We start from the raw sequence: 144179 nt of genomic DNA on the forward strand, positions 1-144179 counted from the left end.
TAAACTGGCAGAGGCCACTATGGGAAGGTGACCAGGAAGTAGTGAAGAGGTCTGGTAGAGATGAACCAATGTGGGTTGTAATACACATGTGCATGGAAGCAATGCTAGGAATCTCTATGTATAGCTATCTTTATCTCAAGCTAGCAAAAATGCTATGTATTTCTTATTATCACTTATGTTTCCTCTTCAACAAAATTGGAGAAGATGGCAGAACAAGTTCTGCTTGGAAGCCAGGGGAAAGGGTGTGGGAAGCAAAGGGGAGAGATGGCCCAAACAACGTATACACATATGAGTAAATGAATAAACAATAAAATAATAAAATAAAACCCTACTCTTTTATTCTACCCAACTTTGTTAGTGATGTCATAAATTGTATTTCTGTAATATATACCCATTAATGTATTTTATAGTTGCTACACTTTTGTCTTTGACTTCTATACAAGAACTAAAAGTGATTGATACATTGTACCAGTATTACAATAATCTGCATTTATCTATGTATTTATCTTTGCAAGCAAGCTTTACACTGTTATAAGATTTCTTGTGGCTGGCTAATTTGAACTTGAACATTCTCCTTAGCATTTCTTGTAAGGCAAATGAGGTGATGATAGGCTCCCTTAGCAACATTTTTGAGATACTAGGATGTCACAGGTAAAACAGACAAAATTCAACTTAATGGACTCCACGTAAGTCCAGCCTAAGAGCCACTTCTTCTAAACATCTTGTTACTTCAATTTGGCCAAAAAAGGGTCTCATTGGCATTGACTCCCATCTGATTTGTCTTTCACTTCCCCTCTGATGTGGGATCAGGTCAGACCAACCAGGAGATCTCATCCCAACAATGAGGAAAGACCTACTGACAACAATAATATGATAATTTTAAAAGTTTACACTTTTAAAAATACCTACTGAGATTAAATTTACCCCAGTAACAAGGGACCATTCAGGGACAAAACTGTTCAGACAAGAGGAGAAATTCTCAGAATCCAAATGCAGTCACTTGTGTCCAACCTTCCTAAGCAACTAAAGCCTAGCAGTTGTAAAGAAATAGTTCATAGCACGGTTGCCTTACTCTAAAGTCATACTTGTCAACCTTCCAACTGAACAAAAATTAGCCTTTCTTTTCCTATAACTCCAGATGTTCCTCCTTTTGTACGGCCATTCACAACTTCTCAGAAACAGGAGAGCTACCCAACTCATACTTCTGCTAATAAACTCAAAATTATATGAGTGACTGATCCTATGTAGACTAGGACTACCTAGTCTATAAAATCCTGTCACTAGAGGTGGCTGATGTTCTAGACACCATAGCCCAAACCCTCAGAGATTTACAGGGACAAATTAACTCTCTAATAGCTGTGGTCCTACAAAACAAAAGGGCTTTAGATATGCTCACTGTAGCCCAAGGGGAAACCTGTACTATTCCTGGAAAGACTGCTGCCTCTGTGTTCATAGATCAGGACAAGTTCAAACTAATATTCATGAATTTACCCACCAAGTCTATCAGCTTAGAAAACAAGCCACCCACGAATGGGTCTCATGGGAAAACACCTGGTCATGGTTATACTGGTTTCTCCCTTCTTGGGATCTCTACTATCTATTTTACTCCTTTCCCCTTTGGACCTTCTTTATTATAGTTCTAAACAGATTTGTTTCTTCTTGCCTCAGGCCATAAAGTTACAAATGATGCTACAACATGGGTTCTACCCCCTACCTTATGACCCTCCAGTGCCTCTGGACTAGGCTTATGTATAATTTTATTCCAGTATTCAATTATATCCCACTGTGCCCCCACAGACTGATCCATAACCCTCTGCCAAAGCAACAAATGCTCAGGCAGGGACATCTTTATGACCCTAACTAAAAGATCCAAGAAGATGAGATCTTCATCCCATAAAACCAGGATTGATTTTGTTGTTCTGGCAGTGGGGATGTGTTGGAAAGCCCTGGCTTGTAGACACATGGCAGAAACAAAATTCAACATCCAGGGAAATGAAGAAGGAGAGGCTGAGCACATGGAATGCTAGAATGAGAAAATAGGGCCAAGTTTGCCAGATGTTCCTGAGGGTGAGTTTGCATGTGAAATTCAAACCATGATCTGAGAGAGAGAGAGAAAACCAACCAATCAATCAGGCCCATGAGAAAGAAACAACCAATTAGCAAAATTCCAAAATTCCAAAAGCCTGTCTCTAACCCTGTATCCAAGCAATAGTAGAGCTTTGCTCCTTTGCCTAGCTGCTAGCCATTTTCTTCCCTTTTCAATGTCGTTCTGATCTTTCTCCTACTCTCCTGTCTCAGGAAAGTCTTTTACCAACCCACGCCTATGAAATCCACGACAGGAAAGTCTTTTTCCCTTTCCTTTCTGAAGGACAGAATTGTCAGACAGTTTTCTTTGGCAGCTTGTCTTCTCAGTATTTTGATATATAATCCCACTCCCTTCTGGTCGGCAAAGTTTCTGCTGAGAATCTGCTGATGGTTTGTGAAACGCTCCCTGTACACAATGACTCACTTTTTATTTAGTTAATTAATTAATTTTGCTAATCTCAAAATTCTCTTCGACTTTTGACAATTCAATTATAATGTGATTAGATAATATAATTAGATTCATTGTGGTTGGAGTTCTTTTGACTTCTTGAATCAGGCTGTAATTCCCAAATTTGGGAAGTTTTCAGTCATTATTTCTTCAAATAAGTTTTATGCCTCTTTCCTTCTCTTCTTTCCAGGACTTCCATAGTGCATCGCACGTGGTACATTTATTGGAGCCCTTGATTAGGTATGCTCTCAGGTATAAATTATTCTTAAGTAAAAAGTAAATTTAAATTTTAAGTAAACAGCTGGCCTCAAGGCCAGAGCAAGCTGACCAGACCTTCATAAAATTTGTCCCATAAGGCCCTTGAGACTCCTTGCTTCTTCATTCATTCTTGTTTTTGGTCTTCTGACTGGATAATCTCATATTATCAAGATTGCTTTAAGTTTGCTTCCTCTTTTTTCTGCTTGATCAAATCTGATTTCAAACTTCTAAAGTGAATTTTTCAATTTAATTATGTTTTCACTCTAAAATTTCTGTTTTATTCTTTTTGGCATTTTCTGTCTCTTTGTTGACATGGGCTAAGCATTAGATAATATTGTTTATTTTATTATGTGTGATAAAAGAGTTTTGGTTAGGTAAAAATTCTGTTACATAGACATACTAAAGTATTTATTGTTGTAATTATTTGTAAGTCATGGAATTTACATCCCAGGACATATAAAGATCATTTGTAATTGAGTAAGAAGAAAATGAAGGACCCAAATTTTAAATAGGCCAAGGATTTTAATAGACATTTCTCCAAAGAAGATATGCAAATGATCAATAAGCAAATGAAAACATACTCAACATTACTCACTGGAGAATCACAAATGAGATACTATTCACATGCTAGAATGGCTATAATCAAAGTCATAAAGTGGTGCAACCACTTTGGAAAATAATTTGACATTTCTTCTAAAGGTTACATATGGACTTACCATACAAGTCGGAAATTTCACTCTGACATTTCAAGAGAAATAAAACTTGCATATGAATGTTTATGGACTACTGTTTATAAGAGTCAAAATGTAGAAACCATCTAATTGTCCAAATGGTGAATGCATAGCCAAGATGTGGCATGTCCATAAAAGGAGTATTATTTGTCAATGAAAGGAGGGCTTACTAGAGGCTGAGAAAAGGGGCAGGAGGGAGCGATTGCTAGTACACTTGGTAACTCTTTTCTGGGTAATGAAAGTGTTCTAAAATTAGATCATGGTGGTTACACAACTCTAAAGACTCTAAAATTTAATTGATTATATATGTTAAGTGGGAGAATTTTATGGAATGGATGTGATATCTTAAAATAACCAGTTTTTTTAAATGTGCTGCTCTGGTGCAGGCTTTGGTCACAAGGTCTCAGGACAGCTTCCTCCCTACTCAGATCACTCAGAAGCTTCTCTCCTCTTCTGGGGCAGGTTTGTTACTGGCTCAACCTCCTAGTATGCTAGCCTTTTGATTGTTCCAACTAATGATGGGGAAGGTTTGCTCTTAGACTCCCATCCCAGGTGGGTTCTGACATTTAACCATTGCCCTGTCACCACGAGGTCATCAAAACTAAAGCTGAAATTTGTGTGGATGGTAGAAAGCAGCTGTTCAGTGCTTAGCAGCTCCTGCTGTGTTCCCCTCTCTCTTAGATTATCTCCTGGACTCTGTTCTGTCATCTCAGCTTCTTGATACTTTTAAGAAGATGGTGTGTGCACGTGTGTGTATATTAAATTTATTATTTTTTAACAATGCCCTGAGTTGGTTGCAGCTGGCAAGTTGAATAGCTTGTCTTATTCCTGGGATCCAACAACAATTTTCAGTCCCTTAAACACCTTAAATTCATGGCCATTAACCTCAAAGGGGGCACTAGACTTGAAGCTGGAATTTTAGGTCCAAAGTCCAACTCCATGTCAGGTCTGGTCACTAGCCCCAACATGCCAAATAAAGTAAGGAGTCATGGTGAAGTGCAGAGAAAGGAGGTTGATAATGTGACATGGACAGCACAGGAAGAAAGCGCTTCAGCTCATCTTTAGGATGACTTGAGCTTTAGGTTTAAATAGAAAAAGAACTGGGAGCAGGAGGAGATAGAGATGCATAATTATTAAACAGTCCTGGTCAAAGTATGGCCTGATTGATCACTACTGAGGGATTCCACAGAAGTTGTTATCACTGATGTCACTTGAAGGAGCAATATGGTCAGGATGACCAAGCCATTGTTGTCTGATGGTTGATCTGTCCTGTGGAGGTTGTACTGTTCCTTTTTGGGGGGATGAGGTATAGTTCCTTCTGTCTCTTCTTAGAAAAATGTCTTCAGTCTTGTCCTTCCTGGATTCCAAAGTGATTGATAAATGACTACAGAGAGAACAACTCAGAGCAAAGAACACAGACATAAAATGGAGGCAGAGATGCCAGGCTTTTCTCCTGCTTTCAGTTAATTTGTGGTCCCAAGTAAGGAGTCAATGCTTTTCAGCAAAAGCAGTTTAGGTACCTGATAGAGGCTGCTTGGTAGGGCTATCCCACTTCTCTGATTCACTATCCTGGCCTTCTAGAACTCTTCTACCTCACCTTTCTCTTGCCTTTCTTCCGATGTCTTTTCAAATTATACCTGTGAGAGGCATTGCTTACATGCCTTCAAAGAAGCAACACCCCATCCTCATCCTTCTGTCACTCTCATTGTGAGTTTCACTGTAACACTTATTACCATCTAAGTTATTTTTGCTTATATTTGTTGATTGATTTGGTGTCAGCCTTTCCCTACCTGGAACATATTTCTTAAAGAGGACCTGGTAAAAGAATAAATACATGACGAATACTTAATTTTGAAACACATTGCTATAAACTTTAGATCAGATATCTCTTTTTGCCAAATTTGTCTGCTGACAGAATGTTAGTGAGCTTCCAACTTCTCATCTTGAGTGAAAATTTATGTTCCAAGATCTATGTGGGTATAGCAGTTATTACCCAGAAGAGAAATGTGCTGTGCCTCTTTCTGTAAGCACCATTGACAATCAGTGATATGCCCCTGGGAGATCTGTCTGCACAGGGTCTCATTGTCATTCCTCTTTCAAATTACTGTTTCAGAAAATATTATTGTGCTCTGTATGCCTGAGCAGCCAATGTTTTTGTTTCATGCCAAGCTCAGTTGCCACTAGGACACTGCTATAATAATGTCACAACTGGTGACACTATACTTGTGGGATTGGTTCAGATAGTCAAGATCTCTCTGCTGCCTGATAGCATTAAGCAGGTTATTTCCACTAGAAACTGTCTCCAGAACAGGACTATTGGGAAAATGATCTAGACATTATTTTGAGTGAGTTGAACTTGATAAGGTGTGTGGTGGTGTGGCTTGATGAACAACTCCAGGTATTGGGCTCCTCCCTACGTCCACACTTGTCAGTGCTACCCTCTTTCTGACTTGGATCTTGGCACTGTAACTTGCTCAGGTCTATGGGGCAAGCAAAGGTATGAAAATGCACTTGTGTGTTTCTACTTTCTTTGTCTTGGACCCCCTTTTTCACGATCATGTGTATGGGCCAGCCTGCTGAAGGCATGTGGACACCACTTGAAGGACAGCCAAGTCACTCCAGTCAGGGCCATCCCAGATGGTGAAACTGTCAGGCCCCACTATGGCTGAGTGAGTCCAGCTGACATTCACCAAGTCCAGCCCACATTGTAGAACCATCCCAGCAACCTGTGGACTGGTGAGGAATGGTATGGGAAAGGCGGCTATTTCAGGCCATTGAGGATGAGGTTCTGATACTGCAGCAGCAAAGCAAGCCATAGGGCGAGCAGAGCATAATCTTTGCAGCCTACTCTCTGGAATATCTGTTTTTTGGATAAAAATTCAAGGCTGAGATATAGGGTAGGGAGATTTCCTATTCACATTTGAATTCAAACAATAGGAAAATATCTCTGCTTAGCTAATAAAATGTATTAATCAAAACACAAAACTTTACTAGCAATGGAAGCTTCTCTTTTCTCCTGGCTGAGAACCTGAGGCAGGACATGGGGGCCTATGGTAGGGGAGACAGATGTGCTTGGATTCTTTCTCCTTGTTGGCCTCCTGCCTTGGTTCAGCAGGGACTGGGATTGGGAGTTAAAAACAAAGACCTATGGGGCACGTACACTTCTGTCTACACTCCAGGGCTTGTGGGCCCTGCCCTAGTAGCTTTTCTAACATGTTTGCTCTGTCTTGGAATCCTTCTGAGTGCTTTATGGCCCCTCTCTCACCAGGAACCTCCAGCCTAATCCTCATAATATGGGCAATGCTTTTTATTTATTTGTTTGTTTTTATTTATTTTTCAGTGCTAGGGATGAAATCCTTGCATATGCTAGACAAGTGCTCTGCCACTAAGCCTCACCCCCAGTTCCTTCTTTTATTTTTAAGACACATTTTCATACATAACATATGCAGAAGTTGAATAGTAAACACACTCTGAACACATACACTGTATGTCTACCCCTCAAGACCAAGAACTCAAACCCCAGGAATAGAGTTGCTGGCTGGGCATCCATTTTTCTGGTGCTAGAGATCAAACCCAGGGCCTTGCATTGCTCAGAAGATGCTACACCTCTAAACTACATCCTGTCCCCTGACAGGTTTGGAAACCCAATTGTACCTTATCCTCTTTGGCTTGGTTAAAACTTCCCCTCCCTGTACAGGTGTTTGTGATTGCTTGTTGATTGTCTCTCTGACCCAAAACCCAGCCTAACAAGACAAACCTCTGGTCAACATCAGAGTCATGTAAATGAGTGCCCTCTTGACACCATGTGTTTTCTTTTACTATTTTTTAGGGTAGCGGGGGAGTGGAGAAGGCAGTACTGGGGTTTGAACTCAGGGCCTTGTGTTTGCTAGGCAGGTGCTTTACCACTAGAGCCATGTCTCCAGCCCTTTATGCTTTAGTTATTTTTCAGATAGGGTTTTGTGTTTTGCCTGGGGACTGACCTCAGATCACCATCCACCTTCTGATGTCTCCCTCCTAGCTGGGATTACATGTATAAACCATCATGTCTGGCTTATTGATTGAGATGAGGTCTCATTAACTTTTGTCCAGGCCAGCTTGCACTCAATCCTCCTACCCATGCTTCCAGAGTAGCTAGAATTATAGGCAGGCACCACAATGCCCAGAATAACTTGTGTTTTCTTTAAAGTAGCCAATTCATAGTCCCATGAGAAAACCTAAGGCATAGCCCACAGATGCTCTCTTCCTCACTTGAGCTCCTACTACCACCACACTTTCCATCTGTCAAACAAAATGTCATTTGAGATCATCTGTAACCTCTGTAGGTTCTGTAAATAATACATTTCTTTGTGTATTGGTTTTACCTCCTCATTGTGCCTCACACAAACCTAACTCTCCCCTCCCATTTCAGAGAGCTCCTAGAGAGTGGCTATATGGACTCTCTCAAGAGAGTTGGCTTATAGACACTCAAGACCAAATTAGAAGGGAATTATAACAATAAAAATCACAGCAGCAGCTGGGTGTGGTCACACCTACAATCCCACCTAGTAGGGAGGTAGACATACAAGAATCCCAAGTTGAGGCCAGCCTGGGAAAAAGTTAGGGAGACTCTATCTCTAAAACAAAATACAAAACCAAAGGGCTGGGGGTATGGCTCAAGAGGTACAGTGCTTGCCTAGCATTTGTGAGGCCCTGAGTTCAACTCCCAGTATTGAAAAAAGAAAATCATAATAGTTAAGGCTAGGAATATAGCTCAGTGGTAGAGAGCATGCCTAGTATGCACTGGGCCCTGTGTTTGATCCCCAACATCACACACACACACACACACACACACACACACGCACACTCGCACACACACGCACACACACACTCACTCACACACACACTCACAACAGTTCCAACCCCCATCCCTCCTCCCAGTTATTTATCCACCCTCATCCCCCATCCTAGCTTCTAGCCCTACAACTAAACAATCAAAGCTGCTTTCTTTGATAAACCTGGGCATTCAAGGACAGAATGCCCAGAATAACCTCTGCTAGCTCTTAGCTAATCAGTTTACCCCAAAATATGCAAACAAAACTCACAGTTTCCAGTCTTATAAATCCTGTTGTTGCTTTTGTTCCATGACTCAGGCTACCAACTGTCTGTTTATGCAGGGCAAAAAAAGGACATGCAAAGCTCCTGAAGAAGGACCAATGGCTCTGAGCTATTTTTACCAAGAACTACTCCTTCCAGATAGTTGAAGAAGTGAGATGATCTAGAAAATGTAGTTGTAAAGGGCTCTACCAAATAATGACTTTTTAAGCCATAAAGATAAACAATTCTTTGCATTTTTGGGGGGGAAGGACAGGGTCTCTACATAGCTCAGACTGGCCTAGAACTCAAAACCATCATGCCTCAGCTTCCCAAGTGCTGGGATGCCTGGTTCAAGATGAATAATTCTTAATGAATCTAGACTCAGACAGTTCCTAAGTTTCTTCAAAATTTCTAAGCATTTAGGGAAATTAAATTCATTTTGTAGATAAGTGTAGTTCCTTGTATATGTGATAGACATGAAATTTCATACATTTCATATGTAATATGAGATCAGTAAAATTTTTCTTTCCATATACCAGAAGTCATGTTAAGCATGATTTTTAAAATTCCTTTTAAAATCATAATCAGTTACATAAATATGGATCAGTGCACCAATGATCTATTTTTAGTTTCAACATTTTTAGGATTTGGCTTCAAAAAGAGAAATAAAATGTGGTTCATCAGGACATCAGCATTTGTTGCAGATATTTTTGCATTTGAACTTCCACTTCACTGTAAAAAAAATAAATAAATAAAACTGGGATAGTGAACCAAAGCCCTTTAATGTACTAGTGAACCAGTGTAACGGGGATGGAATTTAATTTTTTTCTGCTCCTCATTGCTGGAGGGGATCTTTCTACAAACTCTGTTTTGATTGTGTCACTACCGATGGGAAGAAAAATATTACAATTGGGATTTTACTGTTTGCATTCTTTGAACTTTATGTTTCTCTGGAGACTTAACATTTCTTGCTTCCAATGAGACTTCTCAAACTTCTCTTCTGTTACATCCCTAAATAGAAATATACAGAAAGATCAAGAAGCAAAGCAACAGAGGCAAAAATTTATTCTTCAAATCAGTTTATAGTTTGATCAAAACCAATTCCTTGAAATACATATAAACAAAAACCATTACATCTACTATATACATAAAATCTTTCTTATCAACACAAAAGCTTTAGTATTTAAATATTTAGTATTATTTTTTAAGAATGCAAGTCTATCCATTTCTTCTAGCCCTATTCAAACAAACCATCTTGCATACTAGCATTGCTTTCGCTGAAACAGGTATTCTCAGAGCTTTGGGGGACATCTGATATGTGAATCACAAATCTTTGTCCATCTTGTAGTGTTATGAGGGCTTCTTGTCCCACAGGAAGGCTGAGTTTAAAGGTGCTTTCGGTGGCCTTGTCTTCCAACAATACCTGGATGAACTGCAAGGAGAAAATGTTGAAAACATTAAAAAGAAAAGGTTATACAATTCCTTGTTTCAGGAACCAAAATTCGAGTTTATCTACCACATCTTTTGCCCCTACTTGGGGGCCTAAACAGGAAGTTTATTCATTCATCCAACTAGGGGAGATCCTAATTTCTCAAGGGAATGCTCAAAGTCTGGTGAGGATTTCATGGGAGGAATTGAAATCCAGGATGACGAAAGTGAGGAGGAGACATGGGGCTCCTTTTAGGAAAAGGAGCTGGGGGTGGGGGAAAGCAGTCTTTGAGAAACATTCTGGATACCTTGTGAAAGCAAAAACCAACATTCTTCTCAGATTGCTGGGGCATGGATCAGTTGTGGGCATTAGGAGGGAGGCTACGAAATGGGCTGTGGAGCTCCCATGGCTGAAGTACCCATGACTATCTGCTTTCCAGACGGACATGAATTCCTGCATTCTTGTCAGTCTTTGGAGCTGCCACGGTCCACTCAAGTGCCCACACAGGCCCTCCCTCCACCATCCATCCAGTATACTATTAGATGGGGTGTGTATGTGTGTGTGAAAACAGTCATCTGAGTCCACTTGAATAGACTCTTGTTAGTAATAACTGATTTGGTAGTCACCTTTTTCTTAACCTGTCAGAGCAAGGCTTCCCATCAGAGGAAGAGGGACACTGTGCCATGCTTTCCTTAGCTCTAGGGAACTTGGAAGACTTGCAAAGCTTTGGACATGGCTACTTTATAACTAACAGAAATGTATTTTTCTGCTAATACATTTTGACAAAGATGTGCATCTAACATCAACTCATGTCAGATACACGATTCATGAAAGTATGTTTCTTTCTTCAAATTCAACAATAACCCCCAACACACAGTGAGAAGATGTTTTTTTTCTCTCTCTCTCTCATTTTTGCTCTGCTGAAATCCATGTAGTTTTTCCTTTTAGAAGAATATTCCTTATTTAATATCATTAAAATATTTTGCTTTATTCTTAAACAGGCCTAGGCAGCTTACTATTTTGCACATTTCTAGAATGCACAAGTGACAGATGGATGTGGCAATCGGGAATGCTGACTTCGGTTGTTATCATAGGTGTGGGGCAGGGCTAAATTGTTCCAAGAGTGAGGCTGTCACAGATGTGCAGTGCATGGGGCATTAGCTCATGGCAGATGAATGCAGATGGGACACAAAGGGGGTGCTTTTTTGTTGATGATGAGTGCAAATGGTGAATGATGAATGCAATGAAAATTAGACAAGCGTAACTTTTTGGTGTTAGCTTGTTTATGTCATTATAGCAAATTCAGCAGGCATGAAGGAACAGAAGTGGGTTTAATTACTCTCTAATGCATATTACCTTGGATTATCTGGCATTCATCTGCTTGTATTGCTTTTATTATGTAGTTCAATTAAGCATTTAATATCTTCTCTATTGTTTCTACCAATTAAATATAGGTCACACCTCATTGTAATGAACTTCAGAGGAGCTGGGGTTGGGTGGAGAATGTTAAGGGAAGGTGCTCAGATTGGAGGTTTTGTTGGAGAAATAATTACCATGTCAAGTGGTTATTGGGGACTTGCTATATTGTAAGGAATTTGTATGCATTTCACAGTGATTCACTTATTTAAACCTCCTAACAGCCCTGTGGAATTAGATAAAATATTATTCTCATGAGTTAAACAATTTGTTCAGGAGTCTCAGTTAATAGGTGTAAGAGCTAGAATTTGAACCCAGGAATTTATGTGCAAGAACTTCCCACTTATCATACTTGAAGATAGTTTTAATTTCCTCCCAAGTCACTGACTTTTGAATTACTCACATTGCAGAATACTCTCCAGGGAGAGAGAGGATGGCAGGAAAGACAGCCTTGGAAGGAGACCTGTGGGGAGTGAATCCCTCTTCTAATTACTAGGGAGGTAACCTTGGAATGTTCTCAACCTCTCTGTGAGCCTCAGTTATGCCACCTGGGAAAGGAGAGTGATGACAGTACCTTTCTCACTGATAAGGGAACTATCAAAAAACAAAAAAAGAATTCTAAACTTGAACCTTGCCTTCCAAGTAAAGATGTAAGGTAACTGTTTGTGCTCCATCTCCACCCCCTTCTAACTATGGCTGAAGAGGTAAAAGTTGGCTCCTAGTTTCCTTGCTGACTAAGGAGCATACCAACTGACAAAAGTTCTCTGTTTGGCCAAAGCTTAGTCTGACTCCTGAACCTTCTTGTAGGCCCATCTGTGATTCCTCATAAAACCCACTTTTAGCAAAGAGCCTTGCTTAGTCAGTCTAATAACAAACTCCTTGATATTTAATCACCATCCATGTCTGCTCATGTTCCTTATCCTCCACCATCCTCAGGAGATGTTTGGTCCCCCTGGCCTATCTTCAGTGAGAATCCTGTCAGGCCGGTTTAACCAGAATTCTCCTGACCCCTGATGTTTCCTCTTGGTCATTTTCCATCCATTGACCCCCTCCACTCCTTGGCTTCCATTCCTCCTCATCCCTGCTGAATTCAAAATTGAGCCTAATTTCTCTATGGTCTGTCTGCAAGACCCTGTTGCAGTGGTCCCTGTACCCATCGTCATGGTCCTGAATAAAGTCTCCGTTTTATGCTTTAACACATGTCATTAGAGACATTTTCTTTTCTTTAACAAATTGTCATGGTACAGTCCATCTTCTTGTTCCACCAGTGAGCCCAGAGAACTTTCTGGTTGGTGAGCATTGTGGCCCAGCATGAATGCCTGTGCTATGGGCTCTACAGACTGCTCTGGAAGAGACTCTGGTGAGCTTGCCAAGGGCTGGCCCTTGAAGGGCTTTGTACTAGGCCTGGGTTCCTTCTCCAGAGAGTCAGGAAGAAGGGAGAATCATTCTCCCAGCACAGCCTAGCCTAGCCAAGGGGTCTCTTCTTTAGAACGAACTGGGTCTCCTTCTGCCAACAGCTCTGAAACACCCACTCATTGAATGGTGTCTTAACTGTTCTCAGCTGTTCCCTTTCTAAGGTGGCTGGTTACCACCTCCACAATGGGTCCTTGACTGGGGGTTAGTATTTCTTATTTCATTGATCATATCTGCTTTATACTCACAGAAAAGATGAGCTCCCCATTCACAAACCACATTGTAACAGGTCTGCTCCTTTGGAGTTCACCTTGGCAGAATTGTGGCCTTTGCCTTTCCACAAGGCTGTTGCCTCTCCCTAATCATTTGGCATCCATTCCCTTTGGCTGACATTCTAAATTCTAAAAAGAAGCCCTACCTGAGCAATTAAGATGTTAACTGTTAAATTTTTCTTTAGATTTAACAGATTTTATGGAACTCAGAATATCTGGTAAACATCAGTATATATAACAACCTGAGCTAGTCTTTAGTTCTATGCATCAACTAACACAAAGCATGTAAATCAGTGTGATGTTTAACTTGAAGAAGGGTAATAGGTCTGTCTAAAAAGGACTACAGGAGCTAGCCCCAGAAGGTCAGGGCATTGCAGTGTTCTAGAGAAGAAAAAGGAGACACATGCTCAGAATGTTGAAGACCCCACTCAGCATGTAGACTTATTGCCCTGCTCCTCCTTCCCTCTATATAAAAGTCCTTTGTGCCCCTAAGCCCCCCCCACCAAGGTGGAGCTTTGAGGTCAATAGCCCCTCTATCATCTTAGAGTGCTGGACTAAACCTGACTCCTTCCTTCCTACCAACTCTCACTTCCTGATTGTTGGCCTTCATGTGGTGAGCAGCCCAGTCTCATCCCAGTAATACCTGAATCTACTGCACAGAGGCTGTTGGATGCAGCTAGGTAGATGAATTTCCTATGTGATGATGAAAGAGCAAAGACCAAATACAGAGAGACAGCAGACCATTTGTAAACCTGAGAGCATTTCCTTGGCCCCTGCTTGTACTATTTTGTGTTGCATGCTGTCTCGTCTGAGCAGTGTTCAATAACAGTATATACAGGATCTCCATACTCTGCAGAACTTGAGATGAAGCTTTGTTGGGGAAGGAAAAGTCCCTGGTTCTGATTATTTTAAGGACCACAGGGTGTGAACAGTTTTAGGATGTCATGGTCATTGTTGACTTACACAGGGCAATGTACCTGCTTCTAAGCACAGCTCATCTATTCAAGAGGGGAACTTGTGGGCACAAAGAGAAGACTATGTTTAGTTGCTGAACAACAAGTGTATAGAAGTCTGAGAAATTATACTAAGAAAGTTGCTGTCATTTTTTTTAAAGCCAACCCACTCTCCTACTCCTTAGTGGGGGAGTTTCAGTTGTTTCCTGCATTGGTCCAGCTCTTTTTGCTGGCACATGAGGCACCATCTCTGACCTCTCCAATCAGTGTCCTGCTCTCTCCAACTTAGTGTTGTTTGTCTACACATGGACTAAAATCAGGCAGACAGGGTTCCAATCTCTGTTTCACTACTTCCTTGCATTTGCTTGCTGTATGACTTTATGCAGATCACTTAGCTTCTCTGAGTCCCAATTTCCTTGTCCATCATATGAAAATGATAAGAACAGATACTCTACAAGACTATGGTTTCTAGATAAGATATTAAGGGCATGGAGGGGTTGTTAGATAAATAGCAACTCCTCTATATATTTTAAGAAGTATCTCAGTTCAATTTCATCAATATCCTTTCTATTTAAAGCTTCTTTTTTTTTTTGAATGCTAGCAGCATTTTTAGTGTGTAACATTCTGGGTAGGGGTTAGTGGTGCTCTGTTGCTCAGTCTGGCTATACCAGGTGAACTCTGGGAAGACAAGACTCACCATGCACATACTCCACACTTCTGTTCATGTACCACTGTACTACACACTCAAGTAGTACAGTGTATTGATTGACCAGCAATCAATAGCTACACTATTGTAACACCCTCTGGCAAAAAGACCTTAAGCAAGGAGGACTGGAGAACCCTTTATTGTTTTTTTTGGAGTGCCATGTAATCTTTATGGGTTTCCAAACCTCTTTGTAGCTCTTATTTCTCTTGAAACAATTGTGATGTTGGGGGAGGGTATCCTGGATCTCTACCTTATTGCCAGTGGCAGTGTCCACATAGAAGCCCAGGACCTGAATGGTCACATTGCTCACACCCACAGAACTGGGGCTCTCGCTCGTGTCTTTCAGTGTTACAGAAGGCAGCTCCATACTTGGGCTTGTACACTCCAGAGTTGGTGAAGAATCTAGGAGGTGGAAAAGGGCCTGGTCTGGCTGGACCAGAGACTGGTCATCTGACATCACATCCCTGAGATTTTCTATATCCTTCTCTTCCTCTTCTTCTTCTTCCTCCTCTATGCATGACTGAAGTATGTGAATCACATATTCCAAAAGCAGCAAGTGAAACAGATGCCAGGAGCCTGTATTTCAATAATGACCAGAAATGAATACATGTGATGGCAGACAGACAGACAGGCAATGGATAAGTCACTGTCAAACTAACTTTTCTGGGACTTTTAGCTCCTGTGTACCAGAGTGTCATACAACTGAACTCAAGGGGTGGGGTGGTTGGGTGGTGGTGGGGCCCACTACTCTTGCAGCAATCCATACCCAGGAACCCAGGACAGTTTTTAGACAGAAAAGACAGAAAGCTAAATAGTCCTCACCACAAGGAGAACTTAAAACCCATCTAGCATGAAGTAGGAGAAAAGCAAATCCTCCAACGGTTGCTGCTCCCACATACTGGATGTGCCCTTTACTCTTCCAGAAAGAAGACCATCCTAAATGTTTGCCTGAGCAACAGAAGGAGGCCAGCCTGCTGCAATTTTTATCAGATAATTTTTAAATGAAGGTAAAACCATGGCTTTATATCATTTAATTTAACTCGTGAATGAATGAGGGAATTAGGAAGATGTTGCAATTGATCAAAATCTGAGTCTAACATTATCTACTCAGTGAACAATGACAGTATTACTTTAGGACAGATGCTCTGAGGATAGTAACCAATCATTTCTGTGAATGAGGATGATTTGTGTGGTTAGAGGTTTGCTACAATTTACAGAGTTGCAAAATAATTCACAGATAGTGAAAGGAAGAGATACTCCAGAAGGGTGTGCTCAACCTTTTCAAGAACCTTTTGTCCACTTCAAGCAATCTTTTTGTTCGCTTCCAACTTTCACAGTTTTTCCCTACCCAAACTTCTTTATTTTTTGGTGAGACACTGCCCCTGTGAGCACTTGATTAACAATGCTTGGCCTATTTAAACTTGTGAAAACCACAGTCCATATGGAGTTTGTAAACTGAGAAAGGCAAAGATAACTACAGGGCTGGATTTTCTTCTGTGATTGCACATGAACTCTGCTCTCTTTGATCTGAAGGACATTAGCATAAAACAGAGTCAGTTTGAACGTCATTAAAGGAAAGGGCCTATTATATATGGGTGTCACCTATATGGCTTAATGTGTAACAGGTGCTTAACAGCTACTTTTGCTGAAAAGCACTGACTCCTTACTTGGGCCCATGAATTAACAAAGAGCAAGGTAAAAGTTAAGAATCCCAGCCTCCATTTTGTATCTGTGTCCTTTGCTCTAAGCCATTTTCTCTGGCCCTATGCAGCCATCTTGGAATCCAAAGACAGGATAGGAGACAAAGGCCACCTGCCAGTAAGCAATGACTCTTCTTGTAACAGGGGCCTTCCTGACCAATACTGAGACAATGAGCTACTAGATTACCTATGACCACCCAAACACAACTGTGACTGAGACTGCTTAAAAATTATTCATGCTTCTTTCCCTGTGTGCAATTCTTCCTTCTATTTAAACCTAAAACAAATGTCTGTATGAGGAAAATGGCTTGAAATGCATGTCTTTCCTCTTCCTGAGGTGTGCCTATGCAGTGTAATTAACCTCCTTTCTCTGCCCTTCACCATTACTCATTTCTTTATTTGGGTGTATTGGGATGAGTGACCAGATCTGATTTATGAAATCCAGGAATTTGGCCAGGGGAGTAAAATCTCCTGTAACAAAAGCAGCAACCCTCAAAAGAGCTCCAGGTGTTTGCTAAACTGATCTATAACAAAGCTTGCCTTCTTCTCCTTGCTCTGTCAATAACTATGAGGGCCCCTGGCAACCCTTTGTGGTAAGGATGACTCGCCCTGACTAGTTGTAAACTTATAGGAGTAGAGACTGTCTTTTCACTGCTGTCTGCCCCGTGCCCAGGAATGCGCCTGGAGCATCACAGGGAAAAAAGAAGTATCAGTTGAGCGAATGATTCATTCCAAGAAGCTGCAAACAATTCTCTCCCTACAACCCTGCTTATGCTGCATCTTTGTCAAAGACACTACTTTCCTTAACAAAGGAAGACTGACTGTTGACCAAGAAATATGCAAAATGCAAAATGTGGTGCTACTTCACTCTCTCTACCATCTGCATACAATGGTGGTCTTATTAAATACTATCTCCAAATGTTAAATATGGGTCCTTGGAATCCTGGAAGGACCAGATAGTAGACAAAGACCACCTGCTAGGCAGCAATGACTCTTACTGTAACAAGGCCCCACCTGATCTTGTTACTTAATCCTGAGGAGCCCATTTTTTCCCATCTCTGCTCTCTCAGTGCTTTTCTCAAAATATCACAAAGTTTATCATTCAAAAAGGAAAAGCTTCCAACTACAATGGAATGAAAATGTGATGCATAGTTCTTTTTTTTTTGGGTGGACTGTCACCTTGCCACTAATAAAAAAAAATGACTATGGTTTTGTATGATTTTCTGTATCTATGTTGCACATCACATAAAAAAGGTTAAAAGAAGATGAATAGATTCTACAAAGCAATATGCAAAATACTTATGGTACATTAACATTTTAAATTATTTACTTACTTTTTTTCTTTTCAGTGCTAGGCATTGAACCCAGGGCCTTGTACAAGCTAGGCAAGCACTCTACCACTGAGTGACACTCCCCCAGCCCAATAATAAAATTTTTAAAAAGTAGAACACAAAATGTTTTTGTATTCTTTGACTTACCAAAACTATCTCTATGAGAGAGGGTCATAGCTTTGCTCACAGTAGTGAGAAGGAAATTCCATCTTAGCTGGAAGCTGGCGGCCAGTCTGATAAACTCCTCTTTGCTTCGGCTTGGCTGTTACATTTTTGTGAGAAAAAAAAAAAGGCTTGGGTTTATGATAATCCAAAAGAATAACATCTTTTCAAATGCACATACTTATCACACACAGCCATTTCTAAAAGGCTAAGGAAGACGAGGCAGCCACAAACAGGTAGCTTGTAAGGTCCTGTGTAAGGGCTTGGTGGACACTGTTGATAAAAGCACTGACTCTTCACTTGAGCCTGCAAGTGCTTAATGGGTTACTACATGCAGGACAGAGCTTGGCATCTCTGCCTTCATTTTGCATCTGTCTCCTGATCTGAATCATTCTTTCCTATGGTCACTTTGGATTTGAGGAATTGCAGGTCCAATACAAGTCTAAGAGATAACATCCCGTGACAAGGTTGAGACTACCCTCAGGCAACAAAAACTTTCTCATTACTAACAAGGCCCTGCCTGGCCAATCTTGAGTAGTAATCAACCGGACCACAACTAGACTGAGACTAATTAATTTTGCATGCTTCTTTCCCCCTTCTGTTTCTTCCCTATATAATCTGGGAGCTCATGTCATGACCCCAAAGACAGGGCTGAGGAGGCTGGTCCCCTTGCCTTTCCAGTACAGCTATGCTGAATAAAGTTCCTTTTCTGTTTTTCACCATTATTTGTTCCATTTGTCTTTTGGGGTGAGTAGCCAGACCTGACTTGTTGCATTCCCCCATAGATAGGGACTATCTCAGGCAACAGTCCCCCTCAGCCCTACAGAGATGGTTGCAGGACAGAGCACTTTGAAATAGGTAGAGGTGAAGTAAGGTGGGAAATTGGGCTACTATTTTCCCCTAATCCTCACTCAATTTTAAAAATGAGGTCACTTTTGAAGTATGTCAAATAAAATTTATGGAAGGCTATTGATTTGGACTGAACACCTGTGTTGGATACTAACAGACCAAAATGAAATGGAGCCATTCATAGTAATTCTGTCACCAGGCACCATGCTGAAACCAAGCTGTTTTTCTGACATTTTGGGGAGAAGAGGGGGGAAGAGGAAGAGAGAGAGAACAACCAATTCTCGAAACAGTCTAGCTTTCCCTGGTTTGATAAGCAATTCAAATCTCTTTTATAAAGAAAGTGCTATGGCTTGGATATGAAGTGTACCCCAAAAAGGCTCTTATATTGAAGGTTTAGTGCCCCTTAGCTGGTGGCACTATTTCTGGGACGTTCTAGAAACTGTAGAAGGTGTGGCCTAACTGGAGGAAGCAGGTCACTAGGTGCTTGTCCTTGGGGGCTGTATCTTCTCCCAGGTCCCTCTCTGTCTCTTTTTTTTCGCTTCCTGGCCACCATGAGGTGAGCAGCCTCTCACATGTGTTCTTGAGCCATGATGTTGTTTCACTGTGGGCTCAGAAGTGGTGCAACCAAGGACCAAAGACAGAACCCTCTGAAACCATGAGCTGAAATAACTCCTTTCTACCTCAGGTGGCTTTGTCCCAGAACAAGGCAGTCCAGTATTCAGGGTATGGCTTGTTATTACTGTCATCTTTTAGCAAGATTTATAGTGAGAATTGGGAGCAAAAAAGCAGAGCAGAAAGATTTGAAGAATGTATAGTTTGGCAGAAAAGGAGCATATTTAAAGTACAAAGACGGCACAGTTGTTATCTATCATCTATCTATCTATTTTGTCAATACTGGGGTTTGAACTCAGGGCCTTGTACTTTCTAGGCAAGTGCTACCACTTGAGCCACCTCTCCATCCTTTTTTGCTTTAGTTATTTTTTAAATAAGGTCTCACATTATGCCCTGGCCAGTCTGGACCATGATTCTCCTGTTTATGCTTCCTGCATAGCTGGGATGACAGGTATACACCATCCTCCTTCTTACAATCTCTCACATAGCTGAGAGTTCAGGTAAGTACCACCATGTTTGAGATATTTACTGAGATGGTGTCTTGATAACTTTTTGCTCTGGCTGTCTTTAAACTCTTCTCGGTCTCCACCTCCCAAGTAGCTGGGATTACAGGCATGAACCAGCACACCTGGCCTCAAAGATTTGAAAGTTTTAACTCATTTGAAGGACTCTGCCTTGAGCAGAGAGCTCCAGGGCTTCCTGTTTACACAGGGATTCCTAGGAAAGCCATCCAGTTACTCAGTGGCCACAGCAGCTGAGACCTAGGGGGGCCTGGCTACTTCTTGAATGGGAGGCAGACTTTGGAGTTATTAACATGATGCTGGTTTTTCAGGCATACTGTCATGGAGGCTTCCCCCCAGATTTCAAAGGAAGACCTGGGAGGCCAGGCAATGTGTGGCATGGTCAGAATCTCTGCAGGCAGCCCCTGAGAAGGTGATGTTTGAAGCTGTAAGGGTTGTAACTAAAGATACAATAAAGACCCTGGGAAGTTAGATGCCAGGAATGTGAAATGTCTGCTGCGAAGGCTTCAGGACTCAAGCAGAGTCATCCCAAGAAAAAGGTCTAGGCTGCAACTGATAAGGCCAAGGAGTGGGAGCTGCTCAAACCCTTTGGAACTTGCATCATGTCACCGTATGTCCTGGATGTCAGGCATGGAGATACATGGTTTAATGTTTACCCTTTGGTCCCATCCCTCCTTTCTCTACCCCTATTTTTCCCTTTTGGAATGGAAATGTTTACTCTGTGCCACTGAATCTTAACTTGTTTTTAATTTTATAAGAGCTCACAGGTTAAGACATTGCCTTGAGTCTCAGAAAAGACTTTTGCACTTGGACTTTCGAGCAATGTTGGAACTATGAAGACTATGAGATGACTCATATGTCATGAGATGGACTGAATGCATTTTGCACTACAAGATGCACCTGAGCCTTTTGGAGGCCAAAGGAGGAATGTTATGAAGTATCCCTCCCAAAGGTTCATGTGTTGAATACTTGGTCCCCAACTGTTGCACTGTTTTGGGGAGGTTCTGGAAACTTTAAGAGATATGGCCTTGCTGGAGGATGCAGGTATCTAGGTATATTTCATTAGGGGCTGTACCTTGTCCCAGGTCATTCAGTGTCCATTTTCTCTGTTTCCTGTCTATCATGAGGAGAGTAACCTCTGTCATGTGCTCCCACTGCCATAATGTTCTACTTTACCAGATTCAAGAGTCAAGGACTAGGGACTGAACCATTTGAAATTATGAATTAAAATAAATCCTTCCTCTCTTATGGTGTTTTGTTAGGTATTTTATCACAGTGATGAGAAAAGCTAGCACAGAAAGTAACTTGGAAATGACCAATTCAAATTTGGTTCTTTACTTCTGCTTTCTTCAGCTTTTTCCTGTCTATAATCACTACTGTTGTTACAGAGTAAAACTCTCTAAACTTCTCTGGTTCTGGGAGTTGCCCCATTCATGAATTGTTCTTTGCTCAAATTAACACTGTTATTATTGGTTTTTTGCCTGAAAGTTTTCTTTTATCAAGTAGCACAGAGACACTGCTGAGCAATCTCACTGAAGTCTTCTAGAGAAGTACCATGGTGAGTCCAGTGGCTATTTTAGACTAGCTCTTCTACATGCCATGTCTGATTGTGAAAAGGGGGCACAGAATAGATAATAATGAAATGGAAGGGTACTATTTGGGAAGACACAAAGCTGGCCACTAAATATGTAAACCATCTCAGGACTGAAAAGTCCCTGCCCCAGAATCCAGTAGAGCCAAGGTTGTCTGATGGCCTGAGTTGCACTAACCTGGGTACCAGTAAAATGCTGCTACAGTAGACAAAGAAATTTTGTCTAGATCAGGAGCAGTCTTGTGCCACACTTGAAGTGTGGCTATGTGAAATTCAAATGCATATGTTCTATGAATGCCCCAAAGCCTCTTCTAAGCCCCCATCATATGCTAGGTGTACCACTCCCTGGCTGGCAACCACGTGTCTTTGAAAAAGAGATTGAGAGACTTGAAATAACAAAATGCCCTTTCTTGATATTGCTTTTCTTTCCTTCTGAAAACCCCTAACCCTCCAAAGGGCTTCCCTGAGCTTTGGGTGAGTATATACATCCTTCAGTACTAGCACATTTCTTACCATCTGAAATGGAGCTCTGGGGAGGAACTCCTCCCACTGGTGATCAACAAGGGTGGGAGGGGGATGAGGGTTAGGTTGAGAGACAATGAAATTACAAAAACACTTTCTAAAAGCAATGCAGGAAGGATCTCTGGGCAATTAGACCCCTCTGCATAATGTGTGAACACCAGTTATAAACACCTTTGAGCATTCTTCCCATTACCACCATCGGGCCAGAACTGCGAGATATGAGAACAGTGAGAAATACACAACAAAGCTGGTCATTTTCCTTGGCTAGCATACTGCCAGGTACTAAGAATGGAAGCTTTTAGTAATCTCTGACAAGCCCAGGGCTTTGCACTTTAACAGGCTGAGTGTTTTGTTGACAATGTGTGTGTGTGTGTGTGTGTGTGTGTGTGTGTGTGTGAGTGTGTGTGTGTGTGTGTGTGTGTGTGTGTGTGTGTGTGTGTTATCAGCTAAGCTACATGATGATGGAGATTTGGGAATTACACAGAGTCATATGGTTTACAAGGTAGGACGACCCTGTTGGGCTGCTTTGAGGCTGGATTGGTATTAATGACATCAACTGGCTTATCCTGATTCAAACTGGAGGCTGAGTAAACACCAAATAAGGATCATACCATTGAAAGCTTCTCTTTGTGGTGAGGCTTAAGCCTTCAGTTAATGATGAATAAATGTCCCAGTAGCAATGCAACTCTGAACATGTCACTGCTGTTACAAATGACCTTTGCCTAAGCCCAGTAAGAGGAATAAACACCATACAGAATATGGAATGATTATCTATCAAGAAACAAAGCATGGAAACAGACTCTTGCTGAGGGTTGGACATGGTTTTCTAGCTCCTTCCTGATAAGTGTTCTGTTTCAACTCTAGGAGAATGAAGAACCCTAAGTCTGCTGCAGTTTCTGTGGACTCAGTTATTATTCCCACCCTTTCTTTTGACTGAGAAGTCAGGGACAGGGGAATGGCAGCAAGATGGCCAAAGGCTTAAAGGAGATTGTGCAAGGTCCTTTTGCAGTCCCCAGGCCCTGGGGTATTAGTGCTGGAAAATGTGTTCCTTCCACATGTACAGGCTATCAATGCGAGTCAACTCCCTGTATAGTTGTCCTTATCTCAACCAGCAAAATCCCTTGGTCCTTCCTATTATTGCTTATACTCTCTCTTCAACAAAATTAAAGATAAGGGCAGAATAGTTTCTGCTGGGTAGTGAGGGGTAAGGGGGGGCAAGGGAGGGAGCGGGGGCAGGGGGAAGGGGGGAGAAATGACCAAACATTGTATGCACATATGAATAAAAAAAAAAGTGTTCCTTCTTCCCTAAGTAGATGCTCATTTCCTTATATGCTCACTGGTCCACAATCTCCCCTGAACGCCTTGCTTCCCTCTCTCAGCTTTTAATCCTACGTTCCCTTCACATCACAGTTCAAGTCCCACTCCTTCTCCTTGGGGAGACCTAACCTCGGCCTTGGGGAGTGTGATGTGACAGGAGGCACACAGAGGTGGAGGGTGGGGAGCATGGGCTGCCTTGTTTCTGTGTGAGTTTTAGTCCATAGATCTTCTGCCCACTAGGGACCCACTGGAGCAAGGGCTGTGGCTTTGCTCATGGCACTCCCAGCTTATCAAGGCTGACTGCTATCTATGCAGGTGGTGACAATTGAGCCTGGGACCTTAGTGAAGTGACTCCCAAGTGGTACACCAACCAGAAGGGCCAAACTCACCCAGATCCACAACCAAGTCATCTTCGAGGGTTCTTTTTGCTTGTTTGTGCAAGGAATCGAATGCAGGGCCTCACAGTGCTAGACCACAGACCTAAGGCCCCAGTCCATCTCTGAGTTTTTGAAGTCACTTTACTGGAACATTGTGCTCCCCAAACAGACAAATATCTCCTTCCCACAGTCCCCCATGGTGCACACACCCTTAGCACATGCTGGCTCTTTCACACACATGTGTGCACACTCACTTACACACTCATCCACAGACATTCTAACACACACCTGCCTACCCAACGCCTGCAAATGCACAATCATGCACACACACTCACACCCCACACACCTGCACTACATACATGAATGCCACCCCACATACACACTCACCTGAACATACCAGCTCACACACACACCTCACAGCCCTGATTTTCTGCCTTGCCAAGAAGTGAGGCCACTGCTTCCCTGACCTAACACCCATACCAGCTCAACACACTTCTGATGACAGAGGTTGAGAACATCTCTCTCATATCCCAGGTATGAGCACGGGATTCCTCAGGACCTGACACTCCTTGGTAACACAGAGGATGAGCTCTAAGGCTGATTTCATCATCTCTGTGGTCATCTGTTTCGGAGCCATACCATCAGGTAGTGGGCACCTGAGGCTGTAAGTCAGAATAATCAATGCCCATTACTTTTCTTGTAAAAAAAATTCACAGTTTTGTACCTGGAAGACAGCTTGGAGATTTGAAGACAGACAATTCAGGAATACACTGAGATCTGTTGATGTTCCCAGCAAAGAAATTAAACAGCTCAAACCTACAGAGAAACAAAACAAGAAAGTGAAAAGACTGTACACACCCTTGCAGACATTCTCTGTAGGTACTCCGACCTGCATAAGCCAGGGGTGACATCTAAACAGTTGTTCACAGGGGCTCCGCAGGGCCCTGCGGAGCCTCACGGTTATTTGGAACACAAAGGATGAGTCCTAAGGCTGGGTTTGTTACCTCTGCCATCATTTAGTTTGAAGTCATGCCTCTGCCACTTGTTGAAATGGAAAGAAATGTTTTAAAACAATAACCCCACCTTGTAATTACACAGACCTTGTCTTCAGATGAGCTCATTGCAAAAATGCAGACGTGACCTCACCTATCCTTGACATTTTCACAAAACGGCTAATTTATTAATGTCATAAGTGATGGGGGACATCAAAGCCAGTAAGCACCTTGCCTGGGGTTGTACTCTCAATCAGGTGGAGCCCAAGCCAGCCGTGTGACGTCAGGTCTGGGATCCTGCACCTGTACGGGTAGCCTTTGGCCTTCCCACCTTTCTGAGTGCTGGTGCATACCAAACAGTTTAGAAAAGTAGTAGGTGGCTGTGGCCCTGGGTGAGGTTTGGTCAAGGTTTTCCTGGGTCTCAGAAGGATGTGCCCCCCAGGTGTCTGACTCTGCATCCTCCCAGAGAGATGCACAAGATGTCCATGGGAGTGAAGGGGCACTAAGCAGGCTAGTGGGTGCCTGGCAGTCACCTGCAGGCCTCCTGCCCTCCTGAGGATCCCTGGAGGGGTTCCCTGGGACAAGAGCAGGGTATGAGTGGCTACTTGGGATTTGTGGGGGAGCCAGTGCCCTGAGAAGGTCACCTTTGGGTTTCTTACTTCTCATAGCTGCCCAGACCTCTATAGCCTGCTAGGTTAGATATTAACCTTTTTGTTGCTGGGCTGCAGGGAAGAGGAGTGCCCTAGAGGAGGATCTGGCCTGAGGATAGTCAAGACAATAGGGACAGGAAAAGAGGAGGGGCAGTTGGCAGAGGCTATTTACCAAGTATGGATGTATCTCAGCATTTTTAATAACTAATACAATCTTACCATGGTCAACCCTACATCAAGGTCAAAGACAATAGGACTATTTATAGGTGGTGTTTTTATGTGTTGCTGAACTCATGTATCCATCCTGTTAGAAATACTGAAATATAGGTGGGTGGCCCAGGGTGGACACTGCTGACACCCCGAAGGAGTTTTCAGGGAGTGGACAGATAGCTTTACACACAGTTGAGTGGACTAGGAAGGGGTTATGTCCACAGAGATAGAAGCTACTAGATTTTCCTGGGGCACCTGGAAGGTCACAAACAGGGGGGCCTGGCACCCTCCAGGTAACTGTCATCACAAGGCATGGAGATTGGTCTATAACCTACAGTCTGGGGAGAGAGTCATAACCATTCAAACTCCCCTCCTGAAACAGCTCCCAGGATGCTCTCCACACCACCCCCAGTCTGGAGAGTTCTACCTCTCACTGCATTCACTCCCCCCCACCCCCAGGGATGTAAGCCTGACAGCTAGCATCTGAGCTCTTTATAGAAAGGAGATTCTTTTCTTGAAAAATAATTACAATTGTCAGACAACAAATGGCAAGAAATATTCACGTGCTTCATATTCACTTGCTTGCTAAATAATGAAACTGGTAAAAAGCCCCATTGCTAAACTCCACATTGTTAAAAATAATACTCAATGCTGCTAACAAAGGTGACAGTGGGATCTAGCAAGGCCAGAGCTGAATCCATCCAATTCAGACATGACAGGAGAGATACATTGAATAAGTTCACGTACAACATGATGCAGAAAGTCATTTTTTCTGCAGAAAGAAGCATTGTCAAGAGACAATACTGAACACTCAATACCAAACATTTATCTGTCCATGCATTTACTTAGCAAACATGTATTAGCACTGACACCTGGTCTGACACTTATAGGAAGGTTCTGAAAGCCCAGGAACACAGGGTGCTTCGTGCAGGAAGATATAATTGAGCATGTACATCAGAACATTTGAGAGTAAAAAAACTTCTGCTCAATTAAGAAATTCACAGTGACTGCCATGCTAGCCCCGATATATACCCAGCACAACAATAAACAGCACTGCACAAGAAAGGTTACATTTCATCTCTGTGTGGCTCTCCAGCTCCTCCATGTGGTTCGGGTCACTTGCCAGGGCCTTAGAAATATCCAAAGTGCCTTGACTGACAATGGCATGGAGATCTGACTTCAAGATGCTGACTCTCCTGTTATTTTTCAGCACCATTCTCATAGTCTAAAGACAATGAAGAAGCATCAAACTTCATTAAATTCCATCATTTTACTTTTTTCTAATTCCCCCCGCCCCACCTTACCAAGATTTTATTGTTTTTGAGAATGAAATGGGGGTTTGTGTATTATCTGTTAACATTGAATGTTAACGATACTTAAAATGTCCAATTTTCACACATTCTAGACCTGCCTTGCTGGAAACCAGCACTGGGCAGGCTTTAGCTCCTGGGCAGGTGCCTTTCAGGATCTCAGGGCCCTGTGAACTTCCTCTTCCTGTTTCCTATTCTCTGTCCCCACTCAAGCCCATGTTGCTCTAGAGACATGTTGTTGCTCAAGCCACATGTTGCAGTCAGTGAATGAATGTATGTGAGGAAGGTGTGGGTCTAGCATTGACCCCAATGCTAAGGGGTGGCTCGGGGCTTCAGAAGCTCTCTGTCCTTCCTGTTGGGAGACTTGAGCAATGAATTCAGCCTCCAAAGCTGATTTCCTTGCTGACAGGTGGAGACAATCTAAGTCCTTACATTTCAGGGCTTCGTGGGATGGCACTTGGTTTTCCTCACACTGTGTAACCCCCTCCATTTTACAGAAGAGGAGGTGCTCAGTAAATGTTTCCATGGCTGTAAGAGTAGAGATAAGGTACAGAATAAGGTTGGCTCTAGAATCCAAGTGTACTGCTTTGGTTGGGGTAAAATGGACTTGCTGCAGTCATGCTAGATGGATCCAACCATAAATGTGCCAGTGCCACAGAACAGGGTGGCCCTGGGGACTTACATGTATAACAACCCTGATTACCTCAGAGTCCAAGGACTGTGTACTGAGAGGATGGGGACAGTTCAATGCATGACCTGCTGAGCTTCCCTTGAGCCAAGACAGACTTGGGGCACAGCAACTGTCCCCATGTTCTGTCCTGATCTGCTGTCCATAGGATTTCACAGTAAATTCATGGGTGGCCCACTTGTGGGTGTTGGCATTACATGGTCATCCCTTGGTATCCACATGGGGCTGGTTCTAGTGAATATCAAGATCAACGGATGCTCCCGACCCTTATATAAAATAGTGTAGTGTTTGCATAGAACCTATACACATCTTTCTGTGTTCTTTAAATCATCTCTAGATGACTTGTAATACCTAACACAAGGTACATGCTATATACATAGTTGTTATATGTATGGTTTAGGGAATATAGACAAGAAAAAGTCTGTACATGCTCAGTACAGACACAACCATCACAGGCCTTTGCATATTTTAATCCTAGGATTGGCTGGATCTGTGGGACAGGCCCTGCAGATATGAAATCTTTTCTTCAGCCCTTTTTGACTTGCCGCTAGCACTGACTACATAATCACTCAAGTGTTAGAAGTCAGAGCTGAGGAGCCTGGCAGCCTGTACACACCAAGTCTATAGGGCCATGCACAAGGGGAAGGTGTCTGTCTGTCTGTCTATCCTAGGTCTGCTATGATGCCTTTCACCACTGACACCAGCTGGTCCAGATCGATACCTGAATGGAGCCTGCCACTAGCATCTTTTAAAGGACTCCTTCCTCATGCATACAAAGAGAGGCTCTTGGGCCCTTTTCCTGCAGGGAAAAGGGGTGGGCTTTTGAGTGTCATGAGACCTCTAGACCTCCCCAGCTACTGGCCAGCAAGGCCCTCCTTTCTGTCCTCTGCTCCACCAGTGGGTAACTGGAAATGGCCTTCCTGCAGGCAGTGACCACCTGCTCCCAGGTAGACTTGTGACTTTTACTCTGCACTTCAGGAAAATGCTTTGTTCCCCTGTCTGTGGCTGGAACCTACCTTTGCCATGTTGGAAAGGTATGTCTTTCTTCTGAGTCTTTTCACAAATACAGTGACTTCTGTTAAGAACAACACAGAGCCGTTATTGTTACCACATACACCAGCTCCTCTGTTGGATGGTGCAGAGGGAGAGGCGCCCTTGGCTGAGCGGGGAGGCACAGCTGCCTGAGCCATGTTCCCACCTTCCCCTTCTGCTGGCCCCTTCCTGAGTGGCTGGCATTCTGGCAGGGAAAACGCAAATAACGTATCTCCAGAAAATAGCATATTGCCAGCATCTGACAAGAGGCTGCTATGGACTGAAGGTCTGTGTCCCCCTTATTCACATGTGATTGTCTTAGGAGTGAGGCCTTTGCAAGGTAATGAGGTCACAAGAGGAGAGCCCTCCTGATGGGCCAAAAGAGAGGCCCAGAAAGACCCCTTTTATCTTCCACCATGTGAAGACACCATCTACGTGCCAAGATGAAGGCCCTCACCAGACACTGAATCTGCCAGTGCCTTGGCCTTGGACTTGCAGCCTCTTGAACTATGAGAAACAAATCTCTTCTTTATAAGCCACCCAGTACATGGTTTTTGTTATTGCAGCCTGTGCTGACTTTATAAAATTGCTGTTTGAGGACAGTCACTAGGGTGGAGGGTGCAGGGCTGAGGTATGGAGGCTGGAGGCAGGATGATCAGCTAGCAAGTTCCTGAAGTAGCTGAGAGAGGGTAGAAAGAGACCAAGGGTTTGATGGGGATAGGTGTTCAGGAGCCACAGCCTTCTGCATCCCTTCCATGGACCCCTTCACAGCAAGCCTGTCTCACTTCCCTCCCACTTCACTGCCCAAGTGGCTGGCAATCTTGGGACCCATGTGATGGAGGCAAGTAGAAGCAAGTGGAATCAGGGCACCTGGCTTGACTACTGAACACAGCCAGGGTGGAGGTGAGGAAGATCAGACAGGGTCCTACTATGTATGCATTTCAAGAAGACAAGAACCCCAGAAAACAACTGCAAAGAAATCTGGCCTCAGAAACATGAGGAAGGGATGGTTGGCCTAGGCTGTCCCAAGAAAGGTGGTCCTGAGCAGGGAAGCACTGGAGACGGCGGCAGAAACTGATAGGAGTCTCAAGAAGCTGCTGTTTTCAGGGCTGTCAGACACAGCACCATGCGGCTATGCATACTGGTGTTAAAGGACCGTGGAGCTGAGAACACGAAAGGCCAGGCCTGTGGCAGGCAAGGACAGCCAACAGCAGCTCAGGGTCCAACCATGAGGCTTGAGCAGACAGTAGCCTCCGTTATCAGAAATGCTTGGGACAAATGTGTCTCAGATTACAGAATTTTCAGATTTTGGAATATATGAATATATGCCTTCAATACATAGTCTGAAGGTCATTTTATAAAACTTGTTTGGTGTGCTTGTGTTTTGACTGTGGCCTGTCACATGAGGTAAGGGGCAGACCATTCTACTTGTCCATCATGTGGATAAGTTTGGGATTGTGGAGCATTTCAGATTTCCTGTTGCCTCATTAGGGATGCTCAGTGTGTCTTCAGGGACAACAGCCTGGCATTCCAGAAAGTGAACAGGAGATGAGGGAGCCTGGGTGTGAGGTATAAGAGCACAAAGGAAGGCAGCCTTAGTGGCCCCAGATGTGAGAGGAAGGAAAGGGTACCGGGATTTCTAAGGAGGGAACAGAATTCTTTATGTAGAAGGATGGAAAGGGTGCTGCAGCCAGAGGCAGTTCACCCTGCCCAAGTGAGAGACCCAGGATGACAGAAGGCCAAGGCAGGCCTTCCTCTCCCAAGTCTCCAGACCTGGGGAACTGCAAAGGCCATGGGTTACTCATCGGGGACCAGCCCAGGAAGTACTATCAGGAAAGGCTAAAGCCTGGCCCTAGGACTGTTTCCTGCATGAGGGGCAAGAGGGCTCCTAGACACAACAGCTAAGTAGCACCACCCTAGTGTGAAGGTTAGATTCTTCACCAATCAGAATTTATTTACCTTTTGCATGGAACCTACCTTTGAGTTTGGAGATCCGTAAGAGGGCTGGAAAATCTTCCAAGACATTAAGGAGCCACAGCTTAAACTTCTTACTAAATAACCGGACAGATTTCAGGTACTGAATAGAGACCTCTTCCAAAAAGTCATGGAGAAGAATGTCCTCAATTCCCTACAATGAAAGTGTCAGCCCCTGTGACTCACTGGTAGGTGCAGGAGCCTCTAACTGTAAGTGGCCAAGCTTATAGTACCGCAGGGACTGGGGGGGGGGCAGGTTATGACAGGTCTGAGGGAAGGCTCTGCCTGGCCCTTCCTGGCCCGAGGGACAGACTCTCTTTATTGTGCAGGATGTCAGAATGTGCAGAATTTGATTTTTGTTGCAATGCTCATATCTGATTATTTGTGGTGGTCGTGGTGGGCACTGGGGATGGACCCCATGACCTTGCACATGCCAGACAAGCAAGTGTTCTACCACCAAGCTACATTCCAGCCCCCTATTCAATTCCTTTTAAATTAGCCAATGCTAGGCAGGTCAGACCAAAGGCACTAGGGACTGAACCCAGCCTCCAGCTTTCCATCCTGGTGTTAAAAACCTAGCAGCACTAGATGGTTTCCCACAAAATAAAAGGTGAGGTTTGTGACTATTGAGAAGAGAATAGCTTTTCACCACAGAAATGATGTATATCTAACCCCCAAATACAAAAACTGCTCCAGAGGCAAGCGCTCCAAACTGAATCAAACCAACCCCTGGGCTATTATGTATATTCCAAAGCAAAGTATCCAAAGTTCTTCTGGATACTTATTCTAAAATGTCTTCTTTGAGGCCGGGTTGGTGGCAAATGTCTGTAATCCCAGAATTGTGGAGCTGAGGCAGAAGGAATGAGAGTTCAAGACCGGACTGGTTATGGAGCAAGTTCCAGGCCAGCCTTAGCTACATAGGAAGACTCTGTTTCATAAAACCAAACAATAGTAATAGTAATAATAATGATAATAAAACAAATAAATAAACCATCTTTGGTTGCAATGTCCAGAGAAAGAGTTTTGGCTCAATCCAGGGTCACTGGTAGTGGAGTCACAGGTTGCTATGTGCCCTGGGTTATTATTTTTTTTTAATACAAGGAAAGTGTAGGCACAGCTGAAAAAGCCCATCACCCTCTGGTCCCCCTCAGAGCATCCAAAGCCCATGGGCACTGCCGGGATGGTGGTGGTGGGCGGGGGGTAGGGTTCTAACACAAGAATGTGACATGGATTACTGCAAAGGACACAGACCAGGGACTCAGATGTCCTCTTACCTTGTACAGCTGTACATCGTAACACTTCAAGAGCTGGCGCATGTCAGACAGTGACATAAGCATGACTGTGTCAGGTCGCAGAGATTTCCAGAAAGCGGTAAGTAAGCCCTCCACCTAAGGTCAGAACATATCACCGGAAACTCACTCTGTGCTTCATCAGACTAATGCCACATACAGACTTAATTAGCCCTGAAGGACAATGGGCTGAGTTTTGTTCCAATGGATGTCAAGCTTAGCGTCAGCTTTTCCGAGCTGTACTTTGTTAGTATTCAACCCACTGTGGAATGTATTTTCTTAATTTTTTTTTAAGATGGAAGGCTGTTTAGGACCACAAGGGGGCTCTGGTTGATTATAAAAGGATGATAAATGGGCTACCAGGGCCCAGTCAAGAGTTCTATAGATGTTCATTGAATGACTGACTGACTGCCTTGATCACTTTCCAGCTCAGAAAGAGCTGTATTTCATCTCAGAGGCCTCCTCTTTGACATCAAGTTGGAAGTCCTCCAGGGACTGTGTAAGCAAAAGGGGGACAGGTGTGATTCTACATAGGAATCTTCTTTTTTAATGCTACGATTTATTTGGCAAAACAGGATAAAGTAGAAAGAAATAGAACAGAGAAAAAGTTTGCCATGCAAGTATAGGAGCAGAGAGGCTCCCATAGGCCCCTTTAGCTTCCCTCCTTTTCTTTGTTCTCATTCCCCCATGTTGACTATCTGACTCTACTTGAACCAGGTGACCATTCTGAGTAGTGAGTGACTCTTGCCTTTGGGGGATTTCCACAGCTCAGGTATTCTGAGGTGTCACCAGGACCCACTAGTTGTCCCCAGCCAGGATCCCATGTACAGGCCATCAAGAAAGTTAGGGTCAGCTCTCGAGTTCCATGGTAATGGTCCCTGATTTGAGATCCTGTGTCAAGGGCATTCATTTTGGACTTTTCCAAAGAAACTGAGAAAAATACAACACAGGATGTATCAATCCTTACTCTCACGATGGTGACTTGGCCTATGGGGTTGGCGGTTGTGAGCTGAGACAGCAACCATAGATTTGGCTTTGTTAACTTCCTTATCACCCATGTCCAAGTCCTAGCACACCCACCCCACAAACGTTCCTACAACTTTCTTCCTTCTCCCAGATTCTCTGCCACCACACTGGACTGACTCACCTCTGCTCACCTCGACTATGACAAACCCTTCTGCCCATATGGCCAAGTCTGACACTGCCCCCTTCCCTGCTGTCTTCCCAAAAAACTGGAGTTCTTCATGGAGCGTGAGGAGCCCTCTCTAGTGCCAGCCTCCTTCCTTGCTCCCTCCTTTGGAGATGCAGGACAGATCTGGGGAAAATGAGGCAAGGGGAACAGCCACCAGGAATTTGAAGAAAGGCTCTGTATTAAAGAATACCTTAAGCCAGGCACTGGTGGCTTACACCTGTAATCCTAGTTAATCAGGAGGCAGAGATCAGGAGGACCTCAGTTCAAAGCCAGCACAGCCAAACAGTTCACGAGACCCTATCTCAAAAAAAACCATCACAAAAAAAGGGCTGGTAGAGTGACTCAAGGTGTAGGCCCTGAGTACCACCAAAAAACAAAAGAATATGTTGGTTAAAAGCACACAGGCATCATCTGCTTTGCTTTAAGTTTTATACTTCCTAGATAAGCTTCAATGTTTAGCTAAAAGAGACAAAAAACAAAAATGGGGAAAAGAGCAGATTTTTCCCTTTGACCTTATAAAGAAAGACATTTGTCCTAAGGGTTAAATTTTTAGAAAGGAAAAAAACACTTGGGAAAAATGACTTCTCTGGGTGGAAAAAGTGTTTGCAAAGGAAAATATTTCTCAAGGATGGACACTTTTTTTGAAGGGAGCATCTAGCAGAACCCACATGGGCTCAGCATCCGTGTCATACTGACCCAAATTTAATGAACGGACAAACCTTAATATCTTTGGACTCAACTGATAAAACAGTGTAATAGCAAGAATGATTAAATATACCAGGTGTCCAGAACAAAGAGTATCATTCACCCTACAGCAAATTTGAGCCAATCCCCCAGCCCACTCTTTCACCATAAATACCCCGGATGTTAGAGTACTCATTGTACCTGTTATCACATGTGCCCACACCCACATCAGGATTGTGTACTGTCCTTTCTTTGTTTTGCTTTACTGATAAACTTTCTTGGTCTCCACCTCCATGTGTCCTAAACTTCTTTTTTGTGACATCATCACAAACTCAGTACCCAAGGGCCAGGTAGAGGCTCCTCCCTTTTGAAGACCTCCTCCCTGGAGCCTCACTGGTCCCAGTAACAGAGTCACAGGGACCCTAAGGCATGTGGTGCCTGTGAACATCTTGTGGCCTCTGCCCATAGCATGGGTTTGGGTTGGAATCTCTTTCTTACCCCGTTTTCTGTCTGTTGACCCTCTGCTTTTCCTATTGGAATTGGACCTGCCTTGGGAATGCTCCCCAGATCTCTGCTACTCTTCTCTGGGCACCCAGAATCCTCTAATCTCACAACTGCTATAATTTCAATATGATTTGCCCCCACTGAACTTCCCACTGTGATGTACTAAGAGAGCAGACACTTAATCTGACTATGGTGTTTAAAGGCAGGGCCTTGGTAAGTGATTGGGATTAATAGATCATCAGGGTATGCATGATGACTGGATGCTGGTGGTGTTCTGAAAAAAAGAGAGAGAAACACACACACGCACATGCATGTGCTCCCTGTCCTTTGCCATGTGATGATGCTCTGTGCTGCCCTGGACTGCCTGCAAGAAACGCCTCACCAGATAAAGCCCTTAGATCCTTCACCTTCAGAACCATGAGCCAAAATAAACTGGCCTGCCTCAGGAATTTTATTATAATAAATGCTAGATTTGGGATATGGAACAAGTCCCCCAAAGGCATGTGTATTAAAGATTTGGTCCTTCCACAAAGCCACCATTACAAAAGATTCTGCAAGGGATCCTGCACACAGAAAGTGACACCCAACTTAACCATGAAAAGGCAGTCAGCACCAAACCACAGGATAAGAAAAAGCAAGACAGTAGAGAGTAACATCAAGTTAGGTACACACAATCAAACCTTCAAACAACTAAGATAACTAAATGGCAGGAATCACCACATACCTATCAGTACTAACGCTTAATGTTAATGGACTTAATTCACCCATCAAAAGACACCGTTTGACAAAATGGATTAAAAAAGAAGATCCAACAATTTGTTGCTTACAGGAGACTCATCTCACCGACAGAAATAAGCATATGCTTAGGATGAAAGGCTGGAAGAAGATTTACCAAGCCAATGGCCCCCGAAAACAAGCAGGAGTAGCAATACTTATCTCTGACAAAGTAGACTTCAAACCTACATTGATCAAACGAGATAAAGAAGGACATTCCATACTAATAAAAGGGGAAATAGACCAAAAGGAAATAATAATCATCAATCTGTACGCACCCAATGTCAATGCACCCAATTTCATCAAACATACCCTGAAAGACCTAAAAGCATATATAAACGCCAACACAGTGGTTGTGGGAGACTTTAACACTCCATTATCATCAATAGATAGGTCATCCAAACAAAAACTCAATAAAGAAATCCAAGATCTAAAATATGCAATAGATCAAGTGGACCTAGTAGATGTCTACAGAACATTTCATCCAACCTCTACACAATATACATTCTTCTCAGCAGCCCATGGAACCTTCTCCAAAATAGATCATATCCTAGGGCACAAAGCAAGCCTCAGCAAATATAAGAAAATAGAAATAATACCGTGCATACTATCTGACCACAATGCAGTAAAAGTAGAACTCAACAACAAAAGTAAAGACAAAAAACATGCAAACAGCTGGAAACTAACTCATTACTTAATGAAGAATGGATCATCGATGCAATAAAAGAGAAAATTAAAAAGTTCCTGGAAGTCAATGAAAATGAAAACACAACCTACCGGAACCTATGGGACACAGCTAAGGCAGTCTTGAGAGGAAAGTTTATAGCCATGAGTGCATATATTAAAAAGATTGAAAGATCCCAAATCAATGACCTAATGATACATCTCAAACTCCTAGAAAAAACAAGAACAAGCAAATCCCAAAACAAATAGAAGGAAATAAATAATAAAAATAAGAGCTGAAATCAACGAAATAAAAACCAAAAAAACCATACAAAGAATTAATGAAACAAAAAATTGGTTCTTTGAAAAAATAAACAAGATCGATAGACCCCTGGCAAACCTGACTAAAATGAGGAGAGAAAAAACCCAAATTAGTAGAATTAGGAATGCAAAAGGGGAGATAACAACAAACACCATGGAAGTCCAGGAAATCATCAGAGACTACTTTGAGAACCTATATTCAAATAAATTTGAAAATCTAAAAGAAATGGACAGATTTCTAGATACATATTATCATCCAAAACTGAACCAAGAGGAAATTAATCACCTGAATAGACCTATAACACAAAATGAAATTGAAGCAGCAATCAAGAGTCTCCCCAAAAAGAAAAGTCCAGGACCTGATGGATTCTCTGCTGAATTCTATCAGACCTTTAAAGAAGAACTGATACCAACCCTCCTTAAACTGTTCCATGAAATAGAAAGGGAAGGAAAACTGCCAAACACATTTTATGAAGCCAGTATTACATTTATCCCAAAAACCAGACAAAGACACCTCCAAAAAGGAGAACTATAGGCCAATCTCCTTAATGAACATTGACGCAAAAATCCTCAACAAAATAATGGCAAACCGAATTCAGCAACACATCAAAAAGATTATTCACCACGACCAGGTAGGCTTCATCCCAGGGATGCAGGGGTGGTTCAACATACGAAAAATCAATAAATGTAATAAACCACATTAACAGAAGCAAAGACAAAAACCACTTGATCATCTCAATAGATGCAGAAAAAGCCTTTGATAAGATCCAACATCATTTCATGATAAAAGCTCTAAGAAAACTAGGAATAGAAGGAAAGTTCCTCAACATTATAAAAGCTATATATGACAAACCTACAGCCAGCATTATACTTAACAGAGAAAAATTAAAACCATTCCCTCTAAAATCAGGAACCAGACAAGGATGCCCACTATCTCCACTCCTATTCAACATAGTACTGGAATTCCTAGCCAGAGCAATTAGGCAAGAAGAAGGAATAAAAGGAATACAAATAGGTAAAAAAACTGTCAAAATATCCCTATTTGCAGACGACATGATCCTATACCTTAAAGACCCAAAAAACTCTACTCAGAAGCTTCTAGACATCATCAATAGCTATAGCAAGGTAGCAGGATATAAAATCAACATAGAAAAATCATTAGCATTTCTATACACTAATAATGAACAAACTGAAAAAGAATATATGAAAACAATTCCATTTACAATAGCCTCAAAAAAAATGAAATACCTAGGTGTAAACCTAACAAAAGATGTGAAAGACCTCTACAAGGAAAACTATACACTTCTGAAGAAAGAGACTGAGGAAGACTATAGAAAGTGGAGAGATCTGCCATGCTCATGGATTGGTAGAATCAACATAGTAAAAAATGTCGATACTCCCCAAAGTAATCTACATGTTTAATGCAATTCCCATCAAAATTCCAATGACATTCATTAAAGAGATTGAAAAATCTACTGTTAAATTTATATGGAAACACAAGAGGCCACGAATAGCCAAGGCAATACTCAGTCAAAAGAACAATGCAGGAGGTATCACAATACCTGACTTCAAACTATATTACAACGCAATAACAATAAAAACAGCATGGTACTGGCACAAAAACAGACATGAAGACCAGTGGAACAGAATAGAGGATCCAGATATGAAGCCACACAACTATAAGCAACTTATCTTTGACAAAGGAGCTAAAAATAGACGATGGAGAAATAGCAGCCTCTTCAACAAAAACTGCTGGGAAAACTGGTTAGCAGTCTGCAAAAAACTGAAACTAGATCCATGCATATCACCCTATACCAAGATTAACTCAAAATGGATCAAGGATCTTAATATCAGACCTCAAACTCTTAAGTTGATACAAGAAAGAGTAGGAAATACTCTGGAGTTAGTAGGTATAGGTAAGAACTTTCTCAATGAAACCCCAGCAGCACAGCAACTAAGAGATAGCATAGATAAATGGGACCTCATAAAACTAAAAAGCTTCTGTTCATCAAAAGAAATGGTCTCTAAACTGAAGAGAACACCCACAGAGTGGGAGAAAATATTTGCCAATTATACATCAGACAAAGGACTGATAACCAGAATATACAGGGAACTTAAAAAACTAAATTCTCCCAAGACTAATGAACCAATAAAGAAATGGGCATGTGAACTAAACAGAACTTTCTCAAAAGAAGAAATTCAAATGGCCAAAAAACACATGAAAAAATGCTCACCATCTCTAGCAATAAAGGAAATGCAAATTAAAACCACACTAAGATTCCACCTCACCCCTGTTAGAATAGCCATCATCAGCAACACCACCAACAACAGGTGTTGGCGAGGATGCGGGGAAAAAGGAACCCTCTTACACTGTTGGTGGAAATGTAGACTAGTACAACCACTCTGGAAAAAAATTTGGAGGCTACTTAAAAAGCTGGACATCGATCTACCATTTGATCCAGCAATACCACTCTTGGGGATATATCCAAAAGACTGTTACTCCGGAGGCACCTGCACATCCATGTTTATTGTGGCACTATTCACAATAGCCAAGTTATGGAAACAGCCAAGATGCCCCACCACTGACGAATGGATTAAGAAAATGTGGTATCTATACACAATGGAATCTTATGCAGCCATGAAGAAGAACGAAATGTTATCATTCGCTGGTAAATGGATGGAACTGGAGAACATCATTCTGAGTGAGGTTAGCCTGGCTCAAAAAACCAAAAATCGTATGTTCTCCCTCATATGTGGACATTAGATCAAGGGCAAACACAACAAGGGGATTGGACTATGAGCACATGATAAAAGCGAGAGCACACAAGGGAGGGGTGAGGATAGGTAAGACACCTAAAAAACTAGCTAGCATTTGTTGCCCTTAACGCAGAGAAACTAAAGCAGATACCTTAAAGCAACTGAGGCCAATAGGAAAAGGGGACCAGGAACTAGAGAAAAGGTTAGATCAAAAAGAATTAACCTAGAAGGTAACACCCACACACAGGAAATCAATGTGAGTCAATGCCCTGTATAGCTATCCTTATCTCAACCAGCAAAAACCCTTGTTCCTTCCTATTATTGCTTATACTCTCTGTACAACAAAATTAGAGATAAGGGCAAAATAGTTTCTGCTGGGTATTGAGGGGGGGGAGCGGGAGGGGGCGGAGTGGGTGGTAAGGGAGGGGGTGGGGGCAGGGGGGAGAAATGAACCAAGCCTTGTATGCACATATGAATAATAAAAGAAAAATGAAAAAAAAAAAAAAAAGATTTGGTCCTTGACCTATAAAGCTATTAGGAAGTGGTGGGGCCTTTAAGAATGTCAGCTATTGGTGAGGATGAATAGGTATAGCATTGCATCTATAGAACAGGGCCATTCTGAAGATGTCTTGGTCTCTCCACACTATATCACTTTACACGGAGTAAGGTACTAAGTGTGCTCACGTGGAATGACTGTGGTCATCTAAAGCTGAAGTGCTTGGAGTACTAAAGCATGGGGAAGACCTTCACTTGAATGTGCACATTTCCCTGGATATTCATGTATAATTCAGGATAGTTAAATGGTTTATTCATATTTTCCATGGCCAATTCTTCTTCTCCTTCTCCCCCTCCTGCTTCCTCCTTCTCTTCTTCATGCTGGGGATTGAACCCAAGCTTCACACATGCTGTAACAAACACATGCTCTACCACTGAGCTACACCCCTCATGCTACACCGCCAACTGTAGAGTCAAATCTACCCTACCATGGCCGCATCACAAGCTTCAAAGTCCTGCTTCTTTTTCTCTTGGTGTGAATCAATAAAATAGCTCTTTGGCATACTTTATTGCCAATACTTTATTCAAACTTAGTGGAATTAAGCTTTGGCATACTTTATTGCCCATACTTTATTCAAACTCAGTGGAATTAAGCTCTAAAAAAAGGGTAAATTTGTACAGAAAGCATGAAGTTATCCACATTAGTACATTGTAGAGTTTCCAAATGATTAAATTGAATATCAATGCCACCTTCAAGAACTTACTAACTACCAAATAGCTACATCATAAGCACTTCAGAGCAATGATTAGCACCATTGTCCCTGGAGTGGTCTAATCAAGTAAAATGGTTAGTAATTTTATGGGCTGAAAACCTACCCTCTCAAGTTCTTGGTTCTTCACATGTTGTAAAATGACTTGACAATAGCTGCAGTATTCATCAGTGAGAAAGGCCACCTGGGAAGGACATGGAAATGAGTTCAGCCTTTGGGCTAATTCAAGAGTGAATCAAATCAGAGAGAGAGACAGAGTGGGCAGGGTGAATGTGATCAAAAACATTATATGTGTGAAAATAGTATAATGAAACCCAGTAAAATGGTTAAAAAGGAGGGGGGGAGGGGCTGACAAAGAGTAAAACCTATGTGATGAATTTGATCAAAGTGCATTATATATGTATGTAAATATCAAAACAATTAATTTATGCTAATAAAAAAGAATGAATCAATCCTCAAAACTCTCAGAGGCCATTCTTATTACAATTCTGATGACAGTAGCTGGACTCTCCACCTGGGCCACAATGTTTTTAATTTCCATGGAATAGTGTATACTTTATGGGCCTGAAGTTCATGTAGCTTTAATTTCATGGGGAGGGTGGGACTGGGGTTTGAATTCAGAGCTTCATGCTTGCAAAACAGGTGCTCTACCCTTTGAGTCTCACCTCCAGTCCATATTGCTCTATTTATTTTGGAGTTGGGGGTCTCACGAACTATTTGCTTGGGCTGTCCTCAAATTGGAATTCTTCCAATCTCAGCCTCTCAAGTATCTGGGATTATAGGCATGAGTCACCAGCACCCAGCAAGCTTCAATTTTAATGTCATAACTCATACATCTCCACCACTACAAAGGCCACCAACTTTTGACATCTTTCTCCCTAAACCCAATTTCCCCCCCATTATCTCCCAGCCTCAGTTTCTAGAAAATTCATGTCTCTGCTCTCCTCTTTGTCATGGGGAGGCCCTCACTCTAGAAGATGACAAAGCAGTCCCAAGTGGGCATTCCATAGGATATGGGGAACCTCCTGACCATCACTAAGTCTGAGGGAACAATGGTCCCCACAGGTCTGAGAGGAGACAAATATTACCCCAGGTGGCAGAGTCATGTCCACAGGCAGAACAAGAAGATATGATCACCCTAAATACCACATGGTATGAAGAGCTAATCTCCCCAATGAGACACACATACCATTTTATAGGAATATTTCTTTGCCAGTTCTTGCTCCCAAAACAGGTATCTTCTGAATTCGGACAAAGGAGAGTCAACTGGGTCTGTCTTTACTGGTGAATGATTTTCATCCTAGAAATCATTTACAAAATGGATGAGTATTTCCTGAAAATAAAATGCACTTTCTACATACAAACCGAGTCACACGATCGCCTTGCTTCTGTAAGTTCATAGCCTTTTATCTATGGTCCTGGACTCCAGCAACTTCCCCTCCATGTTCCATTCCACATGATGCTAACCTTTTCCATAATTCTATGAACTATGGCCACAGAGAGGGTTTAGGATTTAATATATCATCCAAATATATCAACACTGGAGTCATGTCCAATAAAATTTTGTCTATGACTAACTTTATGTCACAAATACATAACTGTTGCTCCTTGAAATAAAACCCTGTCTGGGTCATCATGTTTGAATCATAAACATGAGTAGTTGTATCAGAAATCCCAGGGCCATTGCAACAAGGAAAATAAGGAGCCCTGACTTCTCATTAGAAGAACAAGTTACAGGATAGGAAGGAAGTCAAAAGCACACTCAGCATCCCCCTCTGTGCTGTCCCTGTGGGCAGGGGGAGGCAGGACCACTCCTGGGCAAAGAAGGGACATGGGTTCTGTTGGAAATTCTTCAGGATTTTCCTAGCCTTTGGGATAGTTTCCCTTACAGTAGAGTGGTATGAAATCATTTCTACAACCTGGACACTGAGCTGCAAAGCCTGCTGTGTTGAACAACAACTTTTCATTCTCTCTCCAATGCATTGGTCTGCTCAGTGTCAATGTTTGGACAGTTCCAAGGTCACAACTCACTGTTGTGGGTTCTCATATACCCACAGCAGAGATAAGCTCGTTCACGAAATCATTTCTGTGAGTTTTGGTATCTCCCTGTCTATAAGGCTTCCGAGGTGGGATGGCTCCTCTTATCATCCGTGCCCATCACCCTTAGGCAGGAGAGTGATGCTCGGCCGCATCATATTGCACCACCTACTCCAGAAAACAGGTCCCCTTGGGCTCCTCCTCCCCTGTGATGCTCTCTTGTGGTCAACCAGCACCACACTGAGGATCACAGGAGTTGGGGGAATCATGCCCAGAAGTCTGTACTTCTGAACTCTTTTGTGGTCCTGAAAAATCTGTTGAAATTAACTGACCCCCTTCCTAGGAACATGCACACTATATAGGTAGTATATTGCAACAATACCAGGTAAAAACTCCTCCTGTAAATATTTTTATCTTGTAAATATTTTTGAAAGGAATATCAATGACATGGAATAGAAGTGCAGAAAAACGACAGCATAAAGGGTTCCTCTATGGATGGCGTCTCTGCCCATTTCCAGCATTATTTTAGGATGCTAGCTTCAGTCAGGGTTGTTTGATGGATGGCACTTCTCTAGCATGTGGGAGGAGGTGCTGGGGCTGATCATCAGGAAGGATGGCCTGACTTTCAGTGCTTCTACCAGAAACCTGAGGAGTGCTCGATTCTGGCTCTGGGTTTGCCTGGTCCCATTGCTCTCCCTGCTGCCTGTCTGCTCTCGGGATGCTGATGCTGCTCTTTCCAAAGCCAGAGTTCTCAAAGTGTGGTCCTGAAACTACCTACACCAGAATTCCTTGGGGTGCTTAGTCTGCAAGAGAGTCAGAGGAGACCAGAAATCTTGAGTTTTGACCAGCTTGGGAGCTACAGGTTTAGGCAGACTATATTTTGTTTAAGCCTACAGAAATCACTACATTTCAACAGGACAAATGCATCACTGTCTCACCTATTCCAAAGTCCTCTGGCAGTGCAGAATTAGAATATCAATAAATGATTATAAGAGAATGTATATGTGTTATAAAATATTAAAAGTCTATGCTCCTGAACTCAATTCCCTTAGGTCTCTTCCTTCATAGAAATTACCTTATAATTCATTATACACTGCTGTGAAAAGAACTAGCCTTTCAGAAAAAAAAATACTTAATTTTAATCTTTTGGTGTTGGGGATTGAAACCAGAGCCTTAGTCATACTAAGCATGCACTCTACCATCCCTAGTCCAAAAAATATTTTATATATCATGAATTGAGACATTTTTCTCACAATACAATCAGAAATCTAGAGTGAGAATGTGGTGCAGAGCTATTGAAGTTTGAGTCTCTGTAGGAGAAGGTGTTCTAGAAGCAATTGGAGGGGTTTCTGGGTTGGGGAAACAATGCAAAAATGACAAAGAGCTGGGGATGTGGCTCAAGTGGTAGAGTTTGCCTAGCAAGTATAAAGCCCTGAGTTCAAATCCCAGTACCACCAAAACAAAACAAAAAAGACAAAGAAAAAAGTGAGAAATCTTATTTAGAATCTCCAGGTAGATTAACCAAAGCTTGGGGTCTTCAGTAGACCCAAGAAATGTCACTGGAACTTTTATCATTTATTTATTTAATCTTTAGTGAGCATGTATGCTGTTGTTTGGAATGTCCCCCAAAGGCCTGCGAGTTAAAGGCTTGGTCCCAGCCTGTGGCACTTTGCAATGTTGTGTAACTTTAAAAGATGGAGCCCAGTAGGTTTTTAGGCCATTAGGGGCATACCATCAAAGGGTATTGTGGAATGCTGGACTCGTTCTCTCTCTTTTGCATGCTGCAGCCATAAAATGCCTGGCCACACATTCCCAAAAAGCTTATCACAGGTCCAAAAGTAATGGGGCCAACAGATCATAGACTGACACCTTCAAAACTGTGAGCCAAAATAAACCTTTCTTCTTTATAAGCTGATTATCTCAGGGATTTCATTCAAGTAATACAAAGCCAGCTCCTGAGGATACAATGGGGACGCCTTCCTGCCATTACCATTCCTGAGTGGTTGTCTTTAGTTCTTCCTGCACGGTTGTCTTTAGTTCTTCCTGCACCTATGTGCACACTGCTCCTAGACTATCTCCATTTATTCACACAAAGCAAATGTATCCTGTCATTCGATGCCTTGATGGTGTCTAACAGTCTCTAGGGTCAAATCTAAATTCCTCAGCCTGGCATCAGCAAGCTCTCTACCATCTGGATCTCTCCTTTTCCCTCACCTGGAGTCTTTGGCTCCTCCAACATCCTCACATCTGGCTTCTTGCTGCCTCCACATTGTTATCGTCACCTTGAATGCAAACTACACTTCCAAGATGAATACCCTCCTACCAAGGAGCCCAGTGGTCCCTTCCAGGGCCAGCTCAAGTGCAGAGGAGCAGGCAGAATAATAGCCCCCAAGAGATCCACGTCCCAATCTCCAGAGCCTGTAATTATACTGCTTTACATGGTCTGAGGGACTTTGCAGATATGAATGACTTAAGGACCTTGAGACAGGAAGATCATACCACCTTACCTGGGTGGCCCCATGTGATCACAGAGAACAAGAGAGGGGAATGGCATGAGAAGGACCCAGCCTGCCTTTGCTGGCTTTGAAGGCGAAGCAAGGGGTCACAAGCCAAGATTCTAGAAGCAGGAAAAGGCAGAGAATGGGCTCTCCCCTAGAGTCTGCAGAAGGAACACAGCCCTGCAGACACCTTGAGCTTAGCCTCCTAACTCCAGAACTGTGAGATAATCAGTGTGTGTTGTTTTAAGCCACCGAATTTTGTGCTAATTTGATACAGCAGCATTAGGAAATGAACACAGGCTACCTCTTCCATGAAACCCTCCCTAATCACCGTGGCCCCTCACAGGCTCCACTTCACCTCTCTGGATTCCCACGCCAGTCACAGCCTCATGGCCCACTCAACATTGTGCTGGTTGTTTCATGTCTATTATCGCTCCTTGATTACAAACTGTGTTGTACTCAAGTGTAAGGCATTTTAATCCATATAAGTATAAGGACTTTTGTCTTTTACTTTTCTCTCATACCCTGCTCAGCCCTCAAGACTGCTCATCACAAAATAGATTTTTAAAGAGTTGCCCATGGGTGATATTTTCTGAACAGAATATTTGCTCCCCAACTCCTTCTCCAAATCTACATGTTGAAACCCCAGTTCCAATGTAATGGGATTGGAGGCGAGGTCTTTGGGAGACAATTAGGTCAAGAGAGTGGAGCCTTCATGAATAAGGTCAATGCCCTTTCAAGAGGTCACACCTGGGGCAGCCAGTTGTTTGCAACCCAGAAGGGCCCTCACCTGAACTCAGCCATGCTGGCGCCCTGACCTCAGACTATAGCCCCTAGAACCTTGGGAAGTGAATGTGTATTGTTCAAACCACCCAGTTTATGGTAATTTGTTATCACAGCCTGAGCTAAGACAGTATCAAAGTACTGTCATGTCTTAGGTAACTAAAGTATAATTCAACTCACAGTGTCATAGATTAGCTATTAATAACTCTAGTGTCCTAATTCTAAGAGTCTTAACTGTAATACTGAGATTCTATCAGACAAATTTATTGCTAACAACCTGTACATCCTTTTTAATTATAGCTAAAACAATGCAGTCAAGTGATGGATGTGCAGCTAAGTAGTACACTCCCTGGGGACAGGGACCACAACCATCTTTGAACAGTGCTTGGTGCATGGTGGACACTCAACAATCACAGACAGGTGGATGACAATAAGAACACCATACGCAGAAAAACAGTTGCATCTAATTAATATTGAATATGAGTATTACTGAATATTAAGTACATGTGTTTTATTCATCACTCACCATTTCTTCTTGTTGTTGGACAGTGCTGTTATAATCAGATGTTTCAAAGGGAGCAATATTTCCACTGTGGAAAACAGGTAACAGAGCAGCAATTTTAGTAGGACACCTGGCTCTGAGCATAAGAATGTAATTTCTATTGTAGTAAGGTTATTTGTTTGGGGTATAACTTAAAGCAAGACCTTTCAATTTTCTACCTTAAATGGTCATTTTCATGTGCTCAGGTTGTTTAAAAAAACATTTTTCTAACTGGGACAATCTTGTATTTATTTTTAAAGGTTATTCCCTTCAGAAGCAAGGATATGATGTCATCATAGGTACAACTTGCTCCTATGGGAAAAGAAAAATCATCATGAAAATGAAATTTTATTACTTCCTGATTTTGGACCTTTTAAAATGATTGACCCAGAAATAATCATATCCTCTGAGTCGCTGAATGTGGCAGAGTTCCTTCACAGAACAAGGAAATTGATGATTAATCCTAGTCACATAAATTTCATTTTGCCAAGCTTCTTGAATTCCGATGTTATGATAGAGACATTCATAACAGAGAATGGATTCAGTCCTATCCATGCAGTGTGGCACATCTTTCCTTTAATTATGAACATTGGAGATATCAGGAACCCTGGCCTCCCAATGGCACCAGGATATGCCTTCTCTAGGTGCCAGAGGGGTGCCATCTCCTTCCCAGTTCCCCATTAGTTCCAGGGCTGTGGCTGAGCTGAGGGCAGGTGTGACTGGGGCAGCTCTGTCTACTCTATGTCAGCACACAAACTCACTCCTGGCTGTGCATCTCTAATAAGTCCAGAGAGAGAAGGAGGGTAATGACTGTTGCTCTGCTCTGGATGCAGGGCAGCTATTGGGAGGGCCTGTGAGGGGGTGGGAGAAAGAGAGGAGATGGATGATAAAGGCTTCCATTTTGCACAGGAGGATCCTACATCCCTGCCTAGTCTTTCAAAAAGACTCTCTTCTGAAAGGTTTGTGTCAGTCCCAAGTCCTGGAAAACTGGCAGAATATTTGAGACACACTTGATAAACGTTTCTACATAATACTCTGTCTCAAAACAAGGCATGTAGATTCAGAGTCTGGATAAAAACCCAGTAGGAAGTCAGCTCTTCATCACGGGCATGTACCACCATGCCCCGCTCTCTTCAACTTTTAATAAGAGTTGTTATCAAAACATAAACTTTACTTTGGACATTCTAGTGTGCATGGGATCAGTTCAACCCAACCTTGGAGGATATCTGCATAAAGCCTAAACATAGGATAAGCAGTGTTAGAAAATGAAGGATTTGAAGATTTTTACTTGTCATGTAGTGTGGGCCAAGTCCCCTCACCTCAATTCATATATTGAAGCCCTGGTCCCTAATGTGACTATTTGGAGACAGAATTTCTAAGGAGATAATTAAAATTAAATCAGGTCGTAAGAGTGGGGCCCTGGGCTAGCTGAAACAGTTTGGATCTAAGATGGTTGCCACAGTGACTGTCAGACAATGTCTAACTTCATTATAATCCCATTTGCATTCTATGACATATTCACTAGCACCATGACAGTTGGCAATTGCTATGACACAACTAGAAAGAAACATGAAAGGAGAGAAAAAAAAGGGGGAACCCAAATTTCAGGAAAATCTCTACCCAATTCCAGAAAAACATGCATATTCCTCCTCTTTATCTACCCTGTCTCCTCATTTTTTTTTACCCTACAGCTATAACCACCCAGTCCCCAATGAATCAATAAGTTGACTTCAATACTAATTACTCTCACTTCTATTCTCAGCCAAAAACAAAACTCTACTTTGCTGCTTAAAAAAGAAAAAGAAAAAGAAAAGAGTGGGACACTAATCCAATAGGACTGATCTTTCCCCTGCCTGCCGCACACACACAAACACACACACACACACACACACACACACACACACACACACACACCAGATGAAAGGCCATGTGAAGTCATAGGAAGAAGGCCATCAAACCAAGAAGGTGTTTCATCAGGTAGAATTTATAAACAGCCCACTGCCATAGATTCTGGGGCATCATATCAACAAAAATAACAAACAATGAAGAAACTAGGAATTAAGCCTAGAATGAAAGAAGACAGAAGAAAATATCAGAAGTGAAAATTCATGGGCTGGGGGCATGGCTCAAGAGGTACAGCCCTTGCCTAGCATGTGCAAGGCCCTGGGTTCAATCCCCAGTACCTGAAAAAAAAAAATCACTGAATAAAGGGCTAACAGAAAAGATATGGTCATCAGTCTTTAGAGTTGCCTTAAAATTTACTTGTGAGGCTTTCTTCAACTAAATTAGAGGAAGTGCAATTTCTTTATAGTTCCATATTGTGTCAACATGTTACCCCTACTATGTTATCTATGGAAAATGAATACAAGATTACAGTATGAATATATTCAACTCCATCCATACATTCATATATCCAATCCACCCATCCATGTACCCATCTATCCATTCAACTATGCATCCATCTTAAACATCCATCCATTCAATATTCCATCTATCATTCAATTTTCCACCTATCCATTTCTCAGCCATTCACCAAAAGTTTCTTGAATGTCCACTATATATCAAGCATTATGCAAGGCCTTGGTGGATATAGCTATAATTGTGAACAGACAAGCTCTGTTCTCTCAGAGATTATAGTCTATTGGGGAAGAAAAACACAATTCTACAGATGTTGAATAAGGGTTATGGCAGCTGAAGTATAGGGTGTTAGGGTATATGTTGGGGTCCCATCTTGTTCTTTTGTTAGTTCAACCATCCACAAGCACATCAACTAGCAGCTTGATAAGCTTGGTGAGCTTTCTTTGTGATTAGGCTGATTTGGTTGGTATTTATCACAACATACTTGGACAGCACTTATTGAAGTCTTTCAATGATGGCAGATCTTCATGGGGCATTCCTTTGGATGCTCAGAAACAGGAACCTGGGAGCCTGAAGGCCTGGTTCAGACATAAAGGAATGATAAGGCTAAGGAGAACCTTCAGCCTTATCACTCACCTCTCTCTCCCACTCTGACTAGCCTAGTTTTAGAATACTGAGTGATGCTTACTATGGCTGAATAATGCTCTCAAGTATTTTGAGTTTTCCCATGAAATTCCCAAGTTTCTGCCATGTGGTCAATGTTGAATATGGGTTTAATTAAACAGCAATTTAAAGGGGATGATGGTGTTACCCTCTTCATCTTTTAAGGAAGACTGAGGAGACTACCTACCATTTAGGGGCCTGTGTGTGGCAGGAATGCTCACTTTGGGAACTATGTACTTTTGGATTAGTTGGGGGATTTTATGCATTGAAATAACAATAGTGGGAAAGGGAAACTATTTCAACCTCATGAAGAGCTTGGTTGTTCAAAGGAACAGCTAAGCCCTCTTCCCACTTCTGAAATGCCCTAATTCAAGAGTGTAACTCAGAATGTGGGGTTAACAAGTAGGTTTAGTAAGTGCACATGTATTTAGTTTTCAAAATCACCTAGTTTCAGAGTCCCCATGCAAGCAAAGATTCCACAGAAATATGCCTGAGTTTGGGGGTGCCTGAGTTTGGGGAGTGAGTAGGAGGCAGCAATACAGTTGTGCCACAGACAGAATTGCTACTGGAGACCAGCCTTAGGTAAAAGTACAGATTGATGGAAGCCTAAGTGAAGGATCTGGCAGATTTGACTGAGTGAACACTATAGGCATTGGTTGTACTTGAACCTGGCAGACAAGGCTGGGCTGGGCTGGGCTGGGCTGGGCTAGAAAGCTCAGCTGTGTCAGACCAGAGCTCTACCTTCCCCACACTGTCTACTACCCAGGGGGAGGTGTGGTGAAGGTGAAACCAGAACAGACTTGGAGGGGAAGCTTCCAGGGTGCCAGCCAGGACAGCATGTGTCTTTGAGCTCACTGCCCCTGCCTCATTTCCCCAATGCGGGTCTTATCCAGGCCTTTGGGACATTTATTAGGCCATGATCAAAAGCACAGTCATTGCTAAACTACACAGCTCCAAGGAAACCACACACAACACTCAAAGCTGGCCTTGTCAGGAAGGAAGGGCTTCAATCCCAGAAGAGGTCTCTCCTGCCTGCTTTCTGAGGCTCAAAGCCACATTAATGGTCGGCAATCATCAACGCGGAAAGAAGGTCAAAGCCCACGGTACAGGAGCGAGCCTGAGGCAAGTCTGTTCCATGAGGTAGTTTGTGGCCCTTGTGGGCTGCACAACTGCCCTCCAGCGGCTGCATCCAGGATGTTAGGATTGAGTAAGCACTGGGGGGATGGGCAAGGCCAGCTGGGAACAGAGTAGAACAACAGAGACAAAGAGCAAGGGGACAGGATGCAGAGAGTTTCCCAGGAGGACAAAATCACATCCTTGCCTAGCTCCGCAGCTAACAGTTATGTTGCCTTGAGCTCTGGGGGCCTCAGTGTTCCACTCCATAAAGGGAGGGAATGGATTTGATCTTTCCAGTCTCCCTATTACCTTCACAGGCTCACCTATGCTAAGATTCTTTCTGGGCCTCCTGCAGGGAGAGTCCAGGGGGGGCCTTGTTTCTTCTGGGAGCAGCAAATTGCCCCAGTTCAGTGTAGCTCCACATGAGAACCCCTTTACTTAATCAGTTTTCATGAGCAATTTGGCTAAAAATAAGGGGGTGACTAAGACATCAGTCTATGGTACACAATTCATCTTAAAAAAAAAAAATTTCCATCCCACCCCCCCAAATCTTTCAAGTGTTCTGTTAGCTTAATATGCTTTTTTGGCATTTCACTTCTCCAGGCTAACTATAATTTGCATTCACATTCTCCAGTTTTGACATCATTTGTCATTAATCCAGACTTTCATTTACATCATTCTGGCATCATAATCTGCCCTCTCAAATCACTCTAACAGCAGGGAAACAACTTGAAGCAATTACAAAGGTAAGAGGATAAAAATGTAATAAAACCTAATTCATGCACCATACTTGTTCAGTGTCAGCTTTGAGAACAAAGATACTTGTCTTCCAATCACTGAGGGTCTGTCTGCAATGCTTTTTCAAAGCGATGAAATAATTATTTTGGTTTTGATTAGAAAGATACCCTTATCTTCATGAATACGTTCACATATGAATAATAAACACATTTATATATCATATAAAGACAGGACATTGCGATTATAAAAAATTATGTAATTTTGATTACACTAATAATATGAATCTTTAAAATGTACCAAGCACTTCTTGCTGAATGCTATACTTGGTTTGCCAGATCCTTTTAGCAAGCAACCTGTTAGGAAGGCAGAGAAGAATTATTATCTTGTAGGAGGTGAATGTGGTGGAAATATTACGTACTCCTGTATGAAAGTAGAAAAATGAGACCTGGTGAAACTACTCCAGGAATAGAGAGAGAGGGTAAAGGAGAATGATGAAGGGACAGAATTCAACTCTGCTACATTGTAAGAACTAAAGTAAATGTCACAATGCAACCCCCAGTACAACAATAATATGATAATTTAAAAAAGAATTATTATCCTATCCCAAGAGAAAGCAAATTTACAGAGTTGGAGACTCTAATTTGACCTCAGAGTAGACCACTATTCTTTTAGAATACACATGTGTCTGACAAAAAAAATAATATAGGGACTGAGATTTAGCTAGGTGGTAGAGCACTTACCCAGCATGCATGGGGCCCTCGGTTCCACCCCCAGCACACACACACACACTATACACGCACATGCAGCACACAGTAAGACAGAAGTGTTCTGAAACTCAAAACGGACAAGAACAATGTTATTTTAAAAACTGGCATTGCTGAGTGTGTGGCTGAGTCATTTTCTGCATTTGGACTGTTACTAGTTTACTACTTAACTGTATCCTGACCCATTAGATTTTATGAACAACTTAATTACAAAATTATGACCTCGGGGGAAACCTCTGTAAGTGTTAGAAGTATAAGTCGACCACATTTGCCTTCTTGAGGTGAAATTCAGTCTCTGGGGGGTCAAGTTTCACTGGCAGACAGCAAATAACAGGTCACACTGTTCTGTTGTAGGCAGCTCTCCACTGCAGATGGGTGAGTGAGGGTGCTCAGAGCAAATGATATAGCTCCAAGGATGCTGAGGGCAGGGCCGGGAGCAGTTTCTGCTTTCAAAGCCTTTGCCGAGCCAGTGTGTAGTCTAGGGCACAATTCCCCACACGTATGGTTTTTAAGCTGCTAGACAACTGCCAGGCAATGTATATTTTTTAACCTTAACAAGTTCTAACCAGCCTTGAAAACCATAGGGTGGACAGGGCCAAAAAGCAGGTTGCAACTTGGACGCCTCATTAGTACCTGAGAGTTAGGCCCCTGGGGCTCATCTAGGCCTTGCTGGGGGGCCCTGGCCCCAGGAAGCCTCTGCTCCTCCTCTCAGCACCTTCAGCTACACTGACTGCCTAAAGCAGCTCCTGCCGGGGTAGGGAACATCCTCTGGAGGGACTGCTGGGACCTGGTGCCCTCAGGTTGTGGTGCCCACAATTGCCAGCCTGCCTCCTGGCTCCCCAGGAACACACTTTTCCCAAGGCCGGTGCTGGAAGATGAGCCTTTTGTGTTGTGTCAGCGCATTGAGTCAGATGTAGACCCATGGCCTGCATTCCACAGGCTCAGGCCACCACCATTGAGACAGCCCCGGAACTCAGGAGCTGGCAGGAGAACAAAGGAACAGAAGAACAAAGGCCTGGGATGTTGAAGGAGTAAGGTTAAATGCTTTTAAAGGCCTTTAATGAGCTAAAATGGAAAAGCTGAGTGTGTGTGTGTGTGTGTGTGTGTGAGAGAGAGAGAGAGAGAGAGAGAGAGAGAGCAAGTGAGAGACAGAGAGAGAGAGAGAGAGACAGAGAGACAGAGAGACCAGAGAGAGAAAGAGAGAGACTTGGAAAAGGAGGAGAGCAAGGGTTAGTTTCCATAGATTCTGAAGAGAAACTCTGTGCAATTGATTTCAGAATTTACATTAAGTAGAGTGAGGAGTCACCTATTTGGAAAATGACAAAAGTTTTCCTTGAAATGTATTAACCAGGGATTTTGTCTAAGAGGCCAAGAATACAAATTGAGCAGAGCTGTTTGTCTAAGTGTGATAAGCAAACAACAACCACTTTATACCTTAGCCTCAATTTCTCAGTATTGGTGGGTCTGGAGACCTAAGGCAGATGAGTGAGTATCTCATCCCCCATGGAGAGCAATATCATTCCTGCATCCTGAGAGGGAGTTGTAAATCTGCATTCCTGTACTCTGAAGTGGAGACACAGGATCTGATAGATCGGCCACAGGGCTGATGAGCAAAATGCTCTCAAGATTGTTTCTCCTCCTCCAATAAGGGACAAACAGACCAGTTCATCTAAGAAAGCCCGTGAATCCATGCCAATGAAAAGAGCCCACCTAATCCTTACCCAAACCCAGGGTTAAAACATCCTTAAAAACCCCAGCCTTCATCTGAGCAGTGAGCTACCGGCATCCGGGCTCCACTACTCTTCTCTAGCTGTAGCCTTTCCTTTCTCTCTAATAAATCCTACTTCATATACCGGCTTTGGCCCATCAGTCAGCTACCTCACAAGCCAGTTCTCTGGCCGGTGAAGGCGAGGACCCTCGACCCCAGCCCTCAACACTTCAAACCGGCATATAACTGTATCTTTCTAGGTCAGTAATTACACCCAGGTCTCTGTACCTAGCTTGCGGGACTGAACAGGAGGGGATGTAGGGAGGATGGTTCCCCACAAAGCTATGCGCCCCCTGAGAAGAGCAGAGGGAAGCTTCTGGATATCCTGAGGAATCTCTCTGTGGTGCACCCTGCATATTTATAGTCATTTTCTTTAGGAAATCACACAAATGATTCCTTTAAGCTTTTCATTTGTTTAAAAATGAAGCCTTGGCCTCCCCCATCCAGGCAGATGCTGCCTTAGCAGTAGGCAGTGAGACTCACCACACCTCACCTGTCGTACTGGAAATGCACATGAGGGTCCCATGGGACACCCCCCCCCTCACCAGTGCTCGGCCATCTCCTCAGGTTAAGTTAATGTCCTGGTCCCTAGCTGAGGATTACACCCGTCCCCTCCCCCAGCTTGGGCATGGAAGGGGGGGTCCAGTTGGATGCTCCAGGGACCTGGGCATGGGGCTGGGGTGGGGGCAATACAGAAACAATAGGGAGGAGACAGCTTGTCTTGAGACTAAATGTAATTCAACTAGATTATATGCTTCTTTGGGGTGCTCAGCAGTGAGACAAGTCCCCCAAAGATACTCCTTTGCTGCCAACCCTGGTTCTTGTCCTTTTTCTCTCTATGCTGATGCTCTTACTGGTGTTTCTGTGTCTTTCCTTAATTCAAGGGGGTTGGGGGAGAGGAGGGGAAATGAGATGCCTTTCGATAGCCAGAGCACAGCTCAGTGATCTCAGAGTTGCTTGGGAGAGCTTGTATGCTCTGCTTTAAGATGGTTCTAGCAAGGAGCCAGGTGCCTGTGGTTCATGCCTATAATCCTAGCTACTCAGGAGGCAGAAATCAGGAGGATTGCAGCTCAAAGCCAGGTCAAGCTAGTGGAGTGACTCAAGGTGTAGGCCCTGAGTTGAAGCCCCAGTACCGCCCGCCCCCCGTCCCCCCAAAAAAAGATGGTTCTAGCAAGGCACACTTTTTTTTTTTTTAAGCAGTTCTGGGAATTGAATCCAGGTCCTTGCACATGGTAGCCAAGTATTCTAACCACTGAGCTGCACCTTCAGCCCAAGGCACTTTCTTTTTAAGGCCCCCTCAATCAAATTCCTATTCCTCCTTCAGTAACTACCAGTAAGAGAGATTTTAAAGTTAGTCTTCACTGCTGCACACATAGAGAACAAAACTTTGGAGAACCTTGACAACCCACACCTGAAGCCGTGCCAGGGGCTCCCCTTTGGCTTTTAAATGTGACAAAGAGAGCTCCTCTTACAGGCCATTTGTGAGCAGACCCAGGTGCACCCCCATGGGCTGATGACTTCCAGGTGTGCAGCACTCAGCTCCTCTGATGCTGGCCTCCCTGTGCTGAGAGCCCTGTTCTGAGTCTCCTAAGGGGAGCAACCATGCTGCCATTTAACCTTTCACATGGTGAAAATGCCCAGAGTGCTTTGAAAGAAGGAAGGATGGAACTCCAACTGCGAGAAGAGGGAATGGGTGTGAGCAGGCCACCCCCAGAAATGGACTGGGATACTTCACAGCATCCACCATGACTTTTTTCCAGGGTTTTCCTATGCTCCATTTACTATTTTTAATTGAATTTTTTTACTGGAGTAATTGTAGATTCATGTGCAGTTGTAAGAAATAATTGAGAGCAATCCCTTGTATACTCTGCTCAGTTTCCCTCAATGGGAGCATTTAGCAAAAACTGTAGCACTATCCTCCCTTGATACCCACAGGGGAGTGGTTTCAGGACCTCGTCCCCAGGACACCAAGTGCTGGGCTGCTCAAGGGCCTGGCATGGTATTTGCATAGAACCACTAGCCAATGAAGGACTAGTATCTAGACTACAGAAAAAGAGTGTTTAAAACTCAATAGTACTCAACCGAGGATCCCTTATATGGCTCTTTTATAACCACACTTATCTCCTGCTTCTCCCACTGCAGTCCTTAACTTCTGGCAACTTCTCCATCCCTCATTTCAAACATTTTATCATGAGGCATGGAGGTACATGCCTGTAATCCCAGCACTTGGGAGGCTATGCAGGAGAATTGTGAGTTCAAAGCAAGTCTAGGCTACATAATGAATCAGAGCTTAGTCTGGGCTACATAGTGAGTGAGACCCTATCTCAAATTAAGCCTGAAAAATTTTGTAATTTTAAGCTGTTTTATAAATGGAATCACATGTGCAATTCTTTAGGGATTGGAGTTACTCAACAAAATTCCTGGAGATTTACCCAAGCTGTCATGAGTATAAATACTTTGTTCCTTTTTATTGCTGGGTAGTATTCCATGGCATGGATGTACCATACTTTAACCACTCACATATGGGCTAACTCCAGTTTGAGGCTGTTACCCCAATAAAGTTGCTATCAATATTCATGTGTAGCTTTTGTGTGGAAATTAGTTTTCATTTCTCTGGGGTAAATGTCCCAGAGATAAATGGATGGTTTGGGGTGAAAACAGTATGTCTAGTTTTGTAAGAAACCCTCAACTATTTTCCTGAGTGGTTTGGACCATCTTATTCTCCCACTAGGAAGGTGGGAGTGGTCCAGTTTCTCTGTATCCTCACCAGCACTTGGTGTTTTTTATTTTAGTTCGACTGATGGGTGTGTGGCTGCACTCACAATGGCGTTTCCACAGTGGCTGATGATGTTGACCACCCTCTCCCATGCTGACTGACATCTGTGTACCTCCTCTGTAAGACAGATGCTTATGTCTTACCCATTTTGCAATTAGATCACTGGTTTTTGTACAGTTGGGTTTTAGGCATTTTGTCTATATTCTGGGTACTAGTCATTTGTCAGCTATGCGGTCAGCAAATATTTTCTTGCAATCTGCAACTTGTACTTCCATCCTTTTTGTAGGGCTTTCCCAAAGCACAAGTTGTGATTTTGATGAAATCCAACGGAACTTAGTTTGGTGTCAAGTCTAAGAAATTTCTGCCTAACCCTAGGACCTGATAATTTTATTCTATTTTATTTGCCTTCATATTCTTGTTTTCTTAATTGATTAAATTTTTTAGATGGAGTCTTGCTATGTTGCCCAGTCTGATCCTGAACTCCTGGACTCAAGAGATCCTGCTACCCCTGTCTCTAGAATAGCTGGGACTACAGGCACTCTGCACCTGTAGTCCCAGCTGGCTTTATTCTTCCATTTTAAATATGAGTCTCTGGTCCATTTTGAGTTAATCTTCATAGAAGTTGGGAAGTTTGGGTTGAGGTTCATTTTTTTCTTTGCACGTGGTTCTCTAATTGTTCCAGCATAATTTGTTGAAAAGCCAGCCTCTTCCAATTGAAGTATTGTTGCACCTTTGCGAAAAATCAGTTGAGCATATTTGAGTGGATCCACTTCTAGATTCTCTACTCTGTTCTGTTGATCTGTGTGTCTATGACACCAATGCCACGTGATCTTGATTGCTATAGTTACAGCAGTCCACCTTAATTAATGCCAGGTGCAGGGCTTCCTCCATTTTATTTCTTTGTTAACCATTTGAGCTATTTACCTTTCCATATAGCTTTTCCTTCCTTCCTTCCTTCCTTCCTTCCTTCCTTCTTTCTTTCCTCCCTCTGTACCTCCCTTCCTTTTCCTTTCTTTTTTTTTTTTTTTTGTGTGTGTGTGTGGTCCTGGAGATTGAACCCAGGGCCTCACACTTGCTAAGCAGGCACTCTACCACCTGAGCCATGCCCCCAGCCCTTTTGCTTTGAAGTGTTTTTGTTTGTTTGTTTGTTTGTTTTTTCAGATAGGGTCTTATACTTTTTGCCTGGGTTAGCTAGGAACTGCAAATCTGCTACCTTCACTTCCCAAGTAGCTAGCATTACAGGTATGCACCAACATGCAGGGCCCTCCATATAGCTTTTATTTATTTACTTATTTTGTGTTTGTTTATTTATTTATTTAATTTGGTGGCACTGGGGTTTGAACTTAGAGCCTCACACTTGCTGGGCAGGCACTCTACCACTTCAGCCACACCCCTAAGCCCTTTTGGGGTATTTTTTAGATAGGGTCTCAAGTTTTTGCCTAGAGTCAGCCTCAGACCTTGATCCTCCTACCTGCACTTCCCATACAGCTGGGATCTCAGGCACATGGCACCACACCCAGGATTGCTGGTTGAGATGGGGTCTTGTAAACTTTTTGCCCTAGGGACTGGCCTCCAACCAAGATCCTCCTGATCTCTATCTCCCAAGTAGCTGGGATTAAAGACATGAACCATCAAGCCTGTTCCCATATAGCTTTTAGAATACCTTTTTTATGTCTAGAAAAAAGTATCTTCCTGGGATTTTTTTTTTAACAACTTCAGCAGGAGATAATTCATATACCATACAATTCACCCATTTATAGAGAGTAATTCAGTGTTTTCTTAGTACACATACAGGCTTATGCAACTGTGCAGAAAAGAGGCAGGTCTGAGACAGTTATCCTTAGAAAGGCCACTTTGAGGTTGGCTGTTGGCTGACATCTGGAAACTTGGCTCTTGGAAGGTTCCCAATCAACAGCTGGATGACATGAGTGCTTCACTGTACCTAGACTGTACAAATAACAAGGACCGAGAGGACACCTGCTCTCCATTTGGGAGTCTATCATTTTGGTGTGTGCTGGGCAAGGGTGCCATGTGACCAGCTCCTGATAAAAACTTTGGATGTCGAGTCTCTAATGGGGTTCCTGAGCAGAGCCACCACTCCCATGCAGTTCCTTGGAGTCCTGGAATCATTCTCCCCTGTCCGACGGTGTATCTTCACTACATCACTGTCACAAGTCTTAGCCATGACTATGATTATATGTCAAGTTCCGTAACTCTTTCCTACTGGATCACCAAAAGGGAAGGTGTTCTTGGGGATCCCCAACACAATGGTGGCAGTGATGACATTGTTAGACTAACCCCCAACTCATTTAAATTGGGCTGTAATATTATTTGGGAAAAGAAGGAGCTAGAGGTGAGATTGTAAAGTGTGCACCCATTTAGGAAAGTTACTGGTCTTCTTACCATATGTAAGGTCTCACTTTGTCTCTAGTACCCTTTGCTCTGAAGTCTACTTGATTAGATGTGAATGTCGCCTCTCTTGCCTTTCTGGAATAACATTTGCATGTTATATGTTTTTTTCTATTCTTTTACTTTCATCCTACCTATGTCATCCAAAGTGAAATGAATTCCTTGTCAACAGTATATACTTGAGTCATTTTTTTAATTCTCAAATCCACTCTGTCAATTCTATATTTTGATTGGTGTATGGAGATCATTTACAATTATAGGGTCATTGTTGGTATTTTATCATTTAATTCTGCCATTATGTTATTTGCTTTCTATTTGCTTCCTTGGGCTCTCATTTCTCTGTTTCTGTTTTCTTGTCTTTCTGAAAGTCACTTTAAGTAGCTTTTAGGATTGCATCTTGATTTCATTATAGTGTTTTTGAGTTCATCTCTGTACAGTTCTCATGGTGATTGTCTGAATATTACAATATTTACACATGACTTATCACAGCCTGTAGTTACCAGAGTTTTGCCACTTTGAGGGGGGTGTGGAATCTCTCTTCCATAGGCATTTTACCTTCCCCACTTCAAAGTATCATTGTCATGGGTATAGGATGTTGTTAGGATTTTTGCTTCAGTCATTAAATATTATTCATAAAATACATGAGGAAAGGGAAAGAATGTCAATTGTTCCTGTATTTCTTCATTATTTCTCTTTTGGGATGCTCCAAGATTCCTTCTGTTATTTCCCTTCTCTTTGAAAGACTTTGCCCCATCTTCAAGGGTAGTCAGCTAATGGGAAATCACTTTCATTTTCCTTCACCTGAGAATGTCATTATTTTCCCTTTATTCCTGAAGGATCATTTGCCAGATACAGAACTTTCAGTTGATAATTCTTCTCTTCCAGCTCTCAAAAACTATGGTGCAATTTCCTTGTGGCCCTCTTGGTGGTTTCAATGAGAAATGTGTTGTCATTGGTACCTATGCTAGTGGTCAAGTGTCATCTCCCTGGCTGGTTTCAAGGTTTATTGCTTTTGTCTTTGGTTTTCCAAAGCTTCATTTTCAGAGACTTTTCCATGTTCTTTCTGCCTGGTGGGTTAGCTGGCCCCTGCTGGTGCTGCCTGAGAGGGCAGAAGGGCTTCCAAGCTGGACTTGGGGATTTCTCTGCATGGAGGAGCTCTTCTTCTTCCTGAGCCTCCCCAGCTGCCTCTAGGTGAGGAGGAGAATCTCAGGCTGTGGGACAAAGAGACTTCCTGGACCTGGCATCTTGTTGTCACTGGGTTTCTTGACAGAGTAGTTCATATGCCTCAGTATCTCTTGGTGGCAAAGAGGTATCTCAGACTCATGGAAGAAGTAAGAGTTGCCTTAGTTGTTCATCTTTGGCAGGGCTCCATATTAATCGCACACTCTTGGCCTGATACTGAAAGACTTTTCCTCTGGTTGCTCTCTACAGTTTGAGCCACACCTCCAGTCCATTTTGTTCCGTTTATTTAGGAGATGGGGGTCTTGTGAACTATTTGCCCAGGCTATCCTTGAACCACAATCCTCCTGATTATGGCCTCCCATGTAGCTAGGATGATAGGTGTGAGTTACAGGTATCAGGTCACCTTGGTTCTTTTGCATGACTTTCTTTCTTTCATGATAATTTCTATTTTTTCTTTTGTCTCAAGAAATTCATAATTAGTTTTGGAGCATGTTTATGATGGCTTAGAAATCCTTCTCAGATAATCCCAACATCTGATTTGTCTCCAAATTGGCAAGAGTTGATGGTCTGTTCACACTTAAATCATGGTTTAACTGGCTCTTGAGATTCTGGGTAAGTTTCTAACATAACCTGGATGTTTTGGTTATGAGGTTAAGAGACTCTTGATCCTATTCAGAAGGCAGTTACCCTGTTCAGGTTTAGCATGTAGTTTCTGGCCTGCTTTTGTGAGATCTAGTTTCAATGATAGCTTAGTTTTCTGAGATCTCATGTGTTCCTCAGCTGCTCTGTTCTGCACTGCTGAGACTTTACCTGCAGGGGCTGAATGTACCTCCATTGGCCACATTCTCTGGGGAGTGGAAGAACCAGAGTGGCTGGGCCTGGGTGTCCTTGTGCCCCTTGGTTCAGCAAGAAAGACCCCAGACTCTGCCCTGTGGGCAGCACAACCTGCTTGTTTGGTGCTCTGAGTATGGAATGAGCACTGAATTAGTCAGGGCTTTGTCACTGTCCGTACAGTTAGGTCAATGCCCTGGGGGGAGGGGACACACTCCACCAGGGTTTTGAAGCTGCTGCTGTGGGCAGTTGGGTCACTAGCCCATGCACCAATGTGCAGTCCCCCTCCTCCCAGTAGGTCTTCATTGGGCTTCCCTTCCCTTTCCTAGTCCTTGGACAGAGAGTGCAGGCTTCTCTTGAGATGTATGTCTATGCCTGTTGACCATCCTGGGTTGTAGGTTTCTCAAGTGCCATCCTAGGGCATATGGAAGTTAAAAAGAAAACCAGAGTGCTTACCATACTGTCACTTTCTTAGTTCTATGGCCCCTAACTTGTCCACCCTCCTCCTTTGTAGCATTCAGAGTTGTTCTATCGTTGCCCAGTGCCTAATTAATTGTACTAGAGGACAGGAACAAGGCAAAGTGGCTCTACACCATCTTGAAATTTATACCATCTTGGTCCCTGTGCTTGATTTTAATACAAGTTACTGATACTTCTTGGAAAGCAAACCACATATACATTATAAACCAATGTTTCTAGTGAGTAGAATGCTTAATTGTATGATCATGCCTAATTAGTTACAAGATGATGAGTTAAAATGTGACAGTGGGGACTTCCAGTTTGGACAATGACAAGTGTAAACTCATTTTTCCCCACCCCTCCATGCTAAGGACAACTGTAAACCCTGAGTTCAAACCCCAGTCCCATCAAAGATAAAAAGAATCAAGTAGAAATTACAGAATTGAAAAACCCAATAACTGGAATAAAAATCATATAAATAGCATGAAAAAAATCATGAAGGCTTGATCAAATAAATGCATCAAAGTAAAGAGCGATGTGTTTAAGAGCTGTACTGAATGTTTACTATATGCTGGGTGCTGTTGTAAGCATTTTTCATGTGCTAATTCATTAATCTTCACAACATCCTCACGAACTAGGTGCTGTTATTATCTTTGTTTAATGGATGAGGAAACAGAGACACAGAGAGATTGAGTGACTTGCTTAGGGTCACACAGCTTACTAGTGGTAGAGCCAGGCAGTTGACAACATGTACAGCAGTCACTACTGCTTTTGTCCACATGTGGTATTGCCGTCTCTCTGGGGGAATTAAAGTATTTCAGAAAAAATGTCAATGAGCCAGCTGCCTCCTCCAGGGCTTCTACAAATGCCTCCTAACACTGGTCTTTCTATTGCTTCCTCATCTCCTGGTTCAGGTTCCCCTCCTCGTATTCTCCTGCTCATCTGCCAAGCTCCACTTTCACTTTTCTTGCTGATCTTTGAATTTATTCTGGCCTCAGACCCTTTGCACTTGCTGCCTGGAATGCTTGTCTCCAGGTCTTCACTTGGCTGGCTCCTTTATTCTCATTTCTGCTTGAACGACCTTGTCTTAGGGAGGCCTTCCTATGATATGACTCCATTGTACTGTCTTCAGCACCCATCTTGCCAGTGCTCCTTTTCTCCCTGACTACAGCTCCATAAGACGAGATACCTTGTTTATCCTTCTCACAGCATCACGAGTAGTTAGAATAGTCCTAACTTATTGTGGGAACTCAAATATTTGTTGAATGAACAACTAAATGAATGGAGGACGAATTACAGAGTTTCTATTACTTGAAAAATCATGGAGATAACTTTTTTTTTTTGAGACCTAATTTTTTTTGCCATACTGGGGTTTAAACTCAGGGCCTACACCTTGAGCCATTCTACCAGCCATTTTCTGTGAAGGGTTTTTTCGAGATAGGATCTCACAAACTATTTGCCTAGACTGGCTTTGAACCATGATCCTCCTGATCTCTGCCTCTTAAGTAGCTAGGATTCCAGGTGTGAGCCACCGGTGCCCAGCTGAGACCTAATTTTTAAGAGGAATTTTTCACACAAGATCTTATACAATAAAATAGACAGCATTTTCATCAGAGTGGTTTGTTGATTATCAACAAAAGTATATCATTTAATATATTCCTGCCTTCTAAAATACATATTTAATGTTTCTTACAAAGTGGCATTGGTAAGGAAGTTAGCCTTAAATCTTAATGCTTTCAAAACTGTCTTTTCATTGGCCAAGACTTTTAAGACTGCTCCATTATTAAATATTTGTTGAGCATTGAGCCCATGACTGCTAGACTTATCCCCTGAATAGGCCAATGTCACTTTTGTTATCTTAGTCCACCAGTACCCCCTCTCTCCCTCAGATATTAAAGCCCATTCTTGTTCCCATAGAAAGACCAGTACTAATCTCCATGATGTCTGAGACAAACACAGAGTCCTCACACATCAATGGCTTGTCCCTCTGTGGATGCCTGCCAGGTCAGTTGTTCCCCAGTGTTCAGGGATCCCCATGCTGTCTGTGAGGTGACTGACTGCTGGGTGCTCTGGGCCAAAACCCAAACGCAGGGCCTTAGCACTGCCTTCCAGGAGTGAACAGTAAGCGAGAAAGTTCTAGTAGTAACTGAAATAAGTCTCTTGCTGTAACTGCTCCCTTCCCTGACTTCTCTATTTTTGTGGATCTAACTTTTCCATCTTTGTGACTAAGAGATGAAAAAGCTGTAAGAGGAAGAGCTGATTTGAAGCAGAACACAATGACTTTGCTTGAGGTTGAGTTTGAGGTTTTGGTGGGACAGACTTGGGTGAGTCATCTCTGTTCCTGCTACTGACACTGAGTCAGTCAACGGCCGGATCCTGAGGACCCTGCTTCCCACAGGCCTTTGTGACGCCACCTTGTTGGTCAGGCACTCTTCTGACTGATGGCAAGGGCCCACCGCTTTCTCCTTCCCCATCGGTGCCTCTTGAACTCCAATTCCAAGTTTTCAGTTCTTCGGCAACTATTTCAGTATCTGCTCTTACTGGGGATAGGTCTTTTGTCTGAGCCTGCAGCTATGATGAAAAACCTTAGACAGGGTCATTTATTTTAAAAAAATTATTTCTCATGGCTCTGGAGGGTGGAAAGTCCAAGATAGAGGCACCAGTAGATTTCTGTGTCTAGTGAGGGCTCACTTCTGCTTCTAAGATGGAGCCTCATTGCTGCATCCTTCCATGGTGGAAGGGCAAAAGGGATAAATACTGTGTTCTCACGTGGCAGAAGAGAAAGAAGGGTCAGAGAGCTCTGTGAAACACCTTTCATTAAGAGCATAGGGCAATAATATCGTTCATGAGAGTGGCACCCTTGTGACCTAATCTCTCATAAAGGCCCCATCTCTTGATACTGTTGTACTGGGGATTAGGTTCAACACAAAGTTTGGTAGAACACAAACATTCAAACCATACCAGGCCAGAGACAAGCAAAGCTGCATGGTTTTCTGTGCTTTGGGAGGTCTCAATGACGATCCTACCCTGTTTTTCGAAAGAAGCCTCCAAAGGACTTACACAAGCCCCCACCCGCAGCCTGGCAGCCCAGGTCCTCTGCACTTACCTTCCAGGTTCATTCTGTACTCCACAGCTGTATATCAGGAAGCCTAAGCCTTCACATCCTTCATCTTCGCTCACCTTCCTCCCTAAACCAGGACATCCTCTTCTCTCCTGCCTCCCTCTCATACCCTACTTATCAAAATTCTAATCTGGTGGGGCACAGTGTGCCTGTCATCCCAGCTACACAGGGAAGCACAAATAGAAGAATGGCAGTCTAGGCCAGCCAGGGCTTAAGGGGAAACCCTATCTGAAAAACATCCAAAGCAAAAAGGGTTGGAGGTACAGATCAAGTGGTAGAGTGCCTGCCTAGCAAGCACAAAGTACTAAACACCAGTACTAAAAAAAGAAAAATCTAATCCATTCTTCATAGCTTAGCTCAAATCCCAGCTCCCTCCTAGGTCCTTCATGATCTCCTGATCAAAATATGTGCAGTCCTTATGGGGACTTTAGTACATTTCTGATACTTATACTACACTTGTATCAAATTAAACATGTATCTTAACTCCCCTATTAAACAGAGAGAGGGTACATGTCTTATCCCTCTCCACTCAGCAACTGTCTCACACAGAGGGTCACATACAAAGGGTGACAATGGGCTTTGCTATAATTTATTATCCAAGCTAGAATAAAGGGGGCATCATTGATAAATTCCAGATTATAAGTGAAACTGAAATCATCCTTGGCTACTATGATATGTAACCATCCATTTGTGCCAAATGAAGACCAAGTGGACAGCTTATGAGTTAAGCAGAAATGCTGGTTGGGTGGCTATAGTGAGCAACATGGAAATATGGACAACGGAGGCTTTCCTGGAGCTGGCACTGTTGGGGATGGTCCCACCAAGTAGGTGTCCTTGAGGGATGTCAATGGATGGGATTTGGGAAGATCCAGAAGAAGGAATGGTTTTAGGAAGGATAGGCTGACCTGAGCAAAGGCAGAGGCACATGTGATGTATTCAGAGGAAAGCAAGTACACCTGAAATTATGGTTTATGCTGGGCAAAAAGAGTCAACATAACTATCAGCAGCAGCCTAGGGATGTGGTCTTTATCCCAGAGGGAAGAGAAATACCTAAGGGTTTCTGAGCAGGAAAGAGACAGAGCAAATGTGGCATTTGAGGAAGATTAATCTGGTGCTTGTGTTTAAGTAGTGGGGAGCTGAGAAGAGGGGGCCATATGAATATGGTTGTCCCTCAGTATCCACCAGGCAATGGTTCCAGGACCCCTGCAGATGCTCAAATCCTTTATATAAAATGGTGTAGTATTTGCTTAGAACCTACACACTTCCTCCCAGATACTTTCAATCACCTCTAGATTACTTGTAATACCTAATTCAATGCTAAGTGTATGTAAACAGCTGTTATACTGTATTCTTTAGGAAACAGTGACAAGAAAAACACATCTGTAGATGTTTAGTCAAGATGTAGCGATTATAGTCCTAACTATAAAGCCCATGATCTGAGGTTGGCTGAATCTGTGCATGTGGAGCCCGCAAATCCACAGGACCAAGTGTAATCTCAGTATAAGATGACAAGGGCTTAAAGGAAATAGAAGTAACCCAAAATTGTGAGTCAGGAGAACTGAAAGGGAGAATCAACAGGACTTTGTGACCCAAGGGAGTCAGGAGTAACTTTAGGGTGACATTTTGTGTGGATTCTATCAGTACCATAAATTGAAACAGGGAAGTCAAGAAGCAGAGGCAACTTGGGGGGAGGTTATAATTTATGAGTTTAGATGTCCTCATACTTAGTGTGAAGTTCCAGTGGGTCATGAGTAGAAATGTCCAGTAAATAACCAGAGAGGAATTTCCAGGGAGTGGGAGGGAAAGGACCAGTGATAAGGACTGAAGCCTGAGGGAGGCAATGAGTGAAAGATACACAATGGAGCTGAGCAGATCTTGGGAAATGCCTACACTTAATGGGGAGAGGTTAGCAGAAAGGAGTCACAGGGGACAGGGGGAGGGGATGACACTGAGTACTGGGGGCTGAAGGAAGTTTCCAGAAAGATGTGACTAGTTGTGTAAAAACTTGCAGGAAGGCTGAGAAAAGACTCATTCAGTAAAAAATGACAATTGAGGTGTTGATCACAATGAAAAGCAACCAAGGAATGAACCAGAAGTGGATTTCTCTGGTCCATAACATTGCCAGAGGCTGACGGAAGCTTATCTATCAAAGGTATGTGTGTTTCCATCCTTAAGAAATACTTAAAGGTACAGAAGCCTGAAAGTCAGTTAGATACAACTAAAATATGAATGGTTCTCATAGTAACCAAACTTGTGACCCATGACAAAAGTATCCAAGTGACAGATACTCACCTGTGACATCTTTTTTCACCCAGGAGGTAGCAATACTGGGCATAGAAGAAAGAAGTTTCCTTGATATAGATTCCATCATAATAATATCTGAAAAATGAAGAAAGTTTTTAAATTGTGTCCAACTTCTGACATGCTGGGAGGTACAGAACTGGCTAGTGAATAAAGACCAAGTTTCATCCTTTGCTTCATACATTAAGAAAAGCTCACAAGTCATTCAGCCTGACCACACTCTGTTAGGTGGACAAATAACTTCCTGCTACAGACAGTCCCCAGCTTGTGATGGCTCAACTTGGGATTTTTCAACTTTGTGATGATTTGACTTATGATTTTTTTACTTTTTTTTTTTTTTTTGTGGTACTAGGGTTTGAACTTGGGGCCTACATCTTGAACCACTCCATCAGCTCTTTTTTTGTGATAGGGTTTTTTGAAATAGTTTCTCAAACTATTTGCCCAGGCTTTGAACTGTGATCATCCTGTCTCTGCCTCCTGAGTAGCTAGGATTATAGGTGTGAGCCACCAACATAAAAGCGATATACATTCAATAGCAATCATACTGTGAGTTTAAAACATTTCCACCTGCTGTGCGTTTATTCCACATGACTTATCAAAAGTCTAGTAGCATCAGTACTTTCTACATAGCAGCCTGGAAATAGGCTTATGAATGAATACTCCACTCTGATTTCTCAATTTAGGACATTGTCATCATCCTAGAGAGATGCCATGGTGCCCACCTCCTGCTGCCACCATCACTCGCCTTCCTGATTCCCTCTGCTGAGGACTGCTCAGTTTTCAGGTCCCATAGGAAGTAAGGCTCCTTCCCAGCAGCCTGGCCTCTGCAGGGTCCCTGGAAATTGCAGCAACAGGTCTAGCCTCACAGTACAACAGACTTTTTTTCAACTTAATTAAGGCCCAAGGTTAGGCTTGGCAAACTCTCCACTGTGTTCAGTTCTTTCCTAGGCAGCTGGCCCTTTCTCTAACTTGGCTTCAATCCCTTCTCACTTATTTTCCATCTTCATTTAAAACAAACAACAAATGACAATAATAATTGAGTGGCAATTATGATTACCATGTGCCTGTTAACTCTGCAATTTCTTTTATAGTAAAAACTATAACCTTGGGTCTCAGCCTCCTGAATGTAATTCATATACGCTAATTGAGTAAATAGTCTTTCAGTCCAAAGAGTAATTAAAACATTCCATTATTCTATCTGTGTAATTATTTAAATGTCTAAACACTTTTTTTGGTGGTACGGGGGTTTGAACTCAGGGCTTCAGTTTTGCTAGGCAGTGCTCTAGCACTTGAGCCATGCTTCCAGCCCTTTTTGCTTACGTTATTTTCGAGATAGGATCTCACTTTTTGCCTGAGCAAGCCTGGACCTTGATACTCCTATTTTACACTTCCTGCAGAAGCTGGGATGACAGGCATATGCAACCATGCCCAGCCTTTTTTCATTGAGATGGAGTCTTGCACCTTTTCATCCAGGTTGGCCTGCTACTGCAATCCTCCTGATCTCAGCCTTCTGTGTAGCTTGGGATGACAGGGTATGCCACTGCACCCAACTATTGGTTGAGATGGCCCTTCAAGAACTTTTTGCCCAGGCTGGCCTCCAATCCTGATCCTTCTGATCTCAGCCTCCCAAGTAGCTAGGATTACAGATGTGACCCACTGGTGCCCGGCTCCGTGTTGAAACAACAGAAACAATAACAGGGATGAGGATTTCAGGCACAAGGATTTAATTTGACTTATGGGCACTATTTTGTAAGAATTGTTATTTATAGTTTGTTTTGTGGTCATGTTTTGTCACTTATTTCATGATTTGCCAAATCTTTGGTTTTACCACTTAAAGCAAAGTTATAAACATACCTGGCACTTCCTCTTGTGCCCAGCCTGCGGGTACCAAGATCAGGAAAAACCAAGTGCACGAGCTAAAAAAAGAAGCCAAATTTGAAGATGCAATTTGAAAATGTAGAAATAAACTTCCAACTTTTTATCCTACCATGTTTAAATTGTATTTCCTCTTTCCTGATCATAAAGAAGATAAACAAATGAAGTTTGTAAAAAAAAAAAAATCAATTTTGAAAAATAAAAGATGCCACCCAGAGAAAACTGCCACTGAAACCTAATGTCAGGGTTAGGGTTAGAGCTCAGGGGTTTTCAAAGCCTCAATATGTGTGTGCTTATGTATTAAATAACTGGCATCCACGATTAGCATTTATAAACCTCTGCATTCTACTTTTTATCTCTCAACACTAACCCCTTTTTGTCACTAAAAATTCTCTGAAAACAGAGTTGTTAACAGTTACATAATAGTCCGTTTTGTAAGCTGCTATAGTTTTACTGTTTTCCTCTGAGGTGACAGTTACCTTTACTGTTTATTATTCATTTGTTTACCTTTTTTTTTTTTTTCCCATTTCCTAGGTTTTGTAAGTGAATGCGATTAGACTGTTGAGTAACAGGGCTTCTCATCTCCCAGTTACCAGCCAGGACTTTCTTGAATGGCACTTCTATCAAGTCTACGATCAGAAGGAGCCCTTTGTTTCCTTAATAGAAGTCAGTGACGGGATGGGATCAGCACACACCTGCTGAAACTGGAAATCCTGGATCATGGCGGAATTACAAAATGCAGAGTATGGCTGTCAAGTAACAATTTTAAATTTTCTATGTAATCATGCAGTCCTCCTTCTGCTTGGTTTCGTGTTACCTCCCTCCTTCCTTCCCTGTTAGCTCCCAAGATCAAGATTTGACAGAAACACTGTGAAAGTTCTTTTGTCTGACTCAGGTCCCTGCTTCTTCCTACAGGAAATCAACACAAGCCCAGGTGTGGAGGAGGCAGAATGAAAGAGCAAGGCAGGCAGGAAACTCATGTCATAAGTACAAATGGAGAGCGCCTTTCAGGAAGGAGAACTAAAACATACAGATGGAAAGTAAATGACAGGAGATAAAGCCAAAGTCAGCCAAGTATCAGTGCAGAATTAAAAGCCAGAAACTCCTATTTTCAACAAGTTGTCTTATTCCTTCGACTTAAGAAAATCACTTAAAAACCTTCCTATGTACCTATTTGTAAAATAAAATCAAGATGCAAATAATAAGCACATAAAGAAATTACTAGCAAGCGCACAGCAGGCCTGGGAAATAGTCTGCTATTTTGAAAGGAGAAGCAGAAGTACACGGCCTGGTTATCTGGTTATCTGGCAACATCATCTCTAGGTTTATGTAATTGAGTAAATCCAATCCCAACTGACCTGTGATTTCATTTTAGGAGCAGGCACAACACAGTTAACATGAAAACTAAATTGGGATGATTACTTGCAAAACATGATTAAGGTAAAAAATCCTATCTTTGATGTAGAAAGAACTCACACAAATCAATAGGAAATACAAGTTGAACATTCGTAACCTGAAAGTACAAAATCTTTTAAGTACTGATATGATGACAAAATGGAAAATCCCACACCGTGAAGCTTTGTTTCATGCACAGAGTTATTTATATATATTATTTCTTTTTGTTGGCACTGGGGTTTGAACTCGGGGCCTCATGCTTGCTTGGCAGGTGGGTGCTGTACCACTTGAGCCATTCCACCAGCCTGCCTCATGCACATAATTATTTACACTAGTGTTTAAATTTACTTTCAGGCTATGGGCATTAATGAAACCCAAGTGAAATTTCTGTTTACACCTGAGTCCCATCCCCAGGATAGCTCATACATAGATGGAATTCCAAAATCTGAAGAAAATCCAAAATCCAACACTATGACCCCAAGCATTTTGGATATTCAACCTGTACCCCACTCCCCACCAAAATAAAAGATCTGATGATAGTATATTCACACAAGAGGTACATGTGACCAAAGCACTTAATTCTCTCATAATCCCAAAATGCAAGTAGAAACAGCTAAATGCTGTTTTCAACTAACAAGTTTTCTAGGTTAGGAATGTTTTGGATTCGAATAAGAATATCATGACTTATGGGGGGGGATTGTGAATTGATTATAATTGTTTACAGTTGGTTGTGAAAAGCGATTTGGCAGGCCATGTCTGAGAATCTATCCTAGGGAAATCACCAGATACAGATGGAGATTTATGTCACTTAGGCAGAGAAAAACTATAAACAACCTATATTCCCAACAAGGGGGGGATGGTTAAATAAATTATGGCACATTCCAAAAAACTTCAACAGTCATTATAAAACATGCATTTAAGAATATTTATTGTGAAAATGTCTTTGATGTTTTGAGCAAAAAAAATAGACATTTAATAATAAAAGCTGACATTTCTTGACTGCCAGGACTATTTTATTCTCTTTACATGTATTCTCTCATTCGATCTTTAAAAGAACCTCAAGAAATAGGTGTTAGTATTAATATTACTATTGCTAGTATCTTCATTTTACAGATGAAGAAGATGAGACACTATTGTTAAATAAGTTACCCAGGGTTATAACCTAAGAAGTGTGATTCTTGGTTTGGTGTTGTTAAAAATTATACCATATTATATACTGTCTGTCTGTCTGTCTGTCTATCTATCTATCATCTACCTACTTACCTATCTATTCTCTCTTTCTCTCTCTCTTATAGCCTGACAGGAAACAGATGGTACCCTAAACTGAAAATAATCAGAGAAGATTTAACAAAAGGGGTCCTTGTGACAGGTGTGTCCAGAAGATGGGAAAGCAATAAGAGATCAAGAAGGAGAAAGTCTTCAGAGAAAGAGAGACTCTTCTATCTATCTATCTATCTATCCATCTGTCCATCTGTCTGCAATCCAACCATATATCAATTAATCCATCCTCATAATATCTATGCCTCAAGGGTGGAAGCAGCAGATAACAGACTGAACCATGAGAGATACACTCTAGGGACTTGTACCCTAAAATTTGACTATAAAATTCTAAAATAGGCCCTCAACTTTACTCACCCACAATGAAGTAGAGAGGAGGAAGTGTCAAAGACTTCTTGCTGCAAGACCATTCTCTCCTCTGTGAAGAACGTGTAGGGAGAGATGTGGTTGGGTCACCTCAGGCCCAGCAGGGAGGATTCCCAGTCACTTGAAGAGCTTTCTGTAAGGTCCCTGCAGTCAGCACCTGGCGATGGTCTGGGACTCCAGTGGGCAGTGAGAAGAAGGCTGCCCAATGGCTTTGGTGACTGAGCAGAAGAGAAAGGCTACTTCTTTGGGTTTGGCCGACACACCCAAAATCTTTTCAGGCCGAGAATGGCCCAAGATTTTCTGTGGCCAGAAGTAAGCCATGTGTGAGAAAGATCTGGTGTATGGGAGAGTCCAGACTCTGCCCTGCATGGCCCTAGGATGGGCAGACAGAAAATGGCCAACCGCAGAAAATTCATTCACAGTACCAAGGGGGTGACAAAATACCTGACATAAATAACTTAAGGGGAAAGATCTATTTTGGCTCATTGCTTCAGAGGGTTCAGTCCAAGGCTGGTTGGCTTATGCCCTTGGGAAGAACATCATAGAGGGGGAGTCAGTGGGAGAGGAGCTTCTTTACCTTAAGGTGATCAGGAAGCAGAGAGAGAAGAGGGGACTAAGGACCAGTATAACCTTCAAAGTCATACCCCAGTAACCTATTTCCTCCAACTAGGCCCCATCTCCTGAGATTTTTGGAATCTCTCCCCAAATAGTCCCACCAGCTAAGCGTCTAACACATGAGCCTCCTGGGGGACATTTCATATTCAAACCATAAGAAGTCCTTATACCTAGTTCTTTGTAGCAAGCTACCAAGCTGAAGGGGAAGTGGCTTCACCTTTTTTGTTGTTTGGTGGTACTGGGGTTTGAATGCAGGGTCTTGTGCTTGCTAGGCAGGATCTCTACCACTTGAATCATACCTCTAGCCCTTTTTGCTATAGTTATTTTTCAGATAGGGTCACACATTTTTTGCCTGGGGTGGGCCTCAGACCACAGTCCTACATTCGCCTCCCACTTAGCTGGGATTACAGGAATGTATCACCATTCCCTTCTGAAAATGACTCCACTTCAATCCACGTTTGGAGTTTGATTATTTGGGGCTAGACAGTCCAAGCATCAGACTGCTGCTGTTGGATCAGAGTGACAACTGGACTTCATCACCTATGGGTTTCCAAGGAAGCCTGCTGCCTGCTCAACTGCTTATTTATAGGGAATGAAGTGAAGGACAGGGTGACAACCATCCAACAAGGAGGAATATAGGAAATGGAGAAGTCTGTGGCTTACTCCCTGACTCCTCTGCTCACATGTGTGCATGAGTGTGTGTGCATGTGTGCAAGTGAACCACTCTCATGTGTGAGGCTAAGGCAGTACTTATTTTCTTCTTAACAGTCTTTCTTTAATTTCCACATTTCTTGCTCAGGGATGTAGTCCTTTTTTATTCAGAAAAACATTAGTAAATGTTATTTTAATGGAGGAAGTTGGTCTCCGGAAACTCCCCAATCCATGAAAGATATTACTTGGAGCAGGAACAAGCATGACCCGTGTTGCCCAGTTCTGCCAAAAAGACCAGCAGTACTCCAACATCTGCACAGGAACTGGGTGCGAATCAACTCCATTTCCAGGGAAAGAGGGAGGAAGTGAGAATTGGGTATTTTGTTGTTTGTCTTGTAAACATGCTTTGGGATCATATCCGTTTCCCCTTCCCTTCTCTTCTCCGCTTAGTCACAAATCTGGCAGCACAGAGAGCCTTCCCAAGATCAGCTACACCACACTGGACCACTCACCAGGCAAATTTCAGCCAGAGCTTAAAGTTAGGGCCTTGGCCTCTCATTTTAGGGGAATGGATTCTAAAGGAAGTATTAAGATGAAAAAATGAAAAATAAATGTAGATGTCACACACTAGTCTTTTTCTAGTCCCTCCCCCCACTTTGGAATTCTCTGCAGTTTGAAACCACCTCATAAGGACATCTTTTTTGTTTTCTTTTGTTTCTTGTTATTGTTGTTTTTAGTACTGGTATTGAATACAGGGATTATACATGCTAAGCACTGAGCTCTACTCCTGAGTTCTACACCCTGTCCCTAGATCCTAAAAAGATATGGGGAAAGAGGATTTGCTCTAGAAATAAAACAATCTTATAACAAGATGTATAAAAGATACGGAAGAAGAGTTTTTGCTGTCTTAGAAAGGGAAGTAAGGATCACATAGAGCCAAACATGTCCAACTGAAGTCTTCTACTTCCCGCTGATTGTTGGCAGGTGGGTGGCAAAGACAAGGCTGTTGTGCCAGGATACCCAGAGCTCAGCAAAGGCTCCATAATGCTTCCTAATATTCTGAGGGATGAAATGGCAAATTGTGGGCTGGAAGATAACATCACCAGGGGAATTTCCCGCTGGGTGGAAAACCTTACTGGGTATCACCTTGCAAAACAAAGGAAAACACACATGAGATCACCAGGCTGAGACTTGATGACCTATCTGGGATTCCAGAAGATGACAACAAATAGAACTTCAGGTCAACACCAAAGAGGAGAATGGCAATACAGATAAAGGGGTAGCTATACTGGCTTTACAATAATACTGCTTAATGATGATAGCCCAACAGCAACACATCCTTTTACATTTACATGGAGAATTTCACAGCTTACAAGCAGTTTGGGGAGGCCTAGCTTAATTTTGATCCATGTGAAAAAATACTCGAGTTATTTTTGCTGACCACAAACTTAAAGTAAAACCAACAGGGTGATATGGGAGGATACAAGCCAATAGAAGTCAAAAAGAAAAGAAGGAAGGAAGGAAGGAAAGAAGAAAGGGAGGGAGGGGTGGAGGGAAGGAAGAGAATTGAAAGAAAAAAAAGAAAGAAACAAAAGAGGGAAGGTAGGAAGGAAAAAGTGAGAGCTCCCATCCACTAAGCATACCTGAGGTACTGGGCTGGACCCCTAGAGCCAGTTTTAAGAGGAGCATCAACAAATTAAAGTCATAAGGAAATGGGTGGGCAGGAAGGTGAAGTTTTGGGAGCTAAAAGTGTTCACAGGGGAAGGAAGACAGGAAGATGTGAGCAGTGTTTCAACTATTTGGGCAGCTGCCACATTAGAAGATTCTACCATCCATCCTATGATTATCATGAAAGTAGAACTTCCACCAATGACCAAAAGTTTCAGGAATGAGGATTTGAGTTGGAAGAATGGATCTACACTTTTCAATGTCTTGAAAATAAAACTGGAACCCACAGGTGGAGGACAAATTGAAGCAAACACCTTGGGAAGGGTTTGACCCTGACATCACTGGCCATCTACCCTCTGGCTCTGCTGGTTTACTCCTAGACATACACATTGAAGTGAAAATCTTCATATGTACACATGGACACAGGTACACGAGTGTTCCCGATGGCAACATTAGGAAACAGCCCAAATGCTCATCCATGGGAGAGTGGATGGGTAAACTGTGAGATCCACTGTTCACACAGTTTACCCACAACATCACACAACAGTTGGGTGAACTTATAGCACTCATAATATAGTATAAGTGATAAAAGTGCCCAAAGACTGTAGACAACATAGCTTTTTGAATCAAGTTAAACAACAAAAATCAAGCCGGGTGCCAGTGGCTCAAACCTGTGATCCTCAGTACTCAGGAGATCAGAAGGATCACGGTTCAAAGCCAGCCCAGTCAAACAGTTCACAAGATCCTATCTCAAAAAAACCTTCACAAAAAAGAGCTGATGGAGTGGCTCAAGGTGTAGGCCCTGAATTCAAACCCCAGTACTGCAAAAATAAATAAAATTAAATAACCAAAGTTAAAATAGGCTTAATACCTCTAAATGTACTAAACCCTTTTATGTTTTTGAAGCTGGTAATTGAACTCAGGGCCTCAAATATGCTAAGCATGGCCACCCTCGCCTTCTCAGAGTCTTCATCAGGCAGCATAATGATGACAAGGATGGTGGTTCCCACCAGCAGGGAGGCTGGGAGATAGAATGGGGGAACTGAAAACATGGTTCATTATCACAGGTATTTATCACATAAAAAGAACTTAACTAGTTATATTTTCTTTAACTAGATCTTTGATTTCCTTATTTAGATAAATTATTTTTAACAATCAGGCCATGCATGCATCAGTGATTAAAATGTGTTATGAACCAAACCAATTCCATACACTTAAGCACAACTAAAAAAAGAGGGAGAAGGAAGGAAGGAAAGAAGAGAAAAGTAGAAGGGAAGAATGGAGGAAATTGAGTTGGCAACTTTGTGACCCAGTGAGCAAATTCCCTATGGCCCTGAAATCATCTAAGCCCTCACCAGATGGCCACCAAAGCAGTATGGATGTACAGATTGTAAACTGGACCCAGGCCCTTGATAAGAACTCATCAGTCTGTGTTCTCCCGTCAAGGCACAAATCCTGGTGTGAGGTGTGTTTGCCCAATGGGAAGAACTGCCCTCCCCTTTGCATAAATGTGCTGTCCACTCACCCAACTTTGTCTCTGCCATAAGAGGGCTCTTTGTTTTCATGAAAAATTTGCAGACAGGGTGCTTTGGAACAAACTTGTACTGGGCGTGCACTTGGACCATGTAACCATCAATGTCTCTATACTCAGGGACACTTGGGGGTGGGGGGGTAACAAATGGAAAGAACTCTGGACTGTCATTCAGGAGGCTGCATTTGCCATTCATCCACTGTGACTAGCTCTGGAACCCTTGCTTTAATCACTCCAGGTTTGTTTGCTGACCATGCAACAACACTAATGCTACCTGCCTGAGCCTGCTGGCTGTGACAACTAGAATACAAGTTGGATAAGGACAGGAATATTCATCTATCTTGTTCATATACAGAGGCATATGACATATCCCCAGCATTTAAAACAGTGCCTGACACTGAGCAGTTGTTCAATGAGCATCTGTTGCATGCAGAGGGTCTCAGACCATCGTACCAATGTTTGCTATGCACACGTGCTCTTCAATGAAGTTCTCTAGTGTAGGTTCTGATCCTATATCTCAAGATATAGGAAATACCTATAGCTAAAGGAAATCTTTAGGGGCAAATGAGTTATCTAAATACAAATGAATGGTGGGAAGCATCAGTTGTTGGGTACCAACCGGAGTGGCTCACAGTTTGTGTGGCACTGAGCTTTGGTGTTTCTACATAGGAGTAATGGCCCAACAAAGCTGGGGTGTTTGCAGCTGCCACCTCTTTCCTGGCCCTGACTATGAAGCATGGACAGAGGAAAGTGGCTAACAGAAGGATGCTGACCATCTGATTGGCTTCCCAGAATGTAGTCAGCTATACCAACGATAACCCATTAGACCCAAGTATATTTCACCCTTTCCTCAATCGCTGTCATACACCATGCAATGACACTACCTTCAGTCAATGATGGACTGCAAATGAGACAGTGGTCCTCTAAGACTGTGACACTATAGTTGTCTCAGGCTGTGTAAGTGCACTGTACAGTATCAAACTATGATGAATCACCTAATACACATTCCTCAGCACTTATCTCAGCCATTAAATGAAATTTGCTGGTTTTACCCAGTGTGTACAATATTACTAAATCTTCATAACTCACCTTCCCAAATGTTGCTGGGTTGACCTGGTTTTGTGCATTCTGTCCGTAGGTCTCCACATAAATCTCATACATGAGACAGCGAGGCACACTGGACCCCTCACAAATGCAGAAATTGTCAACCAACCTGAGAGAGAGGAGGACCAGAAGAGGAAATTGGCATCTGTTTTTTCTAAATCAGGATGTTTTATAAAAGCAATGATCAGATATGTGTGATGCAAAGAAATGAAAATACGTCTGGGTTATTGAATGGATCCCCAGAGAAAGGCGAGTAACCAGCATGGCTAATGTGCCTTTGTGTCCTCAGGCCAATGGTAAGGACATCGATTATGGACTTTTAGTTATCAACATGGGATTTTAGTTTTGATTTGGGGTGGATTGAAGGCTAAAAAGAAGCCTGTTTCTGGGGCTCAGCAGACACTGCTTCATGTGCTTTTACAAAAGCTGTAGCCAGGATGTACTGGAGGTATGACTCAAGTGATAGCATACCTGCTTTGCAAGCTCTATTCAGACCCCAGACCCACCAAAACAATGACAACAACAAAAAGTGGAGAATTATTTTCTTGATAAGACACAAAGCAATACCTTACCTTGGCAGGTGACCAGAAGAGCCACTTGACTTCCCCAGCCTTGTTTGCCTGTGAGTCTAGGCAGGTGTCAGGGTTTGGATTTTATATGGCTCCCAAAAGCCCACATGCTAAATGGTTGACAGTGTGTGCTGCTATTGGGAAGTGGTGGCCAGCTTTTCTCCCAGCTTCTCATGACTGCTGGAAACTTGGTGTCCTAGGCTCTCAGTGTCTTCCTGTGGCCTTCTCCCTGTGTGTTTGTGTCCCTGCATTTTCTTTTAAAGGGACAGTCATTGGATGACTAGGGCCACTCTTCTCCAGTATGGCCTCAACTCAAAGTAAGGTCATATTTTATAGTTTGTGTTTAGGAGATGGGGCCTGGTATAAGGAAGTTAAGTCATTAGTAGTGTGTCCTTAAAGGTGATGTTAGAGCAGGGTGCTGGTGGCTCAAACCTGTAACCCTAGCTATTCAGAGGCAGAGATCAGAAGGACTGCAGTTCAAAGCCAGCCTGGCAAATAGTCTGCAAGACCCTATTGCAAAAAAACCCATCACAAAAAAGAGCGGTGGAGTGGCTCAAGGTGTAGGCCCTGAGTTCAAGACCCAGAATCACCAAAAAAAAAAAAAAAGGGATATTGAGACCCTGGCCCCTTCCTCGTTTTCTCTCTTTGCTTCCCAGCTGCAGGTTTTTTCCCACATGTTCCCTGCCATAACTTTCTGCCATGCCACAGGCACAAAAACAATGGTGTCAACTGACCACAGACCGAAATCTCAGAAACTGTGAGTCAAAATATACCTTTTTCTTTATTAAGCTGATTTTCTCATGTATTTTGCCACAGTGATGGAAAACTGGCAACACAGCAGGTATTCACAGTGCTGCCTTCCTTTTCTCTACCTATGTAGCAATTGCCTGCATGGTTCTTAGATCCATGCAATTCAGGGTGGGCCACGCATTTTGACTAGCAATGAGATGTAAAAATGTAAGACATTAAACCCTTGTGTTGCCTTCTATTTCCTGTTGGATACAGAGTAAAGGCAGCATTTAGGCGTGACCCATGAGACCTAAGGCCTCTGCTTCAGTGGGACCTTCAATGCTCCTGACCCTGGGGCAGGCATGGATCCCTGACTATCAGGGACTACACCTGAGGCTTACAGACCACTGCCTGGCCAATAGGGATAGCTGGGTGCCTGATCTAACAGTGGTGTGTGAGTGTGGGGAGTAAGTGGTGAAGGTGACCTGGATCAGAAACTATCGACAGTGATATCCAGTCACAACCTTCCCTTGTCCTGCTTGGCCACAGACTGTCAGTTTCTCCTCATTTATTTATTTATTTGCAGTGCTGGGGATTGAACCCAGAGCTTTGACCATGTTAGGCAAGTGCTCTACCACTGAACTACATCCCCAGCCCACTCCTCATTCTTTTAAAGAAATACAGTTGGCCCTGCAGCTATGGATTTGACAAGCCTCAGCTTGGAATATTTGGGGGGAAAATTGCTTCTATACTGAACATAGGAAGACTTTTATTCTTATCACTATTTCCTAAACAATATAGCAACTATGTACATTGCATTTATACCACACTGCTTTCTATTCTTGCATGTGTGCTGAGGATCCCATCCAGAGCCTTGCACATACTAAGCAAGTGCTCTACCACTAAGCAATCCCAAGCCCCAATTAGTAGTTTTCACAAGTCATCTACAGAGCATTGAAAACATCTAGTAGGACATGTGCAGATTCTATGCAAATATTATGCCATGTTTTATTGTAAATTTCATTAGGATGTATTCATTATATGGGGGGGGGGTACTGTGCCATTTTATATAAGGCCCTTGAGCATCCATGGATTGTTGTATCGTCAGATTAAAAAACAATCCCCTGTGGACACCTGGAAATAATTCTACACAAAGCTATCCAGCACATTGTTTCTAAGCCAAGAGGAACTTTTAAAGCAGGGAACTTACAGACAATATATCATCTGCTTTCTCTTTGATGACATCCAGCTAAGTTTCTGAGATGAGGAACTCTAAGACCCAATTTACTTTTCTGAAGAACTAAAGACCAAAGTTGCAGTCACAAACTTCCAAGAAAAAAAGAAAAAGAAACAGATAAAAAGTATGTGGGATTTCTGGCCCTATATTGGTCTCAGGGTGACAAATCACCACAGGCTTGGGTGGCTTACAACAGCAATGTACTCTCTCACAGATCTAGAAGCTAGAAGTCTGAAATCTGTGCCTGCTACATGGGTCCTTCCTGAGGCTCTGAGAGAGATTTGCTCCATACTTTTCCTTAGCTTCTGGTGACTGTAGGAGCCATTCCTTGGCTTGTATGTGCATCACCCAACCTCTCCGGGTCCTCAGGTGGCCTCTACCTGTGTGTCTGTGGCTTTGCTTATTTCTTCCTAAAGACATCAGCCACTGGATTTAGGGCCCACCCTTATCCAGTGTGACCTCAACTTAACTAATCACATCTGTGAAGACCCCATTTCAAAATCAAGTCATATTATGTGGTTCAGATACACATGAATTTGGGGGCAGGGGAGATGCTATTCAACGCAGTTCAGGCCCCGAGGAAGTGGTACTTCTGGGAGAGTCCATCCCATCAGTGTGGGACTTCACAATGGTTTGAACACAGCAGTTACTCCACCATTTAGTTGGCTCACGGGGTGATATCTCTTGGTGGGGTGGCAGAGGGGCAAACTCATATAGCTCAGTGATATTTGTACCTCTCCTTTCTTTGTTTTAATTTAAGAGACAGGGTCTCACTATGTTACCCAGGTTAGCCTCAAACTCCTGAGCTCAAGCTATCATCTTGCCTCAACCTCTTGAGTAGCTGGGACTACAGGCCACACCACCCCTCCTGGCCCTATCTTCTTTTGTGAAGATATTACTTATAGGTATTTGAGAAACCTTATATCTGCACTCTCACAAAAAAATTTTTTTGGTGATTTCAGTAGTTTAAAAAATTCTATATTCATTCTTGTATAGAAAAGGCATCAACCATATTACCTTCTTAGCTTCCTTCTCATAAAAGGGGACTAAGGTAGAAAGAAGAAAAATAGAGGGGATGAACCTATTTGAGTTATAATCCATACATACATGGAAATGTCACAATGAAATTCCCTGTATAAACTATCTTATACAAACAAACCATCTTTTTTTTTTTTTCAAAATTGGAGAAGAGGAAGATAAAACAGAGCCTGTCTGAGGTCTGGCACAAGTGGGAGAGGAGGGTGAATGTGGTAGAAATATTATGTATTCATATATGAAAATGGAAAAATGAGACCTGTTGAAATTATTCCAGGAGTAGGGAGAAAGGGGATAAAGGAGAATGATGGAGGGGGGTGAATTCAACTATGATACATTGTAGGAACTTTTGCAAATGTCACAATAAACCCCAGTACAACAAAAATAATTTAAAAAAAAATAAAGAAAAGTGAAAAAAAATTTGGCTGAGTTAGGGAACTATGGCAAAATGTGATACAAATCAAATTTAAGCTCACTTCTGTTTATTCATGGCTATATAGAATAGTCAGGAGACAGTCTCCCCAAAATCCAACCAAGACCAGTGGCATAGTGGCTCATGTCTGTAATCCTAGGCTGAGATCAAGATTCCAAGGCTGGGGCGGGCGGGGGGTGGTCACGAGACTCCATCTGTATAGAAAGATCTGTGCATGGCGATGTGTGCCTGTCATCCCAGCTACAGCAGGAGGCATAAAAAGAGGTATGGGTGATCAGAGTCAGCCCAGGCAAAGTGAGATCCTATTTTTAAAATAACCAGAGCAAAAAGAGCTAGAAGTATTGCTCAAGTGTACCTGCCTAGCAAATACAAAGCCCTGAGTGCAAATCCCAGTACCACAGAAAACCCTAACTTCTTAAAATGAACTTTCATTAAAATTTTTGCTAAATATTCTTCCTTATCACAGACAGTCATTTGTTCAAATCTTCTATGAACTGCTATCCTCCTATTTCAAAATGGTATTACTGACTGATTGTTATTTGGGTGCCCCCAAATCTGAAACTTTCTGAGTGACAATATGATGCTACAAGTGGAAAATTCCACACCATGAAACATTTTGTTTCTTGCACAAAATTATTAAAAATATCGCATATCCCTTCAGGATATGCATATAAGGTATATATGAAACATAGAGGAATTTCTCATTTAGACTTCAGTCTTATACCCAAGACATCTCATATATATATATATATATATATATATATATATATATATATATATTCCAAAACAAAAACACATCCAAAGTCCAAAACACTTCTGGTCTTGAGCATTTTTTAATAAGGGAGATTCGACCTGTATCAACCTGCATTAACCTGAAGCAGGCCGAAGCTGAGTGTCAGAGGGCATGCCTAACATGTATGAAGCCCTGGCTTCCATTTCCAGCACCTCAAAAGAAAAGAGTAACAAAGGTCTATGACCAAGTATCTTTTCTATGTTCCCACATAAGGAAAAGTGGGTCCTGTCTGCAGGAGAGAAAAAAAAATCCCAGCCCTTTATGTGAGTGCATAGAAAAGACACTTAGTCAGGGACCTTTGTCATTCCCCCCGCCAAACCCTGTGCTGCTACTTTGATCTTGGCTGCTCCAAGATCATCACTCCATTTCTGTCCATGTCCCTTTGGTTATTTCCCCAAAGTTCTCAGGCAAATCTCAAAGGCCAGTCTGTGGTCAGCAGTCAACATATGTCACCTAGACAAATGGGGATTCAAGTTTGTCCACTGAGACAGTTCCTGTTAGAGTCTAGCTTTGACTTTAGCCCAAACAGGAGTTGTTTCAGCCATTAGTCTTCACAACCAGGAGAGATCACAGCCATGACTTTCCCAGGGCTTTGGACTGCCCAGACCCAGGTTGAAACCCTGACTTTGGGATATGTGAGAGTACTGAGATCAGAACACAAGTATATGATGTGCTTAGTACACAGGCTGGCACACGGAAGCTCTAATTATTATCATTTTTATATTTCCCACCAAAATGCAGGCTGAAACCCAAAAGGTCGTCGATGTTGGCAGACTGGTCTCATGCTGTAGGTGAGTCTGACCTTCTCCACCTGGGGCCCCCAGGAGATGCTGAATGAGGGGTGTGCAGACAGAACTACTGTAGGTGACATTGGTTAGGGGTTTTACACTGTGACACCAAAATGTCCTTAGGATTTCACCTTAGGTGGAAAGCCAGGGCCTCACTCAGTCTGACCTGCAGGGTCAGCCCCCAGATTTTTGTTTTGCACTCTTTTGTGCTTCCCAGAAATCTGGCTACTTCTCTCCCAGCCCTGCTGTCCTTCCTGCTTGCTGACACAACCTTCTGCTACTTCTGTTGCTTAGCCAGGCCAGCTCCCTAAGCCTTTCTCCTGGGAGCATTTATGTGGTGCGTGACAATGGCACTGATGTCTGGAGGCAGGTGGGGATCTAACAGAGATGACTGACTGGAAACAAAACAATGAAGTAATGCTAAAAATGGGGCGTTTCTTTCCCATGACAACATTTGGGCCCCTCCCTGGCCTTTCACTGGAAAGCCTGGGCACACTCCTGAGCTGTCTCCCAGTGTCCCAATGTCTCACCTGCCCTTGCCCACTGCTGTTCCTCCCTCTGGGTAGCTTGGTCTTGTGCAACATTTTATAACATCCCTCAGAATTACAAGCTTAGTGGCTGAGTTTTGGATGCCAGTGTTAGAACCATAGTGGTCATAATCTCTTAAACACCCACTTCACAGACTAGGCCCCAGAGCAGCCTCCACTGTGAAAAGAGGCCCCTCCTCAGCCCAAGGCAGTCTCTCCCAACCATGATGAACCTGTGGGTCAGAGGCTGTCCACTTAGGATGGTGGCATGAAACTTAAATTAGTTAGGCCTACTGCTAACATGGCCCATGCTCCTAGCAAACTGGGGTTACCAGCTGAAGGAATTTGGAGGAATTTGGAATTTGAAGGAATTGTCAGTTCACAAGTCACCTAACAAGGGAATTTTTAATCTCTAATAATTTTTTCAAAACTCTGAAGCATAATTCCAACCTCAGAAATTCAAATTTACCAAGTGGTGACCTGAAATTGCTGAGAAAGACTCAAGTCGTTTCTTTTAAGAAAGACAAATACACAGAAAGTCTAGGTTGGTGAGTGTAACAGAAACACAGCAGTGTTGCCTAACACTCTGAAAAATTGTTTCTGTATTTCTTCATTTGGTTGTTTTTCTCTCCTACAAGATAAGACACACCAATCACTTTCTTATGGAGCAAAGTGTAACCATTTAGGCCCCTTGGGCTTACAATCATCAACATACCCTTCATTTTTCTGCTTCACTCAGATGACTTTTTTTTTTTTTTTTTTTTTTTACAGAAAATGTTCCCTGAGAAATATTCTTTGAAACTTACCGGAAGAAAAATGTAGACTGATATATAATAGTTATTCACCTTATAAAACCAAGGTCCTAGGACTGGTTTCAATTATTTTCTTACTCATGAAGAGCTGCAAACACGAGTTCCTCAGTCCCACTGGCTAAGGGTATTTTCTTTCCAGTACTTTTTTTCTACCTCTATTTAAATAGCCAGAAGTGAATTGCACAAACAACGTGAAATGAGTTGTTGAAGCTAAAAATGGCTTCGCTTTAAGTTAGAAAACATTTCACTGTGGATCTCAGGGTAAGAGAAACCGCTTTCTCCCCTGGCCATCGCCAGGTGCGTTCAGATGTGTTTGTAAACCTCCCCAACCAACAAACCCCCCATGAGGAATGGTCTGGATTGCTTCCGGCGGGAAGTGTGACCAACAGGGAAGGCCGCAGATGGAAAGCCCGACCCCATCCGTGTGTGTGTGTGTGTGTGTGTGTGTGTGTGTGTGTGTGTGTCCAGCCCGACCCCATCCGTGTGTGTGTGTGTGTGTGTGTGTGTGTGTGTCCAGCCCGACCCCATCCGTGTGTGTGTGTGTGTGTGTGTGTGTCCAGCACTAAAAAGTCCTACTCCTTTTGGACCTTGTGTCGCCAGAGCGCAGCCGGTCCCTCTTCGCACTTGGCAGCAGCTGCAGGAGCAAAGCCCCACCTCGTCCAGGAACCCGGCCCCAGGGAGGCGCCCGGCCGCTCACCACTGGATGATGCCGCTGTGCAGGCCATGGTTGCCCACGCCGCCCGGCGGGGACCTGGACACCGGCGGCCCCTCGGCCATGGCTTGTCCCCGCCCGCAGCGTCCAGGCGGGCAGCGGGCGGCGGCACGGCGCAGGCGGGGATGCACCCGTCCCCCCGCAGCCGCTCCTCGGTGTTTACTTTAGAGCCGGGCGCGCGGGGACGCCGTGGCGCGGGGGCTGCAGCCAAGCCCGCCGGGCCCGAGCCCCGGGGCGCGAGGCGAACCCACCAGGCCCGAGTCCCTGCAGCCTGCGGTGCGAGCTAGGGTCGCCTACCCCTTCATCAAAGTCACACCCACATGGTACCCTGCCCATCTTTGTACCAAGCAAACACCGAAGCAACAAACCAAAACCAATGCACGCCTTTCAAACTGGGCCACGATATTCGATTAGCAAGAGTCCTAAATCATAATTGTCCTTTGGGATTATGTGGGCATTTTTCAAAAGATACTGATGCCCAAGCAAAACACCCCATCTCCCAAAAGACTCGTTACTACTGGTGTTGGGCTAGGTTGGGAGGCTGGGCAAACCGGCTTTTGCAAGCTCCCCAGGTATGCTAATAGGAACTCTGTTGCTGAGAACCACTGGCCCTGGACTCAGATCTCTGGAAGGATATCCCCAGGTGAGACCAGTGTGCAGCTCCAGCCACCTGCTGCCCCAAAGTGATCCTCCAAAACCTGCAGCCAGGCCTTGGCACGTCTTGCCCTCCAGGGCCATTTGTGTTACTGTTGCTGCGGTAAGACGTTGAACTGCTTACTCTCTCAGAACCTCACTTCTTTTATGGGGAGCTGTGTGGTTGTGGCATCCAGTGATACCCATGTCTCAGGCATGTGGCCCAGTAAGCGCTGAGCCACAGGGCAGTGACAGTTCCTGTCTCCTAAGGATTTCTCAATCTAAATTAAAAACATATTTGATGACTCAGCAACAAAACACCGAACAGTTCAATTTAAAAATGGTCAAGGGATTTTACAGGCATTTCTCTAAAGAAGATAGACAAATGCCTACAAAGCACAAGATGCTCTACAAATTTAGACACTAGGGAAATGTAAGCCAAAAACACACCATTGTATCAGTGGGCAATGCATTGTCTGATCAGATTCCTAAATTCTTTGTGCCCCAACTGGAGGCATCCAAGCAGGACATGTAAATGTAATGGAGTTTATTAAAAGCTAGAGAAGGGAATTACCAAAGGCATGGTGGAACCAGGTAGAAGCTGGAAGCAGTCTTTCTCTTTTCAGGTGCTTTAAAACTTACACTAACCTATGGGAAGGGAAGAACCTGGTGATTCCTAATAATCAATAATCAATGAGTGGGGAGGGGCATGGGTGGTCCCTGGGCCAGGAGGGGGCGGTTTGAGTTGTCCCTGTGCCAGGGTGTGAATAACCTACACACATTTGCAATTGGAAAGAAGGCTCAGAGAAAGAGAATGTTCAACTTGAAATACAATATTAAGTCATATATGTTCTAAGAGTCCCAAACTTTCCCTTTCCCTCACCATCAGAATGGCTATAGAATAAGGAGAAAGAGAAGGGAAAAATGGAGTTTGTGTGTGTGGTGGTGGGGGGGGGGAACAGGAATAAGAATAAGGAGAAAAGGGGGCTGAAGGAGTGGCTCAAGTGGTAGAGCACCTGCCTAGCAAGCACAAAGCCCTGAGTTCAAATTCCAGTACCACTACCACAAAAAGAAAAGGAGAAAAAGAAGGAAGAGGAGGAGAAGAAGAAAGCAAGGATTGGAACCCTTGTTCATTGCCAGTAGGAAGGTACCATAGAGCAGGAAATGGTATGCCCTTTCCTTAAGAAGTAAACACAGAATTACCAAATGATCCACCAAATTCCACTTTGGGATTTATACCCAATAGAACTGAAATGAGTATGCACAACAACGCTCATAGTAGCATTGCTGACAACAGCCAACAGATGGAAGCAACCCAAGTGTCCATGGACAGACAAATGGATAAACAAAATGTGGCATATATATATCATAGACTATTATTCAGCCTTAAAAAAGTAATGAGCTTCTGAGACATGCTATAACATGGATGAATTTTAAAACATTATACTAACTGAAATATGAGACCCCCAAAGGAGGATTCCACTTCTGTGAAATACTTAGAATAGTCCAGCACCTGGATACAGAAAATAGATGGTGGTTACCAGAGGGCTGTTGAAAGTGGAAAATGGGGAATTTGTGTCTATGAGTGCAGAGGTTCAGTTTGGGAGGATGAAAATGTTCTACAGATGGATAGTAATGTTTGTTATACAACAACTGCCTAACGCCATTGAAGTGTACACTTAAAAATGGTAAAACAATATCTTTTATGTCATATATATTTTACCAGTATTTTGAAAAATCGTCAACACACACACACACACACAGACACGCACACACAGGGCCACTTGTGAAAGCAGGACAGAAATCCATTCAACAAATGAAAAAGTACAAGCTGCCTCCCACGCAGCAGCATTGGGGCGCGCCAGAGGTCTCAGGGCTGGCAGCCTCCCTCCTGTGGAGGGATGGTGGGGACACCAGCACCGTGGGTATGGCACTAAGGGCAGTGCCAGACAGAGATCACAGGCTGTTGGGTGAAGAGGAACCTTCGCTCTGAAGTTTGACCAGGGCACTGGAGCTGACCCAGAATGTGTACTGGGTCACAACCAGTACAGCCCAGGGGTTGTACTGGGAATAGCCTGATCCTGAGGCTGGGAGAATTTTCTGGATTGGGGGAGTAGAGTGACTCAACCAACAAGCAACTAGAGTGTTGTGTCCTACTTGTGTTCTCAGCTGAGTTTCTTTGTTCAGGACTGGCTGATTTAAAAAGCCATCAAGTAGGGGACAGGTAACCTCACAACATCTTCTCAGAGGCCAGGAGCTGACAGGGGTCTCATGGTGAGTGTTGAGAGAAAGTCTTGGGTGGGGACCAAGTGTGTGGGATAAGCAGCAGAGCCAGGAAAATGCTGAATCAGGGAAGTTGAATGGCACCCATATTGAAGAACTAGTAGGAAGGGAGCAGGAACAGGAGACGGAGTGCCGAGAAGCAGTCTCCAAGGCAGCTCTTGAAGTCACCCTCCGTGTATGTACAGAAGGCCATAGGTGCCTTCAGAGTCATACAGACCCCTCCTTTCTCTGATGTGCTTTGCCCAGAGTGCTCAACTACTGGGCCTCATGCAACTGGTAGGTCATTCCCGCTCGGTGTCTGTGGGATCCAAGGGCATGGTTTCTCCCCATCTCTCCTGTTGTTCCTGCCCAGCTCCCTTCCACCCAGGAAATGCCCCAAGATGCTCACTCATGTCCCCAGAGACTAGAAATAACTAAGGCAAGAATCTATGTTATGTCACTTAAGGACTTACAATGTCACTGCTGGTTACATAATAATTGCATGTATACTGAGGACCAACGAGTTCCAGACACTGGGACAGGCCTTGGGAAAACAAGTAACACCATGACCCTCTGGTGGACCAGTGATTTCTGCTGCCTATTCCATCAAATGTTAGATGCTATGAAATGCAAGCTTTACCTCATCTTGGCCCAGAGCTGTTGAGGACTGTTTGTTAGAGGACTGTAGAAATGAAGCAATGGAGTCCAGTTCACACGTTCCACCCAAAGGTCCTGTCAAGTTCATCTACTACAGGTGCCACCTATGACCCTAATTAGACTCTAGATTCAGGTCTGAGTGCTTATGTGCTTATGCGATGACACCTGTGAATTTATCTGCAGTGAGATGTCTTCTCACTGTGCTAGATGTGCAAAGGCCATTTTCCTTGGAATGTGACTCTTTTGCTAGCACCATGATAACAGCTTTCATTTGAGTTCAGTGCAGAGTCACAGACTGCCAAGTCAAATTAGGTATAAAATTCACTTTCATTTCAAATAATGCTTAATTGTAAGTGAGAACAGAAACTTCATTCTGCAGCATTCACTCATGAGACAGCCTGACCCATGCACATGACACTCTTGTACCCCAAAAGCACAGTCTCCATTTAACTCCACGTTCAATACCTTCACTCTAACATCTAATACAATTGCAAGGAAAGAAAAAAAATTTTTTTATGTTTGGTGGGAATGGGGTTTGGACTCAGGGCTTCACACTTGCAAAGCAGGTGGTGTACCACTTGAGCCACATCTTCTGTCCATTTTACTCTGATTATTTTAGAGACAGGAGTCTCACAAATTAATAGCCTAGGCTGGCCTCAAACTGTGATCTTCCTGATCTCAGCAAGTACCTAGCATTACAGACATGAGCCACAGGCTCCTGGCTATAAGGAAATAAATATCAAATAGAATTCTAGTTCCTTATGTTGCATTTTATTCACACAAAGCTTTTTCTCCCTCTGCTGGAGAATACCTCCCTTTTAGCTAAACAGTGACTTCTTTTTGCTTTCTTCAGTCTAATTGGCTTGTAGATTATCCAATTAGTCTCAATTCACCTTCTAAAAGGACACCAGCTGTGCCTTATCTGTGCACAAAACCATGTCTGATGATCTGGGGTGCTTAATTTCATTCAATTCTTGCAATTATTCACATTCTGTGTATGGACCCAGGTGTCTTCACAGGCATCGATATGTTTTTAAATAAGGCTAATGAGGATGTGTACTGCATTGGGTCAGAATGTGCCAAGTAGCTGGCATGTGCACAGACAGGGCATTTGCAAAGAACAGACGCCTGCGTAGGCCATCTGAGCCCAGCTACAGCGTTGGGCTCTAAACCAGTAGGTTGCAGAGACTTTCAAATTATTTGGAGCAAAACAATCTCATTGGAAAGGTTACAAATCACTCTCATATGTTACAGTTTTCCTTGGTCTGCATTCACTTCTTGTCATTTCTTCTCTCTTTCTCACTCTTCTTCCTCCCTCCCTCCTTCCCTCCCTCCCTCTCCCTCTCCCTCTATCTCTCTCTCCATCCTCCACCCTACCCCCACCCCATTTTTAACCCAGGGCCTTGTTATCTTGCCCAGGCTGTTCTTGAACTCCCAGGCGCAAATGATGCTCCTGCCTCAGCCTATTAGATCCGAAATCAATATTTGGGGGCACCGTGGATATATCCCCCTGCTGTAGAGGTTGAGTCTCCATCCCAGCTTTCCCTTTCCCATGTTTGCCGAGGTCACAGGGAAGGCTGGCCACAGTTGGTGTAACAAACAGCATTATCTGCAAAGGAACTCAGAGAATGTGTGGAATGAGAAGGAACAGCCTGCATTGGTCACAGAGTGCTTGCAGATCGCAATTTGTAGAGTAACACATTTGAACTCTTGCTACATTAGAAGTGGGATTTTTCTGTCTGATAGAAAACCGAGCAAAAGCAAATGAAAGGTGGTTTCCTTTGTCTCAGAAGATCAGTAGGAACTTAATGAGCTGTCTTATCAGAGCTGTCACATAACTGATTCAGGCAATTAGGCACTTTTCTAAATCATAATTATATGAAAAATCATAAATCTTACTCTTTTCCATTAAATAATTTGTCCCAAAGAATGGGAAAAATCACACTAAAGCAATGACTTTTGATTTGAGTAAATATTATTTTTCAAAGCAGTGTTTAATGGTAGCATTAGCTGATTTTTTGGGTGTGATGGTTTCAGTTATTCTTTACTTAAAAACATAGTTACACAACTGCTTGTTCCCACCGTTCTGTATGGAATTATTTCCTGATATCACCCCCACCGTGAAACAAATTTCACTAAGCATCCCCAAACCAAATGCATGCCTGATGAATCTTTCTAAAGAACAGCAGAGGGACTTTCAATTTGTCACATGACTCTCCTACTAATTACCCATTGGAATTCCCCAGCACAAAGAAGCAAGAAGGAAGCTTTACAAAGAGCATCTGCCTTTTGCTGGAGAACAAAAGTAAACACATCCTAACAGAGGCCTAAAGATTGTTACAACAGAGCTTGCTTTGTGAGAAGCCTGTCCTCATTTGAGTTAACACCCATTAATACTGATGCCACAAAGCCAATCCAAGATTCAAATACAGGTTTGAGTATCCATTAACTGAAGTGCTTGGGACAAGATTCCAGATTTTTTTGGAACATTTGCATGATATAATGAGATATCTTGGGAATAGGAATTGTTGGCAATAATGGCGCCGATAGGTTTTGGTTCTTACTGCACCCTTAAGCTTCCGTTTCCCGGGTTTCGGCACCAAAATGTTGGAAATGTAGGCCCCAAAAGTGACCACGTGGAGAGGAGTGATCTGGCCAAGAGATTCTTTATTGCTGGGTGGGAGAGGGAGAGAGCCAAGAGAGAGAGAAACAGGCAGGGCAGGGGCTTAAATACCCCTCAGTGAGACTGGCATGATCTGATTGGTTAGGATCTTGTGGTTCATGCTGATTGGAGGTTGGGGCAGAAGGAGGATTCAAGCCAGACTTGAGGCAGGACGGTGACCCTGGAAAACAGAAGGTTAAGGGTGCCATTATTGCCAACAGGAATCAAGTGTAAACGCAAAATTTATTTAGGTTTCATATCACCTTGTTCACATAGCCTGAAGTTAATTTTTATTCAATATTTTATGCATGAAACAAGGTGTAGAATTTCCCACTTGACATTATATATCAGTGCTCAAAAAGTTTCAGATTGTGGGGCAATTTAGATTTCAGATTTTTGGATTAGGGATGCTCCAGCTTTATTATCAAGATTGTCTTCTTCAAATATATTTTTCACATGTTACATTTACGCCAAAAACATACCACCTACGCACAGCTGGATTATATCTGTCCACCTGCCTCTGGTGAACCACGTGGGTTAGCCACAGCTCTCAGAGCCTTGCACAGGAAGCAGAATTGCACAGAGAAGCTGGAGTGAGAGGCCACAGGAACCTAGGTGTGGAGAATGCGGGAGAGCAGGCACCTGAGAATTTCCTGTCTCCATGTGCCTTTGAAGTGGAGTTCTGCAGGATCTCTGTGCTCTCTGGCAAACTTACCTGAACTTGTGTGAGCAGGTGTCTTTTCCCTACCACAGATGGATGTCATTCTTCACCTCAGAGAGGATTCTGGGAGAAGGAGGTCTGGAGGTGAGCCATTCAAAGGACACTTGGTGCATCATGGCTAAGTAAAGGGGGCCAGAGGTCAGTCAGTCACTTACCAAATGTTGAGAAGGCACCTGTGTGTGATACATGTGTGCTAGGGGCTGGGAGACCTCAGTAAGGACATGCTGCCATGGTCCCTCACCTCGTGGTATCCATGGTAACCACCTTATCTCACAAAGACACAGAAATGAAAATAGGGCTACCCCCAAATCTCCTGAAAAACAGAACACATTACATAATAGCTAGAGGTCAAAGAGGTCATGTAGCTGAGGACCGCTTCATGTGCCTTTGGACAAGGACCCTAGGGGGACACAGCCAGAACTATGGGGTCCATGAAGCACCGGAATAAGTCCTGGGGTGAAGGTAAGGCGGGGCTGAGGTGCAACTGTGCTCAGTTATGCACATTGGCCACAGCTGTTGTTAGATCAAGCAGCACCCAAAAGGACAAGTACATGGCCTCGAGTTCAGGGGGCTGAGGAAGGGGCAAGGCCTAAAGAGGGATCTGGATTTGTGTGTGTGTGTGTGTGTGTGTGTGTGTGTGTGTGTGTGACTGGAATTTGAATTTAGGGCTTTGTACTCTTGTGAAGTAGGTGTTTTACTGCTCAAGCCATACCTCCAGTCCATTGTGCTTTGGATATTTTGGAGATGGGACTGCCCTTTAACTGAATCCTCCCAATCTCAGCCTCCCAAGCAGCTAGGATTACAGTATGAGTCACCAGTGCCAGCATATGCAATTCTTGCTGGGTCTTGTTCCCACCCTGAGGGTGCCCTGGTTTTAATCATGAGTTACACAGTCACCCTCCATATCTATGGAATCCCCATCTGCAGATTCAACCAGCCTTAGGTTGAAAATATTTGTGGAAAAAAAAAAAAAGACACAATAAAAAGACCTCAATACAACAACAAAAAGTAATACAAATTAAAAACACAGTATAACAATGATTTACATAGCATAAGTAATCTAGAGATGGTTTAAAGAACACAGGAGGTTATGGAGGCTACATGCAAATACTGTACCATTTTGCATAAGGGACGTGGGCATCTGTGAATATTCTACAGGGATCCTGGAATCAGTCCCCTACCAGATACCCAAAGAGCAGGTATTGTCCTCCCAGGCAGTAAGCCACTCTGCTTCCCCATGTACCCTGGGGCCATCTTGCATATGGAGGGAAATGAAACCAGGAGATAAAGCATGTATACCTAAGAAGACCAGGCATACTCTGAGAGGCCTGAATGGATCATGCATGGCAGATCAGAATAAAATGTAGACTCCTCCTTCCTAATATGCAGCACATAGAAACAGACCTGCACCTCCTAAGTATCTTACATCTGAATTTGCAAAACACTATAGTGAGTTCATTTTCAGGGAGGAAAAGGAGACTTGAGAATGGGAAAGACTTGAAGTGATTTTGTACAAAGTCATATGGCCAATTAGCGACACAGCACATAAGACCGTGGGTGTAACCTCTGTACTCGGGGAGGTCTGGTGAGTGGGGTCCTTGTTTGTCAAATGGTGAAGTGATAGTTAATTTTAGGTGTCAACTTGACTGATCAGGGTTACCTAGAGAGCTGGTGATCATTACTTCTGGGTGTGTCCATGAATGTGTTTCCAGAGGAGATTGCTATATAAGTCATTGGACTGAGCCCTCAGTGCAGGCTGGCACCGTCAGCCGGGAGACCAGATAGAACAAAAAGGTGATTTCCATCTCTTGTGGAGCTGGAATACACTCTTTATAATTTGGACATGAACACTTCAGGCCTCTGACCTTGGACTCCAGGACTTATACCAGTGCCCCTTGTTGTCAGGCCTCAGACTCAGAGGCACACCATTGGCTTCTCTGGTTCTGAGGCTTTTGGACTTGGACTGAACCATGCTGCCAGCATCACACAGGCTGAGCTTCTCATGGAACTTCTCAGCTTCCATAACTGCATGGGCCAATTCCCTGGTAAACCTCCTGTCCTAGATCTATCTGTGTGTATGACTGTATCTTCTATTGTCTCTTCAGAGAACCTCGACTAATACAGGCTCTGGAGTCCCTACCTCTGAGGGCAGCTGTGAGGGTGAAAAAAGCTGACAAAGCTTTTAGCACAAGGTCTGTTGCATAGTGAGGTCTCAATAAGCTTTTGACTGTAGTCTGTTTTATAGTTTCCTTTGAAAAGAAATGCTTAGAATGACTTCAGTTGTTTCAAAAGTTTTGCTGTGGTAGTTGTGTTTAAAAACACACACTACATTTTTAAAGAGAATTCTTATCCATTTTGGAGATATGTACACAAATATTCAGAGATGAAATGAAATGATGTGTGAGATTTGCCAATACAATCCAGCTGACAGGAGTGGGGAAAAAGCAAGGAAGGGTATATGAGAAAGACTAGATGGCTGCTGAGGTGGAGCAGCCTTACGCTCTGCCTGCTACAATTAAGTGTATTTGAAATTGTCCGTGCTCAAGACTTGCAGTGCATTTTTGAAGCTATTTCCTAGGCTATGATGCATAAAAGACAATGATACACACAAGTGCGCTGTAGTTTCAGACCTGCCTAAAACCTCTTTCAACATGTAGACTACCCCCCAACAGTATAGACGAACTGTATAACTAGCACAAGTGTTTCACCAGCGTAGTACTATTAAGGCTGTGGTTTAGCACTCTGAAGACACTCTGCACTTGGTATTTCATCCCCCACCCCCAATTTTTTTCCTTCTCAGAAACTCTAGAATACTGTATCTCTGGCTTAGTGATTCACAATGCATTATTACATGAAAGGATCTGAGATGACTGTTTATTTTACTTAGTGTTTCCAAGTATGTCTATAGTAGCCCTCCTCCTCCCCATTTGTTTTTTGCACAGCATTGTTTTTGTGGTTTTTGCTTTATTGGTGGTACTGGCGTTGGAACTCAGGGCCTTGCCCTTGCTAGACAGGTGCTCTAACCCTTGAGACACTCCACAGCCTTTTTCAGCTTTAGTTATTTTTCAGTTAGGGTCTTGCATTCTTTGGGAGGGGATTTCAGGGCCTGCTTCAGACCACGATCCTCCTATCCATGCCTTCTTTGTAGCTGTGATTACAGGTATTAACCATCGAACCCAGCTCATTTTGAAACTTAATCCTCATAGTGGGGATATTCAGAGGTGGGCTCTCTGGGAAGTGATTAAACCACCTAATAAATGTTAGCATCATACAAAGGCCTGGAGGGAACTACCTTGGGCCCTTTTGTCCTTTTACTTTCTGTCCCTTCTGCCATGTGAGACACAGAATTCATGGTGCCATCTTAGAAGCAGAGACCAGTGTTCTCACCAGACACCAAACCTGGTAACACTTGATCTTGGACTTCCCAGTCTCTAGAACTGTGAGAAATAATTTGACAGTATTTATAAATTTCCTAGTCTTAGGTATTTTGTTACAGCAGCAGAAGCAGACTAAGACAATACCTGCCACACACCTGGAGAAAAGAAAAGGGCAGCCCTGTGGCTGACCTCCTCCACAGGAGCAATGTTTCTGACCATGGCTGTGGAAACATTTCTGGCCCTTGGGACTCTGGTAAGAGCTTGGTCCCACCATTCCCTCTCCACAATTGTCAGATACAGATTGGCTGTATCCAAGGAGGGGGTCACATATAAAATTAATAATACATTATTTCACCATATTTTATACACAGCATTCTGACATGATGCAAATAGGTTTCCGCTCAGCTAGCTCTAGAACTGATGTTTCATGGCACTGAAAAACACTTCGAAACTGGAATGCTCTTAGCAATGTAGGATTTCCTTACTCTGCAAGTTTTAGTGTAAAAACTCTAGAGTCTGATCATAGCTTTGCAATGAGTGATCGTAGCTGCCCAGGAAATAACACTGACTCATCGAATGATGGAATGTTGGTTCACAGACTCACTTTTTCACTTCTCCACCCACAACACAGCCTCCACTTCTGCTCGTTGGCCCTTGTGCAGCCTAACCAAAGGCCCTACCTTCCTCCTCATTCCTCAGGTGGCTTTGCTCTGCCAGTGTGGCCAGGGGTTCTGGAGTCTTCCACCCCCTCCCTTTTCATCTTCTCTGCTTCTCTACTCTTCCTTCCTTTCTACCTTGGGATGATGATGATAGTAACGCTAATGGGGACCACACTGCTGCTAGCACTGTAGTCATTCCCAATACATCACATTTACCCATAAAAGTCATTATCAGTGGGACTGGGGTGTGTGGCAGAGCCCTGAGTTCCATCCCCACCTCCAAACAAACAAACAAGCAAGCAAAATTCAGCAAACACTTTCTTGTCCACTAACCTATGGGGTAGGTTTTTTTTTTTCTTTTTGAGATGGGTCTTTCTGAGTAGCCCAGGAGGGCCTCAAATTCAAGATTCTTTTGTCTCAGCCCCCTGAGTCAAAATCTCAGCTGGGATCCTAGACATGCATCACCATGGCTGAATATTACTATTGTTTTATAAAGAGAATCCTTAAGAACTTAAGCCCTTTGCTTAAGGCAATCCAATTGCAATTTGCATGGCAACTATGACCTGCCTAATTGTTGCCATCACTCACATTTCCATCACCTCTGGACTCTCAGTTTACTAAAAATGAACACATTGACATGGCCACATGCCTGGGGGATTCTTTTCTTTTCCACAGGGATGGCTTTTAGTATCAGATATTCTTACAGAAAAATGTCAGGTTTGAACAATTGCTCCTCCAGCCTTATCTCATTCCTCTCTCCCTCAGCCTCCCTGAAACAGGGAATTTTAAGTTCCTTGAGGAGCTGCACATGTGTGCCCTAGTGCCTTAGCATAAGCTACTCCTTCTGTCTGGGATCTCCAGGCATCTTCTCATCTCCTGGCCAATGGCTGCCCAGCCTATATTAACCTAACATCCATTTGTTCTGGAAGCCTTCCCAGAACCTCCCCCTTCTTCAGCCTGGAGGCTCTCCAGTGCCTTCCCTTCCCCAGGTGGGACTCATGTCTGTCACAGTCTTGCACAGGCTTGTGCTTGACTATCCTTCTTCCACAAAGTGGGCTCTTCACTGTGACACCACCTAGCATAGTACTGGCAAATGAATGTTTGTTGACGCAAAATGAATATTTGTTGAATGTCTGAAAAAAATCAAAAGCCATCTACAAAAGGATGATAGACACTGGAATTCTGTGTTTCTCAAAGGGACAGTTCCTTGCTCCTTTTGCTTTACCATAATGGTTTCTGCTTCATGAGCTGGGGGGTGGTTTGTTTGGATCCACCTAAGAGCCATCACTTGAACTTCCTGACTTAGTTGGCTCTACTGCCTCAGGTTCAGCCCATCATAAAGAGGTCTGCTGCTTTAGATTTCCTCTGTAAGGAAGAAAAACAAAACAAAACAAAAGTCTCAACTTATCACAATACGCAGCACAGGAAAACCTGAACAATGACTCTCCAATTCAACTTCCATGTTGCTAAACACTGTCTCCTCTGAGGAAGAGAGTTCCTCAAACCCAGCAAAGGCAAATTCTTCTTCCTGCAGAGAGTGGCTCTGCCAGTAATGATGGGGACATTCCCAGTGTGGGGTTGATGGTCATGTGGCGTTTGTAAACCTACGGGCTAGGCAAGGAGGAGGGGCTGTCAGGTTCCACCAGGGAGTGGATCGGTGTCATTTGGGGCATCGGATGGACAATAGCTATGAATTATAGTATCTTTGGATAATACACGCATTTGAAACACACCATGTAATCCTCAAGTGCTTCGTGGAAATTGAGAGCCATGAGTCCCACAGACAGGAAACAGAGCCTCAGTCCCTGGGTCTCGTGCCTTCCTCTGATAACTACCACTCAGGAGACCTGCTTTCACCTCATAGTGACCTTCCACTGTGATGTCTATAAACGCCATATTTATTGACCATCCTCTGATTTCATAATAAACTTTAAAACCTTTCCTATCCTGTCTTACCTTCCTTTGGATTAATTTAATATTTTTACCACTCCACTTTCAAAATCATCCAGTAGTGGGCTGGCAGAGTGGCTCAAGTGGTAGAGCACCTGCCTAGCAAGTGTGAGGCCCTGAGTTCAAATCCCAGTACCACTAAAAAAAAAAGTTTACTACAATCACCTAGTAGTATGGAAGCAATCTCTTATGTTTTTATGTTGCAAATGCTTATTCTAGAAATTACAAAATAAATCTTCATCTTCTCAAAGTCTAAGTTCATTAGTACACTTAACTTATTCATAAACAATCAAAGAGCCTTAGGAACACTTCACTCCATTTATCTTTCTCCTCATGATATATAAGTCCCATTCATTTTAATTCTGTCTTTTCCTCTCTAGCCCTGGCATTCACAGATCATCTATGGCTCATCTTACCTATGTATTCTCCATCTTTTGCCCTGCCTTTTTTGTTGTTGTTGTTGTTCCTTTTTCATTACAGTATTCCTATCTGGTATCATTCTCCTTCTACCTAAAAATCATTCTTCAGAATTTCTCAACTGATAATCTGCTCTTGGAAAAAGTTGCTTTTTGTTTCTAAACATGTCTTTATTTTTTGCACTTACTTGAAATATGTTGACACTGATTTAAAAACTCTTGGTTGGCATTTGCTGCCTTAAGCACATTGATAACGTTTGTTCCTTCCACTGTTTTCTGTCTTCCATTGTTGGCATGGGATAGTCAGTTGTTAAATCTGCTGTTTCTTTAAAGGCAATGTCTTTCCCTCCTCCTCATTGTAAAATTTTATTTTTTGCGGGATTTGAACACAGGGCTTCATGCTTGCAAAGCTGGCACTCTACTACTTGAGCCTATGTTCAGTACATTTTGTTCTGGTTATTTTGAAGATGAGGTCTTGCAAAACTATTTGCCCAGGTTGGCCTCAAACCTCGATCCTCACAGTCTCAGTCTCCCAGGAGGTAGGATTACACATGTAAGCCTCCAGCACCAACTCCTCCTTTTCATTTTTAAAAGTTTGATTTGATTGCAGTGTCCTTCAGTTTCACATAATGGAATTTTGTGTAGACTTCTTACTCGTTTGGGATTTGTGGGATTTCTTGAATCTATAGAGTCTTGCATCATTGTGAAAAATTCTCATCCATTATCTTCAAATATTTCTTCTATCTCATTCTCTCCTTGCCTTCCAGAACTGTAGTTAAGTAAATACTTGTTTGTCGCTCTACTTTCCAAATCTTTCAATCTGTCTTCACATATTTTTCTTCTGTTTAACTCATTGAGTTTTAATTTTAATCATTTTATTTTTCATTTCTAAAAATTCTGTTTGGCTATTAATTAAATCTGCTATATCACATTTTATTGTTCCTTGTTTCCTGTAGGCATTAGTTTTATAGCTTTTTAGGATCCTTTCTTTTAAAAAAGCATGCATCACATACTGCTGTTTCATATTCTGTGTCAGATAACTGCTTGAAGTTTAGTTTCTCTTACCGATTACGTCATTGGTTCTTACTTAAGGTGTCTGATTACCTCACATGTTTGTTTGCTTGACTGTATATGTTGGCCATTGTCCTTAAAAAATTATGTTTGGAGTTATATCTATGCTAGGATGAAGGTACTTTCTTCTGGAGAGAGTACCTCCAGAAGATTTAGAGTATTATTAGTGTAGAGGACGTTTAAACTAACTTCAAAGTGTAAGGGTTTTTTGGGTCACTTGATCTCCAAATCCACACAAAGGCTGCCTTATGCTTATGGTCCTGTAAGGAAAATTTTATTTCCCATGCACAGCTAGGTATTGATTCAATTTTCCCTGCAGTCTTCCTGATGGCAGGTTACTTAAGAAATAGCCTTTCATTGGTCACAGCTTATAGAGGAAGAATCTCCCATAAGACCATCTTCATTCTGGTCATTGATTTTTTGCTATTGTCCCATGAGATCAAGAAAATCCAAGCTAAATTTTAGCCAGATTGACAGTTGCTTCCTAGGAACAGGCATCAGAACTCCACTTACCTCTTTAGGTTTCCATGTAGAATTTTGGCTTGGTAGTCCCTTACTATTTTGTCACCTCTGTGATGCTTTTAATATATTTTTTTTAAATACTTCATACATTATTTTTCATTGATTTTCAGCAAGAGTGTCATTTGAGTAACCTAGCCAGCCATATTACCAAAAACAGAAGTTCTTCTAATATTTTCATAAGGCTGATTCTTACTCATACAGTAAGACACATGCAGGCATCAGCTCCTAAGGTATATCCTGATCATCCCATCCCTTCTCATGTGTCCTTCCATGCCCTACCCATATGGTCCCAAGAGTTTGTACACAAGGACATGCCACCACCATTGTACTAAACACATTGCATTCTTTTCTAATCTCTCTCTCTCTCTTTTCTTTTGTTTACTGTGAAATACAATGCAGCTACAAAAAAGTACATGAAAATAAATGAAATATAGTTTAACAAAGCAGTGTAAAACAGGCTGGTGGGGATTGTTTTTTTATTTAAGTCTCACACAATTGTGCTGTGTCAGCAAACATGCTGTGAATTATTTAAATCCTTTGAAAACTGATATTTAATTGATAGCATGGTAACAGTTTCATGTATATGCAAAGAGCATGACTCTAATGGATTATTTATGTGTTCTGTTTCTTTCTTTATTAAAACCTCACACTACAATTGTGTACTTTTTTCATTTTTAATCTGATGTATTTGAAGCCATGCTGATAGCTACAGAAAGCTTAAAACTCTTACCTTCCTAGCAAATCAATCAACGTGAAAACAAATGGATAATAAGATATTCTAGGCTTGGTGTGGTGGCTCATGACTCTAATCCTAACTACTTCAGAGGTGGAGATCAGGAGGATTGCAGTTTGAAGCCAGCCTGGACAAAAAGCTCACAAGACCCCATCTCAACCAATAAGCAAGGCATGGAGGTGTGTACCTGCCATTCCAGCTACATGGGAAGACATAGGTAGGAGGATAGCAGTCTGAAGCTGGTAACAGGCAAAAAACAAAACCCTACCAGAAAATAACCTAAAAGCAAAAAGGACTGGTGGTGTGGCCAAAGTGTCAGAGCACCTGTCTAGCAAGTGTGAGGTCCTGAGCACAAATCCTAGTACCAAAAAAAAAGATATCGTACTTTCTACTTTTCTGTACTGTACGTTTTAGATGTGATTTGTGCAAAGAGTATACGTTTAGGATTTTTAAAAATACTTTCCAATAATGTTTATTTACGTGTTCACCTTTCAGATAGGATCTCACTATGCTGTCCAGGATGGTCTCAAACCTGAGTGCTACTGCACCTGGCTTCGGCATTTATTTTTAAACTACAGCATTTAGTCCTGTTTACACTTGATGTCATTGCTGATTATGTTAGTGCAAATCCACCTTTCTTAGTACTTGCTTCATCAGGACTCTGACAGCTTTATGTTCCTTCCTTTTCTATTTTTTTTTTTTTGCCTCTTTGTGATATTTTATTATTGTACTTTTTGTTCTATTAGTTTCAAAAGTAATCATATTTTGATTATTTTTCCGGTGGTTACTCTAGGAATTACAACACGTAGCCTTGATTTATCAGTCTGATGTTCTTTGGTACTTTTAGCCTTCTGAACAACAAAAGGATCCTAAAACTTACCTCCATTTCCCTTCATCCTAACATATACTCTAGGTGTCATGTATAATAATTCTCTCTTTTTTTTGGCGGTAGTGGGGTTTGAACTCAGGGCCTCACACTTGCTAGACAGGTGCTCTACCACTTGAGGTGCTCCACCAACCCTCTCTATGCTTTTAAACCTATGTTGCTTATGCCATTGCTATTAGCTTAGCTTGGCCCAGGAAGTTACCATTTTTATAGCACTTCACTCCTTTTTGCCTCTTTCCCCATGAAATTGGCACAATTTTCTTTGTCTATGAGTGCTCTTACTGCAACTCTGCTAGTGGTAGACTCCCGGTGTTCATCTGAAAACTTTCTTGTTTCCTGAACCCTTGTTCTTACAGGTGGTTGTAATGTGCTGGGGGCAGGGAGCTCTCTCAGCACATGGAAGTTTCTCGTTCTCTGTCCCTGACTTCCTCCAGACCTGTTGAAAAGACAGCTGGGTATTGAACTTTTAAAAGTTAAGCTGTTTTTAATTGTCTGGCTTCTTTTATGTTGTCCTTGTTGTCTTTAATGTTATTTTTCACTCTAAGATGTCTGGGCCAAGAATCCTTTACATTTACCTTGTTTAGAATTTATGGGACTTTTTTTGTCCTTGGGGATTAAATCCAGGGCCTGGAGTATACTTTTATGGGACTTTTGACTTTGGGAATTGCTATCTTTCACCAGTTTTAGAAAATGATATTACCTTACTCTTATTAGGCAATGCTTTCGCCCTGTACAACTGCATGTTTGTAAACTCTCTCACTCTGTTTTTATGCCACTAACCTTTTGCACTTTTTGTCCCTTTCACCCTCTGTGCTTCATTCTGGATCATTCTTCATCATCCTTACAGTACACTAATTTTTACTTTGCTTCTAATTTGCCATTAATCCTGACTGAGAAACTGCTTTGTTATATTGTGATTTCTATTTTTTAAATTTCTATTTGGTTCTTTTTTGTACTGGTGATTTTTCTTTTGGTAAATTAATAGACTTTATTTTTTACAATGGTCAGAAAAATTAAGCCAATAGTAGAATTCCGACATGCCCTGCCTCTCCCAAAAATGTGCTCTGCATCAGAGGGTTACACTTATTACATTTGATGAACCAATGATGATATGTGATTATTAACTAAAGTCCCATAGTTTACAGTAAGGTTCATCCTTTGTGTCGTATAGTTTTGTGGATTTTTTCTTTCTTTCTTTTTTTTTCAGCACTGGGATCTACACCTTGAGCTCTCAGGGCCTACACCCAGAGCCGCTCTACCAGCCCTTTTTTGTGATAGGTTTTTGAAGATAGGGTCTTGTGAACTGTTTGCCCAGGCTGATTTCAAACTTCAGTCCTCCTGATCTCTGCCTCCTGAGTAGCTAGGATGACAGGCGTGGGCCACCGGCACCCAGCTTTAGTTCTGTCAGTTTTGACAAATGTGTAATGTCATGTAGCCAACCAGTACAATATCAGTCAGAAGTTTCACCCTCCTAAAAATCCTCTGTGCTTCACCTGCTCAATCCCTCCACCCTCTCCCACTGAACCCCTGACAACCACTTGATTCTGCTTTTCAGTTTCCAATTCCTTGCCAGAATTTCAGGCTTTTATATTTTTTTGAGCATAGTGAGAATAATTGTCTCAGTCTGTGCCTGACAATCCCAACATCTGGAGCCCTCAATGTGTTGTTTTTCCCGCTATATGTCAGCAATATCATCTCTCTCTGTCTCGTACATGTTTGTTTTTTCAATTTTTTTATTGTGGCAAAATGCACCTAACAGAAATTGACCATTGTAGCCATTTTGAGGTGTCCATTGCAGTGGTATGGAGTTATTAAGCATATTCACAATATTGTGCAGCCGATATCTACCTCCTTTCAGCCTGTAAAACTGAGACAATTGCCCGTTCTCTCTTCCCTAAGCCCGTGGCCGCACATTCACCTTCAGTCCCTACAAATTCGACTACTCCAGGTATGTAAGTGGGATCGCACAGTATCTGTCTCTTCTGATTGGCTTATTTTACTCAGTATAATGTCCTCAAGGTTCCATTTTATGTATTTGCCACATTTCGCTTGTCAGTGGACACCCAGGTTGCTTCTGTGCTTTAGTTATTGTGAATTTTGCTGCTGTGGTCATGTCTCCTCAAGATATATTTCCAGTTCTTTTAGGCATACACCCAGAAGTGGAATTGCTGCAGCTTATAGAAACTCTTTTTTGCCATTGTTGTTGCTAGGCAAGCATTCTGCTGCTGAGCTATGCTCCAGTCCCCACTGTTAAGTTTTTGAGGGACTGCACTGTTCCACAGTGGCTGGACCATTTTATTTTTCCATTAATGGTACAGAATTGTTCCAGTTTCTCCACATACTCCTCAGCATGTTACTTTCTGCATTTTTGTTTGTTTCTTTGGTAGTAGTCGTCATAATGAGTATGGCGTGGTGTCTCGTACATTTTTTTCATGTGCCTGACCTTGGGCTTGAGAAATTATTTGCAGTAATAATGTGAAGTTTAGAATAATGCTATTTTCCCCTACTAAGATTTTCATTTGTTTCTGTCAGATATTTGGATCTTCTAGCAATAGAAGATCTTAATCTAATCTATCTTCAAGGCTACTGATTGTCTGGATCTCTAAAAGGACTTAAACTTTCATTGTTGTCCGTTCTGGAGCTCATTTCCTTTTACTTCTCAGGATCAAAGATTTATGGTCCCTGCCTGAGGTAGAGAATTGATTTACAAGGTGCTTCAATGGCCCCCCAACTCCTGAGGCTCTCAAAAGAGCATCTCAGCCTCTGAATCACTTATCCTGGCTCAACAAATACCCTCACACAAAACTTAACTCTGAATGTATGGCTCACTGCTATGATTTGAATGCTTCCTTCTAAAATTCAGGGGCTGCCAGTGTGGTAGTGTTAATAAGCAAATTGACACAAGCATTTTGTTATAGCACCGCCAAATGCACTAATCTGGATTTTGACCTAGTGATATTCCACTGTCATATGCTTTCCTGGATGTTCTTACATTTTATGACAAAAGTTAGGTATCTTTTTAAGTTATTTTCAGCAGGCAGTTTGGTCTGAATTACCTAGTCATTGTCAGTGGTATCACAGATGTTCTTTTACTGACCAAATCTGAAGCTTATTAAGGTCTGTGTTATGTTCATTTTGTATCCCTAGGACTTATTGTTAGTGCCTGGCATCTTTTGTAGGAGTTCAGTAAATATTAGCTGATGAATGCATTCTAAGGTGGGTCATTTCCTCACAATCTGAGGGAATATGTCAGAAGAATACTTGTGTAATGTCAAAATCAAGTTTATACAATGCAGAAAAATGGGTTTATCAGACATGGTCAGGCAAATTACTGTAAGAAATACCTCACAGGGCAAATGGGGGAAAGAAATCAAACCATAGGCAAACAGGAAGAAAGCATAGGGACTATAAGATGATAGCTATAATATTAGTTATTCAATTTGCAATGAACAGATTTTTGTTGATTATATATTTTTTCTTTTAAAAGTGCTATTTACAGGCTAGTGGAGTGGCTCAAGCTGTAGAGTGTCTGCCTAGCAAGTGCAAAGCCCTGAGCTCAAACCCCAGGACCTAAATAAATAAATGCTACAGAATCATTGTTAAAATATTGCTTGTGACATAAATCAAACAGTTAAGAAAAATGCTCAGCCGTTCCAAGCTGCACAGCATTCATTTGCAGACCCACGTTAGACTTCGGGTGCTCATGTGACCTAACAGAGCACAACCTTTGGAGTCATTATGGACAGAGGCCAGAAGTTAGCATCCGACTTGGCCACTAGTGGTGGTGGATAGAGCTCTTCATGGTGAGTTCCATTTCCTCCCCTGTAAAGGGAGTGAGACAAGCCTCTCTTCCAGTTGTGTGTGAAGGTCACATGAATGTCACAGGCAGGGGCTCAGCACACAGAGACACTGTTCTTAGGGTCCAAAGAGATGAGCGCAACACTGATGCAGCAAGCCACAACTCTCCCATGCAATACATGGCACATGCCTTCCAGACACAGGCATTTGAAATATTGACTGCTTATTTCCTCTTGAGAATTAAAGAAATAAGTGTGGCAATTTCTTTTCTTCTGTGCCCAGGGCCTGGAAGACTGGAGAACCCCCAGTCTGCTGATGCTGCTTTCCTTGTGGCCCTCAACAACACAACCAGTACCCTGCCTCTGAATCAGTACCCACTAATTATCAATTTATTAACTGTTTTCATTATTGATTTAAATTTAAATTAATTTTTGACTAAATAATTATTAGTTACTTGATTATTCCAAATGTCCTGAAGCCATTTTCTGCCTTGAGCTAAGAGCTTGTCTTATTTGCTCCTACAGCCTTGCATGAGAACATTTTCTAACTGAAAATTGCCTAATGTTTTTCTAAATAGGAATGACTACCTCCCATTTTGTTATGAAGATAGGGCCTGTTCGATATCTTTGGTACATGGGAGACATCTAATCCATCTTAGTGATACAGAATATCACTACTAATTTTGTTAATATAGATAGGAGAAGCTTTGCTATGAATGAAGTGTCAGATTCTGACTGGTGGGATTAAGATATGGCCCCAGATGAATTACAAAAGGGTTATATTAGATTCTGTCTTCTAGCATCACTGGATGATGCATACACAGAATAGTCAGCTCCCCCGCTGAGCTGCTCCAGTGATGTGACAGACTAACTTCTCTCTAAGAGCTTCTTTAGTCTGGAAACACCTGCATTTCCTCTGCCTGCCTGGCCTGCATTTAATCTGAAAACCTCTCAGGGCTTGGACCTGTCAGTGCTAAAAGTCTCTCACTTCCCTTTGACCTGAGATAGCACTATGAAGGAAGGAGAATTGTTGGCTGGAACTGAAAAATGACTGACCATAGGGCGCTCCAAATTAAATCCTGATAGGATACTTAAAAAATAAATGAATTTGTACAACTAAAAGTTTTTTAAATAATAAAAGGTCATTGTAATAATACTGGTTTATAGCCTATTGATGGAATCCCAGATAGCAAAAGAATCAACAATAGGACATTTGGAAACTAGCACTCAGATAGAATGTGTGTTAAACATTAGGGAATCAAGGAGATACATTTATTGATTGCTTTTGTTTTGGTTTTGGTTTGGTTTTGGTTTTTTAAGATAGGGTCTTGCTATTTAGCCCAGGCTGGCCTCAAACTCAGGATCTTCCTGACTCTACCTCCTGAGTGCTAGGATTACAAATGAATGACACTATGACTACCTAGCTTACTTTTTTTTTTAAATGTATGCTAAAGTATTGTGTTCAAAAGACTAAAAACATGACTTTCACACAAATATAAAAGGTTTATTTTTTACACATTATTGAGAAATTCAGCCAGACATCAAATCTGTTTCAAAAAAGAAGCTAAGAATTTATTTAGGGTTCAGGGATGTATTACAGTGGTCCAGCACTTTCCTAGCACACGTGTGGCACTGAGTTAAATCTCAACTCTGAAAAATCAAGTTTATTTAATGATTAGGAAAGGCATTTTGAAGTGACTTACTGAGCATTGGTTTTCTATGGCTGCCTTAACAAAGCACAGACAGGACAGCTTACACAACAAATTCTATTTTCTAACAATTCCAAAGGCTGGAAGTTCAAGATCCAAGTGTTGATAGGGTTGATTCCTTCTGAGGGCTCTCTCTTTGGCTTGTAAATGGTAGTGATTTTCCTCTGTATGTGACTGTCCTAATCTCCTCTTCTTACAAGGACACTGGTCACATCGGATGAAGGCCTATCCCCATAAAGATTTTTAACTTAATTATTCCTGTAAAGGTTCTGCCTTTAAAGCTCTCAGAGGAGCTGGGGTCAGGGCTCCAATATACGAATTTGGTGGGGAAAGCCCACGAAACTAGCAGGCTTCAAAAGCCAGCCTGTATCCCCATATTCCAGTCAACACTAGGTGGTTGGGTTTGCTTTTAATACTGCATTAGATGTTGTTAACCTAGTCAATGAATTTTTCTCATGTCTACTTGAGATTTTATTTCTGTGATTATTAGTTATCTTTTTCACATGCTTCATGGTTTTTTATATTTCTTTTGTGAGTTGATTAATTATATTCTTTAACTCTTTTCCTGTTAGGATGCCCTTCCTACAGTAAGGGTTGTAATTTGTATATTAACCATTTCATTTAGCTATTTTGGGATTGTGTTTCCCCTTGTTTCCTTTGATTGATTGGTTGTTTTATTTGTTTCTTATTTGGGTAAACTTTTGCCATATGCAAGTCCTATACAGTTACCTTTTAATACATAATTTTTCATTCTAGAATTAGGCTAAAATAATGATGTATTTAAAAATTCCTTATTTCTATTGTTTCATTCTTATCTATATTCGGAAGTTGTACAACAAATTTATATATGCAGAAGAAAATTGAGTACACAGTGATAATATCTATTTGAGAAAAAAAAATCACCTTACCAGAAAACCAAAAGAGTGAATATTTTCCAGAGATGTACTTAAAGTAAAAGTTAAAAAATCTGTATGTGATGAGGTGAGTAGCAGAAGCAACAATAGTTCAATTCTGGATTTTTCTGCTAGTGTTACTGATCTTTAAAGAGTTGAGGTCCCCAGAAAAAGAAAAGTCTGGGAAAGTGGGCTAATTTTGTTTAAAAATGCATGAAGCTCTTTGATAGTATGGAGTGCTTGGGGAAATGCCAGGGATTGAGAGCTAGCCACAAGAACAAAGAGAAAGCATTTTATGTCATGAAATGAAATAAAAACTTTAAAAGGCTCATTTCAGCAACTTTACAGCTATTTTCTAAGAGATCACTTACAACCACAGATTTGCAGCTGTGACCTGAAATTATCTGGGTTCCCTCAGCATGAGATGGAAAGACAAAGGCCATCTCTTCATTTAAACAAAGCCAAGTTTATAGACAAGAATAATTTAAAAGAAACTTCAGCTATAAAAAAAAATTAGCAATCTACTTCAAAAAGAGTGTGAACTGGAGGATGAGTTTGTATTCTTAAAACATTCAGTAGAAATGAAAGATAAAACACTTTTCACTACTAGTGCCATGCTCTCTAGGAGCCACATGAAAATTCTACAGGTTCCTGGACTGACAGGTGTGCAAATGCATCCTTCAGCCTCCTCCCAAGCTTCCCCAAGGGCCTGCCTCGAAACCCAAGCCAGAAAGTCTGTAGTCATCTTGGGTTTTTCTCTGCTTTCCCTGCCTTTTACCCAAGTGATGGACAGGTGACCTTTCTTCTGAGGGCCTTACTCCCTGGTGAAAGGTACTTGTTCCTTCAACAAAGACTCACAAAGGAAGGTATTTTTCTGTGGTTGGGCATACCACCCAGCTTTGTATTTACTGGTTCAGGTACATTCCTGACACATAACAGATGCTCACGTTGATTTCTTTTGTTTGTTTGTTTTTGGTGAAACTGGAGATTAACCTCAGGACCTATACTACTTGAGCCACTTTGTGAACCCTTTTTGTGTTGATTTTTGAAATAGGGTCTCACTTTATGCCTTAGCCAGCTTGGACCACGATCCTCCTATTTCTGCATTTCTGTGTAGCTAGGATGACAGGCATGACCCACTGTGCCCAGCTATTGGTGAGATGGGGGTCTTGTGAACTTTTTGCATGGGCTGGCCTTGACAGCCCACAATTCTCTATCTCAGCTTCCCAAGGAGCTAGGATTACAGGCTTGAGCCACCATGCCTGGCCTCACAATGATTTGTTGAGTTGAAGCTAAATCCAGATAGACCAGTCACCCATTTGATCAATTTTTTTATAGCAGAAATCAGTCTGTCTGCTATTTTATTGTTGCTATTCCTTAATCCTTGAAGATTCAGTTGCTACAATTATTATAATTCTTCTCTGGCCCAAAATGCATGAGTTTTGTTTTGTTTTGTTTTGTTTTTTGCAGCTGTTGGTAATTGCCTACAAAACTCTAGACTGACTCCCCAGGCTTGAATTAGTCTCTGTAAGTGAATAGACCACTGTGATCACTTTTTATTACCAAACCAAAGAGTCACTTCTGCTTCAAGGCATTTTCTAACCTTTGGGAACAAAATTTCTGAAAGCCATGTATCTGTATGTGACAAATGAGAATGTATATGCTTTGGAGAAGAGAGACTCCTTCTTTTGAGTCTATTGACAAAAGTAACTTCCACATTGTTTTTACAAAGTGCCTTTCAAACACTTCTGTGCAACACATAGTCTATAACTATACATAGACTATACATAGATTGGACTTGATCCTAGTCTCCATTTTATTCCAGAATATTACCCACAAAAGACCCTTAATGCCATCTAATGTTTTGAAGATATGCACAAATCTCTCTTCTTCATGGGGAAGGAACACACTGAGCATCAAAGGGGTGTCCTGGCTTTGGGCAAAAACAAAATATTTGAGAGAAAGAACAAGAAGGAGATGCAGTCTCCATTGCTCCAAAGATAGAAACAAAGCTCCAGGTCTGAGAGGCTCTGAAAGGCCAAGAGCCAGGCAGAATTGAGGGAGAGGGTCAGGCAGCTCTGCTGAAGAATGAAACACTCACCTCCCATGGCCTGTGTTCACAACACTGCTCCAACCTACCACACTAACCTTGCGGCTGCTGTCTGCCTGCTATGCCTTCAGGTTTGGCTAGGTCACAGCTCAGCTTGCTCCAGGCAGACATCTCTCTTCTTCGCAGCTCTTCAGATAGCCCCAAAGGAAAGGAAGCTGGGGTTTTATGGCATCTCCTGCTACCTGCACTGTTAGTTCATTGGGAAAAAGGCCTAAATGAGTTAGTCCGTGCACCTTCCTGAGACGAGATGGTGGTCAGTTAGTTTTAGCTGAACAGATGTTGGATGGAAACAGAACAGCAAAGGTAACAAAGGAAGAAACAAATCAGCTGGCCTGTCATGCTGTAAATATTTGAGCATCCATTGTATCTTAGGGGCTGAGATGAGAGCAGGAAAGTTTCTGCCCTTGCAGAGCGAAGGCTAGAAAGACAGGAAGGCCAGCAGGTAGGTAGCAAGGTCAAGTGCAGGCTTAAAAGGACAATGTGGTTGATTAATTACTTTTGTGTAGCTGTGACCAAACACCCAAGAGAAGAACTTAAAGAAGAAAGGATTTATTTTGGCTCATGGTTTCACTGGGTTCAGTTCACAGGTCTCTTGGTCCCACACTCTTGAACAGAACACCATGATGCCAGAAGTGGGTGGCAAAAGACAGCTGGTCATCTAATGGCAGGCAGGAAACAGTGAGACAGCAGAGGATCCATGACCCAATATAACCTTCCAAGACATGCCTCCACTAGCCACCTTCCTCCAACTGGACCCCACCTCCCAAAATAGTGCCACCAGCTGTGCTTCAAGCATTCAAAACATGACTCTACAAAGGACATTTCATATTTAAATCATAATATACCACCCCTGACCCCTAAAAGGCTCATGGTCATCTCATAATGCAGAATATATTTAGTTCATTTTCAAGAGACCCTATAGCCTTGACTGTTCCCAATACTGTTCAAAAGTCCAAATTTAAGTCTCTTCTGAGACTCAAGACAAACTCTTACCTGTGAACCTCTATAAAATAAAAAAGAAAGTTACATATTTCCAAGATTCAATGGCACAGAGTAAACATTTCCATTCAAAAAGGGAGGAATGGGGGCCATAGAAAGGAGGGACAGGACCAAAGCAAGACTGAAATCCAGCAGGGCAAACACTAGGTCCTGTAGCACTGTGTTGAGGATGCAGGGAGCATAGTGGCATGACCTGGATCCAAAAGGCTTGGGTAGCACCACCCAATAGGCTTGCCGTTTGCATGCTACATGGTATCTGTCTTAGGCTGACTCTACTTGTTGCCTGCTGCTTTCCTCAGTGGACATTCCACATTTCTGGAATCTTTAACTTCCTGGGGTCTCCATTGCCACTTAGTCTTCACCTTTATAGCTACAAGCATGGCCCTCTCACATGCTGCCTGTAGGGAGGCTGATCCTGCTACACATTGCCTGGCCTCCCAGGCCTTCCTTTGAAATCTCAGCGGAAGCCTCTGTGACCTCACAACTCTTGCATTCTGCATGTCTACAAACTCAGCAGACTGAGATCTGCTCCCTGCTTAGTAGATCTGGTCCCCCTTGGATGTAGTGGCTTCTGAGTGCCTGAGTGCCTGGGTGGCTGAACCCAATAAAACACTTCTCTAAGCAGCCCTATGTCAGCATGGTGCCCATGTGGCTCTCTCCTCTGAAGGAAAATCTTTCAAACAAGTTGACAGTGTTATACCCTGGAGCCTGGAGTGGGGGGGAGTTGATCAGCTCCTGAGATGTCTGCAAGGCATCCTTTTATTGTTCCAATAGAAAGTGCCTTTCTTCTTTTCAGGGGTGTTAGCATCCCCACCCTCCTTGTCAATAACTTTCCATACCTCCTCTTCCTGCAGACTGCACGCTTTTTCAAATCCTTCTACTCTGCTTTTTGCACCTGATTCTCAGTGTAAATCTTGTTAAGAGCAGAATCTGGCCTCCTTGGGCCATGGCTGTGGCTATTGCCACTGCCTGAATGCTAAATTAATTAGTTCATTATTTTTAAATTCAGTCCACCCAAAGTCTCAGGACACGGACAAAACATAGGCAAATTATTTACTAGAATATGACATCTAGTCCAGTTCCCCAGAGTTCTCATTTCCACCAAAAGCTTACAATATAGTCCTCACTGTCTACATTTCTATCAGCATCTGGTTTTCTGAACTCTCAACAGAATCACCCATTTAGCTCTGCTTACAATATCCTAGACTTTCTCTAGTGCTTCTCCCACTCTTTCAAATTCTTCCCACAAGGGGTTGGGATATAGTCTCATGGTAGAGTGCTTGCCTAGTATGCTTGAAGTCCTGGGTTCAATTCCTAGCACCGCAAAAACAAATTCTTCCCACAAGCCAGTTGCAAAGGCTTAAAAACCACATGGTCAGCTGGTCACAGCAATGACTTTACTTCTCTGATAACAGTTTTCTGTATTATTTACTTTTTCATCTCTGTGACCAAATACTTGACAGGGAAGATTTTCCTTGGCTCATGGTTTCAGTTCACAGATGCTTGGCCAGAACTTGGGCAGAACACCATTATGGAGACTGTTCACATCATGGTAGACAGAAAACAGAAAGAAAGAGAGAGAGAGCGAACCTGCAACTCAATATAACCATCAAAGGCATGTCCCCAATGACCCACTTTCTCCAGTGAGGCCGCCATCTCACTACCAGTTTTCACAACCGCCAAAAACAGTGCCATCAGCTGAAGTCCAAGCATTCAAATCATGAGCCCATGGAGAATATTTCATATTCAAACCATAACAGTGGTCTATCTATAAAAAGGAATATTATTCAGTCATGAAAAGGAAAGAAACACTGACACATGCTACACAGCATAGATGGACCTTGAAAACATTGCAATAAGTGAAATAAGCCAGGCATAGAAGGACAAATATTGTATGATTACTTTTTTATGACATGGCCAGAATAAATAAATCCATAGAGACAGAAAGTACATTCGTGGTTGCCAGGGACTGGGAAAAGGTGACTGAGAACTGTTTAATGGGAGGAGTCTTACTCTAGATGGTTGAAAGTGTCTTTAACCTAGAAAGAGAAAGAAGGTGGAATGTACTGGGTACCACAGAATTATGCATTTGACTGTGGCACATTTTTAGGGCATTTTACCACACTATAACCTTCTGAAGCTCACATATGGCTTGAACCTTCAGCATTTCATGCAAACCATGTCAACCCGGGGCAGGCAACTGAAAACATTTTATTTCTGCTGAGTGCATGCTGCCACCTGGAAGGACGGCTCCTTCAGTCTTACCCCAGCACACTTTCTTCCCTCATGGCTTCTGGAGAAATCCAGAGGAAGAGATGTAGGGGTTGTGTGTGGGAGGGAGGTTCAGAAGAGTGGTAAGAGGGAGGCAGGCAAACCTGGTGGCCAAAACAGACCCCACCCACAGCTGTGCAGTCTGTGAGGCTGGAGTGTGTTTTCAAAGCATGGTCCTGGGACCAGCAGCATGGAAGGCCTGGGGCACTTAGAAATCCACTTTCTTAGGTCCCTCAGATTGTTCTAAGGAACGCTCCCAATGATCATAACCTTGCTCAAGTTTGAGAGTCTCTGAGTGGGGTATGCCCTGGCATGTCCTGGCAACAGTGCTGGAGCCCTGGGTCTTGGGTCCAGATGGAGGAATGTCTCTGGGGGCAGGGGCAGGGACCAGAAGGGCTGACGGCCATGCTTGGCCAACATGACTTCTGGCCTAGAGTATCCCTGTAGGCCCATCTGCTAGCACCTCTCAACAACAGGTAACACCCCCTTCCTCTCTCTCCAATCTAAAGAGAAGCCTTCCCTGTTACATTTTCTTATTTCTTTTGTTTCCTTACTTCTGCTTGGTCCTCAAACAGCCACAAAATTAGTCCCTCCTTCCCCACACAGAGTTTTCACCCCCTCCAGGAGGGGAGCAGAAGTATCTGCTGTCCATGGGGCCCAAGATGGTCGATGTTAGAGTAATGTGCCAGGCCTGGTGGGTCCCCCCACACTCCACTCCCTGAAAACAGTTCCTGGATTAGATGCCCTTCAAATGACACCACCCCAGCCTCTCCTGGTTCCCTGACACAAAGTATTAATAGTTGTATGGCACTCCTTCAAGGTAACAAAAGGGGCACAGAGATGTGTAAAATAAGTAACATGAGTTAATAGCAAGTTAAAATAAGTATAAGTAAGTAAATTTGCAAATAAACCTACCCTTGGACTCACTTGACAGAGGTCTCTCAACCCAAGGAATGGTAGTAATAAACATTAAAATAAAATAAACACTAAGGCTATTTTGCCCATATAGACATGCAGAAAAGGGAACCCAGAAGCTCCCATTTGGCCATTGTCTGGCCTTTTCTTTTACTTTGGCAACAGGAGTGGGGAGAATAGGAGCTCATCCCAGAATCGAGGCACACCTTGCATCAATGAGTGAGAACAGAAATAGTGTGGGATTTAACCTGGGGCTCCTGGGAGACAGAGCTGACATCCTTTGGATTCTAGCCCCCTCAAACCATTAAACACCATACCATGGTGTTGAATTTTGACCAGAGGGGCCCTTGTGTCAGTGGGAGAGTAAAAGGGAGGAAGGTAATTACAAAGGCAAGGAAGGAAGGACTGGAGGTCCGGGAGCTTTGTTCATGGCACCCAGTCTGTTTCAGCCTGCTCCTCCATGTGTATGTGTGCGGGGAAGAGAGGGGGAGTTCACAGACATGGGAGACAGGGCCCAGCTCACTCTCCTGAGGGAGGAAGCTGGGAGCGAAGCAGATGAGCCACCAGCATCTACGTGGGCACCTCAGGCCCTCTGGTACATAGGCTGAGACACCATGTCCCATCCACCACTGGGTCAAGGGTCCCTGGGGCAGACGTCCCAGTCCTCCAGGCCTCTCTGTTCAGCTCCCTGGTTTCTGTATAAACAAGGAGGGGAAGAAATGGGAAGGAAGAGGGTGTGAATGCTCTCTTGTGTAGGGCTATCATCAACCACTTTTCCTCAAAGTTTCTCAAATCCTTTTTATGATATAGATATTTTCTGCTCAGTCCTGTTTAGAACCCATCAAAGGGCAGATGTCTATAAGGAGTTGGCCTCAAAGGTGGCAAGAAGGGAATGGGCAGATTTTTTTTTTTTAACCTAAAGAAATTGTCTTTGTTTACAATTAACCCAACAGCATACTTGGTACAATTTGAGGTATGGAAATTAAGAATTTTCATTTTAATTTTGTGGTAGGCAACTGTCTTAGTCCATTTTCTATTACTGCAACAAAATACCTGAGATCCAGTAACTTATAAAAAATAGAGGTTGATTCAGCTCACAGTTCTGGAGGCTGGGAAATTCAAGAGCATGGCGCTGACATCTGGTGAGGGCCATCTCATTTCATCTAACCTGGCAGAAGGCACCACCTGGTGAGACGGAGTGTATCAGCTCAGGTCTCTTTCTTTTTATAAAGACACCAATGCCATTATGGAGCCCCACCCTTGTGATCTCATCTAATCCTGATAACTTCCCAAAGGCCCCACTTTCAAATGTTATTAACATATAAATCTGGGGATTAAGTTTCCAACATGTGAACTTCTGGGTCACTTTCAAAACAGTAGCAACCAACGGAGAAAATAGGCAGCAATCTTTAACTTGCTTAGGCCACACTGTCACCAAGGCTGAGAACTTAAACATATATGTATTATTCAATACATACTTACTAGTTACATACCATGTGCTGGGCATTGTGCATGGGTGCGATGGTTAAAAAGACATGGATCCTAGACTCAGTGGGCTGAGAGTGGGGCCCAGGTAAGGAAAGAAACCGTGTGATAATTATAGAAGAGAAATATCCATTTATCTCACATTTGTTTGTGCCTTTACGCATTCATTCGTTACTGAATACTTATGCACTGTGTGACAGACAGCCCTGATGGAGTGGGGGAACAGACAAGCAAAAGACTTATGATGGGGTGCCCACAGGATATGGTGGGGACCCACAGGAAGACAGCAGTATTTTATTAGGATTAAACCTGCTTAGGTCTTAGCGTTTTGACACAGCACAGGCAGATCCAATTGCTCCCTCTTTCACTCCCTTAGGAGAATTTGGTCTTTGCCTACCCAGCTTCAACAACTGTGCTCTCCCCTCCTTTAAGGAAAGAGCTGCTTTTTCCACCCAGGGTCTGGAATTTTTGCATCACAGAGTGGGAAGGCAGATTAAGGACATTAGGAGGGAAATGGGGAAGGTTTAGAGGCAAGGTTTGGGCTCTACCTTGTGGGTGACTATCTGGTGATAGACGCATCAAAAAATCCCCAGAAAATAGCTCAGAAGATCTGGAAAGAACCCCAGGAAACAATGCCAAGCTGGCTGGTGCGGATAGAGGGAGAAGCCTGGTCTCTAGCAAGAATCCCAGAGCGGTTCCAGGGTGAGGGAATCAGAGAGGAGAAGCCATTTGAAGACACGGTGCCAGTGGCCCTCAAGGTGTGGTGGGGGTGTGAGTGCCTCTGACATCCTCAGGGCACCTGCAAGCTTCAAAGTGTTTTCATAGTAATGTAGGGCTCTGCTCTGCCCTCTTCCTTTCATTCCTTCCCAAGTGTTTGGTGAGGCCAATGGAAGCCACACAATGAGTGCTATCACCCCAGCTCAATACAGAAGCAGCTATGAGAACCCACTGTCTTCCATTAAGTCAGACACTAAACAGATTTGCAGAAAGGTAAAACAACTCTCTTAAATATAGCCTTTTAACCCATAAAACATGTCACTTATCTCAATTCATGGATTATTAAAATGAACTAGCAAAGATAATTTTTAAATTCAGTAACAAGGTAAATACCAAAAGAGTGCACACAGGCAAAAGCTCCTGTGCTTTCCAATGATGTTAGGGAGTGAGACCAAAAAGTTTGGTAACACCTAGCAAAAATACAAGACACCTTTGCATGCTCTTTGAAGAATCCATGTAAAAACTAGGTCAGATGCGTTCTTAATTCTTTAAGATGACTCATAGGAACGCAAAAGAGGGATCTACTAGTACTACTACAGTCATCTCTGGTGTTGCTTAGACTTTCATCACTGTAGCAAATGCTGAGATAATCAACTAATGGAGAGAAAAGGTTTCTTTTGACTCACAGTTTTAGGAGTTTCAGTCCATGATGGGTTGACTGTGTTGCTTTGGGCTGGTGGTGGCCCATCATGGCAGTAGTGTGTAGTGAACCAAAATTACTTACCTCATGGCTAGGAAGTAAAAGAAGCAAGGGAGACACCCTGATCCTCTTTGAGGGAACAACCCCAACGATCAGATGACGGCTCACTTAATGCTTCTACCACCTCCCAGTTTGCCATGCTGGGGACCAAGCCTTTACCATATGGGCCTTTGGGGGTCAGTATGGATCCAAACGTTTCAGGACCCCTGAGGATATCCAGATGTAAAAGTCTTTATATAAAATGGTATAATGCTTGCAAATAACCTATGCACACCCTTCCAGATACTTTAAATTGTATCTAGATTATTTATTCCACTTCTACAATGTAAACACATTGCACTCTTGAGGGAATAAAGATGAGGAAAAAAATCTGCACGTGTGCAGTATAGATTCAGGTTTTTCCAGATGGTTTTTGAGGTTTGGTTTGGTGAGTGCGTATGGGGAAACTGTGGATGCTTATCGTTCCTGTTGTTAGAACATGGATCAACAAAAAACTGATTCATGTCCAGGACCATATGGAAAGCCAGCTGCTGCCTGAAGGCTTCCATTACCGTCCTCCGTTACCAGGAGCTCTGTGTGTCACTTTTCAGAAAGAGTTTCTCAAACTAGGGGTGCAGGAATATGATCTCATGGACTCAGAGGTTCCCTAAACTACATCCAACTAACCAACCACAGCAGTCCCTTGGAGATAAATTCTAGCATAAATACCAATAAATGTGGCCCCTCTATCTCTGAACCTAGAAGTTGTGCTGTGTGAGGGGGTGACCGGCCTGCTCCAGGCCCTCTGTCACTCTGAAACTTGCTCTGTGGCCCTGAAGCAAGTGTAAGGTAATGACCCTCACATGACCAGTGTGACTGGTGATTTAATTAAATGGAAAGCTGTCAAGGGAAAATGAACTCCGAGAGACATAGAGTGTGAGATCGCTAAGGTCTCTTCCAGGTGTGCATTTCTGAAATAGCACATCCTTCAAAAGGCCTGAAATCCTGCCATAGCACAGAGGCATATGCTACAGGTTGAATGTTTGCATCCCCCACTCAGCTCACATGTTGAAGCCCCAACCCCTAATTGGATGGTATTATTAGGTCATGGGGTTCGTGTCCTTATTATAAGAGAAAGACCACAGCTTGCTCACTCTCTGTCTATCTGCAAAACAGGAAGATAAACTTCACCTGGAACTAAATCAGTGGTCCATTGGACTTCCAGTCTCCAGAACTGTAAATTCTTTTGTCTGCGCTGCCCAGGCTGTGGTATCATTATAGCTGCCGAGCAGACTCAGGCATGTGGCAACCTAACGCCCCACCCCTCTTAGTATAAGTAGTAGTAAGTCAATCAAGTGTTCAATTTGGACAAGACTTGGCATCCTTTGCCAGTGACTGGGTTTTAGCCAGTTGCTTGATTAAGAATTTTACCAGAAAGCTTAGAGAAGACTTGACCCAACTCCGCCCAGCACACTTGCAGCCTGACTCTACCCAAGGGCCACCCAAACGGAGGACTGGGAGTCAACGAGCCTTGGGTCAGCCTTCTGCTCTGCTGCTAGGTAGCTGCTGGATCAAGAAGATTCTTCCTCACTGTGGTTTCCAGGTACTAACCAAGAGCAAACCTAAGGGAGCAGCCTTTAGCAAAACACAGTAGGGGGCACTGGGTAAAGATTTTAAACTACTAATAAAACCGACCTAAAGTTAGTCCTGTTTTTATTATCACTGTGCTCTGGTAATTCTAAACATAACCAATGACAAAACACTCCCGTCCTTGTATCCCTCCAAAATCCTTTTTGGTTTAAATTCTAAACAATAGCTGTAGTTCCTATAGATTATAAATGTATTTATGGAAATCTTAACATATTTCTATTGCTTATCCATTGTATCAGGTTTTTTTTTAATTTCATTTATTGTGTCATTTACAAAGATTCTTACAATATATCAAATACATCATATTGAATTCAGCCCTCCCCCATTTGAGAAATAGTCTCAACAGGTGTCTTTTTTTCCGCTTACATTCATGTGTACACAGTATTTGCACTGCATTCACCTCTTACACCCTTTCCCCACCTCTTCTCCCCTCCCACTGGTATCAACCCCCTCAGGACCTGTTCCACTCTCCTGTTCTCAGATTTTGCAAAACAAAGGAAAAAGAAATGACGTTTTTGCTTGTTTAAGATAGCTACACAGGGAGTTTCCTTGTGGCACGTCCATGTTTTTATGTATTATAGCCCAATTTGGTTCATTTCCTGTTTTTTTAGTATAATATCTTATAGGAAGCCACTGAAAATACTACATGCTACCACAGTCAATATGATACACAACCTCATGGGGAGTGTGGGGAACAGGGAAGAGGCCACAGGCTTAGACCAAGAGCCTTTAAATAGACTGCTGAATGGACTGGATCTGCTGCTCCATCTGAGAGCCTTCTTTCATGGTGACAGAACAGGCAATGACAGGCCTGGAGGCCCCACAGGCTCGCCTGCTAAGAACGCACAAGCACGCAGGGCACATTCCTGTCTTCACACAAGAGCGGGAGGTGCAGGATGATCTCCAAGGGTTCCGCATCTGCCGCCATCACAGTGACCTCAGAGATGCCCCTGTTGAGGGTTTTGGTGGCCTCACTGGCTCCTTTCCGAAGCTGCTTGTAGTACATGACTGCTGAACGAGGTCCAGTGGTTTCTTGGTGAGGTGAACATCTATGAGGGGATAGGCCTTCGGATTTACATGAGCCTCAGTCATCACTGTGGTTGGGTGAGCTCACCACTCAATAGCAGCCGACGTCCTCCTCTATTTTTCTTCTTTCTACTTTAGTCCCTTTCTTATGGTTGTTTCAATCATTTAAAAAATTCTATATTCATTCTTGTATAGAGAGTACATCAACCATATTCACCTTAACTTCCTTCTTCTACCCCTCTCCCCCCATGTGTGTGACCTCCCTTTGACATGAGCTGTTTTTCATAATATTGCTACATGTGTATTAGGTCTATATTCTGCATATGAGAGAAAAAAATGCAGCTTTTGGTCTCCTGAACCTGGCTAAATTTATTTAAAATGACGTTCTCCAATTCCATCCATTTACCTGCAAATGACAAAATTTCATTCTTCTTTGTGGCTGAGTAGTATTCCATTGTGTATAAATACCACATTTTCTTAATCCATTCATCAGTCGTGGGGCATCTTGGCTGTTTCCATAACTTGGCTATTGTGAATAGTGCTGCAATAAACATGGGTGTGCAGATGCTTGCATTCTTTTGGGTATATCCCTAAGAGTGGAATTACTAGATCATATGGCAGTTCTGTTTTTAGTGTTTTGAGGACCCTCCATACTGTTTTCCATAGTAGTTGTACTAATTTACATTCCCAACAGCAGCGTGTGAGGGTTCCTTTCCCTCACATCCTCGCCAACATTTGTTGTTGTTTGTGCTCTTGCGGGCAGCCATGGATGTTGAGCATTTCTTCTTGTGTTTTTTAGCCACTGGATTTCTTCCTTTGAGTAAGCTCTATTCAGCTCATTTGCTCATTTCTTCATCATTGATTTTTTGGGAGTTTAGTTTTTTGAGTTCCTGTATATTCTGGTTATCAAACCCTTGTCAGATGTATAGCTGGCAAAGATTTTTCTCCCATTCTGTGGGCAGCCTCTTCAATATAGAGACTGTTCCTTTTGTTGTACAGCAGCTTTTTAATTTCATGTAATCCCTATTGTCAATTCTTTCTCTTAGTTGTTGAGCCATTTCAGTTCTCCTGAGGAAGTCATTGCCTATGCCTATTGCTTCCAGTGTATTCCTGCTCTTTCCTGCCCTAGCTTCAAAGTTTCAGGTCTGATATTAAGGTCCTTAATCCACTTTGAGTTGATACTAGTACAGGGTGACACACATGGATCTAGTTTCAGTTTTCTGCATGTAGATATCCAGTTTTCCCAGCAGCATTTGTTAAAGAGGCTATCTTTTCTCCATCATATGTTTTTGGTGCCTTTGTCAAAACTAGGTGGGCATAGGTGTGTGGATTTATATTTGGGTCCTCTATTCTGTTCCACTGGTCTTCATGTCTTTTTTTGTGCCAGTACCATCCTGTTTTTGTTGCTATGGCTCTGAAGTTGGGTATTGTGACACCTCCAGCATCATTCTTTTTGCTCAGTATTGCCTTGGCTATTTGTGATCTTTTGTGCTTCCAAATGAACTTTAGGGTTGATTTTTCAATCTCTGTGATGAATGTCATTAGAATTTTGATGGAAATCACATTGAACAAGTAGGTTGCTTTTTGTAACATAGCTATTTTCACTATGTTGATTTTACCAATCCATGAGCATGGGAGATTTTTCTATCTTCTGCAGTCTTCTTGGATTTCTTTCTTGAATAGTTTATAGTTTTCATTAGGAGTCTTTCACATTCTTTATTAAGTTTATTCCTGGATATTTCTCTTCTTTTGAGGCTATTGTAAATGGAATGATTTTCTTATAGTCTTTCTCAATCTGTTCATTGATGTTGTATAGAAAGTTTACTGATTTTTGTAGATTGATTTTGTATACTGAAACTATTTAGAGTGTCTAGGAGTTTTTCTGATCCTTTAGATATAAGATCATATCATCTGCAAATAGGGGTACTTTAACTTCTTCCTTTCCAATTTGTATTCCTTTTATTTCTTCTTCCTGTCTTATTGCTCTGACTAGGATTTCCAAGACGATGTTGAATAAGAGTGGAGAGAATGGACACCCTTGTCTTATTCCTGAATTTAGAGAGAATGTTTTCAGTTTTTCCTCATTTACTATGATGTTGGCTGTAGGCTTGTCATATATAGCTTTTATCATGTTGAGGTACATTCCTTCTAGTCCTAGTTTCATTAGAGCTTTTATCATGAAAGGATGTTGATTTTTATCAAGGACTTTTTCTGTATCTATTGAGATGATCATGTGGTTTTTGTCTTTGCTTCTGTTAATATGCTGTATTACATTTAATGATTTGAATATGTTGAACCATCTCTGCATCCCTGGGATGAAACCGAGTTGATCATGGTGTATGATCTTTTTGATGTGCTGTTGAATTTGGTTTGCCAATATTTTATTGAGGATTTTTGCTTCTATGTTCATTAAAGAGATTGGCTTGTAATTTTCTTTTTCTGTTGTGTTCTTGTCCAGCTCAGGGATGAGTGTAATACTAGCTTTCATAGGATGAGTTTGTCAGTGTTCCTTTACTTTTTATTTTGTGGAAAAGTTTGAAGAGTGTTAATGTTAGTTCTTATTTAAAGGTCTGGTAGACTGGGCACCAGTGGCTCATGCATATAATCCTAGCTACTCAAGAGGCAGAGATCAGGAGGATCATGGTTTGAAGCCAGCCTGGAGAAATCGTTTGTGAGACCCTATTTCGAAAAAACCCATCACAAAAAAAGGACTGATGGAGTGGCTCAAGGTGTAGACCCTGAGTTCAAACCCCAGTATGGCAAAAAATTTAAAAAAATTAAGAAAAAATAAAGGTCTGGTAGAATTCAGAAGTAAATCTGTCAGGTCCTGGGCTCTTCTTTTTGGGAGACTCTTTATTACAGCTTAGATTTAATTATGTGTTATAGATCTGTTTAAGTGATTAATATCCTCTTGGTTCAGTTTTGGATGGTCATCAGTATCTAGAAATTTGTCCATTTCTTCTAGATCTTCCAATTTATTTGAATATGGGTTTTCAAAGTAGTCTCTGATGATTTCCTGGATTTTCTTGATGTTTGTTGTTATCTCCTCTTTTTTCATTTCTAATTTTATTAATTTGCATCTATTCCCTCCTCATTTTATTCAGATTTGCCAGGGGTTTGTTGATCTTGTTTATCTTTTCAAAGAACCAGCTTCTTGTTTCTTTGATTCTTTTGTTGATTTTTTTTGGTCTCTATTTTGTTGATTTTTGCCTTTATTATTATTATTTCTCTCTTGCTAGTTTTTTGTTTAGTTTGTTATTGTTTTTCTAAGGGTTTGAGATCTTTCTGTGTTTTTAATATATGCACTCATGGCTATAAGCCTTCCCCTTAGGACTGTACTTGCTGTGCCCCATAGGATCTGATACATTGTGCTTTCATTCTCAATTCTTCCCTTATTTCTTCAATGACCCACTCAACATAGAGCAATGTGTTGTTTAGCCTCCAGTTGCTTGAGTATTTTCTGCTGTTTCTTTTGTTGTTAAATTCTCGTTTTATTGCTTGAGGTCAGACAGTATGCAGGGGGTTATTTCAATTTTGTTATATTTATTAAGACTTGCTTTGTGACCTAAAATATGGTCTATTTTGAAGAAGGTTCCATGGGCTGCTGGGAAGAATGTATATTGTGCTGTTGCAGGATGGAATACACTATAGACATCTGTCAGGTCCATTAGATTTATGGTATCATTTTATTCTAGCGTTTCTTTGTTGATTTTTTTGTCTAGATGATCTATCTATTAGTGACAGAGGAGTACTGAACTCTCCCACCACCACTGTATTGGGGTTTATCTGTGTTTTTAAGTCCAGTAGTGTATGTTTAATGAAGTTGGATGCACTGACATTGGATGCATATAGACTGATGATTGTTATTTCCTCTCGTTGTATTGCTTCTTTTATTAGTATGCAGTGACTTTCTTTTTTCTTCTGATTAACTTAGGTTTAAAGTCTACTTTATCTCATGTAAGTATTGCTATTCCTGCCTGTTTTCGGGGGCCGTTAGCTTGGTAAATCTTCTTCTACTCTTTCACTCTAAGGTAATGTTTGTTTCTGTCCATAAGATGGGTTTCTTGTAAACAACAGATTGTTGGGTCTCCTTTATAATCCAGTTTGCCAATCAGTGTCTTTTGATATGGGAGTTGAGTCCATTAATATTCACTGTTAATTTTGAGAGGTATGTGGTAATTCCTGCATTTAGTTGTTTTTGTTGTGTAAGGGTTTGTGTGTGTGTGTAACTAAGTCTATGCTACTCTCTGATTACTTATCTGGTCTTCTCTTGAGGTTTAATAATTCCCATCCTTTCATGGCTGCATTTGTGTTTCATCTTCTGTGTGTAAGATTCTTTTCAGGATCTTCTGTAATGGTGGTTTAGTGGCCATGTGTTGTTTTAGTTTCTGTTTATTATGGAAGGTTTTTATTTCGCTTTAAGTTTTGAATAATATAGCTTTGCTGGGTCGAGGATCCTAGGGCTGAAGTTGTTTTCTTTCAGTGCTCAAAATACTTCACTCCATATCCTTCTTGCTTTTAAGGTTTCTTTTGAGAAATCTGCTGTTATTTAGATGGGCTTACCTTTATATGTTAATTTATTTTCTTTCTTATAGCCTATGATATTCTTTCCTTGTTCTCTGTGCTAATTGTTTTAACTATAATATAATAATTGTGGAGAGGTTCTATTTTGGTCATGTCTGTTTGATGTCCTGAAGGCTTCTTGTACCCCAATGGGAATTTCTTTCTTGGTACTTGAGAAATTTTCTGCTATTACTTTATTGAATATATTAGAACCTCTTCTCCTTCTTCAATGCCCATGATTCACAGGTTTGGTCATTTGATGGATTTGCAGAGTTCTTGTGTATTCCTTTTATACTTCTTGAATCTTTTGCCTAAAGAGTCTTCTGTTTTTTTCATATGTATCTATTTTGTGTTCAAGTCCTGAAATTCTGTCTTCCACTTGTTCCAGTCTGCTTCAGTGGCTTTCCACTGTATTTTTTAGTTGATTTAAGGAACTTTTTATTCCCAGGATTTCTATTTGATTTTTTTCTGAGACTTTCCATATCTCTGTTGAACTCCTCTTTTATATTTTGTGTTGTTCTTTATTTCATATATCCCTTTTTTACATAGTATCCTTAGTTTCATTTTGGAGTTTGTTGAAATCCTCTCTGAGTTCATTTAGTTGTTTCTGTGTCTTCTCAAGTTTTTTTATACAGGTTCTCTTGATATTCATTGAATTGCTTTTGCATTTTTTTTAAAGTTTCTCTTCAAGTTCATTGAACTTTCTTATCATCAGCAACTGGGGATTCATTCCCTTTGCTTTCCATCCATCGTCTATTATGTTTCTGTTAAGAGTCATATTCTCCTGCCTTCTTTTTCTCCCCATGTTTCTATTTTGTACTTTGCTTGTGTGCTGTTGATTAGTTAGTTGGGAATTTTAATCACCTGTTTTCTTTCCCTTGACTTAATTTCTATGCTCTGACTAGCTTAGTTTTAGTTAAGTTGTACTATTTCTGTTCCCTAATCTGGAGGTATAACAAGGCAGTGACAAAGTCACAAATTCAATGCCAAACCAGTTATTTACATAATATATAAGAAACCTCTTGGTGATATTATCTATCAACAGTGAGTATTGGAGAGATAACAGTTGTTTGGATAAAGATAGATACTTGGGTACTTAAAAAGATGGAACTAGAAGAGGGGTCAAGGAGGGGGGATAGAATGAGAAGCAAAAGAAGTGTGAGGTGTGGGAGCTGTAGGGTAATGTGGCCCTAATGTGTGTGAAGGTGTAGTTCAGTTGTTGTGGGGGGAAGTTGCTAATGTCAGGGATTGCAAGGGTATAGGAAGGATGAGGGCAATGTATAAAATTGGTATAGTAGGTTATTCAGTGAGTGGTGAGTGTGGAGGAGGTAAGGGTACCGGGGGGAAAGGTAGGGAGAGGAGAGGAGTGAAAGGAGAAGGAAGGAGAAGAGAATAGAAGAAAGGAGAAGAAAAAAAGTTGAGGGAGACAAAGGGAAAGTAGGGCAAAGAGGGCTAAACAAATTGATGTTTGGACAGAATGGAAGAGGGAGATAGGTAACAGTAGATTGTAAAAAAAAAAAACATGAAGAAAGTAAAAATAAAGATAAAAAGTAATAATAAAAATTAAAATACTATATAAAATAGAAAAAAATCAGTTCACTGAAAATTCTGGACATTTTCACTGATTTCAAATCCAGGTGCTGACACTTTTGACAAGGTTTTTTTCAGTGTCTCTGTCCCTTCTTAAGGTTGGCATGCTGGGCTGTCTGGCAATGGATGTTGCCCCTCCCTATCAGACAGCTTTGGGGGGAATCAGCTTTGGATGTTTGAGCCGATTATCCATTGTATCAGTTTTCTATGTCTGCATATCAAGTTGCCACAAACTCAGCAGCTTAAAACAATGCCTACTTTCTGCTCACAGGTCTGTAGGTAAGATGTCTAGCACAGTGTGGCTTTAGCAAGTTTTTGATCTGGAACATGGGACTGAGGATAAGGGTTCTCAACTGGTGGAAAATCCATTTCCCACCTCATTTTTATCATTGGCAAAATTCAGTTCCTTGTTGTCCTAGAACTGAGGTGCCCATTTCCTTGCTAGAGGTCAGATAGTGTCTATGCTTAGCTCCTAGGGCACCCACATTCCTGGCCACATGGCCCCTTCTATCCTCAAGGCAGCCATATATCAAACCTTCTCATGCATTGAATCTCTACTTTCCTACATGTCTTATCTCTATCTGCAAACTGAAAAGGTTCATGTGATTTTCTGAAGCCCATCTAAACCATCTTCTTAAATGATGGGTGGTTTTTGATTTTTACTTCTGCTATAATTTGATTTGATTTTTACATCTGCAATGTCCCTCAGTTAATTCTTGATTGAGTAACAGGAGAAGATGAATGTAGACCAAGGGCAAACATCTTGGGAAAACGTTTAGGATTCTGCCAGCCACAATCCTTAATAAATTTTGCACACTGTATGGAATTTAATCAAGAGATGTTTCAGGTTACACAGTTTGCCCTGGACTGACATGGTCTCAGCTACACTCATTCCTTTTAAGAGTAAGTGTGCTTTGTGTTCCTTTTGAGTAAGTTCATTTTGAGTTCATGTATCAGCCTCTATGGGCATTTAACACTGAAATATATTTTCCTATTTGTTTTACTTTTTATTCAATTGCTATTAAATATGATATTGGTCATGATCATGATCAGCCAGTTTTTAGGTATACAGCTTTCCTCATTATAGAAAATACATTAACATAATTAAAAAGCTTTTCTCTCTTTGTTGTACTGGAGATTAATTTTCCTTGTTGTGCTGGGTATTTATTTTATATTTATGTTTTTTGTCATGATTATCTCTAACTAAGTTTAATAAAAGGAAATTTCGCTGTGTTTTCTGGCCATTATTATTATTTATTTATTTTTAGAGTGATTACTGAAAAACTTTTCATTTAAATGAGGGGTGAAGGTCAATAGTGGTCCATTCTGGGTATCTCATACTCTGGTCACCTGCGACAGATGCTGACAAGTTTTGAATATGGTAGTTCCTCTGTATTGTTGGTTTCATTTTCTGTGGTCTAAGTATCACAAGTACCTACAGTCCAAAGACATTACATAGAAAATTCCAGAAATAAACAACTCATGATTTTGCATGCATTCTAAATACCATGGTGAAATCTTTGCGGTACTGCACTATTTAGCCTGGAATGTGACTCATCCCTTTGCCCAGCATATCCATGCCGTATATCCTACCTTCTGTTAGTCTCTTAGTGCCCATCTCTATTATCAGATCAACTGTTGTGGTACTATAGTGTTTAGATGTAGGGTTTAGTATTATCCACAGTTCCAGGGATGTACTGGGGATATTGGGTCATGTCCCTCATGAATAAGGAGGGGTTATTGTGATGTTTGCAAAGGCTAACTTTTTCTGACTACCAGTTACACCAGGGAACTGTGTTAAGTGCGTTGTATATGTTATCTCATCTAATCCTCATAAGACTTCATTTTATAGATGTGGAAACAGCTGAGAGAATGGTGATCTAAGTAGGGGCAGAAACTCGAATCCATGCAGAGACCATTAGCCAGCTTACTAATCAGCATCTCATAAAAAGGCTCTGGTTTGCTCTAAGCAATGTATTTTTTTCCTCTTGATCCTGTCCCAAGGTGGGCAGTGCCAATATTTCTAGATAGAGCTTTTCTGCCAGGGAGAACAAAGTGGATCAACATCTCCATTACTGTTGCTGAGGTAATGCTGATCCAATGGAAGCTGAGTTTCTGCACTAGCCTCCTGTGCATGCCTTCTCCCAGCAGCCTAGTACCCTGAAGGACCTGGGATAGTAAAAGAAGCAAGACTGGCTTTGGAGGAATTTGAATATGCAGGCCTACGTGTTCCCACAGAGTTCTTTCTTAGCAGCCACTGTGGGTAGTTATATACAAACCCAGCACCTCTCCAGGTCATTGGTACATGATATGGGCTTAAGAAATGTTTGTGGAATTTACCTGGCTGGCTGAATGAAAATTTTTGGCTTAAGAGGTTGTTTGGGAATTCTCTGTGAATCCTATTTAACAATATGACTTTGATCTCCCATGAGTGATGATCAGTTCCTTCCTCCGGCAGGAAGTAGTTGTTGGTTTCCTTAGTCAGAGAGATTCTTTTCTCTTCCAACTGTCGGTGTATTAACAGGGAAGGAGCAAGCAAAGTTGAGAGTCAGAAAGGACAGCCAAGGTCAGCATTGCTGACAAACGAAGTCCAAGCATTCCAGTTTGCTTCTCCTCCTGGTACATATAGGGTTGTATTTCTCTGCACGCATTGACATTAGGCATGGCTGTGTGGCTGGCTTTGGCCAGTGAAATGTAAGCCAAAGCTTTGGGAGTTTTGGAGCCATATTGCCCCCTCCTTTGTGTCACAGTGATCATGCAATTATGAGTTGAGAAGGAATCTCTTATCAACCAGGGTTCCTAAATGATTGCAGGAACACCTCATCAACCCATGTTAGACATGTAGCACAAGCAAGAAATAAATTCTTGTTGTGTTATGTCCCCAAGATATGGGGAGTTGTATGTTACTGTTGTAGCACCTAGCCTCTCTTAACTAACATAGAAGGCTTAAGGCAGAAATGAGGAGGCTCAGTGGGACATTAAGGAACTGAAGAGTTAAAGGACAGAAACAGGAAACATGGAGCAAGAGGTCAATGGAAAGGGGATCTTGGCTGGGCTTTCCACGCTCTGCACAGTAGGCTGGGTTCCTCTGAGCATCCAGGATTGGAGCAGCAGTCACAGGCTATGAAATGACTCCATGCTAAAGATGATTTTGTGGCATATGTTGACTGTCAGTCACGACTGGCAGGAAGAGAGGTAGTAGGAAAAGGGTCAGAAAGGATGTTTGTCGTGCACTAGGAAGTTTTACCCCAAGAGAGTGCTAACTCTCCTCCGGATGAATGAGTTATACTTCCAACAAAGAAGGCATAAACCAGACTTCCTGTGTGGGGAGAGGAGCTTAGCTGTTGGTGAGTTATCATCTAATCATTTGTGTCCAAAGACTTAGACGCTGGCTCTAAAGCAACTCCTACAACAGAGTTTCTGGTAGGAAATCGTAATCATTATTCATACATTCATTCTGCAAATATTTGAGATCCTAGCACTGAGCCTACCATAGTGAGTTTCCTGGGCATTACAGATTACACATAGCCAAATAGTTACTAGTCATTTATGATCTGGATTATTAAGTATACTGACAGAGATAAGTATAGGTTTTCCAGGAGAAGGACACATAAACTAGTCCAGGAGGTCTACAAAGAATGAGTGCAAAAGTAACAGAATTGGGAGTTAAGTACTTGCTTCTGTAGAGCAAATTCCCCCATAATTGCAGATAAACACAACCCTTCCTTTTAAGGGTCAACAAGGGCGGGAAAATACTGAGTTGCCTAAAGATCTGAATCCAATATAAAAAGTTCTAAAAGTTGAAGGTCTTGGAATAGAACATTCATGAAGTAAAACCTTATGAGTCACAGTCTTGGGTTCACTCTGTGGTCAAACCAAAGGGGGAAAAAAAATCAGAAGGAAGCCAGGTATCTGGAATGAATTAACTCTCTCTTTCTCTCTCTCTCTCTCTCTCACATGAGAACTACTAGAAACTCAAGAGACCTGAGAATATAATCAGCCCTCCATATCTGCACGTTCCATATGCATGAATCCCACCAAGTGAGGTTCAAGCTATTTGAAAAAAAAAAAACTATACATGTAAGGAATTGTTTCTCATCATGATTTTCTACACAATACAGTATAACACTTGCATGGACTGTCTTAGTTATTATAAGTTGTCTAGAAATTATTTAAAGGATATGGGAGGAAATGTGCAGGTTCTATGCAAATGCTACACCACTGTACATAAGGGACTTTAGCTTCATGAATTTGGGTCTCCGGGAGGCCACTTTCCTATGATGCGGAGGGAGGACTGTGCTAAGACATCGGAATCTCATAGTGATAATGGAGCTGGTGCCCAACTAACTCTCCCACTGACCAAATCTTCTCATCCTTAAGTCCCAGTTTACACTCTATCTCCTGGAACGACACCACACAAACTCAACACAGTGGTGACCTGTCAAGAATGGCAGTGCATAGCAAAGCAAGTGGGCTATGAACTTTTTCAATTTTGATAAGTATATACTATTTTATTTAAATAAAATGAAAAAGAATCCCATCAGGAAAAACAAGCTCAAGCTTTAAAGCTCCATGAAACCTTCTCTAATTCTCTATTGCACAGTGACCTTCATGCTCCTTAAGTCTTTCTACCTGTACCATAACTAACTCTTCCCAGCTAAGTCTTTTCCTTCCTTAGACTCTCAGCTAAATCCAGTAGAATAACCATCTGTAGAAAGAGCATAATATCACTTCTACCCTGGGGAGTTAGCTAATAGCTGGTGAATGAAAAACAGCCTGTAATGTTGGCCCCTCAGCTTACAGCAGTTGCAGGGGGAAAGGGGAGGTTCTGTGCTAGAGAGATTCATGCCTCAAAGTCCCCAACTTTGTGCAGTTTAGTAAGCACACACAACTGTTCTCCATTCCCTGCTGGTTCCCACACCCACACCAGGAAGAGGCCCCAGGAAATGTGAGATGATAGTGCACCTAGGAGTTGGGGAATCCACAGCTCTTCCTTCCTGTGAGGACATGGGACTCTGAGCCTGCATGTCTGAAAGCCTGCCCTATCTGGGAAACTGGCTTCCCTTCCTCACCCTGGGCACTTTTCCCACGTGGATCCACTAGATGGCCTGCGACAAACACGGTGACTTCTAAGAGGCCTGAGTTGGAACAGAGAAAGCTCCCTTGCTCATCTGTTCAACGGTTTCTCTTTCACCACTTGTTCCTATAAATCCCTCAGAATGCAGCTGATACTAAAAGGGAATAACTTTCGCATCAACAGTGGGAGCAGAGCTACGAGGTCAGTGTTAAAACTATGGCCTTCAGGCAGACATTTCTGATTGATGGCATTATAATTTATTTCTGAGTTAACTACAACATGAACAGCACTGCTAGAAAAAAATGAAAAATTGAATGACTCTAAGGACCTTTAAAAAATCTGGCATGCTACTTTAAATCAAGAGAAATGACAGGACCTGGTATTGGGGGTGGGAGAGCAAGTTCACTGGCACATTACTCATAACCAGCATGGTGTTGCTGTGCATGCATGTAGTTACGGTTTCTACAAGGCACCATGGCTCTAGTTATTAAAGCCATGGGATAACTCAAACTCTTTAACCAGGACATTTTGAGGACAATTCTAAAAGACGGGAAAAAGCAATCAGCGTAAAAACACTTGCCCGTACTTTTTACTGCAATGAAAACTTGGAAACAATTTTAGGAGAATGACTCAGTCAACTGTGGTATATCAGTGTAACACAGGCGCATTGAAAATGATGGAGAATGAGAACTCAGCCTGTATCTGGACATAGGAAGTCATGTGAAGTGGACGTTTTCTCTGGTTAAACACTACTTTGCTAGGTTGGGGATGAGATTAAGCACAGATTATTTTTGTCTGACTGAGCTTTTAGACAACAAGTGTCTGCAGATGGCAGTTAAACATAAACTCATGATCTGATACCCAGGGAGGAAGTGGACAGAGCCTAGGCTGGGGTGAAGACAGAGTGTAGATGTGGGGAGGAGGGACTTAGGGGTTGTCTTAGTGTGGGCTGCTGTAACAAAATACTACAGATTAGGTAAGAGATTTTATTTCTCACAGTTCTGGAGGTTGAGAGGTCCAAGATCAAGGTTCTGGCCTATTTAGTTCCTGGTTAGGGGTTTCTTCTTGGCTTGTAGATAGACGGCTTCTCACGGTGTCCTCATGTGGTGGTGATGATGGTGTTGTGATCCCTCTTCCTCTTCTTACAAAAGCCTAAATTCTACCCTTATGGCCTCATCTACATCTAATTAAAGAACCCCACCTAAAACCATCTGCTAGGACTTGAATGTGTCCCCCAAAAGCCACACATTAAAAACTTAATTCCAATACCTTAAAGGTGAGACCTTTAAGAAGTGACAAGGTCACGAGAGCTCTACCCTCTTGAATGGATGAATACCTTTTCTGCTGGAGTGCATTAGTTCTTGTAGGAGTGGTTCCTGATTAGAGAGTGAGATCGGTAGACACCCCCTTTCTCTCTTTGCTGCGTGCTCTCCTGGCCTTCCACCTACTACCATGGAATAATGCAGCCAGAAAACCCTCACCAGCTCAAGCACCTCAACCTTGGATAGTCCAGCCTTCGAAACTGTGAGAAATAAATTTCTGCTTTAATAAACTATCCAGTTTCAAGTATTCTGCTATAACAGCACAAAACAGATTAAGACATTATCCCACTAGGAATTAGAGTTTCAACATACAATTTTGGAGGGGTAGGGTTGATGCAAACATTCAATTCATAGAAGGGGACATTTTTCACCAACAGATGTAAGGTAGTACACAAAAATAGCCTAGGTCAGGGGAAAGCTCAAGAAAGAGCTGTTTCCCTTGTGGGACTACCTGGGTGTAGTCATGATTTGATGAGGAGGGATAGGTGCTCAGGGGCTGGCCCACACATGCACATATAAATTACCATCTGGTCAGATTGCATCACTAACAGTCAATCATGCACCTTTAGTGCAGACCTAGCATTTGAACCTAAAATCAAACTACTGCAATATTACATGTTGCACTATCTTTTATATAAATTACAGCCTACTGATAACTTGAACTAGCTTTAGGGATGGTCTAGGACCAAAGGGAAGAAGCTATGTGATAAGGCAGCATTTGATTGACTGCTCAGGTCCTATAAGAAGGATTTTCCCAGAACCCTCCTGTTATATCAAAATGGCAGGAGACACAGGTATTTATTTGAGCACTAACGAGCATTGCAGATGAAGAAGGGTGATATAGACTATAATGTTTGTCTCTTTTCTCCTATGAGATTACAGAATCAAAAATACAAATTTAGGACTGATAGAGTGGCTCAAGTGGTAGAGTGCCTGCCTAATAAGCATGAAATCCTGAGTTCAAATCTCAGTACCACACACATACATGCAAAAATACAAATTTTAAAACGTATTGCAGAAGATTTCCCCAAATTCAGGGATGTTTTCACATATTAAAAATTATTTATGGGCTGGATGCTATTGACTCACACCTGTAATCCTAGCTATCTAGGGAGCATAGATCAGGAGGATCATGGTTCAAGGCCAGCCCAGACAATTAGTTCAAGAGACCCTATCTCAAAAATACCCAACACAGAAAAGGGCTGGTGGATGGCTCAAGTGGTAGAGCACCTCCTTAGCAAGTGAGTTCAAACCCCAGTACCACGAAAACAAAACAAAAAACAAAAATGACAAAGAAAAAAGTGAGAAATTATGGAACACATATCATGTTTTGAACCCTGTGGCAGTGTATTAGTCCATTTTCCATTACTATAACAAAATATCTGAGGCTGGTTATTAGACACCAAAACAAGTTTATTTAACTCATAGTTTTGTCAAAAATCAGGTAGTCCTATCAGTTTGATTTCTGGTGAGAGCCTTCTGACGTGACAACATGGCTCACTCTTTATAACTGGCTGCCACAGGAACTAACTGGGGTCCTTTGAGAACCACATTAATCTCTTCAGGGGGCAACAGGCCCAGAAACCTAATTGCCTCCCACTAGGCCCCACCTCCTCCTCCGTTTTTTGTTTTTTTTTTTTTTTTTCAGTATTGGGGCTTGAACTCAGGGCCTACACCTTGAACCACTCCACAAGCCCTGTTTCTGTGTTGGGTATTTTTGAGATAGGACCTCTCTAACTATTTGCCTGGCTGGCTTTGAACCACAATCCTCCTAGCTAAGATTATAGACCTGAACCACCAGTGCCTGATGGCTTCACCTCTTAATAGTTGTACTACATCTCATCGTCACCACCTGGGACCAGGCTTCCAGCATCTGAAACTTTCAGGGACATCCTTAAACTACATTACCCATAGCAGCCAGGTACTGAGGAAATATCGTTAATTGAGGCAGATGTTCTCTCTGTCATCCTTTACTTAGGGTAGTGGCAAACGTACCAGTACTTACACAGTTGGTGCTGTTGAGACCAGTGCTACAATGGAGAGCACAAATGGAATATCAGGGAATGTGGCTAGGAGTGAGGAATCAGAGGTGATTCTTTTAAAAAGTAATTGTGATTTACAGGAAGGCCTGAAGGATAAAGAGAGGTTATCTGAATGTGGAGAAGGTGGAACAATATTGGGGAGGGGGGAGTAGAAAAAGGAACAGTGCAAAGGCCCAGGGGCAGGAATGAAGAAACATCCAAGTGACTGGAATGGCTAGAATGGAAGCTGGCAGGGGAGACCTTGGAGGCCAAGTTAAGGATTTTATTCTATCTTAGAAACAGTGAAAAACCAGTGAAGAGTCTAAGGCAAGGGAGTGACAGGAGGGGGCCAGAATGAATGTGGGGCAAAAGAAGATGGAGTGGGCTGCAGTGGTCATTGTGGAGCTAGAGAAAGAGATGGATGGTGATGTCTTGAATATAGAAGCAACAACACTTAGTAAAGTCTTGGGCATGGGAAGTAAAGAAGAGGGTGTCCAAGATGACTCCTGATGTCTAACCTGAGTGGCTACAGATGTTGGCCATTGACCTGGAGGGTTTGGGAGGAAAGAAAATAGTGAATTCAGTTTTGGATATGTTCAGTGAAAGGTGCCTGCATAACCTCCACCGACGACATTGGGAAAAGAGGAAAGGTTGGAGCCGGTGCTAAACATTTGAGAATCAAGTGAATAGGATAAGCCAAGGAGAGAGTTCAGAGTGAGAAAAGTAGAGAGCTCAGGACCGAACTCTGAAGAATTGAGTTGAGAAGGGGAGGATGAGGCAGCAAAGAAATCTAAGTGGCTGGTGAAGCAGGAAAGAAATAGGGACAATAGGATTCTGTGAAGACTGGTAGAGAGAGCCTTTTAAGCAGCTTTCCTTGCTGAGACAAAATATCTGAGATCAACAGCTGATGAGAGGAAAGATTTATTTTGACTGGTAGTTTCAAGACTTCAGCCCTTAGTTGGCTGGCTCCATTGCTTTCAGGTCTGTGGCAAGGTAGAACATCATGGTGGGAGTGCATGACTGAGCAAAGCTGCTCACCTCATGGCAGCCAGAAAGCAAAAAGAGAGAGGAGGAAGGGCATGTTTATCCAGAAATCAGCATCAGCGCCTATCTGTTCTGAAAGCATATTTAGCTTTTGTAGGAAAGGAAAAGGTCCCAGCATGTCTTGTGCCCTCTACTGTTGTATGGATACTAACAACCCAAACCTGCCCACCCGGCTGTTTCAAACAAAACCAAGCAAAACAATGACCACACACAGATGGTAAAATGCAGTCTGATGCTCCTGGCAATATGCATTTGGAATTACAGACATTCCTTGATATCTGTGGGGGACTGGTTACTCAGTTCAAATTTCGATTCTGAAATTCAAGGGTGCTCAAGTTCTTACTGTAAAATGCTGTGGTCTTTGCATATAACTTATGCGTGCCTCCCAGTATACTTTGACAAAGTCAAACAAAAATATAGAGAAGAATCTTCAACAGTGGCAATTTTATTGCTGTCAGGGACACATGTGCAGGTCAGGGTAGGCTGTGGTATGTCTGAGAACAGAGGAAATGTTGGGGGTTGATGAGAACAGAGGAAGCCATGAAAATTGCTTAAAGGAGCTGGCCAGCTCTGACTGCGGAGCACTGTGGTTGCTATGTCAAGCTAGCCTGCAGGTTGAGTTGGCGGTTCTGTGGTCAATTAAATAAAAATAAAAATAGTCTTAAAGATAAGGCTGGCTACTTTGCCGGACTGGCCTAGCAGGACAGTTTCTGCTACAATCATTTGGACCTGAGTCCTTTATCCTGGCCTCATGACTCTATCTTGGATATGTTTTTAGATGGACTGTTTTTACTCGTATGCTCTTTTTTTTATTTTAAGTCATGTTTAAATACCTAAAGCAATGTTGTTATACACAGAGTATAAAAACAATCTAGTTGAGAAAAGAAAATTACCTTTATTTAGAGCTATTTAGAATTGCAATCTGAGAAAACACAGATTCAAGCAGACTTGAAAATAAATGTGCACCCCAGTTTTACAAAATGGCAGCCATATTTATAGCTTTGAACTATACAATGAGTCAGCAATTACATCACCTGTTCCCGACTACGGGAAGTATGATTGGTGCTGGTAAAAGTTAAGATGTCTTGTAAGAATGGGATTGAATTTGTTCTGCTTTTAGGTAACTTGGAGAAAGGGATCCCTTGTTCAGAAGGTCAGCAAAGGTCAACAAACAATGATTCATGGAACTGTGGTTTGGCCCAAGCCAAAGGTCAGCTCAAATATAGAGGCAGGGGTTGTGGCAATGTGTCAGCAGTCCAGTTCCAAGGTTCAGCTGTGGTCCTGCTGTCTAAGATGTGATTTAACAACGGCCTCCCACCTCCATTTTAAGTGCCCTGAACCAATGTGCTGCATTCTGATTTTCTTCCTTAACACTGTTATACCATATCAGACAGTACAATGACAAGAAAATGTAACAATTCTAAGAAAAAATGTCGTGGTTTTTTTTCCGGTACATTACAGATGAGATTTTTAAAAATATTTTCTACTTGTAGTTGATTTAATCTGTGGATGAGAAAACCATGGGCCAGCATGAATTTAAGAGCCTTCAGTCCCACTGCAACAGCCACCAAAGACAAAATAAGACAAATGTAGGAACATGTCCTGCATCTTCCTAGCACAGTGATAAGTGAAATGCCCTTTAAGTTCAGAGAAATGATTTCTATTTTTTTTCTGAAGGCTACAAAGGAACTTTATAAAAAAATATTAGCAGAAATCCAAATGAAAGAGAAAAACTTACCATAATCCCATTTGCTCAACGCATGAATTTTGTTTGTTTATTTGTTTTCCAGATTCTCAACCAGTTCTGGTCCATAAGCCAGATTCATAATTTTCAAAAACAGTCTATTTCTATGTAAACTTCTTTTGGTGTTGACCTGAAAGGCTTATCCTTTCAGGGATAAGTCTTTTGGAAGGGCAATCTCTGTTTCAGGATAGGACTATTAACACCTCCTCCTAGCACCCTTCACCAGGTACTTAAGCACCTGCCCTAATAATGAACTGCAGGTTGTTTACCCTAGCTCCTGTCTTTCCTCTCAGTTTGCCACAGTGCCTAACTTCTGCATGAGAGACTCTTTCTGGGAGATTAAGACATTGTGTCTCACTGCAGTACAGAATGGCAGGGGTTACACAAGGTCTTAGAGGCCATCTTGTCAGTGCCCCTGACTCATGGCTGCTATTCTCTGTTTGCTTACTTCCAGGACTTGGAAACTCACTGCTGGAAGGCTCAGATGGACTCAGCACACACCCTGGGATGAATTCATTCATTAACCCCTAGCCCTTCATATGAACTAATTCTGATCAGAGAGCATGGCCAAAAGAGGCCTGACCAGGCTGGGTACTGCAGTGGGATTTAGGGGACCCAGATGCCCCTTGGGTTACAAGCTGAGTGCCTGGCAAGTTGTGAGTGAGCAGACAGTATGGAGAGAAGGCCTTGTTGTTACCGTGACCCTGAGAGGCCCTGCTCGGCAGCTCCGAGGGACATTCTGCTTTCATACTGTTGGGATTAAAGACCCTATGGTGTCAAAAACAGACACATGAGAGACAGAGAATCTTGACGAGGCAATTTCTTTTGATCAAAAGGGTGCAAGCATGTACTTACTCCAGCTGAGCACAAAATGGCTGACCTCCTTACATCCCTGACAGAGTTGTTTCTGCCCCTAACCCAGGATTGTACAGGTCAAAGGTTCACAATCTCCCTCAATTGGCTAAAAGGCTTGGGGGATGGGTTGGGGCATACAGTTTGGTGGGCAATGGAGTTGTACAGGAATCCTGAAGAAGCAGCAAGGACCCTTTAAACATTCAAGCCACCTAAGATGGCGACCTGAGGAATTTTTATGTAATCTAAGAGGGTAACAAATACTTTGATAGAAAAGATCATTTTTCTTACAATACCAGCTGATATGTCCTTATTCACAGCAAAACACCTTATCTCCTCCTTGTACCCTGGACAAGGCCATGACCCCTTGATCAGATTATTCCATTTAGAGCATAGTAAACACTTGCAGCTCCCTTTAGTGTATACTATATGGAGGGCCCTGTCACCTGTTCAAATTCCTGGAGTACCTCCTGTAGTCACTGGAAAGCTAAAATTGACATTTCTCAGGCTTCCTTGCAATCAGGGCTCTGATTGTGACTCAGAATCTACCAGTGAGATACTCAAGTAAGGACCAGGAGTGATGAGGAGAGGACAAGATAGTCATTTTGCCAGCTGGGATGCCTCCAATGCAGTGAGCTCTGTGATCACCACAGTCTGACAGATGGATTTCTGCTAGGTATTATTCCTAAAATCTTCCCCTAGAGTGAACTTCTCCAGATTCTTCAGTGACTTTGTAAAGGGAGGAAGACTCAATTGTGAGTCCATTGAACTAGCCAGAGTAGCTTCCGATGTTTCAAAGACAATCATTTTTTTAATGTACTCTCAAATATCACTTGATATAATATCTTCGTAAGTACTCACTTACTGATGTCCTAATTCACTCCTATTATATTATATGCAGTTGGCCCTCTGTATATATGGGTTCTGCATCCACAATTTCAACCAACTCATATCAAAAACATTCAGAAAAACATTGCATTGTACTGAACATGCACAGACTTTTTTCTGCCATTATTCCTTAAACAGTACAGTATAGCAAGTATTTATATAGTGCTTACATTGTATTAGGTGTCATAAGTCATCTGGAAATGATTTAAAGTATGTGGGAGGATGAGCACAGGATATATGCAAATACTAAGCCATTTTATAGAAGGGACTTGAGCATCTGTGGATAGTGTTGTCCATGGAGGATATGGGAAATAATATACTGTGGATACCACTGTAGGACAACTATACAGGTATATACATATCCATGGAGATATGTATAGGTATGTATGTGTGTATGAAGTCTCATTTAACATCAGAACAATTTCAGATGTAGCATTGAAGGAGGGTGCTTGCTGGTCACTGTCCTAACTCCATTTTGTCTTTCTTTGGCTCTATTTTTGTCTCTTTAACCTTTTCTTCCTGAGACTCCTACAGTCACTTTGAATTTCAGGAATGACGGGACTGGTCCATAAACATCTTGTGAGAAGACTGAAATCTACCAGCCCCAGGTAGATGACTTTCTTAACATGACAAAGCCCTGCCTGACCAATCCTGAGATAATTATCTACCAGACCTGTTTGACCAACACTGATCAACTATGCATGCTTCTTGTCCTTTCTCAATGTAATCTGTAAGCTCAAGTCAATACCCCAAATACAGACCTGGGACCCCCGAACCTCTTTATCTGTTCTTCCCATTGTGGCCATATTTGATTAAATTTCCTTTCTCTGCCCTTCACCACTACTCATCTCTTTAATTGGAATATTGGGACTGGTGCCTGAATGTAGTCTGTTAGTACTCCTGGAATCTGGCCTTTTGCCCTAAAACCCTGGTAATAAACTTTAAAGAGCCAAGCCAGAAGAAAATACTCCCCTTAGGCATTATCCCTTCACATAGAGCTGACCTCAGAGGAAGAGGACCAAAAGGAAGGCCTCATGCAGTTGCCAAAAATCACATTTACTTTGGGGTCCCTCCCTTCTTCCCACTTTCAGCCAGCACTGGCTGCTTTTTACTGTATTCTGGTAAGGCAGAGAAATGAACATTTGGACTCTGCAGGTCCTGAAGTCCGACCTTCCAGGGAAGTTCTCCCTACTGGTGCACTTCTGACCTTGCCCTTCCTTTTCCTTGTCCTTTGAGGGCTTTTTTTAACCATTTGTGTTCATTTGAATGAATTTGGGTGTTGCCACTTGTTTGACAGGGGTCTTTGAAGCTCTGTGTTAGTAACTAGTGGGGAAGGGGTGTAAAGTACACAGAGAAACCAGGGTGTTTTGTGATTTGCATACAAATGAAAAGCACTATCTCTTGGTGCCTCTTAGGGAGAATTCTAGCCAACTACTCTATTTATAATTATAAACCTATTACTAAAAAAAGACAAAAGAATTATTTATCTAAAAATGCACTCTGAATCAGTGTAATTGTTTTATGTGTCATTTCTGTATTATTTTATTACCGTGTGTCTATGATGATTGACTTGGTGGAGGCTAAAAATCTAATGGATGCAGAAATTGTCCTGTATATCTACATGAGGGTCCCTGGAATCCAAAGAGGTGAGACAAATGCTCTCTCAGCCCACTCAGGGTGAATTTAGGTGGCCAGGGTCTTAACAGAGGTGTATGGCGGGGGGGGGGGTGTCTGACCCCAAGACATGTAACAGTCTCATAGGGAATCACATTAAAAGAATATATGCCATTTCTGGGTTGGAATGACCCCAACAGCTCATCTGGAAGGTGCACACAAAGTGGTCACCTGACATCTTGAGCTACTTTACACCCCTTGGTGTTGGGGTTTTTGGGGACACATAAAAGGGGATATCTGGCCCATCAGTGACTCTCTGGAAGGAATCCCCATTAAGCAGCACACTTTACTGACCCAAAACACTTCCCTAGCTTTGAGTCTTGCTTTAGCCATGAGGATGAGCCTCTAGCAAAATGAGTCCCAAAACAGCACTGGGAGAAAGTTAATCTGCCCATGGAATTCCTGGAAATAAGCAACTAGTGTACATATGGTCGCTTCATTTTTACATTTTTAAGTCATCTTATGCACATCTAAGTTGATATTCTTGGCATGTTTAATTTATGATATATATTTTTTTGCCTCTGTGTGTGTATCTTTAGGGTAATTCTTGGACTGCAGTTTTAGAATTAATATAGAGAGGATCTGTTTTTTCACTTTTCTTCTGCACTCAGGGATGAAAAACAAAAAGGAAGGGGGGAGTGGTTGATGATCTTAAAACCAAGCTATTGGTTGGTTGTAATACTGCGTGGGTACAGGCCTGCAAATGACACTTAAAGCTTAACCATGAGGACAGGTGATCTTGCTCTGTTTCGTTCTGCCATAAACGCAATTTGGATTCAACTCTCTTTTTGTATTACATGTTTGGGTCTATTAACTAATGCCTTTTCATGAATTGCTAACACATAGAGAAACAGTTTGGGATTGTTTTCTTCCTGGGTCTTAATTAAAATACAAGATTACGAAGAGTTCTTTTATTTTATTAGGAAAGGAAATAATTTTACATAAATTTAAAAGTCCTATGAATGTTGTTTTAAAGGCAAATTAGAAAAAAAAGGACCACTAAGTAAGAGAAAGAGGGATAAGAAGGTTTGGGAATATATTTGGGGAGAAGCCAAGGAGAAAAGGAAATGCTTTTGGATGAGAAAAGGTTTTGTAAAGTAAGGTTTGTCCTAAAGTAAAGGATTGTTCCAAATGGAAAGCGAAGGCTAGGGACAAAAAACCCAGAAGCCTTAAAAAGTTACAAAGTATTGAGATAGAAGGGCCGCTGGAAACCTCTATTATTACCTCCTGATGACCTTAAAGGGTGGAAAAAAGAAAAACACAGGACCAACTGGAATAGGGATGGTACAAGGACTGACCAATCAAAATGTTGCAAGTACAGCCAACCAAAAATGCTGCTTCCTTCACACTTAATTAGCATAGAGATTGAACAATGGCTTGGAGAAAATGGATAAAAGCCTTGGACCACATCACTTCTGGGGTACCCTCTTTTGGCACCCTCCCAACTTTGGAGGTTCTACTCTCCCTCTTTACACTTTTCTATCTCAATAAACTCTCCTGCTTTACTTGTTGTTATTGTGTGTGAAGTTCACTCTTTGGCTTCGTGAGATAAGAACCCGAGCCAGCAAGGTCGAGTGGAGGCTCTGGGTCCTTCACAGATCTCCCGTTTCAGTATCTGAGTAGGGTCCTAAAAAGTTAAGTAAAAGATGGAGCTTTTAAAAGGTTTGTGGGTGTGTGATTAAGTTGGTTATAATTAATAAGTTATCTAAAGGATTTTCGAAAGTCAAAATTTAATGCCCTGATATAAAACTAGAACTTAATTGCCTATGTCTAAAGCAACAAGGCTTTCTTTAAAACATTATTCTGCTCTTCGTAGCATTTGCAAAAACTGACTTTGATGGCAAAGATTTTGTTTTTTATCAAGATAATCGCTGTTTTCTCTAATTCTATAAAGCTTTTGACTATTTAGGAAACTGAGTCTTAACAAAATCAAACTTCCTTAAATAGCTGTTTATGTCTTTTAAATGACCACTTTATAACTCTAAGTACACAATTAAATAAACAGCTGTTATTTTAGTTTATTGGTCTATGTCTTTGATGAAGACATGTAGAGTTGTGTGTCTGAATTTTATTTAAATACATTGCAAAAGTTTTCAGAGTTAAAAGTATGGAAGTTTAATGCATGCAAAGTGACCAAAGTACTCTTTTGAACAACATGCACTGCATCTGGATATTCAAGATATAAAATTGTTGATAAAACTTAGGTTATTTCTGTGATTTGTCATCAATATAATTCAGGGGGAAAAGTCCTCTGCCTTTTGGGCAGTTCTGCTATTTAAAATGTGGCTGCTTCTATTTGCCTTGACTAAGGGAGTATATTATTGTACACAAGAGATGCATATAAGCATCTAGCACTTTTCCCTAACTTTGGAGACCTAAAGATTTGAATTTTGTCAAGTGCTATATACCTGTTATCCTACTGAGCCAGAGATTCTAAATTTTCCTTCAAAAGTCAAAGCTAAATTAATATATAAAGTACTTCTGTATAGCTGTGATACTAATTATTACTGGCTCCTTTGTACATTAAATGTATTTATGTTCCCCAAGTATATAAGCCTTGTAAAATGCAAAGCTTAAGGCTGGCAGAATGGTTCAAGTGATAGAGCACCTGCTTAGCAAGTGTGAGGCTCTGAGTTCAAACCCCAGTATCACAAAAAAATAAAATAAAAAGCAAAGCTTAGAAGAACACTTCACTGTGCTGCTGCATCCCAACTAAAATTTTTAGTGGTTTGAGGCTTTTCCTGGCTTGTGTTCATATTGTATCATTCCTGTTACCTTTAAGCAAAGATAATCAGACATGCCCAAACACTGTACACTCCAAGCAGTGCCATTTTAATAATTAAAAGAATTAGACATTGATCATTTGGAAAGTACATATATAAACAAGTACATATACTTCATTTTCATTTTTCCATTTACTCTTGAAAGACAAAATTAAATAGGAGCCTATGTATTTATTGACATGATGTAGATGAAAATACCACTCTTTACACTGAATTAGAATTTAAATATATTTTGAGAAGTTAATAAAGATGCTTGATGGTCCAGATATAATGCTGTTAATCACAATTATTATCCTAAAATGCTGTATGCAATGGAAATAACTAGGTTGTTTTGTCAATTGCTGAACTTTCTTCCAAATTCTAACCACGTTTCTTCTAAGTCTTTTGTCATCCACAGTTTTGATCCTTCTCCAAACAAATTCATGGATTATGACTCTAACAAGAACTCATTTTTCAAATTAGTTTTTCCTTAAATATTTGCTCTCATTGGTTTCATTTTGCATTTTTCTTGTAAAACTTTGTAAAACTCTTGTCTGTTGACATTCTGCAGAAGTACAACTTATAACAAAACTCCCTGAGCATTATGCTGATACGCTAGGAGAAACGGAATTAAACTTAAGAATGGACTCCAGGTAAGCTGAGTCTAAAAGCCACTCTTTTAAACCTCTTAGTTGATTGACTTTTGCCAAAAGTCCAGTTGACTTATTGATTTCAATAAGCCTAGCTGTCTGTCTCCCCCACCTCTATGTGGGATCAAATCAGACAAACCAGGACAAACCTCATCTCAGCGAAGAGGGACAATTAAAAACTAAACCACAGGATAACTAATCATCAATGTCTTCAGAGAAAATTGGTCAGAGACAAGACTTGTCAGAATCAAAATGGAGCCATGCCTGGTGTGGTGGTACACACCTGTAATCCATCACTCAAGAAACTAATGTAGGAGGATTGTGATGAATTTGAAGGCAGTCTTGGCTACATTGTGAGTTTGAGGCCAACCAGAACTACATAGGAAGGTCCTATCACAAAAAAAAAAAAAAAGAAAAAGAAATCACTTGTGCCAACACTTCCACAAGTAACTAAAGCCAAGAGGTTCTGAAGAAAGCATTCTTGTGCGTGGTTACCTCATATGAAAGCTCTTCCACCAGACACCTCCACACAGGTCTTTGAGCAAAGGCCTTCTATTTAACTAGACAAAAACAAATGATTATTTCCACTGATTCCAAA

General features: G+C 42.1%; 1 protein-coding gene, 1 long non-coding RNA gene and 1 pseudogene across 2 annotated transcripts; 1 reads left to right on the forward strand and 2 right to left on the reverse strand.

Annotated features, from left to right (window-relative positions):
* Positions 1-9698: 9698 nt before the first annotated feature.
* Rfx8 (regulatory factor X8) lies at positions 9699-84700 on the reverse strand. The gene is made up of 12 exons (XM_074050385.1): positions 84520-84700; positions 76885-77008; positions 41261-41371; positions 40178-40255; positions 31897-32010; positions 30626-30776; positions 28633-28691; positions 26690-26843; positions 24491-24582; positions 17963-18077; positions 15035-15360; positions 9699-10027 (listed from the first exon to the last, which is right to left on the reverse strand). Exons 1-12 carry the CDS (start codon positions 84597-84599, stop codon positions 9833-9835), a joined length of 1599 nt encoding a protein of 532 aa, XP_073906486.1. The 5' UTR covers positions 84600-84700; the 3' UTR covers positions 9699-9832.
* Positions 52273-70670, forward strand: LOC141414885 (uncharacterized). Its single transcript, XR_012439838.1, has 4 exons — positions 52273-52600; positions 66127-66267; positions 68826-69034; positions 69207-70670. It is a non-coding gene; the product is annotated as an uncharacterized lncRNA (long non-coding RNA).
* A 34382-nt stretch (positions 84701-119082) lies between the features above and the next one.
* Positions 119083-119460, reverse strand: LOC109682266 (NHP2-like protein 1 pseudogene; annotated as a pseudogene).
* Between the last annotated feature and the right edge of the window lie 24719 nt (positions 119461-144179).

The sequence above is a fragment of the Castor canadensis genome, chromosome 12 (genome assembly GCF_047511655.1).
Source record: "Castor canadensis chromosome 12, mCasCan1.hap1v2, whole genome shotgun sequence".
NCBI lineage: Eukaryota > Metazoa > Chordata > Mammalia > Rodentia > Castoridae > Castor > Castor canadensis.

What these genes read in the sequence shown, in the direction of transcription:
- Rfx8 (XM_074050385.1), bottom strand. Translation starts at nt 84,599, where the DNA reads ATGGCCGAGGGGCCGCCGGTGTCCAGGTCCCCGCCGGGCGGCGTGGGC. An exon ending in ATCTCCAAGCTGTCTTCCAG is followed by an intron (nt 18,078 to 24,490) that starts GTACAAAACTGT and finishes AAAATGTAACAG; the next exon opens with CCAAGCCGAAGCAAAGAGGA. An exon ending in CTCTCATAGAGATAGTTTTG is followed by an intron (nt 15,361 to 17,962) that starts GTAAGTCAAAGA and finishes ATTGAAATACAG; the next exon opens with GCTCCTGGCATCTGTTTCAC.